Source organism: Dicentrarchus labrax, unplaced genomic scaffold (genome assembly GCF_905237075.1).
Source record: "Dicentrarchus labrax unplaced genomic scaffold, dlabrax2021, whole genome shotgun sequence".
NCBI lineage: Eukaryota > Metazoa > Chordata > Actinopteri > Moronidae > Dicentrarchus > Dicentrarchus labrax.
This window is the reverse complement of record NW_026136713.1, coordinates 27,571,223-27,715,401: the sequence shown is the minus strand read 5'-3', so window position 1 is coordinate 27,715,401 and position 144,179 is coordinate 27,571,223. Positions and strand designations below refer to the sequence as shown.

The 144,179-nt window shown below is 40.9% G+C and overlaps 5 protein-coding genes across 13 annotated transcripts; 4 read left to right on the top strand and 1 right to left on the bottom strand.

Moving 5' to 3' along the window:
- The first annotated feature begins 60,162 nt into the window (after positions 1-60,162).
- On the top strand, positions 60,163-66,379 carry smu1a (SMU1 DNA replication regulator and spliceosomal factor a). The gene is made up of 12 exons (XM_051418897.1): positions 60,163-60,293; positions 60,807-61,017; positions 61,538-61,690; positions 61,993-62,103; positions 62,314-62,442; positions 62,622-62,741; positions 62,853-62,969; positions 63,544-63,671; positions 63,826-63,952; positions 64,080-64,247; positions 64,475-64,627; positions 65,323-66,379. Exons 1-12 carry the CDS (start codon positions 60,268-60,270, stop codon positions 65,419-65,421), a joined length of 1,542 nt encoding a protein of 513 aa, XP_051274857.1. The 5' UTR covers positions 60,163-60,267; the 3' UTR covers positions 65,422-66,379.
- A 1,109-nt stretch (positions 66,380-67,488) lies between these two features.
- On the top strand, positions 67,489-98,208 carry LOC127373998 (probable carboxypeptidase X1). Of its 2 annotated transcripts, XM_051418895.1 has the most exons (15): positions 67,489-67,881; positions 69,543-69,698; positions 74,710-74,819; positions 74,918-75,057; positions 75,674-75,758; positions 89,640-89,799; positions 90,081-90,172; positions 91,745-91,868; positions 94,403-94,599; positions 94,685-94,864; positions 96,017-96,214; positions 96,331-96,427; positions 96,535-96,674; positions 96,972-97,074; positions 97,454-98,208. In XM_051418895.1, exons 1-15 carry the CDS (start codon positions 67,551-67,553, stop codon positions 97,759-97,761), a joined length of 2,421 nt encoding a protein of 806 aa, XP_051274855.1. In that variant the 5' UTR covers positions 67,489-67,550; the 3' UTR covers positions 97,762-98,208. The 2 variants fall into 2 exon arrangements, with proteins under 2 accessions (XP_051274855.1, XP_051274856.1); XM_051418896.1 differs by lacking the exon at positions 69,543-69,698 and having other exon boundaries at positions 67,490-67,881.
- On the top strand, positions 83,767-86,950 carry LOC127374000 (uncharacterized). Its single transcript, XM_051418898.1, has 3 exons — positions 83,767-84,362; positions 85,008-85,240; positions 85,968-86,950. The coding sequence occupies exons 1-3, from the start codon at positions 84,105-84,107 to the stop codon at positions 86,935-86,937; spliced, it is 1,461 nt and encodes a 486-aa protein (XP_051274858.1). The 5' UTR covers positions 83,767-84,104; the 3' UTR covers positions 86,938-86,950.
- Positions 98,209-99,090: 882 nt separating the features above from the next.
- Positions 99,091-112,877, bottom strand: elp1 (elongator acetyltransferase complex subunit 1). Of its 3 annotated transcripts, none has more exons than XM_051418892.1 (36): positions 112,766-112,877; positions 111,753-111,952; positions 111,316-111,468; positions 111,108-111,189; positions 110,892-110,972; positions 110,674-110,759; positions 110,365-110,555; positions 110,123-110,246; positions 109,924-110,017; positions 109,144-109,374; positions 108,889-109,059; positions 108,518-108,596; positions 108,195-108,350; positions 107,945-108,051; positions 107,472-107,575; positions 107,323-107,376; positions 107,124-107,229; positions 106,403-106,518; positions 106,226-106,299; positions 105,961-106,039; positions 105,599-105,678; positions 105,360-105,497; positions 104,321-104,406; positions 104,039-104,187; positions 103,293-103,416; positions 102,915-103,012; positions 102,185-102,386; positions 101,990-102,051; positions 101,748-101,810; positions 101,540-101,600; positions 101,249-101,362; positions 100,849-100,948; positions 100,595-100,722; positions 100,185-100,336; positions 99,786-99,864; positions 99,091-99,242 (listed from the first exon to the last, which is right to left on the bottom strand). In XM_051418892.1, exons 2-36 carry the CDS (start codon positions 111,900-111,902, stop codon positions 99,175-99,177), a joined length of 3,942 nt encoding a protein of 1,313 aa, XP_051274852.1. In that variant the 5' UTR covers positions 111,903-111,952; positions 112,766-112,877; the 3' UTR covers positions 99,091-99,174. The 3 variants fall into 3 exon arrangements, with proteins under 3 accessions (XP_051274852.1, XP_051274853.1, XP_051274854.1); XM_051418893.1 differs by having other exon boundaries at positions 111,753-111,941; XM_051418894.1 differs by having other exon boundaries at positions 111,753-111,918; positions 112,766-112,864.
- Positions 112,878-113,865: 988 nt separating this feature from the next.
- On the top strand, positions 113,866-143,903 carry arhgef37 (Rho guanine nucleotide exchange factor (GEF) 37). 6 transcript variants are annotated; one of them, XM_051419877.1, is made up of 18 exons: positions 113,866-113,988; positions 114,803-114,902; positions 118,742-118,945; positions 119,350-119,474; positions 121,819-121,911; positions 122,743-123,272; positions 125,595-125,724; positions 126,647-126,794; positions 126,964-127,163; positions 127,425-127,555; positions 128,699-128,803; positions 130,797-130,910; positions 131,001-131,170; positions 131,777-131,924; positions 132,227-132,355; positions 134,151-134,346; positions 135,541-135,710; positions 139,825-143,903. In XM_051419877.1, exons 6-18 carry the CDS (start codon positions 122,754-122,756, stop codon positions 140,041-140,043), a joined length of 2,379 nt encoding a protein of 792 aa, XP_051275837.1. In that variant the 5' UTR covers positions 113,866-113,988; positions 114,803-114,902; positions 118,742-118,945; positions 119,350-119,474; positions 121,819-121,911; positions 122,743-122,753; the 3' UTR covers positions 140,044-143,903. The 6 variants fall into 6 exon arrangements, with proteins under 6 accessions (XP_051275837.1, XP_051275836.1, XP_051275839.1 ...); XM_051419876.1 differs by lacking the exon at positions 121,819-121,911 and having other exon boundaries at positions 118,745-118,945; XM_051419879.1 differs by lacking the exon at positions 121,819-121,911 and having other exon boundaries at positions 119,364-119,474.
- Positions 143,904-144,179: the final 276 nt, after the last annotated feature.

Genomic DNA, 144,179 nt, shown 5'->3' with positions numbered 1-144,179 from the left:
ACTTGGCGACGGGGGCAAGGAAAAACTTCCTTTAAAGAGGCAGAAACCTTGGACAGACCCCTCGGCTCTAGGTGGGTGGTCGTCTGCCTCGACAAGTTGGGGTGAGAGAGAGAGAGAGCGAGAGAGAGACAGAGACAAAGGTGCACAGCAACAACAGTAGCAACAACTACACTAATAGTAGTGACTGATGATGATGAACATGAAGAAGATGATGACGACGGCAACGACAACAACAATGGGGGACAATGAGCAGTGATTATAGTAATAATAGTATCTGTAGTAATAATAATAGTAATAATAATAATAATATCAGTGATATTAGCAATGGAAGTCAAGCAGGACCATGGCAGGAGGCTCCACCAGGATCCATGAGAACCTGCGAGACAAAAAGCACAAAAACTCCGGGGAAGAAGTGAAGTTAGTAAATGAATAACTATACCAAGCACACTACCTTAGTCTATCTCAGTGTCCTTTCTTTTTACTTTGCTTTTCTTGGAAAAATGCATCCTACTGAATGGACAGAAGTAAAATACTTTGATATTTAAAGTATATATTTTTGCGGGGCTTTTATTGCCTTTATTGTAGTGACAGCTGAATATAGACAGGAAAGGGGGGCAGAGAGAGGGGATGACACACAGCAAAGGGCCGCAGGTCGGATTCAAACCCTGGGCCGCTGCAGCAAGGACTCAGCCTCGGTACATGGGTCGCCAGCTCTACCCACTGAGCTATCCGGGCACCCTATTTACAGCTATTTAATCAGGTAAGATCATTATTTAACCTAACAACAAAGATCAGAACCAGGCCTTGCATAGCTTCTTAAGCTTCAACCAAAAAAATGCTTTCTGCACACATAGGCATACTGACTGTCCCACAGTTTCCCCATTCTTTCTGCTGATGCCACACATCTTATTGTCTGTATCCACTTTTGTCTTCTTAAAGGCTCCATTTTTTTGGTGCAGCAGCTTATAAAAACTCAGTTCTGGGTTCTTTACCCTGTTGGCAGCTTTTAGGCATTTAGGCTAAAAGCTAGCAGATGTAAAGTGGCGAGGAGGCACACAACAAAAAGTTACAAGGAGCAATGAATGGTCTTCCCCTTCGGTGTGGTGTAATATTTAAGTCCAGTCTGAGACAAGCACTTCATCAATGGTTGACTTAAGACATTCCTTTCTCTGTTTTGTCTTGTGCTCGGACTTGGCCATTGGTCTTGTCAAAAATTCTAGTTAGTCTCACCTGGGTCCAGCAATATGTTTTTTTTCTGAAATAACTTCCTCCTTCAAAACAAAACCATTGATGAAGTGCAGTTGTTCAGAAAACGGGTATTGGTTTGATTCAAAATCTATCTAGAACAGGCATTGACATTACACCAATCATATGCCTGGCTGCCAAAACTGTCTTAGTCTTGAGTCATCCACTAATCAGAAGGTTGTTGGTTCAATCCCTGCCACTTGTTGAAGTATCCTGAGCAAGATACTGAACACCAAATTGCTCCCGGTGCTGTGCATCGGTGTGTGAATGTGTATGAATGCGTTAGCTTCTGTTCGATGGGCTTTGCCATAACTGAGTGAAGGTTGTGTGAAACGGAGAATGTGGCATGTAGTGGAAAAGCGCTTTGAGTGGTCGGAAGACTAGAAAGGCGCTATACAAGTACAGGTCCATTTACCATTACTCCGTCTCTGTCCTTTGGACTCGGTTTTGACCTTTTTCGGGCAGGACTTGACTTGGATTTGAATCTCCTTAGATTCAGTCTTGTCTCGGTGTCGACTAGTCCTGGTCTTGTACTCAACAAAGGTGGTCTTGACTACAGCACCGAGGGAGGACTTAGATGTGCGTGTTAAGCTCTGTGACTTAAAACTGACTATAGAGACTACAGTCAGTTTTTAATTTTGAGTTGTATACTTTTACATTATGCCATGGCCACAGTTCTGATTGGCTGGTAGGTGGTGGTGCAGTTCTCATAACAGCACACAAAAACAGATTCCACCACTATTGCAGGTGTATTAAACAGCAGGTAACCCTAGCAATGATACATACATGCATACATCCTTTGATCGGTGTCAGAGGCTCTGATTTTCCACCCCCACCACATTCAAACCAAGCAGTAAGAATCAAAGACACTGCTGTGGCTCAGCAGGTCACCCCCCATCAACTCTTGTCCACATGTCAAAGTGTCCTTGGGCAAGACATTATACCCCAAATTGCTCCTCGCATGTATGTGTGGGAGTGTGTGATACAATGTGTGATATAATACTTCACCAAGAATTGTCTTTTTGAGACCATGTTCTAGTTTCCAAGATACCACAATCAGTGTTATCGAACAATCTATGTTCTATATTTCTCATCTTCTTTAGCAGACCGAGAGCTTCCCAGTTTATTTTACACAAATACATCTCCAAGTTGTTTTGCTTCTCCTTCAGTGAGAGTCAACAAGTCATAAATCTCAGCAGCTGATGAGGCCGCCTGGAAACACAGATGCTTTAAAGTCAATCTCCCTCGATGCAAACTCATACCAGTCTTCACTAGGCCATCAAACAGAGACACCACTTAGACTAGAGCTACACTTCAGGTTTCACATTTCAATGCAGAATGAATCATCCAATCAGCCCCAGGACAGACTGGTGTTAAGGACACAGAAAGCTGTCTGTATTCTTATCATAATCTAAAATAATATGAAAGTGGTCCATCTTTTACAGCCTGATCTGATGAAATTTGAGAGTACAATGGGGGGAAAAAAATCAGTAATTGGCATTTCTGGGAAAGCTAACTTTAAGGAAGACTAACAACCAGTTTCTTGTAAGTTTTATTTGGATTTCTGAACAATGGGAAATCTTTTCATCCAGGTTTGGAGAATTAATAGGAAAACTATTGGCAGAACAACAATAAGGTCAGTGCAGCATTTGACACAAGCAACAATATGTGATTAGGGACAACTCTACATAATCTGTATAGAATGGCCCTGCTCGTTTCCCTGCTCCATTATTGTCACATTTCTTCACACTTACAACCCCGCAAATCCCCTGCTGTTCAGAGCTGCCATTTCTTTACTATAAGGTCGACAGAAACGAGTCAATGCATTGACTAAACATTCATCATAATCCCTAATGTGTTTTAAAGACTGAAATAAACTCATTTTTCTTGGCAAAGCTCACAATGTATATTCTTCTTCAGCCTTGATTTGCATAAATGTATTGTCCTTGTTCGAAGATCTTTGTGTGTATCCAAACAGCTTATTTTTCAGCAGCTTTCTCATTTACCGTATGTGTTCTATTTTTGCTACAGATGGCAAGATAAGAGTGGAGAAAGTGACCTTTTGATCAAAACACTTTTCATTCTTTACTTTTTTATCACTCTGCCAACTTGTCTTGTTAAAATATACCGTCACATTTATTTTGAAAAAAATATCTTGCTTTTATCCATTTAGATACATGGCTAGCACCAGAAGGTCTGGTTTTGATCTGATAAAAAGTAATGGCAGGACAGGTATTGCATATTTTAAATTCTAAGATCTTTGAATGTACTTTTCAGAAAACCAAAAGCAGTAATGCCGCTTGTTACAAAACCAGCTGGCAGGGAGACCAGGTAACCATAGAACAGTGGCACCACCTTTCCCTATATGTCTCCTCAGGTGCCTAAAGAGTACTGGCCTGAGACCCTAAATCTTCAGGAACTTCTACCTGGGACACAATAGAAAGCCCCCTGACAGGCTGCTTCACCAGCTGGTACGGCAACTGCACCGGCACGGACCGCAAGGCTCTGGGGAGGGTGGTGCGCACACACATCACTGGGTGTGTGCTGCCCAGCCTGCAGGAGCTATACGCCAAGCGATGCCTCAGGAAGTCCCTGAGAGTCATGAAGGACACATCACATGCACACAACAGCCTCCCTGATACCCTCTGGTAGGAGATAGAGGAGTCACAAATCACGCACCAGCAGATTGAGAAACAGTTTCTTTTTTCCCCAGGACATAAGACTACTGAATAAATAAAACACACATACATACATTATCCACACACACACACACACACACACACACACACAGTGCAATCTAACCTCTGTGCAATATTCTAGCAAATGTCTGTATGCAGCCATTTATTGCTTGTTATATAGCCTACAGTATTTTTGGTTTTTCTTTATATGTCTTCTAACACATATTTCATTATAGTGTATCCGTATTTTCCTATTTAATTATTGAGGTTCTGTAATGGAGCCTCCCAGCCAAAGTATTTCACACGTTTGTACTTGTTTAACTGGAGTGACAATAAACATCTTCAACAAATTTGTGGGGCTGTAGCAGACAGACTTCTTGCATATATCACGGTTGGCAACATTTTAATGAAGAGATGAGAAACATTCTGCTATAGTTTTGCTCAGCAATTGTGGGCAGAGGATTGTGGCCTTGTGATGATGTATCTTCTCTTTAAGGGTACACTAGTAATTACGCAGTAATGTAGAATTTATTATCATTATCTTTCATCCTATTCTTATGGAATTCAATATTTTACAAAAAGATGCAGGTGTGTCAGTATTTTTGGTGTCAATATCAACATCAGCAATTTTCTTGTATATTCTGAAGGCAGCCCAGTATGTCTAGGAATCTGATCTATATGGTGATGAGTCCCCACCTCATGGTTTACATCCAGTGCCCTGCCAAGGCAGGACAAATTGTGCCTTTGATATAGCAAGGTGGAAAGCAGATACGTCAGACCTTTTTTTCCCCTAATCATACATACTGTATATCTTTACCTAACCTTTACCAAGTGTTTTAGTTGCCTAACCCTCACCATATGTTAGCCATAGTTTATTTGGCATGGCCACAATTGTTCCCTAACCTGACCCGTACTATAGTTGTCAGGTCCAGATATTGTAGAAAGTAAGAACTTTTAAAAGCTAGCATAAGATGTAAACATCAGACATCAAAGCCAAGGTAACCAAGCCGTGTGTTGTTATTCCAAAAACAATGAGCCGAAAAAGGCTAAAATTCTTCGTGGGGCTGTCACTGAGCACCTTCACATTACACAGTCATTAATTGTTAATATAAAAATATTGATTAGTGGAGATTTGGACTATTCCGCCCTTGGCTGGGAGCCCTCTAAAGCTGCCTTATGGGCCTTTGGGTGTCCCAGAGCTCCTGAGAGTGAACCGCTGTTTCAACCGTTGCTGTTGTTGTGGAAGGAGATGGTCTGCACTTGCATCATTTGGTTTCACTTCCCCTTCACAAAAAAAAAGAAACACTATCCCAAGACACAGCAGGGGAGTAGTGCTACATCCATCAGAGGGAATAGTTAAAAGATCTGCTCGGAAAGGGAAGCATTGTGGGAGGTTTTGAAGCTGCAGGTCTGCAGAATTCAGCAGAAACTTGACGACAGTGATGGCGCCTGCTGCTCTCCTTCATACATCTGCAATGCGTCTACATCAGTGGAATATGGTTGTTTGTGTTTATGTGTTCTCCCTCTCGCCTTCTGTTTTCTTCTCTTGGTTTCGCTCGGTGTTTTTCGCAGACATCAGCCTAACACAGTCCTTTTTACCAAAAGACCAGTTACAATTGTAATGCATCAAAAGAATAACAATCCACCTTTTCCCTGATGCCTGTGACATAGATTCTACTTGTACAGACTATGTGTGTATTTACTGAATGTGTACATGTGGGATCTGCATTACAATGCTCTCTATGTTAACTACAAGCAGAGATTGGGGATTTAAAAGATATTTCTGCGTGGGAGTTTGAAGCTCAGCTACAGTGTTTGGGTTGTGGGGGAACAAAGGTAGCGCATGGTGTTCACCTCTCCCATGTTCCCCCAGAATCAGATGTTAATATTTTTGGAAATTGGGGCAATACAAGCAGGCCTCTGATGAAAAAGCAGGTGTAGTCTTAAGTTGCCTGAGGGGGAGTGGTGGTGGAGGGAGAGGGACTGTGTTATTAATTAAGTGGGATATGAGGGCTTTTTTATGTGGCGTTATGGTATTTGTGATCTGTTGGGAATTGACATTATAAGTGACACATGAAAAACTGATTCAGAAACAATTTACATAATAAAACATAAGTCATTGTGGCCCAGAGATGTCCTAAAGCTCTGCCCTGCTGATGCCTGTGCTATTACCGACCATGTGTCCACTGGCATGGAATAAGAACCCTCAGTCACTCTGCTGTAGCTTGGCCTGCACATTGGAAAAAGTCAAATACCCCCAAACAATTGTGGCGTTACAGCTGTGACAAATCTCCCAGCAGCCACGCCTGGCTCCATCATTGAGCTCCACAGAATATTATCTCAACATCCTTGTAAGAAACAGAGCTAGTCAAGAAAAGATTAAGGCTTTCCAACTGTACATGGTTGGGAAGAGTCATGCAGGAGTGTTTCATGTTACCAGGCCAAAATCAAACCAAAAACTGAATAAACTGCAAAAATATTATAATGTTAAGACAGCCGTATTGTGAGTTGAAGTAGTATGATTTTTTTTCTGAATTACTGACAGTCATTCATCTTAAAGGTCCAGAGAGTAACGTTTAGAAAGATCTATTGGCAGAAATGGAATATAATATTCGAAATATGTTTTGGTTACCTTAGAATGAGCTGTTTTTAGGGGGAGCAGGTCCTCTTCCATGGAGTCTGCCATGTCGAACCGCCGTGTTTCCACAGTAGCCCAGAACGGACAAACCAAACACTGGCTCTAGATAGCGGTTTAACGTTTTTCTTCGCAAGTTTTGTGGCCAACGTAGTTTCCTCTACATGTTTAGAAGACCGAGCTGTATTCAGATGGTAGCGATCTGCAACTTCACTGCTAGATGCCACTAAATCCTACACAGTGGTCAGTCACATTACAGTCTTGTATCTGTTGAGGGAGACTGTAAGATGCACTTGAAAGGTTCATTAAGCTATGGACTCCAGAAAAAGAAAAGTCTAAGGGCCTGTCCTCACAAATACGCGGCCTCACCCAATACGATGTTGTTTCGAAAATACAATACGATACGATAAAGTATTTATCCGGAATCGAGAAAAACTTTTTCGTGAGGACAGGCCCTAAGAGGACAGAATTTAATAGTGGGTGGACAGATGTGTTTACTTTCACCACCAACGCTGCTGGCTTACTGGTCTGCTTAATCGGCAGCGAAACAATTGCATTATAAGGCTCAAATATATATTGTGTCTCCAAACAGATTTGTCTTTATTTTTAGAAGATTTCTTTTTAAGAAATGGCTCTATTGAAAGTAAAGGTTGCTGACCTCTGACCTGGATCCAAATAGCCTACTATATCAATCAAAACACAGAATTAACCATGTCAGTTGTAGTTATCTAAACGCAAGAACCTTGTAGGTCCCACTAATTAATATAAAAATTGGGAGCTTGCAAATTTCAATGTTGAGAAGCACATTGTATTTATAGTTCTGTTTATATATTACAATACATTCTGTACTATGGCAAGATGAGTGTGATTCTTACAAACCTATGCAGTACGACATTTACCTCAACCTTGTTTGCCTGTGTGATGTATGACTAATTGCAGTAAATTACTTATTCTGCCGTGATGCAACATACAAACATTTGAAATGAAACTATATTGATGTTATCCAATCAGGTTTTCTGGTATTTTTTTAGGTTTATTCTAAAAATATGAATTAAATGACTTATTAGTTAAGATATATTTGCAATGTGCAAATAAACTCCTCACATCCAAATGGGGCCCCAACACAATCATCAAATCAATATCCAGAACAGAATTGTGCAACCCATATGTTTGGGCCTGTCCTGAGAGAGTTAATAAGGCATACAGGTTTATAAAAATGGATGTGGATGAAAGTCTGCACACTCAATGCTTCGTGCAGACATGGTCCAAACAGCCCTGATGAAGTATTGATTTTTGGCCTGGTCTGGGTAATGAAGATAACTTTAAGCATTGACAGAATACGTAAACGATCCCTTGGAAACTGCATGACTGCCTCTGCTGCTGTCTCTGAGCTTGTCTCCTTCAAAATTTTAATGGTCCCTGGTAAATATAAATGTAAATGTAAGCCATGCAAATTGCCTACAGCGAGATTAGGAAGCAGTGAGAAGAAACAAATCAATTTGGACCCACACGGCGCCTCTAAAAACACAAATATCACCAAAAACAAGTGTGGATAATGTTTTCTTGGAAAAAAGTCTTCAAAATACCACCCGTGTATGCTTCTCACTGCTGTGTCTACTTTTCTAGTGTCTTAATTTCTGTTTATTTCAGATTTCTGCTACAGCTTTCTGATTTAATTGCTCATTTTTCTTTTTGATTGCTTTGCTAATGCCAAATTCATGCCATGTTGGCAGACCCATTGCTATAACTTGAGAGTTTTCAGGGATAGTTCCAAGATTATCACTCGCATTTAAAGTTGTGCAGTCACACCATATACTCAAAATAGAAACAAAGGCAGAATTTGTTATTGCATGTCTTATTCTGCGCACAATGAACTGTGGTGTTCTTGAAAGTTTTATCCCATTTACTGCTGTTAATATATATTTTTACAAGCCTGATAATCAGACTGAAATGAAACATTTTGTTTTCACCTCATTATTCCCATTTATATAATTTTCAGTCATCACAGGAGCTAGTGGAAGCAGTCTTAAAGGTCCAGTTTGTAACATTTTGGCGTGTCTATTGGAAGAATGGAATATAATATGCACTACTGTGTTTTCATTAGTGTATAATCATCTGTATATAGAATCGTGATGTTTTCCTTACCTTATAATGAGCTATATCTACAGATGCTGCAGGTCACCGCCATGTTGAACCACCATGTTCCTACAGTAGCCCAAAAAGGGACAAACCAAACACTAGCTAAAGATAGGGCCATTCACTGGTTTAGCGGCCACTGTTCCTCCATCATGCTTGGAAGGGGTGGATGAAACAAGGGAGTTTCCACCTTCAACTACATTGAGATGAAATGAAGTTGCCAGTTGCAGATCCCTGCATTTCTTCTTCCTGTGATTTGAGTACATGTCTCACTGTGTGACAATTTTTAATGCCATCTAGTGTTTTTTTAATGAGCACAGACTGAGCCAGGGCTTCTGGCTATGGATATAGATAAAATAATCATGTATTTGGCTCAGTAATAATACAGAATCATTGTATGATCAAAAGGTCAGTATTTAAATCCTCCTTAAAGCAAGACACAACCTCTTCCTGTAAAGCAGCATTTGTGTTGGGAAATTGTGTGAATTTGCAGCAGGATGCTAAATGACATGTTAAATACAAAACATATATGGTTTTAGTTTATTCACCTCCACCTCCTTGAGCTCATCCACAGTTAAGTGGTTTCGTGCTGATAGGCAATTTGGAAGATAACATTTTCCTTTTTTCCCTCTGATGAGGACAACAAGATAGGATGTTTAAGAAAAGGCGTCCATGTACGCTATCCCGAAGCCTCTGGATTTAACAAGGACAGAAATAAAACCACACCGCAAAAACACAACTGCCACCATATATCCTTTGAAATATATAAAGACAGTGTTGTGCAAGTGCCTCTTCACTGCATTCCTGTTCAAAAACATGTCTCTCTACACCTCTTTGTGCATACCCATTCAGCATGCTTTCATAAGGCTCTCTTCAGTGCACTGCAGAACTGATGCAAGGACAACAAACAGAGAGGATATTTCAGCTTTATCCACAACATCACAGGAGATTACAGAGAGAAACATACATTGGAGAAGTCTCTGAATTTCTGTGTTTGAGACTAATCTGTTGTGAAAGAAAGATACAAAGAGTGTTTGCCTATTTGTCTATTTATATATGAGTGCAGGCATGCATATGTTTTGTATGTATGGATATCTGAGCTTTTACAATTGCCAGTGCTTGTGTTTGTGTGTGATAGATACAGACAATGTAGAAATAGGCTCCAAAGCACAGTTGTTCAGAGAGAAAACACTGAAAACTCAAGTTCAAGCACAAGCTCCTCAAACTGTGTATTTAGTCATTTATTCGGGGTTCTGATTATTTTTTATTATGCTCTATTATTATTATTCGATAGTCTATACAATCTGAAGTAGGAACTGAGAGAGTACAGAGGGTGATTATAATCTGAAGGGAAAGCATAAACTCTCCCTAAAATGTTTGCATTGGTGCAGGCAGGCACAATTCTTACCAGGAAAAAAAACACAATACCAACAAGGTAATGGCTGAGGACAACCAGCTTACAGTTGTAAAATACAATTATTGTATGTATGCTACATAACATTTTAAACAATAATACACTAAGAAATTGTTTTATAACTCACCACCCACCAATGGTATCATTTTAAGCTATACACCAATACACCTGTCCAATTGATAAGAACTATTTTAGCAGCTTTTCAGATACAATACCTATGACAAAATGTGATTCTCCATTCACAAATTGTACATACATAATGGGGAACTGATTTTACAATTTTATCATCTTGGGGAGTTTTAATGCATATGTTAAATAAGAGGGAGCTGTGCAAAATCTGACACATTGCCTAGAATAATGTCATTTAAATCAGTGTCGGTTGAGGACGAGGACCACAAGCCAGAAAATGTGAGCGGAGAAATTAGCTGCTACCAGCATATCACACTCAAATCTCTGGCTGAGCACTTGGGTCGCATTGTGGGGGGATATGAGTGGCTGCTGTATGGAGAGCTGAATATTTGTTCCTGAGAGCTTAAATACCCAACCGCCAATGTGAAAGTGTGGGTTAGATATGTGATGCAGAGAGTGAGGCATGTCACATGTGAATGTAGCGGCTCAAGTTGACTGCCTGAACTTACTTGCAAGCTTTGATCCTTTTGTCAAAAAGTTTAATTTTGAAAACTTTTCTCAAAGCAGAGAGACTGGCCATTCATTTTATCAGATGTAAGAGTTTCTTTATGCGCATTACCTTCATAAAACTGTGGCCCAAAAAGCATTTGGAGTGCATTATATAATTACTTTACATATTATAAAAAGACACACACAAAATCTGTATATGTTGTGTCTCGTCAAGTTTCTTAAGTTCAGATTTCTCCAGAGGAGAGACAACGTCGCCTGCAGGAGGGTTGCTGCTTCTATTGTAGACAGCTGGGCCACCAACTCGCTGCCTGTCCGGGAAAAGGTCAAGCTCACCAGCCAAGAGGAGGTCACTGGTGAGCAGGTATGTCTCTGCCTTTCCTCCTCGATCACTGACCCAGGTAAAACTCTCGATAAATGGTCAGACTCTAACTCAGGGGGCTTTAATTGACTCCGGGGCAGACGAGAGTCTCATGAACTGGACTCTAGCCCAACAGAACCAGATTAAGACTATTCCTCTGTCACATCCTGTTAATGCCAGTGCTTTGGATGGACGATTATTGTTTAAAGTTACTCATTGCACCAAACCCATACAGGTGACATCAAACAACAACCACACAGAAGTTATGCAATTTCATTTATTTGATTCAGCACAGCATCCACTGATTTTGGGTTTTCCGTGGCTTAAGAAACATAATCCCCACATTGACATTGCTCTGGCAAAATTAGAGGTTCTGAGGACGGAACTCAGCGTTGGCAACAACTCTGACTACCCAGACTTATCAAAAGTACCTTTATGTTATCATGACTTAAAAGAAGCTTTTAACAAGACAAAAGCCATGTCACCTCCTCCCCATCGACCTTTCGACCGTGCCATCGACCAACTACCCGGTGCACCCATCCCCAAGGGGCGCCTATACTCCATCTCTGGGCCAGAGAGAGCAGCCATGGACGACTACATCACCTCCTCATTGAAGGCTGGAATAATCCGGCCGTCCTCCTCTTCAGCTGGTGCGGGTTTCTTTTTTGTGGGAAAGAAGGATGGTTCACTACGGCCATGCATTGACTACAGTCCCTTAAATGACATAACAGTTAAGAACCAGTACCCTCTCCCATTAATCTCATCTGCTTTTGAACTGTCTAAAAAGCCACAGTGTTCACCAAACTAGATCTTAGAAATGCTTACCATCTCGTCAGAATAAGGGAAGGAGATGAGTTCATGCCATCCATGTTCGACAAGTCCTTCAGAAGCTGTTGGAAAATCAGCTGTACATCAAGGCCGAGAAGTGTGAGTTCCACGCATCCACTGTCAGTTTCCTGGGCTACATCATCTCTGCAAACCAGGTGCATGGACCTGGCTAAGGTCAGTGCTGTGGCCAACTGGCCAACTCTGGACAGCCGGAAAAAGGAACAAGCAGTTCCTGGGGTTTGCCAACTTTTACAGAAAGTTTATCCGTTACTTCAGTTCTGTAGCAGCACCCTTGCATGCACTCACATCTTCCAAGGTACCTATTCAATGGACCCCCCCAGGCTGAAAAGGCTTTCCAAGAACTCAAGGAAAGGTTTACCACAGCACCGGTACTCACAGTTCCGGACCCCCAATGGCAATTTGTGGTTGAGGTTGATGCATCCAATGAGGGCATTGGGGAAGTGTTGTCCCAGAGGTCCGCCAAGGATAACAGGATGCACCCCTGTGCCTACCTGTCACATAAGTTGACCCCTGCAGAAAGAATCTATGATGTAAGGAACAAAGAACTGTTAGCTGTCAAGGCAGCACTGGAGGAATGGAGGCACTGGTTGGAGGGAGCAGATCAACCTTTTTTAGTGTGGACAGACAATAAAGAACCTCAAATATATCAGGAAAGCAAAAAGAATGAATTCACGTCAGGCTAGATGGACCCTGTTCTTTAACAGGTTCAATTTCACACTATCCTTTCGACCAGGCTCACAAAATGCTAAACCAGATGCTCTGTCTGTCCCTTTATGACCATGAACCTATTGCCAAAGAACTTGAGCCAATCCTTCCACTGAACCGTGTGGTTGGAGTGGTGTCATGGCAGATAGAATCAGATGTGAAGCAGGCAAATGTTGTGAGCCCAGCACTTAGTGGGTGTCCAAGTAACCGTTTGTTTGTCCCAGTGTCATTACGCTCCAAGGTAATCCACTGGGCTCACACGTCCATGCTCACGTGCCATCTGGGTGTCAAGCGAACTATGTTTGTCATCAAGCAGCGGTTCTGGTGGCCAGCCATGGAAAAGGAAGTATCGGAGTATGTGGCTGCCTGTCCATTGTGTGCCCAAAATAAGACCTCGCCTCGGGCCCAAATGGGCTTGCTTCAATCGCTGCCTGTTCCTGCAAGGCCATGGTCCCACATCTCTATGGTCTTTGTGACTGGACTACCACCATCAAAAGGTAACACCACCATCCTGACGGTGGTCGACCACTTTTCCAAAATGGCACATTTCATTTCACTTGATAAGTTACCCTCTGCTAAGGAGAAGAGGTCATGATGACGCATGTCTTCAGGATCCATGGTTTTCCCAGTGACATTGTTTCAGATAGAGGACCACAGTTTGTCTCCAGCTTTTGGAGGGAGTTTTGCCAGCTCCTCGCGCCACCGTCAGCCTGTCCTCCGGTTACCACCCACAGTCCAATGGACAGACTGAATGCCTCAACAAAGAGCTTAAGACATGCCTTCGATGCCTCGTCTCCCAGAACCAAGCCACATGGAGTGACCACTTCACATGGGTGGAATACGCCCACAACACCCTTCCCTCAGGTGCCACAGGCCTCTCACCGTTCCAGTGTGCCAACTGCTACCAGCCCCCATTGTTCCCTGAAAATGAGAAGGAGGTTGTGGTTCCCTCAGCTCATGCCATGGTCAGACGCTGTTGCCAGATTTGGGCTAGTGCTCGACGGACACTTCTGGGCAGCTCGGCCCAGATGAAAGCGGCAGCAGACAAACACCGACAACCGGCTCCTCTCTACAGGCCAGGCCAAAGGGTGTGGCTGGCGACCAAAGACTTGCCCCTTCTTGTTCACTCCAAGAAGTTGGCTCCCAGGTTTGTGGGTCCATTCCCCATATCAAAGGTCATTAACCCTGTTTCTGTTTGTCTTCGTCTCCCCAGGTCCTTAAAAGTCCACTCCACGTTCCATGTCAGCAAAGTCAAGCCGATCAAGGAAAGCGCTCTGGTGCCCGCCTACGCTCCCCCACCACCCCCCTGGATTGTTGACGGCAGCCCGGCATATACTGGCAGGAAGCTACTGGCAGTCCGCAACCGGGGCCGTGGAAAACAGTTCTTGGTGGATTGGGCAAGTTACGGTCTGGAAGAGCGATCATGGATCCCTTTACGTTTCGTCATGGACAAAAGCTTGATTAGGCCGCAAGGTGAACCATGAAAAGTCTTTAAGAAAATGATTTCCGCTCCGCAGTCTGGCATCTACACAATCTTTAGTTCATAACAAAGAACGAGTCATGCTAAGCTACCAAAAAAAAGTTTGTCGCTGAAATTCCAGTTGATTCTCGATGCGTCTATGTTTTATGCAGAACTAGTTTCTTCAGAGCATAACAAGATTTAGGCCGTGAGTGGTGGCACGGTTCGACCCGTGATCGTGCTACACCAATAAGGTTGCTGCTTTTTGTCAACAGAATGGCAAGATGGCGGCCACCATGGCTTCATCGAGCAGTACCGACGACGAGGAAAACACACCAGAAACTCTTACAAAATCTAAATGATCAAAATACAAACATTGTTATATGCATATTACTTCTGTGAAGCACGAGGAGGTCAATGATTTCACCACCATACCATGGAATACCTACAGGACAAGCCTACAACTCTACAACCTACTGGCTCGGGTTGAAGGGTGAGTCTCGGGACGTGGCTGAGAACTACAAACACTGTCTTGATCTAGAGTTTGAAAATATTCCCGAGGACGCTGGCTTCCATCACTGGCTTTGTTTTTGTCGATAAACCTACAGTAGCATGACCATAGGTTTACCGACTAAAACGCCATTGCAAAGGTGGAAAGATGTCTTGCACGTGAGAGAGAGCAAGAAGTTACGGAAGACCGTGATGTCTTCAAGGCCATTCCATCGACGTCTAGCAGCACGATTCCGAGTCCAACAAAGAAACTCCAATCCAGGTCAGGCCTGCCAATCGCAGGTTCTGGCCCCGTCCTTCCTGCCCTGTGCATAATATGCAAGAAAAAGAAGAAATTAATCAACAAAGCAGGCAAACGACAAAGGGATCCTCTGTCAAAGGCTGAAACATTAACAGCAGATAAACAAAAATCTAAAATGCTTCTGTTGTATGTGCACACAATCACAACACTTATTCATTTATTTACTTCTCATTCATATGTGTTGTTTTAGGAATGAGCCAATGTTTGATGTCAGCTATAAGATGTTCTGTGAGAGGATCATTCGCCAAAGGCTGCTTGTCAACCAAGAGGTGCTGAGAATGGGCCAGCTGAGGAAAGCCTTCATTGAATTGGTGAAAGCAAATGAAGGTCTTGATGCTTCAAACTACAGATAACTGCAATGCAATTTTCTCATGTCTTATTATTTCTCATGTGCAAGGCCAGCTTTACACAAAATGTGTGTGACAGGCCTGTTTGGAGAAACAGTTTTTAAATCTTGCTGTTTGCACAGACATGTACCATTTGGCAACAAGGAGAACAGCTGATGTGTAGTGTGCTGATGAGTACTGTGTGTGTGTGTGTGTGTGTGTGTGTGTGTGTGTGTGTGGTTTGTGATGTTGTGTGCCTTTCTTGGGCATCTGTGGTGTTAAATGTGCTGTGTGGCAGATAAGTTCTAGCCTGTAATGGCTTGTACCACCTCTACGACTCTCTGCTTTTGATGGTACTCCTGTGACTCTTAATTGTCACTTTTTTGTTGTGTTGCAGACAGGATACGTTGTAGAAGAGGCTGACTTGTGATTTCCCCCAGCTGGTGTTTCACATCCCCACCAAACGCAACGTCTGCAAACTGGTTTTTGCAGAGACTCTGTCAACAGATACACTCGTGGACATGCTACCTTATCCATCAGGTGCGGAAACCACACAGTCTAGTGAGTTGAGCCAGACAGACAGCGAGACTGAAAAGGACACAAGGACACTATATACAGCAGCGTTGTTCTTAAAAAGACAGCTTAGTGACACTCCTGTCATGTCATGCCCATGGCCTCCCACTTCTGAAAATTTGAATGTCACTGAAGCACAAACTGTTGTTCCCCTTAGACTATACAATCTAGTTAGCTGGACTATAGGCGCCACTGAGGAGCCAACATTGGATCATTATGTCAACATTGCTGATGACTTGCATTTGAAAGTGTTGTCTGTTTGTCAAGACATTGTGTACCTTGCTTCCAAGGGCTGTAAGCAGACGTAGCTGACGTAAGAAGTACAGTCTTTGCCTTGATTTCTTCAGTATGTGCTGGGTGTTAACAGTCCATGTCAGTAAGTAAGGTGTACTCCCAGGTATTTCAAACTTGATCTAACTTGATCTAAATGACTTAACATAAACATAACATTATTGTATATTTGCCTCATTGTTCTTCTTGGACGCGGCGATGTATACAGCACTGTTTAGAATCCATTTGGCCCACTTTAGAGGATGTTCGGGTGTTTTCCTCTTTATCGGTAACGTTAAATCTAACCATGGGGGCCACCATCTTGCCATTCTGTTGACAAAAAGCAGCTACCGTCTTGGTGTAGAACGATCACGTGTCAAACCTCTGCTGGCAAAACTCCCTCCAAAAGCTGGAGACAAACTGTGGTCCTCTATCTAAAACAATGTCACTGGGAAAACCACGGATCATGAAGACCTGCGTCATCATGACCTCTGCTCCTTAGCAGAGGATAACTTATCAAGTGAAATGAAATGTGCCAGTCTCCTGAGTCTCCTCTTTTAAGTTTCTTGGGGTGCATGTGGCTGACAACTTAAGGTGGTCCACACTTCAGCAGTAGTTGGAAAGACCCAGCAGAGGCTACACATCCTAAGACTGCTGAGGAAATGTGACCTGGATGTGCACCTGCTGCGTTCCTTCTACCGTTCCACCATTGAGTGTGTTGACATACTGCCTCACTATATGGTACCCAGGTTGCACAGCCAAGGACAGGAAAGCCCTGCAAGGGGTCATTAAATCAGTGCAGAATTATTGGCTGCCCTCTGACCTCCTTGGAAGACATTGCAAATACGCGAGAGCTAAACAGGGCCAAGAAGATCCTGTCTGGGTCAGGGTTAGGGGTTAGGGTTATATCTTATTATTTTTATATTATGAAATAAAAACAGATTTGATATTTCAATTATCTCAATGTCTGGTCTATGGTAGAAATCAGCCGAAGCAAATCAGTAAGAAAAAAAAAAAGTCTTTAACTTTTTAAATGAATAAATGAGCACTTTTTTGGATCACTCTCTTAAAATAGACATACTGCCAGACTGCCTGACGATCCTGCTCCAAAGTTCAGTGAAAGTTAAAGTTGAAAGTGTCACTCCTAAATCTTTCTTGAAAGAAGCTTTAACATTTGTGAACATCTGCTAATCAGTCTAATAAGAGGGTGTCAAGTGTGTGTGTGTGTGTGTGTGTGTGTGTGTGTGTGTGTGTGTGTGTGGTGTGTGGTGAATGCCTGTCTGTGAACTTGCTTGGCTCTGTTTATGCATGTGTGTTAGACCTGAAGTTCATACAGTGTATCTGGGTAGACTGGCAGCGGGTAATTAAAGTGCCCATTTAGCTGCGGTGCTTCCTATGTCTGCCTTAAAGGTGGCAGCTGGAGACAGCAGTCCTCTTTATGTGTGATGGATGCTGTAATTACAGCAGACAGGAGAGCTGGAGACTAAAATTGGCTCGAAATAAAGTGTGCTTTTGCCCCAACGTGTGACCCTTAGATCAGGATCCACAGCTCTTGGCCAACAGTTTAAAGTCATCTGAAAACTTTTGGATTTTTTTTAGATTAGTAGGTTTTGTTTGTGACATATTTTCAGACTCAGACACCCAGGAGCTTGAGATAACTTCCTGGGATCCTGGGACAAATGGCTTCTGGGTCCAACTTTGGAGATGCCACAGATGTATAGCCTGCCTGAGAATCTGTCATTTTAATTTAACTACATCAAAGGATAAGTCTAGTCTTGCTGAATAATGCACCACACCATGGGAAGCAGGATACAACTCTGACAGCTGCATTTTGGGGAACCTGCAGAGAGGGAGAAGAAGAGAAAGAGAGAAACAGAGACAGAGAGCTAGAGACTGACAGAAAGAGCGAGTCGGGAATTCCTCAGCTTAATTGCATTGTGTTTGAAATCCCCCCAGTTCCTCAATAAGTGAACTGTGTCTGAAATTATAAATGAAAAACTTTATTTTTCTGCTTATGTGGCTGAAACTGGATCATTTTCTGCTGACAGAAAATATTTCTCCTGCAGGTAAATGGAGGATTGTTGGTTAGCATCTCTACTAATGGTGACAAACTGTTCCAAGAATTTGTTCAGTTTCTGGATGGGAAATGCTACACATCTACACATATGCTACACAGCAGCAGTTGTAACTATGTCTTGTGCTATTTTGGGGGTTTTAACTGGGTTTAAGTGAAAAGATGAGTGACTGCAGGCAAGTTCCTAGAGTTACCAAGAGTTCTTCACTTTTAGTTAGGGAAGTTCTGCACACTTTAGGTTTCCATTACAATACAATTTCCATATGGTCTCGGCAGTAGCTCAGTGCGTAGGGAACTAGAGGATCGCCGGCTCAAGTCCCAATGACCACAGTATGGAGTGTGGACTTGTAGCTGAAGAGATGCCAGTTTCACCTCCTGTGCACTTCCAAGGTGCCCTTGAGCAAGGCACCTAACCCAAAAAAAACTGCTCCTGGGGCGCTGCTAACATGGCAGCCCATCACTCCACCATCTCTCTCCATGTTTGCATGTCCACAACCAACGATGGACTCCAATCACAGCTAGCCAATATATACGTCCAACTGCCCAATCCTACTACACATATTTTTAGACATACCAGTAATGAAATGTACATACAGAAGGCTGGCCTTCCTGGTATAAAAAGCCATTGAAGCAAGAAAAAAAAAAAAGGAGAAAACAGATGTTGTAGATGTCAAACCACCCAATGCGCCAAGTTCAAGTCTTATTTCTAAGGTATGCTGTATTATGCCAGTAGCAGCAGCAATAAGAAAATAGAGTTGAGCCGAGTCAGTACAGTGAGGGCAAGCACAGAGGGGCAAAATATCAACCACCCCTCCCTTTACTCCAAGGTATGCTTTGTCACAGTACTGCAGTGAGTCTTGTTTTGTAATACTTCCATTTTGGTTTCTTTAGGGAAGCAGTGTGTATCCTGCAGACTCGGTACATGCCGAACTCGAAAAAAGGACACACACAAACCTGCAACAGTGACTTGCATTTGCTTGATGGCCAAAAAACAAACTACCTATTGCTTATAGGTTCACCATTTTAAAAAGTGATGATATGTAACATGTCAACATTGTGTTAACAACTTGTTTACACTGCCCCCAAGTGGCCAAAAACAAGGTTTAAAGTTTGAGAGACAGAGTTAGGCATCATACAGTCAGCACAGTCGAAGCAAAGCTTGCCTGTCTTTATAGGACCATGTTGTCTTTGGCTGTGAAGCAAACCTCTCATAACACACAAGAATACACAATAAGAATGGACACTGGAAAAGACCATGATTTGTTTAAAATAAAAACAGGTGAGATTGAGATATAATACAGACAAGCTGTTCTTCAAATACCCATTAGATGTTACAACAACATTTTAACAAAATATGAATATCAAAGGAAAACAGTCTCATCTCTCAATTAATGGGGAAAAAAGGGGGAAAAAACGTAGGAGAAATATTAAAGATATGTATGTTTGTGAGGGTATAGATACTTAAAGAAGTTTAGTTAAGTCAGACATCCTTCACATTGTTTTATTCTTAGTATGGAGCTCTTTTTCTCTATTTCTCAATTGGTCCATATTGGCACTTGTGCAGTCATTAAGCCAAGTCTCTACTATAGTTCTAGTTTGTCATTAAAAGGGATTTTTCTAGCATTCTGCCTTTATTAGACAGCGGACAGAAGAGAGTAAAAGGAAACATGGGAGCAATAAAAGACCCCTGTAACACTTTAATTACATGGTGTGCACCATAGACCTTTGTCCCACAAGGACACCCCTATGACCATAAATGTCGCACTTAGATATTACAGGGATATTAAGGGTCAGTACAAACAGTATCTGTCTTCCTATACCTGCCTTTTTTAAAGAGAAACTTGAGGCCCCTGGAAAGCAAAAAAGTTTGTTAAGCATTTATTTACTATGACTTTATTCCTGAAAGAACATTTTATTAAAACAGTGTTTGGATTGTCCCTGTTGACCACCTTTGTGTCCCTAATCCTGCTGAAGCATTATAAGTTTGTTTTTTCCAATATAAGCAGAGCAAATGTAAATGTTCCCTGACACAAACCTTCTGTATAGAGTTCTGTTTGATTTACAGAGAAAAACAAGTTAGCTTTTCTTCACACTGAATGCAAGCCCTGCTGTGTTGTAGCATGCATTTTCAAGTTTCATGTTTTTAACGTTTATAGACAAGGAAAAGATTTGTATTGAGAATTTATAATTTCAGTAAAGGCCTGCTTCAAACTAATTACCTTCCATGCATTCAGAACATGCATTAGTCTACTGTTGGACCAAACCATAGTAATTTCCCTTTGAGGTTTTCCTACTTGGTCCAAGGCTTCAAACTCTCAACCTTGTAACAAGAGACTAGATGAGCAGAAAATTACTTTTCAACTGCTCTGACCACGTGCACTGTAGACCTAATGTTGATTATGTAAACCAGTGCTCCTAAAATGTGGACCCCTAGGGGTACTTTAGAGTACTGCAGGGGGTATTAGACACTTGGATGTTAAAAAAATATAAATTTAAATAAGTTCAATAAAAAATGCAAATGCGACAAACCACATTTTATATTCAGTATTCTTATTTTCAAAGCAATGGTTAACTGCGGTAAACTTTCAACTGCAGTTTCATCCCTGCCACTGAGAGTGGCAAAGATCCTCAGTGAAGCACAGGCTAAACTGTGTAACGCTGTTCAACGCAACTTCAGTGCCGTCTTAGTGTTATTGCTTGAGGACTGAAAAATTGGTTTGCCATGAATTTTAAAAGGAAGTATTTAAGAGTTTAAGATTTTTTGAAACTGATGCCAAGTTGATTTTATAGTTAATTGTTAGTCTACAATTGGTGCACTTGGTAGCTCACTGCAGCTGCATGTAAGAATATGTGGGTGCACAAAACATTCCTTGCACAATACTTGAAACGGGTGCACTGCTTCATGGAGAAAGGCGAGTCTTTTGTGCTGGCTCTCTGTATATACACTTATTTTGTGTGCACAAATTAACAAAAACGTGGGAACAAATTGTATCTCGTGCCCACGCAACAGCATTGTAAGCTCCTGAAGTAGTATCCGGGGCTCCATTGATATCTCTTATTCCCTTGTGACGTACAGCATGAGCAACACTGTTGCAATGGGTCCATCTCACATACTACGCATGTCTTGGTGCCAGCAATACTCCCTAGCACATATTAATCAGCAGCTGAAATGTACGAATTCCTTATGTCTTCACTTTTGTTTGAGTTATGTTTGTTAAAAACTACATTGTGGGATCTTAAATGGGAGCCAGTGGTTTTGGGGCTGAGAGCCACAGACAGGATAGTAGACAGGGAAGTCGGAAAGTGTTGAGAGACGGACTACTGTACTGTTGGTCTTTTATGGGATATGTTGACAATAAGAAAATATAGGTTAAAGTCATCTTACACCTGGAGAAAACCAGATAAAGCCAGTGCATTTCCATTTCACATTGTAGCATGTAAATCATTGTCTTCAGTGAAGATACTCAAAATTAACTAAACAAAAAAACTTGTGAATAAATATTTTTGACAATTTGGGAGCCAGAACCACAGTGTAATTTAAACTCAGTGTATAAATGGAAGCTGAACAATAAAAGAAAATAGGTTTTTATACATACATTTGGCTGGATAACAAGAAAATAAGCACATTTTATGCTTAACAGCTGGAAATATTTCAGAATGTTGTCTGAAACATTTTCCAGAGTTTGTCAGCACGCTCTGTCCCTTAGGTTGAGTTCCTGGCTTACTGGGCTTACTGAGCAGCTCTACTGGAAGTATACGTGACTAATGTGCAGCTTAATCAAGGCAATCGTTTGAAAGGTCATCTAATGAGTAGGAGTGAAGATCATATGTTAGCCTTTATCCCTCACTGTGGGATGTCGTGGTGAGCAGGGAACTCCTGCCGTCTCCTGTCAAAACATTAGCTCATGTTAATTACCGATAAAGGATCTCCTTGTTTTACCAGTTCTGCTGTAAGCCACTAGAAGAAGTAGAAAATATCTTACACAGATGATTATCGAATATAGGATGCATACTGTATATAATGTTATTTTAAAGCAGAATACAGAAGCTCCTATATGGGCTCATTTCAACTGCATTATCCATTTTAAACTAAGAGATGTTTGACTAGCTTACATACAAGTATTAACATGTGTCACAACAGTGCGTCCCAGAAATGACATTATATAGGCCCACTAATTATTTGAGAAAAGTAATGGCACATACAATTTGTTGCTTATAATTCATACAATGTTTTTAAAGAACATAATGCACAAGACCTGCTATACAGTATATTATAATGGTTTCCATGATGTTCAAAGGTTTGTATCACAAGGTGTATACTTTGTTTTTTATATAAAAATAAGGCCTTATTTTATAGGTTTTCCTCCAATGGGGACGTCCAATATGACTTCTAGTGGGTGTGATACATAATTTGACACCCCTCTGTACACCAAGACAATGAGAAGGAATTACAGAGGTGGCGCAAAATGGATCCAGCTTTAGTACTCTTTTCCTCCTCCTGTCTGGCAGCAATAAAATATTTTTAATTTGCTACTCACTGCAATTTCAAGGCTCACTTACGACCAGTTTGGTTTAAGCACGTGCTTAAAAACAGCCCAATAAAGTGATATAGAGCACATTTTATCTTTATTTATAATAACTTGATTGACTTGTTCCCTGATAATATTCCTTACATTAAAGGACCAGTGTGTAGGATTTAGTGGCATCTAGCCGTGAAGTTGCAGGTTCCAACTAACTGAACATTGCTCTCATCTATTACTAGAAAAAAATGGCACATTCTAAGGTAACCAAAACACAATTCCTACATTCAGGTAATTATACACTAATAAAAACATACCTATGAACATTTCTGCCAATAGATCTGCCTACATGTTACACCTTTAGTCTTATGCTTCCTGTCACTTTAACATATGTAATATGTGTGAATTGAAAAATCCAGCAGCCACATTACTGGCACTAGCAGCAGTAACCAGAATACTATTACCCCTTTCCTGATTTCTGACTCCTGAGTGAACCGGCATTGCAGCAGATTGCAATTTTATATCCTCATGAATCATGATCTCAGTTGGCTGCAGTCGCTTTCATCAGCCAAACCGCGTTCTTTACAGTCCTCCCTCGGTGCTGCGGTACGCTGCCAGTCTTTAAAGCCAAGGCTTTTCAAAATGACTTGTCCTCGACACAAACACCCTGTGCTCTACATAATGTAATTCTATAGGATGATCACTAGACTATAAAAAGTCAAAGATCACCTTAAGGGCAAAGCATGACTAGATTAAATTAGCCACCGCATAATTAGTTGGCGGGGTCAGGCTGGGTTTACGTTGGGGTTTCCCATAATTCATTTCCTGGAATTGAATTTCCATTAATTAGTTTTAGATGACTATTTTCCGAAGATGTGTTTTACCCTGATATTTCTGATGTGCCAGCCAGAGGACAGACGTCTGCCCGTCAAATGAGTCATTTCCACTCATCCTATTATTCTGAAATATTTTGAGGCATCTTCCTCCCCTGGCTTCTCTTGTCTTCTCTACCTTTTCCTTCCTTCCTCTCCTCTCCTTTCCTATGCTCTACTTGTCTCACTTAATGTTCTTGCCTCTCATCCTCCTTCTCTCCCTCCCCCCTCCTCCACCGTTTTTGTCTCTTCTCCCTCTCTCCTCTCTTATCGCCGTATCATCTAATCTTTTCTCTCCTCCAGTCTTTTTTTGTCTCCTCTCATTTTCTTAGCTTTCTCATTTTTCGTCACCTCATCTTGTATAGTCTCGGCTGCTCTCCTCTTTTTCTCTCCTTCCTCTCCCCCACCCTTTTTTGTCTCCTCTTCTACACTCTTATTGTCTACTCTTATTTTCTCTCCTTTTTGCATCTTCTTGCTTCTTTACTGTGTTTTTCTGTCTGCTCTCCTCTCTCTTCTCCTCCCGCTCTCCCACACTCATTTCTCTTCTCCTCCTCCTCGCTGCAGACTCACAGGACTCCTGTGGATACCAAAAGGTCAGTGAATGTGGGACCATTAAATGCACACACACGTGTCAGTCTCTAAAACACCACAACATTATGGGGCGGACACACATACACCTACACACGCACACATTTTCAAGACACACATACACAGCCACAAACGTACACTGACCAGAAACCAGCATGTGGAGACTGACTGATATTTTTGAATTTTTTTATTTTTTTATTTCTGTGACAGTGCTTTAACATGCATGAAACACAGGCACACACACATCTAAAGTATGGCAGGCCAACGGTTTCACATATAATGTGACCCATAGACTGTGACATTTAATTCACACTTGTTTGTGGCGTAATACAGAGAGAAACTGAGAGTAATTGGTGCATCTTTTGAGGAAAATGCATGACATTTAGTTGAGATGACAGGCTGACATTATGTTGTTTCACCTTTATTTACATACAGGTAACAGCAAATATCCTACTTTGAGATGTATTAAGTAGAGTTTTCTATATTAAAATACACAAATTCATTACCTAGTTTTGTCATTAATTAATTGTCAATGTACCTTTTATCATTTTTCTAACACTGTAAATATATAATAATGTACATTTCCACAGCATTACTTTCTTCACTGCAACAACCCACACATACCCTTTTTTTAAAATTAACAATGAATTCCTTTTCCTTTTATTGTTCATTTGATGTTACTGTGAATAGAGCTCAACATTTCCTGCAAAAGCTTCAAATTAACTTTTTTTTGCCTTTTTTTAATTCTGTCAGAAAGTACTTTAAACACCATGCTTTTGGCTATGCCCCCCTCATCAGGGTCATCAGGTAGCTTTCCGGTCTTTCAGGGACTTGTTAGTTGCAATTTTAATGGACTGATGTAAAAGACTACCATGACAGAGAAGGATTGTGTCCTTTGTGCCTTTAATTGAAATCTGAGCAGGAAGAGGACTGACTGGAACCTCAGAGCTCCAGAGTGGTGAGTGGATATACAGTATGTAGACTATTGTTGAATTTATCAGTTAACATTTGCAGGAGCAGAAAACATGGATATATCTGAAAAAGGTTAAATTAGGAATCAAGGCGTCTTCTGTGAATAAATGCTTGGTTCTCTTTGCAGTTGAGGTAAATGAGATTCTTTTAGAGGAGGTACTGAGCAGAGAGAGAAATGGTATAATGAACATTTGCAATCAAAGAAATACCTTGAATTTAAAGTGGAGCATGTCCAACATACCTAAGGGAGTTTTAGCCACAATGGCCTTCTGTTCAACACACAGCATGATTTTTTTTTCACTCGTATCTGTCAGGTTTTCTGACACCCCATCAGTGGGTCATGTTGTGTAGCATGGCTTCAACATGGTGTCTTTGTCAAAAGCTTGTCTTCTTCTTGGCTACTGGAAGGTTTATATTTTTGAGGTGCAAGATTTTCAGTCACCAGTGGCGACAAAATTTTACTTTCTTCTTGAAATACACTGTGAAGTGGGACGTTGTAGCTTAATTTAGATCGAGATTTGAGGTCATATAATTTCCTGGAGGCAGTAAAAACCCTTATCAAATAATTGATCGTGAAACTGTTTCACGATACACCACTACTGTGTGTAACCTCCTTTTGCTCAAAGTAACAATGCGCTCCAAGTCGGTTTACCTGTTTAACCAAGGGTTAAATCTATTATACTCAGTGTGTGTGTGAGGTGCGAAAGCTCTGTTGTCTGATTGGTTTTGTTTTCTTTCCGCCAAGTTCCCATTAAACAACCCACTGCACAGAATCTGTTTTCTCTGCTGCAGTCTGACGTAAAACTCTGATCCTCCTGAGATTCCAACATCTGTGCTCCAGTCTGCCGTGAAGTCCTGTCACATCCTGGACATCAAGCTCATTTTACATTGTGAATTTAAAATCATCTTTTTTTTAATTGAAGCTGACGTCAAAGGCACACTCATTTTCTATTGTTCTGTCAATTTCAAATCGTTTTTAATTAATTAAAGCTGTGGTCTAAAAGCACGTGTGCAGCTCATGTGCAGGCCTCTCTTGTCAGTACATTTATTTTTACAATGGAGATTCACAAAGACAGTTCGACATCATCATCAGGGCTATCTCAGGCTTTAGCTATAGCGCCATGCAGCCTAAAAGTCTTGATTTATGAAAATTAAAGCTGCACTTAAAAATGTTTTTATATTATGAGTGAGTTACATTAAATGTGAAAGGGGTCGCCTGTAAAGACAAATCCACAGAAAAATACCTTTTTTAGTGTTGGTAGAACTACGACATCAATGTTTTGGTTCAGTCTGACTGGCTTGTTTCCAGCAGTTACTTCAGTGTAAAGGGTGATAAACCCAGTATATGGATCTATTGGGGCAGCGGTGGCTCAGGAGGTAGAGTTTGTGGAAGGTTTGCAGTTGGATCCCTGGCTCCTCCTGCTGCATGTCAAAGCGTCCTTGAACAAGAACCCCAAAGTGCTCCTGATTCCATTGGTGCATGAATTAGTTGCTGTTTCTGATGAGCAGCTGGAACCTTGCATGGCAGCCTCTGCCATCAGTGTTTGACTGTATGGGCATGTGAAGTGTAATGTAGAGGGCTTTGAGTGGTCGGAGGACAAGCAGTCCAAAATATATTTAAGAGAATTGGATACTGTGTTCAAAGATGGCCCCCCCATTCAGTCCTATGAAATTTGCTCATACACCAGTCTCCATTGGGTTCCTCGTGCTTCTGCATTTCTGGGTCCCATAGAGTAATCAGTAGTTTTCTTCTCCAGCCAAGCTGGTTAGGAGTATGCATGTTCAAGGATTCTTCTGGCTGAGCCAGTAGACTTTTCAAATGTTAATGGACTGAATGGCTCAAAATTGCCAAAAGTGGCCAATCATTCATTTATTATGATTCATTTAATTCACGTACGTGTGTACATTCCTGCACAATAAAAGTGATTCTGATTTATTAATTAAGCCTGCTGTATGCAAATCTCAAACATTCTGCAGGTGCAACTGTGACAGAAACTTTCTGCTATATATCAGCCAGTTTGTAAGCTTTGAATCCATGAGGCTCCACTTTCACACACCCTTTGTTCTGGGTACATACAGTATATAGTACTTGTGGGACTGTAAAAACTATTTTTGAGGGCAGCTCCACTGTCATAGTAGCCAAACAGCCTTCAGGCACTGTAACCCAGTGCACGCTCTGGTTCCAAGCAAACGGCAGCCACACATTGTGTTTCTTCTACTTTGCAACACACTGTAAGAGGTCCTTTCACAGAAACAGTTTTTGAAGGCAGCCTTGTAACAAAGGCACAACAGCCTGCAGGCTTCCATGCCTCAGCGGACGCCACATTTCGCTGTATAGTTTGCTGCTCTGTGTGTGACGGACATACTGCCATTGTCAGTAGCAAATAGTGATGATAGGAAGGCCTGAATTTCTGGCAGTTGCTGACAGGGAACCACTCTCAAGACAAACACCCAGTCTTGTTAAATTCAAAGCGCTTCCACAGAAAGTTGGCTCAAAGTCGGAGGGCTCTAACAAGCCTCAAAACGCATCCAGAAAGCTTTTATGTCATTGCTCATCAACTCAGCCACGTATACAAGTCGCCCACTAATGAGACTTTAGCCTCTGCGGTGTGTTCCTGGCCTTTCTCTTTGGCCGTCGGGTGATGCGTTAGATGGTGAGATGCCTGGGACGCGGTGTGGACAAAGTGCTTTTAAAAGCCTCATTTGCTGTTGTCATGACTGATGCGATTGCCCACCCCCTGCTCAGTCACACACAAACACACACACTCATTGCGGCTCTGCTGTGAATTACATCTTCACTTCCCATGTGTATGTCAATGTGTTTGTGTGTCAAAGACAGAACTATATTTTCTTTGTTATGCCATTTTAAACCTTGCTTTTGAAAAGTGAGGACATTTTGTTTTTCAAAAGGACTGTTTTCAGTTCAACACTTTATTTAGCTTAGAATTGGGTTTAGGTTAAGGTTAGGGTAAGGGTTGGGTTTATGCATGTAGTTGTAATGGCTAACCCTAACCCTGACCATCAACCCTCTAACCCTGACCCCCTGCCCCTAACCCTGTGGGAAAGCATTATGTTACATTACATTACATTTAATCATTTAAGTACATCAACTTCATCAAATATGTGAAACTGCTTTAAGTGCTACACTACAAAACAGTAAGAGCTGGAGAAAGAGTTTGTTTTTCCCTTTCAAGTGTAGCAAAAATCTGTAATAATATGTAAGAAAGCCCTGTGGCCAGGGCTGTACTGTGATTGTAATTCTGCACATTCACAACAAATCAGTGTACTGTAACCGTTTTGTGGAAATATTTTATGCAAGTAACATATATTTTAGTTTAGCTTTTCCATAATTAAAGCTATGTATAATTTATGTGCACTTTTGGTGTGAATGTTTTGCACCTGGCACTTCCTCATAGCTCTGACTAGACATAATATAGCAGTGTACCATGTACCAGATACCTCTCTGGCTTTCCTACAAACTATAGCATGATTATGTTTTGATGCCATGTATTTCTTCCTAAATACTAACCATGTCCCTTGCTCGTGAACGTATCTGTAGTTTTGTAGCATTTAGCAGCACTTTCCTACCAGAATCTCATTCTCCTTTTCTTGAAACTGTTTTAGAGGGGCGTTGAATTTAACTTTGTTTGTGCTGCAAATATTATATATTGATATAAATTGAGTGGACAAAATAATAGAAACACCTTCAGTAATGTATTAGACTGCATTCATTTTACCTCTAAAAAGGTGTAGCTGTCAACTGAGTGTATTTGTGCCAGCATTTCAATTTTGCCTTCTACAAATTACGCATAAATAGAACTAATTTGCACTGACTAATATTTTTTATGGAAATGTACTGCCACCAGGATTTACAGTGATACTTCACCACGCTTTTTGCACTGGAACAAATCGCTGCCAGTGAACACAATCTGGGCAGCAGTACATTTCCTCCCAAAATGTATTAGCTAATGCAAATGAGTTTTACATGAATGTTATTTGTAGGTGACAGAGTGATACATATTCATGCATGCATGTATGTGTGTCAGTGAGTTAGAGTTGGGGTGTATGTATACTTGGTATTAATCAGTGTGGGGACCATGATTGACCATCACATTGTAGGGGACCCTCTATCTGGGGACAAGGAGATGGTCCCCAGAAGGTTAATAATTTATTTTAGGCTTAAGACTTACTGGTTGATCTTACAATCAGACTCTGGTTTCATGGAAATTCCATCACAAGTGACAAAAATGACTCTCACCAAATATTTCTGATATTTACTTCTTTAATTGGATCATCAATTTTGTGACAAGTGACTAAAAATCCAAAAGCTCTACTTTCCTGGTGCAGAAATCTCAACACCATAGAAAATCTCCTCTAATACCACTGACTTTAAGCTGTGCTATGTTAATAGGTTCACACACAGCGTCTTAAGGTGAAACTAAATTAACTACAGACCGACACAAGGAGGATATTGGCTTACACCTCTGAGGTTTTATTTCTTCATTATGGGCCAGTTTTATTTCAATGCGCTGGCTAAGATATTGTGCTGAGAGGGCAGATGTAGTTTCTTTTGTTCAGTGACTGATGAAACAGGCAAATAGATTTACTGAATTACAAAAAAAAAAAATGTTTTTGGCAGGAATCTGACTTTGTTGATTATTTGTATGTTTTATTCATTCACACATTATGAATTTACCCTTTCCTTTGCCTGTCCATTTTGTGCATGTATAATTAAGGAATGTTACCACCTACTGTAATAATGTAGCAGTTTTTGTTTTGTATTTGTCTGACCAAAACATCAATAAAAAAATAAAAAAATTAAAAAAAGGAATGTTACCACCTTCTGTGTTCTGCTTATTTATCACCACCTTGGGAAGATGCTGGATCCAGCTCAGACTTGTGGGGAAAAAGGAGGAGGCCAGACTTTAAAAGAGGCAGGGTTGGGCAGAAGTTAGGTGGAGACCAACCCGGTGTTTATTTCATCCACAGTAAATAGTAAGAATAATAGTCATACTTCTCCACATAAAATACTGTGGACCACGGGCAACAACCAGGACAACTCCCGACAGCAGCTGTGTATGATGGAAATTGGCAGCCGCCTCCCACTGGCAACAACCTCGACCCCTATCATAGTAAATCTGCCTCTCACCTGACATCAAAACTACACAAACACAACAAATACATTAATATACAGCTTTAATACCCAAATTAGCATAATCTTAACTTATGTAACATATTACAATAAAATCACAGAAACCCTGAATAGAAGATTAAAGTACATTATCACATGGTATTTTCCAGGACCTTGGGGACTTTTAGTCCAAACACTACACGTATCTCACAAGCAATTCAATTCAATTCAATTCAGTTTTATTTGTATAGTGCCAATTCATAACAGAAGTTATCTCAGGACACTTTTCAAAATAAAGCAGGTCTAGACCGTAGTCCTTATAGCATTAGACCCAACAGTTCCCACCATGAGCAAGCACTTGGCGACGGTGACAAGGAAAAACTTCCTTTTAAGAGGCAGAAACCTAGGACGGACCCCTCGGCTCTCAGCAACAGTTAACACAGCATTCAATCATTCAACATTTTTTAAGGTTTTACCACAATGATTTATGTTGCGGTCACCAAACTAGCCAAACTGAGGCCCTATTTACACGACAAAGGTTTTTGCTGTGGTTTGGCCCTCCATTCATATGACACGGCACCTTTACCATTGCCATGTAAACTTGCAATACGGGTTTGCTGTGAAAATGGTGACAAGGCTGCACTTAAAACTATTGAGAAGGAGTTGAGATTATCTGTTTTTAAGCATGCATTCTTCTTTTCCCATTTATTAGATTAGATATTCCTTTATTTGTCCTACAATGGGGAAATTCCAAATGCTCCATATACTCCCCAGGCTGTAGAAGAAAGCGAAGACATTTTAATAAAAAACATTAAATTCTTCAAGTTTGTGCCTTATTTCTTTTACCAGTACTGTAAACAAACTGGGATACAAAATATTAGTATTGAGTTCCTTCAGTACATTCTCCCAGATACTTCAGGTCAGTCTGAGTTGTTTTGGCGCCAATATCTTTTAGCCATTGAATCTTGTATTTGTGCACTGGCTTTAACATTCAGCCAAAGTGGTTTCATCTAGAGTTCTGTTCACAATCATAACAGAAGCTTCCAAATGTGGCAGAAAGGCTATGTTTTAACCATATAGTGGGTTTTCGCCAGTCAAATGTTCAACATGAAAAGGTATAATGGACACAGAACACAGACTAAAGGCTGCTGCTGATGCAAAAAATAGTTGCAAAAATAGAAATCCTAAAAATGTGATTCCTCCTCCTGTGGCAATCTTATCTGAACCAGGAAATGTTGCTAGTTTTACCATTTTAGTGAATGGTAGAGCTGGATGCACTCTTAACTTACACAATCCAAAATATGTGGGCGATAGACACACAACAAAGAAAAACAGAAATCCAGTTAGAAATTTTGATTCAGGACCAAGCAACCAGAGGCTGCCTCTGATTCTGTTGCTCCATCTTGGACAGAATGCCATCTTGGATTGGCTGCGAGCTTTGATGAACCACGGTTGCAGCAGTAACAGCTGACTGCATCACTCTCATCTCTCCAAGACATCTAATTAGAGATGAGATGTGTGACCGTTCACAGAGATGAATGACGTCTCTCTACTTAAGCCTGAAAGCCAGTATAACCAAGAGAGCTGCCTATTACATGACAGGAAAGGGTGGAAAGGGTTTTTTTTGGTCTGTGCATGCAGGATAAAGGTCTGTGAAAAGAGGGAGAGAGATGGCGTGACTGCAAACATACTGTCTCTATAGTAGTAGTAGTAAATAATTCAGGGCATTTACCTCAGTAGTGACATTTCCTTTAATGGCAGCAGAGAGTGATCCGACCCAGCTGAAGCGACTCAGGCTGCCGACTGGCTGACCGACTCTCATTACAAACACATACAAACACACATACTCTCACTAAAAATAGGCCAATTGCAGGTCCTGCTTGTTCTCTCTACCCCCAGCTCGCTATGAGGGAGAAATTACAGGCTGTTAGTGAAATCATAGGCTGTTGTACCAATAACAGGAATGAGCCATTTGTGACATGCTGTGTCATTTGTTTCATGTCATTTCTCATCATTAGTGAGGTCTTTATACTGTAGACAATCACCAAGTCATTATGAGAACTGGAAAATATCTATGAAAGCTCGGGGAAGCGCTCAGTATATAAGAGTTAAAAAGGGTAATGGGAAGTTGTCAATGTTTTAAGTCTGTAATCGCCTCGCAGCAAACTCTGACTTGACAGTATTAGATTTCATTTAGATAAGAGGACATACATTTGAGAAAAACCCATTATCATCCGTGTTTTTTTGTCCCAAACTGCAGCAAATGAGCTTGATGTCTAAAAAAAACCTGCATGAAATGTGTAACGGAACGTGGGTTATATGGACCAGACAGTAGGCGGGTGGAGAGAGGGGGTGGGTGTGTTGAGAGTTGGTGAGGACAATTTGACTGTCAGCTCTTACAACCTCAAGTTGAATTCCCAACTCATGACCAGTTTTATGTTGTCAGTTCAGTTAAGAGCAGGTCGTCCACTAATTGCAAGGTTGGCAGTTCGATTACCTGACTGGAGCAGGCTGTAACCTGTGCACATTTGAACCAGAAACATTAGGCTACGAGCCTGCCTCTTTATTGATCACACCAATGGCACCCTCACTGTCTCTGGGCAGAACATATTTAATCTAACCAAGCTCCACTGCTGTTGTACTGTTCTGCCTCTGAGCCTGACCTTCCAACTCTCTGTGAAAGGATGTGGGCTTGAATGACACAGTAGAAGGAAATTTCTGAACGTGGAAAAACTTCCCAGCTAATCCACAATCCTTCAGCCGTCCCAGGGGTTGCATTTTACGCACGACAGCTCCCTGATGTGTATGTGAAGTAATGTTATTGGCTATGAATCACCTTTCCCTGACTAAATAAAGGTTACAAAAACCTGACATTTGTTCCACCCACTTGACGCCGCGGTAGCTGGCATGCAGTGACACTGAGAAATGCCACGGCAAACCGCAGTAGAGTGTGTGTGCTCTCTTTGACACGAGATGCGAGCTCACACTGCTGTTGTGCGTGACAGTTTTTTTTTTTTCATAGCGACTCAAGTTGTGACAGTGCTGGAACATGACAGACTATACGTTGGCTCCTCTTCACTCCCTATGGGCAAAACAAGCAAAGATCTGCATGAAAAACAGGAAGGAGGTTGTTTTTTGGTGTGAGACGTACATTCTCAAAGAGCAAGAGAGATGATGTCAGTGTATTTGTGACATGGGGACTATGAGTGGATTCAGGCTGGGAGAGAGAAAGGGGGTTTTTCTTTTGCCTGTCCATCACAACAGGGAGACGAGACAGCACTCTGGTGACAGACTGAGTGTGTGTTTGTGTGTGTGTGTGTGTGTGTGTGTGTGTGTGTGTGTGTTAGTTAAAGGGGTCAACAGAGGCACAAGACTTATCTGACGGTATAATGTAACCATACAGCCACAGTGACATTGATTTATATCCAGGCTTGATCTGCCTCTTCTGCCTTTTTTATTTTAATATGAAATGTGTCAAAATATATGGACATTTATTCTTTTTGTGTCTGATTCAGTGTTGGTCTGGGATGAAATATTTTACCAGGCAATCCTGAAAAGCAAAGTAGGCAAAGAAGGTTTTGAATTTTTCAAGTTTATTTGCACATGAAAGGAATAAAAACTGAAAGGAAAATAAAATGACAAGGTAGAGAAGAAAAAAAAAACTGTGGGTGGGACACAGAAACTCCAGTGAGGTTTAAAAAAAAAAATCACATAAAGGAAGACGGAAGATATTTTGTGTGGAATTGGGTTTTAAATTTGTGGCCGAGTGACCGACCATGTTTCAAGCTGTCAAAAATTCTCAAAAAAGGTGAAAAGTGCTTCAGAAAAATGTAAAATTGTCTCCACCTGCGCAGAGATTTCTCCTTTCTTATATGGAAAATTAGACTCCACACCAGACTAAATGAAGTGGAAATAGAGTCAGGTAAATTGGACCGAGATAACAAATATCATCAATCCACAACACAGTGTCATATAAAAATGAAAACAGTTTTTGGTTCATGTGGCAAAGAACAAATCCCAATCCTCTCAAGTGGCCTCGGGGCTAAATAATTGTTCAGCAGTCCCATGGTCAGGACTGGAAATTACACACTAATGGTAGCTGACTGCCTCCCCAGATCGCTGATGGAGGGAGATTGGACTGACAACACTGATAACGCTGATCGCTCCATCTTCCCCGCGCTCTCATTCGTCATTCCGCGCCACCTTGATATAAAGGTTACACATCTATCAGTCTCGACAGAGCTGCGGCTGCCGTTCCGGACGATGAACTGAGGTCTTTGTCACCAGGGCGAGAAACTAACCTTATCATCCACACGCCGTGGTGCCTGACGAGTTCCAAAATTCCTCAGCAATTTGTGCGGCCTCACAAGCTGAAGAGGTTACATGCTTTATACTGACGCCTCATATTTAGCTTATTGACAGTATTCTGATATAACATGTCAGAGTTTGTGTGGGATTGGGGGGGCTTTTATTGCCTTTATGATAGAGACAGTTGAAGACAGACAGGAAAGGGGAGCAGAGAGAGAGGGGATGACACGCAGCAAAGGGCCGCAGGTCGGATTCGAACCCTGGGCCGCTGCAGCAAGGACTCAGCCTCGGTACATGGGGCACCAGCTTTTCCAGCTGGGCTAACCGGGCAATCAGAGTAAATTTGATTGTTTAACCTGAACACGTACACTGACATTTTCAGATACAAATCACTATTTCGCTGAGAAAAATATTATGATTGTAACTTGGATGAGAACATGCAGGTTATTCTGTTGTAATCGTCACTAATTCATATTCACAAAAAGTTAAATACCTACATATGATCAAATACACAACACAAATATGTTTAAAATAAATAAAAATATGCATGACATAAATTCAATTAAAACTTAACATAGAATAATTAACAACATTATTATGATTTTAGATGAGAACATATAGATTAGAAATTATGGGATGTGTTGATGAAATTTTACCTATTTATACATATAAGATAAACTACCAAATAAGAAAAGGTCCACTTAAAAGGTCCGGTGTGTAACATTTGGCATGATCTTTTGTCAGACATATACTACTATACTGTATAATTATGCAATCATCAGTGTGTAATCACCTTAAAACATCGTGTTGAACCATCGTGTTTCTACAGTAGCCCAGAACGGACAAACCAAAACCCTGGCTCTAGACGGAGCGCGTTGTGTGGCCACACGTGGAACACTTATTCAGCTTCATCTAAAATGAACCAACAGATTTGGTTTGAAAAACATCAGCTCATACTTCATTCCACTGTTGCTCAGGGTTCTAATCCACTGATCTTTATTTAAGTGGAAACAAATCTTCCATATCTGAAGAAATACTAAACTAACAACTGAAAAACAAATGGAAAAATGAAAAATTAAATAAGTCATTAGTAAGCACTGTTTTATCTTGTGGTTTGTGTGAAAGTCCTCTTAATGATCTGAAACACTGCTGGTTTTGTATCTAAGAGACTAAACGTACAAGCCAGGTACTAATCACTTTGAATACATGGTCAGAATGAAAAGCAGCAGGGCTCTGAATCCTGAGGACTGAGAATAAATATTGTGTTAAACTAATACATGGCTGACTTCTATCCAGTTGATAAAAGCTCTTACATTAACTGTTCAAAGCAGTCTGTTCTCATCAATGTCCACCCTGTGCTCTAGTCACCAAACCCTCACAGACTTTTATCTGTACCACCTGTGTGTTCAGCGTGAATGCGTCAGTTTACAAAGGTGCAGGAGCTCCAAATGATAACATTAGAGGCAGGACAAAGCCATGTGACTTTACATGTTAAAGCCCCATTATGTAACTTATTTAACTTTTCTACCTTAAAATAACAGCTTCAAAAGCATTACGCTGACATATAATAGGTGAATGCTGCCTCTGTCATTCCCACTCTGCGACCTGTATGCCTGTTCTCACGCTGTGTAACTATGTAGCAGACAGGGAGCGGCATCGGAATGGGCACCAGAACCAGAGCTGAGTGAGCGGATGGGCAATGAAACCAGGGATGCATCATATGGATTTCTTTTAGGCGATACAATAATCAGCAGTTATCTGCTTTTCATGGCCGATATCAATTACACATTTTTGTATTTTAAAAAGAAGTTAATAACCTTTAGTTTTTACACACTTGATGACAACAAAAGGCTAAGATGAAGTGAACAAAGATGGATGATTTAATATTCCATAGTTCTGAGCTAATCAAATCTAACTGACCTCAATTCAGAGGTCTGTTCCCACTCATTACAGGTTCATTTATTTCTCTATTAAAGTACATCAAAAAAACTTCACAAACATACTTTGGCTTTCATAGAACATAAAGTCTATCAATTGTTTTGCATAAGAATTCAAAATAAATCATCATCATTATCATCATCATCATCATCATCAACATCATCGGCTGTAATTTAATGATCCAGATAATTCATAATAATATAAATTTCCCATTGTCGGCCTATAATTTATTGTGCATCCCTAAATATAGCCCGGCTCAACAGTCTATACAGACATCATGGCAGAGGCGACAGACCGAAAAGCACAACGGAGGAAGCTAAGAAGAGAAATGTGGGACTGGCTTTTGGTCGTTGGCGAGTTTGGAGAAATAAAGGGCTGCAGATAGGGCTGGGCGATATGGCTTAAAAATAAAATCTCCAATTTTTTCACACCAAACCCGATTTACGATTTTAATCGATTTTTTTGTAGATTGTTTTTTAGCGGGTGTTTGTGGGCTGCGGTCCTGTATATCTCGCAGAGACAAACATTTCTCCCACTCGGCTGCATGCCTCTGCTTGAGGTGCTGGAATAAATTGGTCGTACTGCTACCTTTGGTTGCAACAGCTTTCAAACAAACTTTGCAGTGGGTCGTGGTTTGTTCGCTGTCAGACGCCACAAAACCAAACCAGTTCCAAACAACCGACGACACTGTGCCTTTTTTGGGGACGAGCTCATCCTGGCTTGCTGCCATGTTGTGTTAATCTGTGGAGAGGTGGGGGGAGGGGTCAGCGCACTCTGATCTACGGGAGCCCAAAGGGAGCGCCGGTGTTGTGGAAGTTCAAGAGAAAACCGATTTTAACTAAAAATAAATCGTGTTTAACTACAAATTCTAATTAATCGATAAAATCGATTTATCGCCCAGCCTAGCTGCAGACAGACGGCGAGCTGGCCTTCTTGCTGTTGAGCTAGTCAGTAATATTAGCTGGCACACTATGAATTGTGATATTCAAACCTACAGGAATTGTGTTTAAATGAGAGAGAGCCCTCAGGCACTTGCTGGTTTCAGAATAGGACAGCCCTAAGTCCTTGCAGACTTCTCAGCAGCGCATGTGAAAGTGTGCGAGGGTGAAAGCTGGGATAAGACCCCAATGTCTGCTGGGCTTTCCAGGACAATCTTCTGTAGCTTTCAGGAAGAGCTGGGTGTTGTGTTTCCACTTTCTTAACACTAAACAGAAGAAGTGGGATTAAGGATTCTCTCTCCAGGTGCACATAACACACACACACACACACACACACACACACTGGTAAAGGAGCCTCTAATGGCATAATGGATACACCAGAGCACCAGTTACATCAGCCAAGTTACTGTCTGCACACATGACTGACAGGAAAGCAATATTTAAGCACTGGAAAATAGAAATGTTATCAAAACATTACAACAGTGCTAATCTGTGATAACTGTCTCATTGACAGCAGGTCTCTCTGTTGACTGCCAACTAAAGAGATATATGCATGTTTAATTCATCTGTAGCCTTGTTAATTCTGGATGATTGACTTGATTTCTTACTACTGCACATGGTCAGCTCCCCTCAGCGGGGGAACTTGACAGTTGCTTGGAGACACAAACCATCCCAGCAACACTTCAGCAGCAGCTTTGTAGTTTGAACATGAATGTGCACTCAAGCTTTTGTAGAGAGGGCCGAGGGATCTTGACTCTTCGTCTCTCACTGGACCAAGTCACCGGCGTTCGCCAAGAGTTCTGCTGTCTGACAATGAGATGGGCCGTGTTTTATCAAAGCACTGACACCAACAATCTGAACCCCTTTTATTAAAAACAGGATGGCATGAATATTTCAGCACAAATACAGATGTAATGCTTGCATCCAAAGGGTACCAGACGATATAATAGCACTACTTCTGATTAGAAACTCCAAAGGGTACCTTCAGTAACACTTAAGTACCATTTAATGTCTGTGTGGCATTAATCCATTATATAGTTAATTATAATATTATAATTGTCAAATCCAATTTTTGTGAATTTTAAAATGTATGTTGTCCACACGGACACTCACTCGTACTGTAACAACAGCCTCGCCATTGCAGAGAGATCTATTTTTACTCCAGCTCAAAATTTCACTATATCAGCTGCCATAAGGTAATCAGTGAATTTATCCCCTCCAAAATCGGTATTTCAGATTCGAACCACCAGCTCTACCATGTACCACTATTCGGGCTGTGTGTACTTTTTTTTAACCCAAACCACAATTTATTCCTAAAGCTAACCAATTGGATTTTATGGATAAACCTAATGAACTGCAACTGTTTAAACTAAAATCAGACTAGATCATTCACAGCTCTTAAGGTTAGGGAAAGACTGTGGTATTGGTTTGTTTTTATCATGTCTTCCAAAACTATAGTTGGAAAAGTAATTTACAAGTATAAAAGTGTTTGTGTGTTTTTAATTTAGTTAGGTAAGCTCAAATATTTTCCAATGAGTGAGCTACTTTTGCAAAAAGCAAAAGGAATGAAAAAATACGCTGTGAGCACCTGACAAAAGAGCACTGGCCAAACAAGACTGAGGTGGACCAAAGAGTTGCAGCATTTGTTTGGCCTTGAGGCTAATGGAGCCTGAACCACATTTCACTGTTGATTTCTTTATGCCTTGTATCTCTGAAAGCAGATATAGAGGTGACACTTTTAATCCAATCAATACATTAATGTTTCCCCACACGACAGCCTTGAACTTGTGACTCCTTTAAAGTTCATTTTTCACTGTGAAATCGCACAATCGCAGCGCAAGACCAGTGTTTTAAATTGCCATGGAAACTAAATTTGTCAAATCTCAGTAAAAGCCAAGTGAATTTTCATGGCATGACTCTTCACCCCACTGCAAGAGAAAGTAGCACTTCACCAGCGAGCACAATCTGCATCCCGGCAACTATTTTGAGAGGAGCACATTCACTTATCTGCCCCTGTAATGTGGCCACCAGAGACCAGTCGTGTGTGCAAAATCTTGAGGCAACATGTGGTTATGCTATCAACTAGCTATTCAACAGCCATTATTTTATTGTCATACAGGATGAGAGGACACGGGGAAGCCAGAGGAAGCTGAGGCTGACTGACAATCCTCGGGGAAGGACCCGCCTCTGGGAGGAAGCTGACGGCTGAGGAAGCATCACAACACTTATGTCTCTAATAAGGGCTGTTTACCTGCACCAGGAAGAGATAGACGACCTTATGCGCGCACACACACACACACACACACACACACACTGGTAAAGGAGCCTCTAATGGCATAATGGATACACCAGAGCACCGGAAAAACACTCCCATTACGAGTGTCTGAAGATGGATGGGTGCTCTCTCTGTCAGTGTGTCATTGGGTCTTCCCAAGGGCCAAAATGAGGTATAAGATTTAAAATTGAAGAAGAATGTTTTTCTACCATAGTCCATCTGCCAACAAGAGATCTGAAAAGTGAACAAAGACCTTTATACAACGATACTTAACAGTAACACAGAATAACATGTAAAGTAGACTTCTGTCTATGCAACCCTGTCTCCTAGAAAATATGTTTGTATACTGCAAATTTGTTTTTTAGGATTGTTCTTTTGCATTTCTACCTATAATGTAAAGCAGACTTTGAAGAGGCAGATAGGAAATGAAGGGTTGGTGAACCAGGGACACCGGAGGTTATGGTTTTACAGTGCCATGTGTGGTTGGGTTTATACAACAGAAGCAACTTTGCATATAGACATTAAGAACTTTTGTGTTAAAAACGGAATCTGGGTGGCATTATGTTTCTTTGAAAACACATTTGCTATTTACTTTAAATTTGTGGTATATAAATAGTCTATTGAGAGGTTTCTCTCTCATATCCACTCTGGGACATGACCATATATTCTATTTGAATTTATCAAAGGTTATAAATATATTTAAATGCATGCCAGTGTAAATAGTCATTTGAACTCAAAAGTACATTACAAAATGTGTGTCCTACACACTGGTCCTTTAATGAATGAATGCAATGACAGACTGTTGGCTGTTGTAATGTAAAAACTTGGATGAAATCAGACTTGGATTTTAAGCTGTAAAAGGCTAAAACGAGTGTAAGGCATAAATTGTGAGTTGCATCCAGGAATTTTCTTGCCCAGCTCTGAAGATGAACACCACTGTATCAAATGTACTATAATTTACCACAAACTAAAGCACAGCCTTCAAAAGGCTATTGATTATTTTCTGAGGGACTACCTTAAGTCTTACTGGCTCCTCAGTATGAATTTCACAGTCAAATGCATGCTTTCATTGTGAGGAGGCTTTCAACAAGATGGATATTACGAGTCTATCATCAAGCGTAATGGAGTGGAGGTGGTGAACATACAGCCAGGACTGATTGCATTGGAGCTGTGAGAGGGATTCCCTCTGTACAAATGCTCCGTATCTGGAGTTTAACTAATTCTGTTTCACTGTTGGGAATGAGAAGGGTGATATCCTATCACCTTAACATTTTCCAAAGGGGGAAAAGCAATTCAGACACATCCGACCATTACACTCACAAGACGGAAGATTGATTAAAACTGTATGTATGTGTGTATGAGAAAGAGCTTGCAGGAAAGCAGGACGAAAAGATTTATTGCCTTGCGAGAGTCTAAAAGACAAGGGAGTGAGTTAATCAGACCAAAATGAGATGACCTTTAATATCATGCCGAAATTCCCCTGAGTCACTCTGATTGTGTTTGTTATGTTTTTGCAGCCCAGCGGCAGAGAGCCCGACTTCAGGAGAATTAGTTTGATCGTCAATAAAAGAAGCGAGAAGATGAGATCTCAAACCCTTTCAGATAAGATCTGCTAAAGCTAAAGGAGGTCATTTGTCACCCATGTCTGCAGCTTTTCGTTATGCCTATTCCAGTTCCAAAGTGTCATCTAATGCTCTGATTTATTTTTCTTATTGGGGCCGCCCCCAATAAGAAAAATAAATCTGTGGTGCAGAGGCAGAGCGGGTCGTCCCCTAATCGGAAGGTTGTTGATCCCCGGCTCCTGGTGCCACATGTCGAAGTATCCTTGAGCAAGATACTGAACCCCGAATTGCTCCCGATGCTGTGCATCGTTGTGTGGATGTGTATGAATGCATTCGTTTCTGTTCGATGGTATTTGCCATCGCTGTGTGAATGAGTGTGAAAGGGTGAATGTGGCACGTAGTGTAAAAGCGCATTGAGTGGTCGGAAGACAAGAAAGGCGCTATACAAGTACAGGTCCATTTACCATCCATTTACCAAATTTCACCCTCAGCAGGTTCTGAGCACCATGGTGTATCCTAGTAAAGCCATGTTCCCCAGGAATGTGATCAAATGTGAATCCTTTTGAATGCTTTATTAATTCTCTCTAGGTTTAGCTTTCTCTGCTACACTTTTGTTGTTGTTGTTGCTTACTTTACATCTCTACAGGTGGGGCTTTGGATTGCGTTTGACAGGTTTCACCCAAATTACAAACATGGTCTGAAAGATTTGAATCCAGTTACTATATGTATCTGGGCAACTCCAAAACACATGTGCTATTAACAGTCCACCTCAGTTCCCAGGTCTGCTAATGAAACATCTAATAGTTTTCATTTGGAGAAATGCACACTGTGCAGAATCTGTTCTAGAATTCCAGCTTTCAACATGTTTTATATAATCTGTAATTTTAATTTACGCTATGCTAATCAGCTCCTATAGCTTCAGTTACATATAATTTTTTACACCAAAATTAGGCAATTGATTCCATTCCAATTTCCTGTAGACAAGTTTACCTTCAGAACCCCGGATGCAGCAGAAAACAGGGTTGGTAAGCAGTATAAAGCAACATTTGTTACTCACATTGGGCTGCAATGCCTCTTTCACTCAGCATTTTTAATATGTTGTTGTATCACACTGTCAGTCTGGAGAAAGTCAGTGACCTGTCTCTTTACTTCCCCTTCCCCTCAAATCAGGAGAAACTCTCTCACCTTGCTATCTTGCACAATAAGAACAAAATCCCATTTGCACGTTGTTCCCATAGAACATAAATAATAAATAATGTAGAACTTCAACAGCATCATGCCGGAAAAGGGGTGAAAATTAGCGTGTCTACCCAGGTGTCATGTTTCCATCACTGCAGATCAGAGCTTGACCTGATAAATACATGAGTCATTGGACCTGTGAATGGATGCAGATTGTACCCTTTCCCACTGAGGAATAAAAAAAAACAGATGTTAGAGAGTTTTTTGTCCAGTGTAAAATGGGCTTTACTTACGCACAGACATGAGTAGTATTTATCGTTTCGTCTAACTCATGAAAAGAAAGTGAATAGGCATACTCCACCTGTCTCACCTGTCTACCTGGTAACAACTCAGGTGTTACTGAATAGAATAAATACTGATCCTATTTTTTTTTCTTTGGCAAGTGATCATGGTATAAACAGGATAATGCCCTTCGACATGTCCCTAATCAGGAATTACTGGACACTTCACAGAGGCTGCGTGGCCTCCACGTCGTCCATTAATTCCTGATAATGGACACCTCGTCAGGCATTATCCTTTAGATAAGACAGTTTCCAAAATGAAGACATAAGCGAACCATTTCACAAAACTTAAAGTAAATTCTACATTATTAATGCAAAAGAGGTTCCTCTGACTTTAGGTTCACATGCTGCTACACCCTGAGTTGAGAACCATTTATCTGAATCCAGCCCTAGATGCAAATCTCATCTCCACTTATAAATTATTGATACAGTCTGTGCTATGAAAGAGCAGTCATCCCCAACAAGTCTAAATGCCATCGGTGTTAATGAGAAATACACTTTGGAGTGTCTGGAGAAATGTCACACTGTGGAGGTCAGACCAAAGCCAAGTAGAGAGCGTCAGGGCTTGATCTCATTTGCACAAAGGTGGAAAGTTTAGGTTTGGAAAGTGCATCTGTAAAGTGTGTGTGTGTGTGTGTGTGTGTGTGTGTGTGTGTGTGTGTGTGTGTGTGCGTGCGTGTGTGTGTGTGTGTACTATTTGTGACATTTCAGTGTGATTTTCTTGCTAAATTTTACTATGCAAGTACAATTATAGTAAAGATTGCTGTCCAGAGATAAACTGTATATTCCATACTAAATTTATTTTTAGAGTCTACTCTAAAATTTGATGAAACCACTTATGATCTGCAGGGAAGTGAGGCTGGCTCAGAGTTTTCAGCAAATTGGCAGAGAAAATGTGTATTACTGCTATGTTATAAAAGTCTAAAGGTTTGGGCTCTCTAATAATACTGTATGACTGGAATCTCTTATATATAAGTGCAGAGACACTTACTAACCACCAGGCAGACATTTTGGATGTGTCTTTTACAGAGAATCTGCCAGAGTTTAACACAGCAAGACTGAGGTGCACTGGGAGGACCGCGACCGAGTTTAAAATCCACATCTGTTCACAAATTATTAACACTGAGAGGATTTCAAGAATTTCTACTCTGAAATACTGAGTAACTATTTCGGGGGAAAGGAAAAAGAGCAGTAAGTGAATTTGATTTCACTAAATGCAGCTTTGGAGGGAGAATCCACCGAAAACGCTTCTAGTAGCAAGTTAAAAGCAGCTTCTCACCTTCCTACAGTGATGTACTTGGTGTGGTCAGCACACCGTGGCAATGCAGGTGCTACAGAAACAGAAACATGTCTGGTGTTAAGTTCTGGTATTGAGTTGCTCTACAAATACAACTCATTTTACCTTGCACTCATGACCCCACCAAGTTGTTCTGTGCATTGTTTCAACTTTGTGTGAATAACTTAAAATGTTGATGTTGCACATCAAACTATTTGCAGAAGCTAAAACAGATATTTTTGCCAGAAAATGTTTTAAAAACAGTAAAACTGGATGTATACTTAATATGCTATTGATATAAGTAACTTTATTTGTGTTTGTGTGTTAGAACTTTTCTAAACAGCTACAAAGTGCTCAACAGTAAAATAGCAGTAAAAATGATAAAATGACCAGTAAAGTATACCAGAACAGTTAAAAGTAAGGAAAAGGGCTTTCTGATAAAAGTCCAGAGTTGGCTAGCTTGAGGTACTGCAGAGAGTTCCAAAGCTATGGGGCACGGATTGAAAAGGCATCAGGTAACAAAACGAGTTGTTGGAACAATTAAGCAACCCAGTCTCACTCCCAAGTCATCAAATACTGCTGCTAGGTCAGTGGTCCTGCACTTCAAAATATGATGCTGTTCATGTGTCATTTCTGCCATCAAGGTCAGGAGATGTAGTATAAAAAGAGAAAAAGGCAGCATATGACTTACATAACGTAATATACTTTAACACAAACATGATCTTTTCCTAAATCTAACCAAGTAGTTTTTGAGCATAAACCAAACAGAAGTGCGACAGTTTCACAATGTTATCCATGCAAGCTTTATTTAAGTCTAACTGGACATTACATCACTACGTTGCAAATATTGCGTATTTATTCTTGCTAACTGGTCCTGCACATCCAATTATGAAATGACAAGAGAGAGGTACATATCATAGAGAGAGAGATCATCATATTTTAAAGAGGAGCACTGACCAAGCTGCAGTATTTAAGTTGAGAGTGTTTGAAAAATAACTGAAATAAGAAAATTAAACCTTGGCTGAGAAACACTAACTTCCCTCAGGGACTGTACTGTCAGAGTGCCCTTGAGCAAGTCAAAGAAACACCAGACCGCTCTGGTGGTGCTGTTCAGTCAGTGTTCAACAGACTGCGGCGTGAATTCATTTAACTGTGACTGACTCTGATCACAGTGGTGACAGAGGGAATGCATGCAGTCAACTTTCCCTGGAGAAACAAGATAAGATAAAATAAACTTTATTGATCCCTGAGGGTGAAGAGGCTCGCTGCTGCAGCGAAGAATAGAGATGTGAGTTCTGGAGGAAAAGATCAAAAGATACTAAGAAATAGGGATGAAAAAGGCAATGAGGGATATAAATAAAGACTGTAATAAAATAGAAAATATATTAAAGATCTTTCTGATTTTTAATAACTACTGGGGAATAAGTAAATGTAATGGTATGATGTCATGTTACACTGACTAAGAACACAAACACACATTGGGTTCATATCAGTCAGTCTACCACTTTGGTCAAATATCTCAACAACTGCATGATGGATTGACATGAAATCCGGTTCCCAGGGGACGACCTCTCCTCTAGCATCACCATCGGGTCAAAATTTGAATTTGTCTAGTACTTTGATTTATGACCAGATACCAGCAACTACTGACAAAATGATTAGCATGTTAGCACAAACCTAAGATGGTGAACATGGTAAACCTACTTGCTAAACATCAGCATGTTAGCATCTAGCCCAAATCACCCCTGTTTCTAACCCTCACAGAGCAGCTAGCATGGCTGACATTCACAAATTTCTGCACACAGACAACTTATACAGAGGAGTGACAGAAAGCATCCTGACTGGAAACAAACTGGCATGGGATGTGCACGGCCAGAACACGAGAACTGCAGCGGGTGATTAAAACCGCCCAGAAGGTCATTGGTATTCAGCCAACCACATCAGTGATATTGGTGAGGTGCCTGCTCAGAGCTCAAAGGATACTAAAAGACAGCACCCACCTCAGCCACAGCCTGTTCCCCCTGCTGCCATCTGGAAAGAGGTATCTGTGCCGTACCAGCAGACTACAGAGCAGCTTCTTCCCTCAGGCTGAGAGACTCCTTTATTCATCCTCAGCACAGTTTTATTTCTATGACTTATTATTTATTCATCAATCTATTGTATATCATTTTTGTAGATAATGCATTTATTTTTGTGAGTAGTATAAAAGGGAACTACTATGTAATCTCGTCATACAACCCTATGGTGTAGTGTTATGGACAAATTTTGAATCAGCTACTGAGCTTGGTCAACAGAGGAAAAATGAGCAAGCTCCGTCCATATAAGAAGAATGTGTGATATGTATGATAGCCAAGGCCGGATTAACCATATGGGCAACTTGCCAGGACATTTCTTCACTGCAGGTGCTAGCTAATGTTCAAAGCCCCGAGAGCGAAGAGCCCCCGGCAGCATCTTCAACCGACGGCCCGGTTTCTGCTGCGAGTGCAACTGTTGAGGGAAGCAGTGATGGGTCTCGAGTCTCACCGCCATCTGAATCGCTCGTCGAGTTTGCGAGCAGCCCCTGTACCTGTACACCTCTACTCCCTGGGGATCCTGCACTGTTGGAGCCGGTTACGGAGCCGCTTCGGGAAGAGGCGATCTTCCGAGGGCCTGCAGCTTTCCAGAACCGGGCTGCCAAGTATCTTGCACTAGTGAGGGAGTCCGTAGTAGTAGTAGTGGGTCAATTTTGCCAGATTATACTGATGCCGATGTGTTTTGTTTTCATAACATCATATGTGAGTGAGTGGCCTTGACAAGAGAACATAGTGGTGCATTTGTAGTTCTATGAGCATTTGCACATCTGTACATCAAAATGCACTTGATGACAATTAGTTATTGAAGTATTGAGTATATTTACTGTATATTACTGTAATTTATTCTGTATTTTGCCAGATTATGGTGATCCTGGGGTCGTGATGATGGGGCCCTTGAAGATTGTTGCCCAGGGTACAGTGAAGTGTTAATCTGGCCCTGATTATAGCCCCAGAAACAGTGGAGCTTTTATTCTCTCAAAAATAAGAGATATAGCCTAATCTCGATCTCCAATTATAAGAACATAAATTAAAAGACAGTCATATCATTTGTCAAAAGGCTTACATTTAAAATGAGGACATGAAAGATGCCATCAAGCTCTCATTAGCAAGCTGTGACCTTTGTAAATAGGATAGTTGTTTGATTTCACTAATTTTTGACAGCCAGGCAAAATGCCATTTTCATCTAGATGGATCAGAGTTACAGCAGAGCCACAGGACAGAGAAAGGAAGCAGTGACATTTCTCATTTCTTCTCTCAATATTTGCAGTCGGCCCTTTGAGAGTGTTTTTTTCTCAAAATGATATTTCGCAACAAACCACACTTCTGGTGTAATTCTGAGACTAATTGAATGCAATTTGGGTACATTTGGGTATTATTATTATTATAATTTGAACCAACCACCATAAAATCCAACTGAACTTAAATTACTTTTTTAAAATCTGCTACAGCATATGGTTTATGGCCCACTAGCTTTGCATTCATTTGACGGTACGGACCACAACCACGGTCACACTGAGCCAGGTACCAACAACCCACATTAGTATTCCCTGCTGAAGTCTTCTTCTTATCTAACTTACAAACATGAACACATGTCTTGTCCTGCAACATAGCTTGTTGAACGAGCCCCCAAACAAACATTCACCAGGGAAAGTGCACTGGCAATGAATAGCTAATTAGCTGCTCAGCTGTGGCACATTAAAAAGCATGTGAACATACCTGCAGATGTCACTCAGGTCAGGGTAGACGCTGGCGTGGTTACTCTTCAATACACTAACGTTGGGAATTAAAATGAACAAGGTTCCTTGGGGGCACAACTCCTAAAGAAGGGAACATGATAGCCAATTAATTGATTCGTTTTCAGTCTGATAATATACACTAAACTATTACTTGCTGGCTCTGATTAAAAATGTAATTAATAACTACAACCAAAACTGCCATTAATACTAGTAAAGGATTTAAAGGATTTGAAGTTCCAAGCAGACTATGAGATGTTTCATTAGCAATAAATTATATGTAACTGAAGCTAGTAGCTGATTAGCGTAGTGTAAATTAAAATTACAGATTATATAAAACATGTTGAAAGCTGGAATTCTAGAACAGATTCTGCACAGTGTGCATTTTTCCAAATGAAAACTTTATTAGATGTTTCATTAGCAGACCTGGGAACTGAGGTGGACTGTTAATAGCACACGTGTTTTGGAGTTGCCCAGATACATATAATAACTGGATTCAAATCTTTCAGACCATGTTTGTAATCTGGGTGAAACCTGTCAAATTGCCCAACAGGGGTCATCCCTATGTTCCCCGGGTCCTATGTTCCGCTCTGACGTTAGGGTTAGGGTTCCCCGGTCCCATACAAAGCGGGGAACATAGGACCCGGGGAACATAGGTACGCTCCCGCCCAACATATGCAAGTTAGCATCCAGCAGTTTCTTTATGCTGGGGACCCATACTTTACATTTAAAAAATAAAACTTTATTTAAAACATATTTTCGGGTTCATGCTTCCAGCAAGCAGACTATGTTGGAGAAGTTACTAGCAGTAAGGTAGTAAGCATTTGGAGGCTTGTGATGGATTACCAAAAAAAGTCAAATATCAGTTAGATATATAAGGTGTAGCAGGCTGCAACAGCTTTCATTAGGTTTGAAAATAAAACTCAACTTTTCATGACCACTGTCTTATGGTTTTAATGAAAACTGGGCAAGATCATCCAAATTTTGTAGGACTCGACTTGCTTGGGTCTCACCACAGTGACTTGGGACTTGCATGTGTGAAAGACTCCCAGCTCTGCCTCCTTTTATTTTTCTATTTTTTATTATATAAATATTCCCATTAACAATACATTAAAAAAAACATTATTTCTGACTACAAAAAGGTGGGACTAAATGTGATGTCATTGACCTGTCTGTTGTGTCTTGTTAACTGTGGACAAACTGTTTTTCGCTCTGCAGGGAGAAACTAGCACTGTCGCCCATATTGTACTTGATTTGCCTTTGAGTCTTATCAGCTCTCCATGGTTTGGTTGTGTGGGCTTCACTGTTGTATAAGCTTTTTACTCAACTGAATGGAGGTTTGGAAACACCTCTGCTCTCTGACATCATCCATTCCACCCATTCTCCTCGGCCACAAAAGACATTTAGTGTTACATAATCTCTCCCTTCAACAGAAGAAGCCAGAGGCTTTTTTTTCTTACGCCTCTTCTCAAAAGTAAATCAGGAAAATGGGATTGATAATGATTTTCAGAAATAAATATTGAATAAAAGGAATGTAGAGAGTTGCTTCGAGCAACAGCTTGTGCATCCAGTGCTCTTTATTTTCACTGCCAGGCCAAAGGGTTTCTGTATAGCTCAGTGCAAAGGGCGAAGGTTAAGAATTTGATTCACTGTGTGTCTAAACATAACAATCTGTGTAATTGTGTAATAAATCAACAGAAGTGTGTTACATTAAGTAGTGATTTAACCTTATATTTGTATGTATATTTGCATTAATGCAGCTCTTGTCTGCTGTACAGGAAGTGTAAGATGTGTTTCTTGTTTCCAATTTGTGTTGACCCTACCTACAACCCTTACCGTTTTGCACAAAACCTACAGAAAGATTTACTTTGCTGATGTGAGCAAATCCTTTAGAAATAAAAAAAATTTTTGGTGTAAGAATTTGTTATTAATAGTGGTGTGACTTAATTGTCCTAAATAAAGGACAACTTATATTAAGATGTTACAAAATATGGAATACATAGTAATTAAATGTCTTAAAGGACCAGTGTGTAGGATTTAGTGGCATCTAGTGGTGAAGTTGCAGATTGAAAGCAGCTGAATACTGCTCGTGCGTAAGAGAAACTACGGTGGCTGTGAAACTATCAAGAGCCAGTAAACATGGCGGTTCAACACGGTGGCCTCCATAGAAGAGGACCCACGGTTCATTCTACCGGAAACACAACAATTTTTATTTTCAGGTGATTATACACATACCTATGAATATTATATTACATTTCTGACAATAGATCCTAATAAATGTTACACACTGGACCTTTAATGAACCAACTATGTCTCAATGTGGAGTCCAATCCTCTACAAGTCCTTGAGCTTTAATAGAGGTTGATTTGTTGACAGAGTAGTATGAATCAAACTGTGAGGCACATCAGATAAAAAGCTTCCACTTAATGACTTTGTGTAACAAAACATTAATTTAAACTTTCAGATATTTTCTGTAGCCTCAGGCCTGATTCTGTGTCTCTCAGTCAGTAATTAACATTCACGGTGCAAAAGCGCAAAACAACACAGCGCAGTCTGTTCCACCCGTTCAATTAGCCAAGAGCCAAATGTTTATGCAGCAGAAACTTTTTGAAATGCTTCTCATGATTTGGCCCCTGTTTCACCCCTCACGGCTCACACAGTACAGAGTGAATACGGCATCCACCTGTGAGTCTCATTTGATAAACAGGATTTTCATGTTTCAGTACTTGAATTGAATATGAATTACTTTAATTCATAAACACAGACAAAAAAACCATGCACAATGCACGTACAATACAGCACAATCTCTAATAAACAGTCTTCTGCATACAGAGTCATTCTTTCCAGCTTCGGAGACATCTATTAGATTTAATGTAACGTGATGGTATAGTGTGACATCATATCGGACCAACCAATGTATGCAGCCTCCCTGTTGACAGCTGTGGAGGATAATACCTTATGATGCTGCAGCCAGCACGTTCTCTTTCTCCTCACGTCGCACTGATCAGGCTCCCCTTTGAAGCTCAGCGACGGGGTAGTGAGAGATTGACGGATGCTCACATTCCGCTTCCTCTGCTTCACACTCCAGTCCACCTGTGTATGTGTGTGAGTGCGTGTGAATGCACTGGAGAAACAATTTGCATTTCCGTGCATGTGTCCATGTTTTTGATGGCAGGTGTTTTCTCTGCATCAGTGAGCATTCATCCTGAAGAATACAGCAAAGAAAGGTGTCTCCTTCAGTCAGCAGCTGATTTTGACATTTGTATTTTTGCTTAAGGGTCCAGTGTGTAACATTTAGGAGGATCTATTGGCAGAAGTGGAATATAATACGCATAACTGTGTTTTCATTAGTGTATAATCACCTGATTATAGGAATTATTGTTTTTGTTACTTAGAATAAACCGTCTTTATCTACAGAAGGAGCAGGTTGCCTTCCATGGAGTCCGCCATGTTGAACTGCCATGTTTCTACAGTAGCCCTGAAGGGACAAACCAAACGCTGGCTCTAGATAAGGGCCTTTGCATTTTTCGGGCTTTTCTGCTAGTCTGGCTGCTAGTGTGACAAGTTGGGAATTGATACTCTTTAGACTGTTGTGCAGGTAAAGGAAAGCTGAATATTTATTACATTTATTAAGAGTGTTTATTTTTTCATTGTTATTTAATCCTAACATGTAAAAATTCTAATATTCAAAGTATTTCCAATCTTAACCTGTGATCTACAGACTGGTCTCAGTCCTGTACTCTGAGATCAATTACTTTAGTCTCCGCCCACATACCTGGTTTTTGTTTTTTTTTTTTTTTTTTTTATTAAAGGTAGAGCAAAAAAAAAAAATTTTTTTTTTTTTTTTTTTTTTTTTTTTTTTTTTTTTTTTTTTTTTTTTTTTTTTTTTTTTTTTTTTTTTTTTTTTTTTTTTTTTTTTTTTTTTTTTTTTATTTTTTTTTTTTTTTTTTTTTTTTTTTTTTGGGGTGTTTTTTTTTTTTTTTTTTTTGTTTTTTTTTTTTTTTGGGGGGGGGGGGGGGGGGTTGGTTGGTTTTTGGGGTTGTTTTTGTTTTGGAAAGCCCCCCGGGGGGGGTGTTTTTTTTTTTGGGGGTTTGGGGTTTTTTTTTTTTTTTTACCCCCCGCCGGGGGTTGGGTGTGTGTGTGTGTGGGGAGGGGGGGTTTTTTTTTGGGGGGGGGGGGGGGGGGGGGGGGGGTGGAGGGCCCCGCTTTGCCATTTTTTGTGTTTCTGTATCCTTCTGTGTATTTTAGATACATTTCATACATTTCCTGTTCCTGTATCTTTCTGTAGTGTGTAAATTGTTGTATTTTATTGTTACATTTCATATCTCATTCGAGTAAAGCTCGCGCAAGAGACACACATCTAATATCTTTTGTGATTATTTCTCCCCTCTTTAGTTTGAGGGATAACACTATCAATCAAGAAAATTTGGAAAATCACACTTTGGCAGAATATATGGCACAAAGCAGTTCCAGGACTTATATTAAAAAAGAAAAGTATAAAGACCCCTAGAGCCTGTAATATCAATTACATCCAGCAAAGTGTGGGTTAAAAATATAGTTTGTACAGAGGGTGGCACTACAATAAAGAATGCCTCATCATTAAAATCAAAAGGGTTTAGGAGCATGAATGTATGACACATGAAGTATGGTGGAACTGGAAATTTTGGCCGAACTTTCTCTGCCATTTTTTCTGACCAGCTGGGTAGCTTTAACAATATATCTGCCCAGCCTTGTGGAAGATCATGCACAATCTGTCATGTACAATGAGTGCACTGTGGTAGGTAGGTAGACAGGCAGGTAGCCAGCCAATCACTTCATTCAGTCCAAATAAAATTATCCGGACTCAAAAGTTTTTTCTATTGTTTCAAACTTGTCTTGAATTTGTATCGGACTTGGCCATTGGTCTCGCCAAATATTCTAGATGGTCTCAACTGAGAATATTTTTTACTAAAGTAACTTCTTCCTTTATAACAAAACCATTTTCGGAAGCAGGCTTGTTCAGAAAATGGGTATTGCTTTTATTAAAAAATCCATCTAGAACGGGCTTTGACACAACCATGGTTACCAGGTGACCAAACAATGTCACCTGCAATCGTATGCCTTACTTCTGAAACCCATCTCATCTGCAATGGCAAAAGCAATGTTTTTCATTTCTTGGTCTTAACTCTTTCTCATTTGGACTCAGACCTCTTTGGGCTCTGTCTTGACTTAGTAGTTCTCCAGTGCTAAAAATAAGACTTCACCTTGACGGAAAGTAAGTATTATTATTATGCTTATCATATCATGCATCATAAATCATACATTTCAAATGCTGATATGAAAAAAGGCCATCAGGCTCTCATTATCAGGATGTGACCTTTGCAAATGGTTTATTCCCTTACTTTCATTCAATTGTGACAGCCAGCCTCTGTCCTTCAGAGACAAAATGCCACTGTAAAAAGTAATATAACAGAGTGGTGCTGTAGAACAGATGAGGAGAGGCAGTGACATTTCTAATTTCTTGTTCCACTTCTGCAATCGGCCCCCTGAAGAACCCACAAGTGATTTTCAGCCCGATCCAATATTTGAAAAGGAACCATGCATGCCAGTTCCTGTCTCTATGGATGACAACTGCCATTGGGCACAGTGACAGACCACATCCCATTATTTCAGTTTGAAACTGGCTCCACGCTGGGATATCTACTGTGGAACAGTGAAAATAGCCTCAATCAGCAAAGAATGAAATGTCGAGGACTTCCTTTCAAAGCCAACGGGGTCCCGGAGGCCAAGTGGGCAGTTGACATGTATGTTAACCTGCTACAAAAAAAGCCCAATATGTACTTGAGGACGGAGCGTAGGGATTTGAGGAATAAGACTGAATTTCTATTGATATATGTCAATATGTATTGTGGTCTTTTACATTAAGAGAGACTGTACATTAGCTTGGGTGTATATTTCTCGTGAAGTGCACTTATGTCTTCGTTTGAGTGTTTATATCCCATCAGCTAGCTTTGTTCCACTCCAACAGCACACGTTAATTAAACCACCACGGATGAATTTATTCTATTATTGGATTCTCTCTGCTAGTGAGTATCCCAAATGTGTCTGAGTCCCCTTGCACTTCATGCGTTGGTGCAGCTCAGTGCGGTGTGTTGGGACTGTACAGGAGAAAACAATACGATGGTAATCCTTAACAAAAGACAGGAAAATTGGACTTGAATATGTTGCCCTCTTCCCCTCAGGACTGCATTCCCTTTAGCAGGGTTGACAGAAGATGGATTTACTTATTATCGTGCCTGTGCATGCCAATGAGCGAGACGCAGGGAATCAATAATCCCCCTGGGAAGAGTGTGAGGGCCATACAAATGCATGGTCAAGCCAGGTTATAAACGAAGCAATTACTCCAGGAAAAGTAAGCAAAGAGGCCTAAGTATCTGCATTCTTACTGCTGTATCAATTATTAGAGTTACTAAGAAAATGACCACGTTAATTAACTTCCAATAGCCGGTCTTTGTCTTCTATGTTTTGCGTAATAACCTCATTTCAACCTGCCCAACCTGCCTACTCCGAGCTCCGTCGAAAGCATTTCCGAACACAATTAGGTTTTAATTGTGAGCCTCAATAGAATGATGAAAGCCTTTTGTGGCTTTGCACCTTGGAGGATTTTACAGTATCATCTAAGTCAGTGGTTTTCATACTGGGGACCAACAGTGGTCCTTGAGTGGGTTGTAGAGGTTACCCAGCAAAAGGAGGATGTAATATTTTAACTTTTGTCACATATTGGGCAATTGGAACAATGAGGGAAGAAATAGGGTTGGCTTTTTTTTATTTATTGTAATTCATAGTGATCCCAATTTGATCAGTGTTTGTCTATGAAGACTTTATCTCCAATCCTTATTTGCATCTATTGTGAGGGTCCTTGATATGATCAAGTTTAAGAACCCCTGAAAGTAATGGAATCCTTACCTGTCTTGGTACCAAAATGCAAATGCACATAGTTTGCATAAGGTAGAGCATAAAATGATGAAGAGTCCTTATTTTATGTTACGAAGAAGCTAAGTAGAATGCTAAGTAATGCAGAGTGAAACTGGGGTTTATGATCTTCTAATCTGTATCCTTTCTGAGGACCTCCACATTTGATGGCAGGTTTTTCACCCCACCGTTGAGTGTGGCCATTTGGAACAGGTATGAAGACTTAAAGACATAGTCTGACAATATGTGACAGAAAACACATTCGCATTCCCAACTCGTCAAATACTACCTTATGGTCAGCGGCCCACTGCTTCAAAATGTGATGCTGTGGGTTCCCTTCTTGCGTCATTTCTGGACGTGCAGGGCTCCGTGGTAAAGTTAGAAATAATACATATGCAATATCTGGTCACACAACAAATGAAACCTGCATAGTTAAGGTAAATGCACAAAAAATACTGGGTGAGGTTTAGGAAAAGATTGTAATAAATAGTTTACTTTTGGTTTCACACTGGACAGCAGTCACCTGGGTTAAAGTCCTGTGTTGTTTAGCCATCCATCCAACTCCCCTCCTCCATATCTCGCTCTTTAAAGTACATCACCTGACTTCAACAGCAGCTGCGTCCAGTTGGGCAACTGACCATAAGCTATAAGCTGCAGTATTGGGACTTACAACAGTGAGACTGGGTTGTGACAGCATACTGTGGCCTTAAGAATTTACTCAAATTAATAATTAATGACTCCTTTATTCAGCCTTCAATAAAACAGCCTCACAAGAAGTCAAAAAACCTTCAAAGCCACTGCTGTTTTTCTAGCTTGAAGTCCAAACTCCACTCTTTCTTTCTAACTCCTAATGCCTACCGCTACAGAAGTTCATATTGCGCCTTCAACAACTAAACATGAGTTGATATTTCACACCTCAGATCTCATCATAGTCACTGTGACCCACCAAAAAGCCTTCAAAAGTCTCCAAAGGCATGCATGCCTTTCATCCCCACTCCAGCTGAACAGATTCTGGTACATTGCATGAATGTCCATAAAGCCCTCCAGTGAGTTCTACCTGACAAAAAGGATGCCTCATGCTGTAGATGTCAGACTTACACAAATGCAGGCGCTGGAACAACCAGAGATATGCCAGTAATTGAAAAGAGAGAGCTTACCCCACTCAGAACCATCCACTTGTGTCAGCACTTTGTGGGTGTTTTTTTTCTGTAAATACAACCAGCCCCTGGAGTTTTTCAGCTGAGGGGAGTTAGCGGCATTCACCCAGTAAGTGGATAGCCTCTATTTACATTGTCACGGGTAGAAACATGCCCTGCTGCATATCTCTCTTATCCACACTGCTCAGGGACTAACATATCAGTTCACACGTGTGCTGCCTGCCAACACAATCCCATTTCCGGCTCAGTGCTTTATCACCTTGATGACCCTTCATTTATTGTACTGCAATGCAAGCTGCTAAAGCATGAACGATGCCAATTCAGTGTCTCTGTATGGATTTGTGCACCTTCTCTACTGCAAACTTAATGTAATTCAGCTGCTATAGCATTGCTCCTTATTCCTGTTTTGGTGACTAGAAGATTGAGAATACCAATAAAGGTTTCTCAACGAGTCCCTTTTGGCTTTCTAATGTGTCCACTGAGAATAATGGACGTGTCAATAGGCTCCTCCACCCGGACGATCACTCCCCCGCCTCACCACCACTGCCTCCCCCATCACCAATACCTCTCACAAACACACACCCTCCTCCCACTACCACTTTTCACTCGAGGGCTGGCTGACTGACTGGCGGAGAAATCAGCCATTTGCAAGGAGTTGCGAGTAGCTTCTCAGGAGCAAATTAATGGACCTCTGCTCATTGTGTTCTGCCAACGGGTGCACTCAGGGGCCTAGCTCTTAAAGAGACATAAACAAAACCAAACAAAGCAATGAGGCTTTGTCGTCTGATTTAACTGTTTTTATTCCGTTTTAGTTTGAGATGTTCTCTCCATCAGCTGGTTACTGGAAATATTGAAGAATAATATGAGCAGTGTATAAAAGTACAAATAACCTTTTAACTTGCATGCTTCGAGCAAGCACACATAAAAGTGACATGATGGAAACAGAATAGTGTGATGGATGGGTGGATATGTTTGCCTTCTAGTCCAACAAATCAGATTTCAATTTTCAACTCACGCTAAGATTAGACTTGTGTGTATCTTCCTCCAGCAAATTGCTTTTTGTGTTTTTATCTCTAAGACTGTCTTCACCAGAGAAATGATAGCATTGCTTAAAATGATCTACAGTATGTTTTCCCTGTCCTTCCAAGCAGCCTCTTGCACTTGATCAAGTAACGGCTGTCCCCTCTCAGCAAAGGCAGAAGAAGAAGTGTGATGTTAAACCATCGCAAAAAGTCTTAAGGAGGGATAAAAGAGGAGACAAATGGGCATATGTTTCCAACCAACGGTCAACAATGTTTTCTTGTCATCCAGAAGATACTTCCGTTCCATAACTTTAAGCTAAGTTGGGTGGCTGTGGCTCAGAGGTAAAGCGGGACTTCCACTAATCAGAAGGTTGTTGGTTCAATCCCCGGCTCCTCCTGCTGCATGTCAAAGTATCCTTGAGCGAGATACTGAACTTGTCATGCGTCATTGGAATGTTAATGAATGAACGCTATACAAGCACAGTCCATTTACCTTCTGTCATCAATGTTGTACACTAGTCTGGCATGCAATTCTCAATACAACTCAGATCACAATGCATGTGAAGATGCCCCAGTTCATGTTTTTTCTGAAAAACGGAAACTGGAAAATGCTGCATCAAGTGTCTACTTCTGGATCACGAGTCTAACATCTAATCCTGAGTCAAACCATCGATATAAGATTTAGCTTCTTGGTATCTACATCTCACTGTTTGGTAATGTGCAAAGCTTAGCTGAAAAGCAGCCTGCATGCAAAGCATCTTTACAGTTCAAATCTCAAAAGTGCATCCTACTCCAACAGCAATGTCTGTAATCCCCTCTTTAGCTGACAAGACATTGCAAAGATTTACTATTATGTGTAACTTATTCTTATCTGGGTTTATCCCCATTAAAAAGTAATGCCACTGAACCTCAGCTATGACATACAGCAGTATGTCACATTTCACATGTGAGTCACTTTGCATTTATCAGTAATAATTGGCACGCTCAGTGTCTGAGGGTACTTTCTTTAAAACTACAGGAAAATAGTAATTGCATTCAGATTCTTGTTATGTCATGTCAGTACTGAATTGGGCATTTAAATAAAACATACATCCCAGCATATGTATTAATCGATTTTCTTCGAACAGACACCTGCAATGCCTTTACTTAGACATTGCACAAATATAGTGATACAACAAATGTGTACATTTCTGCCGACAGTTATGTTAGGGCATACCATAAATTCATAATAGAATTTTATGACAACAGACAAAATTATGACATCTGTCTGATGTCACAATAAAAGCTTAAATCTGACCTTCATGTGAAAGGATCCTATACAGATCACAGGCGGTGTTCCCCCTTGCTGTTGTGACAGATCCAGCCATCCATGGATCTCCGGGTGCTCTTCCTCATCCACTTTTCCTTCACCCTCATCATGCTCATCATCTGGCTCACTCTGCAGTGTCGTCACCTATGGGCTCATTCATCTATTCATCTCGTAATCAAGTTGGCCTTGGCTCGGTGCTTTGATTTGTTATTATTGTCAGAGCTGCGAGTATTCATTGTGGCCAAGTGGTCATTTCAGTTTAGCATTTTAAATGGTTTCCATGAGAACACAAGAGATTGGGATTGCAAAGATTGTGCCAGAAATGCAGAACTGTCTGTAGCAAAAATGTGATTCAGAAGCAGTGAATCGCAGATAAATGCTTATATTCTCACGGAATACATAACAGGGTTTAGGTCACGAATGTCACGTCACAGGACAATGACGCACAGTTATAGTGATTTTTCTTTTTCTTTTTTTGTCTTGAAAACCTTGTGGAAATCTTAGCTTGGAAATGTTTTGATGTCAGACATTACTTCATAACACCTTCATCACTGAACAGGTGGAATTAGTTTATTCTCCGTGTTAGTTTCCTTCCCGGCAGACCAAAGAATGACTATGTTTCTTTGTGGTGGTAATGTGTTCTAATTATGATGGGAAAGGGTAACTTTATTGCACACCAAGAATGGCACCTCACATAAATTTAGAATTTTCTTTGTTTTTCTCAGAAAGGATGAAGTGATTACATTACAGCCTTTTGTGCCGCTGTCATTCTTCCAGTGTGGTGGCGTCCCCCTCATTGGTAGGCATTCTCCAAACAGCCTCTGCTTTGTCATGCCAGAAGACGGCAAAATTATATTGACGTCTTTCTTCAGCTCTTGTGTTAATATATTCAGAATAACTGTGGTGTTGTGGTATTGTGTGAAAACAGCACTCCCCCCCCCCATCCTCTGTGCCTCTCCTCATCGCTTCCCAATATATTTCTCCATCTGCAAAGGCAAACGAAACCAAACGAGGTCTGCTGTGTTTCTGGTGCCAAATTCATTTCCAATGTGGATGGGGCTCACAGTGGGATTATGTCATGATTGCCCAAAACAATCAAACTCAGGCCATGTGAATGCAGACTGAAGTGGTGCTGCACTGAACATTCTCATCATCATAACCTTGAAAGACCTTCACTGGCAGAGAGAAGAGTCAAGAGGGCCTCTGAGTCATAGCTGTGCAGATAGCGCCCTCTGTTGATCCTACTGGGGGAAAAAAGCATCAAAGCAGATGGGGATGTCTGTGCACACGCTCACACTAAAGAGCATGAAAGATTCATAACAATCACATTATAGGTTCTCTTATTGACCCGGGGGACACAGACCTATCTATGTATTGACTTCTGCTATGATATATTCTCTTGTTCAAGCAATCCTGCTAGTCCTCATTGTAGCCTCTTCAAGGACCTGTGTTCATCCCTGATCTCGGATATATTAAATCCAGAGATTTGTGAGAACCACCATGAAGGCGCATTATTGTCGATGGATGTAGTTTAAATTGAACTGATCTCGAGTGAAACAAAGTGACACATAAAATACACATATACACTGCAAGTTATACTGAATAGGACAGAAAGAAACGTAGGCTACTAACTAATTAGAACAATATAATATCCAGACTGAAATCAAAACTTGACAGTCTGCACTGGATAACATCAAACTGTTGCTTAATATTGTATTCACCTCTTGTTCATAATATTTCTGTACTATTATAAACTTGCCCTCACTGTTGTGGGACACTTTCGAGCCTTTTTGTACAGAATTCAAAATAATCTCCCTCGACACAAAGAGAGTTTTATTTTGAAGATCCCAGGCTCCTCCCAGTACTTCCGTGTTTGCGTCCGTCCTGCGTCGTGTTGCCTGTGCTGCCGACTCAAGAGTGTCTTGTGGCTACTGTTTTAAGATAAATAATCATGTCTCTGGAGGTGGAATCCGCAGAGTGAGTAGCCTAGTTAATTACTTATAAAGCAGAGTAATTAATAGAATAAATCGCCGGGTAATAACTCCACATTTGATGATATTTTCTGTCACTGAGGCCTGCCTCATCCTCTCCTGCAGCCCACTAGCGTTAGCGCGCTAAGCTAAGCTAACAAGCTAACTTAAAGTCCCATACATTATAACTTATATGCTGTTTTTTTGTTTTTTTAACCCAAGTGTGAGGGTAATTACAGTCCAATGTAAAGTCTCTGTATTTATAAAGTGTTACAGTATTCCCCCGTCATATTCTCTTTAGTGGAGTAAACGGAATGGGGAGTTGGAATAAGTTAGCATTAGCTACGTTACACTGGCAGTTGCCATAGATTCTGCTGACCGGGTTGGGTACATTATACAAAACAGTATTATTTTGAAATGGTCCACTAACCTCTAACTATGACTGCTGGTGTGACACAGCTGGACTATCCTGCAGGTTTAGTGTATCCAACTGATAATGAGCAATGTGTGTTTCCCACAGCGTGATCCGTCTGATAATGCAGTACTTAAAGGAAAATAACCTGCAGCGGACTCTAGCCACCCTGCAGGAGGAGACCACTGTGTCCCTCAACACTGTGGACAGTATAGAGAGCTTTGTGGCAGACATAAACAGCGGCCACTGGGATACAGTCCTGCAAGCCATCCAGTCCCTCAAGCTGCCAGACAAGACCCTGATAGACCTTTATGAACAGGTGAGGTTGTGTTCACATAGCACTTTGATATATATCCTCCTGCCTTCCCACTGCACGCAAGTTTAAGGAGATATATTATTAACTTATTTAGTTCCTCTGCCACATTTTCTCCTACTTCATGAACTTAATTCACCAGCTGTTTGTTTAATATCTCCGTTTTTTGTTGTCATGGAACTCACCAGTCTAGCTGATCATCTTTAGCTTTCTCTCTTCCTGGGTGTTTGTGTAATCTTATGTGTTTCTGCATAATTGTTGGCCTGTTTCATTTCTTACATGATATTGTTATGTCCCTAACTTCATTCCCGTTGGTTTCTATCCAAAGAAGCAGTTTGTTGAATCTGTTCTTTCTAATCCTTCCTCAAGCCAGGTGTTGGTTGTATTTGAGATAAAAGACCCAGCATTTGTCCTGCTGGTGTCATTGCTCATGTCAACAGGTCTTTCAGTGAAAAGAACCCAATTGATCACGGCTGAAGTCACGTTTGAAGTCTGAGTCTGAATGTCTGTGTTGTTTCCCGACCAGGTGGTGTTAGAGCTGATCGAGTTGAGAGAGTTGGGTGCAGCCCGTTCTCTCCTCAGGCAGACCGACCCCATGATCATGCTTAAACAGACGCAGCCGGAGAGATACATCCACCTGGAGAACCTGCTGGCTCGCTCTTACTTCGATCCAAGAGAGGTGAGTGGAAACTAGACTTTTAGGAAGATTCAACCTTTGCTCATCAGTTATTTTTGGATCAGTTGTTAATTCCCCCAAAAATCTAGTTCTTCAGTGAAAATGGACAAAAGGCTAAAATAAGCTTTACCCTTGCATTAACTACTCTTTAGCCTCATAAGAACAGTAGGTGGAAATGTAATAGAATGCAATCTGCATCTGCCTTCATGACTCACATTGGTTAAATTCTAAATGTTGCATAAAGAGAACATTTGAAATATTCCAGTTGCGCGGAGTTTCTGATGTTTGTGTTACTTGTTGTCCAGGCGTACCCAGACGGCAGCAGTAAGGAGAAGCGCCGGGCCGCCATTGCCCAGGCCCTGGCAGGGGAGGTCAGCGTGGTGCCACCCTCTCGTCTCATGGCTCTGCTGGGACAGGTAAGTGATCCACAAACCTGTGAGTGTGATGAGTGTCATCCTTCAGTAAGAATCTCACCATAAAACGACTAATTTGAATCTTAAACCAGACATATTTGAAACATATTTGAATATTCTTCATTATCATTCCCCACACTTTAAACTTGTGCTACCACTCTAATAATGTTTTACTAATGGGTTTTGTCCACTGGCTACATTCTCCTCCTTCAGTCTCTGAAGTGGCAGCAGCATCAGGGACTCCTGCCTCCTGGTATGACTATCGACTTGTTCAGGGGTAAAGCTGCTGTTAAAGATGTGGAGGAGGAGCGCTTCCCCACACAGCTCAGCAGGCACATCAAGGTACCCACACTGTCCCAAAATATGGATTATAGAAGGCAACATTAATGGGCTCCCTCACTGTTCTCAACTGTGCATTTAGCCAAGCATACTGTCATTTTAATTTTACACTTCCTGGAGTTATGATGGTAAATCGAGTGTTTTAAGTGCTCTGATATGACTTGTTTTTCTTCCCTGCACAGTTTGGACAGAAATCTCACGTGGAGTGTTCCAGATTCTCCCCTGATGGACAGTACCTGGTCACTGGCTCCGTGGACGGCTTCATCGAGGTCTGGAACTTCACCACCGGCAAAATCAGAAAGGTAGCGTATGCAAACTAATACTGTCTGGTTGAATGTAAGGCTACATTTACACTCCGTGTTTCGAAGTGACTTCTGCTGACTTGAAATAAATGTATGCATTGCGTCCTACAGGATCTGAAGTACCAGGCTCAGGACAACTTTATGATGATGGACGACGCAGTGTTGTGTATGGGCTTCAGTCGAGACACAGAGATGTTGGCCACCGGAGCTCAGGATGGAAAGATCAAGGTAGACCAGAAAGATTAACTTCTGTCTCTGTCATTGCTCTTACATCCTTTGTTTCTTTTACAGCTAAATGTGAGACAGGTTTATTGAGGAACGTGGTTTACGGCTGGTTTTTGTCAGACTAAGCACAATGCATGGTGTGTTTTTTGTTTTTTTTACGGATGTGTGAAAGGCTCTAAAGAGATAAATTAAACCTTTTCTCAGTGGGTAAACCTTGACGCTGAAATTCTGAAAATCCTCCATGTTAATGGTAAAATGCAGTGTAATTAATATAATTAAGACAGCAGTATTCTTCCAAAATATAATCCACTTATTCTAATCTTTTTCTGTTGTACAAAAATATAATGTGTTTATTGACTGTTGAACATTGAACTATGAAAGTCAAACATTTGTATCATTGAAAGGCAATGCTTCAAGTCCAAGTTACATTATGTTTACAGGAAATATAATAATAATCTTCTGTATTTGAATAATATGAGTTTCTTAGTACTCATGATGGTTGCCTGCAGACACAGTGTCATCAACAAACAAATAAAAGTAAATGTGTGTGTGTGTGTGTGTGTGTGTGTGTGTGTAGGTGTGGAAGATCCAGAGCGGTCAGTGTCTGAGGAGGTTTGAGCGCGCCCACAGTAAAGGAGTTACATGCGTCAGTTTCTGCAAAGACAGCAGCCAGCTTCTCAGCGCCTCCTTCGACCAGACAATCAGGTAAACTCAGACCAGACCAAACACCTGCACCCTTTATTCTTCTTCCAAACGCCCAAAATATTACTGTAGCTGATGGGGCACCTGTGCGCTTTACTGAACATCTTTCTTAAGTATCATTTTGTTAACATGTATTAAATTGTACTTTTTGCCTAAGGATCCATGGACTGAAGTCGGGTAAAACTCTTAAGGAGTTCCGCGGTCACTCTTCATTCGTGAACGAGGCCACCTTCACGCCAGACGGCCACCACGTCATCAGCGCTTCATCGGACGGTACGGTCAAGGTGAGAGAAGCAGACATCCCTTCAGTACTTTCTCTTTTGGAACCACTCTGTAAATATCTTATTAATGTGCCTATATCAGCAGCGTGTCTGACCAGTGTCTCATCTCACTGTGTTTGCCCCGCTTCAGATGTGGAACATGAAGACCACCGAGTGCAGCAACACCTTCAAGCCTCTGGGCACGTCAGCCGGCACCGACATCACAGTCAACAACGTCGTCCAGCTGCCCAAGAACCCGGAGCACTTTGTAGTGTGTAACCGCTCCAACACAGTGGTCATCATGAACATGCAGGGACAGGTCAGTCCAAATCCTTACTGCACTGAACAGTCCAGCAGGAAAACAGAGCACAGTGTTACTCCATTAGTAATTTTAGGAACCATAACAGGCAGCTGAAATCGGCCTCTGAGCTGTTGCATAAACTTTTCTACTTTTTTTTAAAGGTATTTGCTTGTGAAAGTGATCGCCTGCCTGCCCTTTTTACACACATGCTTTGTGTGTGTTTAAATGTGACTCTCTCTGTGCAGATTGTGAGGAGTTTCAGCTCCGGTAAGAGGGAAGGCGGTGACTTTGTGTGCTGCACCCTGTCGCCCCGTGGCGAGTGGATCTACTGCGTGGGTGAAGACTTTGTGCTCTACTGCTTCAGCACTGTCACCGGCAAGCTGGAGAGAACACTGACGGTACGTTACTGCACTCAGGAGCACAGATCAAAGAGTCCAAACATATCACTGCACATTCCCTCCTCTGCCTCCGCTACTAAAAGTTCTGATGGTATCGGTTGGATTGAAGGCGAGGGTGAAGCTCTTTTCTCTTATTAAATGACTCAATAAACAAGCACAGACAAAGAAAAATCTAAACTTTTATGACCTTTTTCTTATGGTCTACTTAAGTCACTTAACTTTGTCTATCTATTTCTAGAGCTGCAACGATTAGGTGATAAACCAACTAGTTATTAACTAAATAGCTAACTATTATGATAATCGGTTTGAGTCATTTTCTAATTCTCTGATTTCAGCTTCTCAAAAGTGAGATTTTCTGGTTTCTTTAGTCCTCTGACAGTAAACTGGGTAGCTTTGGGTTGCGGATAAAACATTTAAGGTACTCACCATGGGCTTTAAGAAACATTGAACATTTTTCACAATTTTCTGACATTTCATGGACTAAACAAATTTCTTAATCGCAAAAATAATCAACAGAATAATAAGTGTTAGGGTTAACAGTTTCTTTTAATAATGAACAAATGTTGCGATTTACTGGTGACATAACTTTATAGCATTTAATTTGCTTTAAATATCTATAATGAGCCTTTTTTTCACTATTCAGCTTCATTCATTTTAAACAATCCCTGTTCACGTCTTGCTCCCCCTCCCTCCAGGTCCATGAGAAGGACGTAATCGGCATCGCCCACCACCCCCACCAGAACCTCATCGCCACCTACGGCGAGGACGGTCTGCTGAAGCTCTGGAAGCCTTGAGGTGTTAACACCAAACTGAAATTGGACGTTCTCTCTCTCTCACACACACACAGCAGCTCCTCTCCTCGCTCTGGACACCGCCTTGTTTGGTTTTGTTTGTGTCATTTTACACATGTTGTGTCATTTGGTATACACGTTTATGATCTCAGTAACACCAAGGGTTTTACATATTCAGCTGCTTGCTTCAATTTGATCACGTTTTTTTATTATTATTGAAGCCATCCATCTGAATATTGGCAACTAGTGGCTGTTAGGGGTTTTGGAGTGTTTGCACAGAAGAGCCTTATTTACCTGCAAGTCTTGCCACATCATTTACTTTTATATGAATGTGTAAGAGTGGGTGTCTTGTTGTGCAAGTGGTGGATGTGATTTTGGGAAGAAACTCTTCAAACTGTGAACCAGACATAGGATTAATACAAATACCATAACTGTCCGTTACACATATAAAGAAAGGTGCTTCCATATTAATCCAATTCATTAGTCCATTATATTGTTTCAGTGAAAATAAATAAGGCTCTGCTGTTCAACACCTGCATTTACCGACATTCAGTAACTTTGAACTTCAGAGAGAGGAGAGGAGGTTTTCAGATGTCCGGGCGAGGAGTGTAGATACTAGACTCAGTTCTTGTTTTGAAAATTCCACTTTTTTGTAAATATATTTTTTATTTGCATTTTTTTCTTTTTTTCAAGAAGACCTGGTTAAATAGTGTGTGGTTGTTTTGTGTGTCACTTTTTTCCTTCTTTTTAGAGTTGAATGGCACAATATTCTAGTTATTATTTAGTTCTTCCAACATGGAGAGCCAAATAATGCATTACATTTATTAACAAAGTCATTGTGAGACATTTTTCTCCCCACTGAGTACATGCATTCAGAATGAGAGTGAACCTGCTGGATGTACAAATGCTCCATTAATATAACTCATCTGTGCCATTAAAGCTGTTTAACCAGAACACTAAAGTGAAGCCAGTATCTTTAATTTGTGTTTACCTGTGGTGCCTCAGAACTGGAATATGGCATTTCAGAAGGTTTCTTGAAACAATGACACCGGATGTCACTGTACAGCCATTACTGTGATCTGTGATCTTTGTATGGGGCCTCAGACAAATTCCTGGTTAATTAAACTTCCAGCCATGCATGCTGCCTATGTTACAGAAAGAGGGCGAGTTGATGGAGTTTGATCCCTGAATAAACTGCTGGGATAGTTGTTGGTACAGCAGCTTTGCAGAGAGGAGTGTCAAGTCATCCTACAAGACAAATGCCAGGACTTTAATTACATCTTCAAAATAAAAGCATGTCACTTTTACCTACTTAGTATGTTTTAGTTTAAAAGCATTAGTGACTGGCTTTGCAGCTCTCTTTGCTGCAGAAATTTAGAGACTAGTTTTCCAGTAATTGAAATACCTGGGATTGATTAAAATGACCAAATATCCTGGAAATAATCTGTGTTGTCCTGGTAAATGGTAATTCTATTTTATAGATTATGACCACCTGTCCTACCCTGTGGTCATAATGTTCTGCAGCCCCATACCAACAAACTGTGATGCACTGTGTGTTCTGACACCTTTCTATCAGAACCAGCATTAACTGTTTCACCAGTTTGAGCTACAGTAGCTCGTCTGTTGGATCGGACCACACGGGCCAGCCTTCACTCCCCACGTACATCAATGAGCCTTGGCCCCCCCATGACCCTGTCGCTGTTTCACTGCTTTTTCTTCCTTGGAGCACTTTTGATAGATACTGACCTCTGAAGACCGGGAACACCCCACAAGAGCTGCAGGTTTGGAGATGCTCTGACCCAGTTGTCTAGCCATCACAATGTGGCCCTTGTTAAAGTCGCTCAAATCCTCACGCTGCCCATTTTTTAATAAAATATCTGAAAATAATGAAAAGTTACCATTATAACTTCCAACAGCTGAAGGTGGTGACTTCAAATTCCTTGATTTATCCAACCATCTCTAAAGTTTGTAAAATATTATACTATGATTTATTACCAACAACACAGCTTTTACTTTTAAATCTGTGACAGGAAGTTGTTTCCCATTGTGGGTGACTTGATGGAGTTTCAGAGCGTGAGGTCAGGGAGGTTGAGTGTTTAGTGTTAGAGGGGTTTCTGCAGGGAAGAGTTACTATGGCAGGAGTTCTGCACTTCATTCTGCTTTTATTTCTGCATTGCGGCTCATTTATCCTCATTTCAGCCGGACCTGAGGATGGCACGACTACTGTGGATTCAGATGCAGCTTTTACTACAACTGAGAGCCTTTTTTCTGCAGGGAGAACCAACGCCAGTGAGGTTCCCACCACAGGATTCACAGCCAGTTATAGTAAGTTAACAACTAAACCTCCCACAACCACCACAACTACTGAACGTCTGACTGGAGACACTGGTAAAACAGCAGAGAGAGCAGTGTCTGGAAAAGATGCTGAAGAAGAAAAAGAACAAGAAGGTCCTTTGGAATTAGGTGAGTGGATATTATTTTATATGTTGGAATTTTAATTCTGTTTGTTGATACTATTTCTGTGGAACTTTGCAGTGTATGTGTGGTATTCATTAATGAGGACACAGTGATCAAATGAGACTCTAAAACATACAATATTTTAAGGCCTTTATAGTTTTTAATGTGGTAATCATGCACTTTTTTTACAACCTGACTAACTGCGTGCTGCTTGTTTTACACGTCTCATTATTGAGAGTCGTGCTGTAAAGTTAACATTTAAAGTGTACAGCAATGTGTTACTATGCACACAAACACAACCTTCCATGAGAACAAACTATTTTTAGGAGTAAATGTGTTGTTGAGTTTTTATCCTTAAATAATAGATTCAATAACTCTGCAAACTCAGGGCTGGTACAGTTCTGGGAATAAGAAAGATCCCCAGTATGTCAGAGGTTCCACAGGTCCATGACTCATTGATTAAGAAGTTTCATAATGCCTCTGGATTTAAATAACAAGTCAAAGAATCTTCTAGGGTCCCTCAAAGCGTAAAGAGAGCTCTGTTTGGTCTTTGCATATGTGCGGTCAGAGAGTCAGTGTCCGAGGGTTGGGGGAGGATGTTCTACATTCTAGCCTGTGTGCAGTGAGACATTTTAGCTGTGTGTTTTCTACTGATGAAAACCAGATGGGCTGTGTGATGCTTCAGACCCAAAAAATGAAGAACAGGACCCCTCACACTCCAAAAATCCTCACATTCACTGAAGCTGTGGCTGCAACTAAATGGTACTATAATGTAAATATATGTACACATCTACAGCCACAAACTCCAGCTCACCAGACAGCAGCATTCACATTGACCCAGTCTCAGGTTGGAGAGCTGGTCCGTGCTGCTTGCTGTGGTGGTAAATGAAGCTGAAACCTTCCAACCAATGTTAGAGGAGTAGTTCTACAGTTCGGAGAGTTAGATAAGAAGATTGATACCCCTGTCGTCTAAGCTCTGCTAACTTCTGTTAGCTTAGCTTAGCATAAAGAATGGAAACTCCAAAGCTAACCTGGCTCTGTCCAAATGTCAAATGCACATCTAAAGCTCACTAATAACATGTTGTTATGCTCAAAAATACAGAAATGGAAGCGTAAAAAAAAAAATGTTGACAAAAGTTTTACGGGGGATCGTGTGCCGTACTGTTTTTCGGCCGGGCGCAGTGACTTAGTTAGCATTAGCTCTAGTAGCATTGGAAGCAGGGGCTCTGTTCATACCTATGAACCTCTGCCGACTGAGCCGCTAACTTCCAGTTCAGCTCTCCGCTAACTTGAATGGAGATAAAATGATTTTATACAGATTTTATTGATGTATCAAATTTTGATAGTAACCCAGAGGTTGTGAAGCTTCAAAAACATAACTGGTTGGTTCTAGTAGGCAAATTTTGGACAGAGTCAGGCTAACTGTTTCCCCCTGCCTCGAGTCTTTGTGTTAGCTAACCAGCTGCTAGCTAAATTTACAGACCGATATGAGAGTAGTATCAGTAATGTCATTTAACTCTCGGCATGAAAGTAAATAGGTGTATTTTCCCAAAAGTGTTATGTAAAATGTTTGCTCCTGGTGTTCTGTATACAGGACAAAGTCTGAAGTGTTGTTCTACGAGGTAGCCTGTTTCCTACTGTGCATTAAATGGCTTCCATTTTTGTAGAACGGAGGTCCACAAGGAGCATTAAAGTAGCAAAGAAGCCCAAAACAATCCAGAAGAAACCAAAACTCATCACCAAGAAGCCAAAGGTTGTTACGAAAGCCAAACCTCAGGTGAAAAAAAGTGCGAGCCCGCCGGTGGCCACGGAGAAAGTCCCACGTATGTATGGGGATCGACCCTGATGTATACAGTATGTCAGTCAGACAAGGGTCAGAAGTTAGTGGCAGATAGTTTTAAGTGCTTTCGCCAGCCGTGGGGACAATTAACGTGGTTTCAAGTGATTTTTTGCCCCATTGAGACTTTCACCGACTTCTAAAGGTGCAATGGGGAAGTTGAAGCTCACTGGGACACACTGAATTGTCAGCTGAGGCAAACCCACCCAGGAAAGCATCAAACAAACCATAAAACTATTTGCTGATTTAACACAAATTCAGACCCAGATCTGACTCATGTGGGTCCCATGCTAAGTTAGTGCATACTGTATACTAAACTTGTATATTAGAAAGAAATTCATTCTATCTGCTGCTTCAAATCACAATCTGCACAAGTATTTTAAAGTGAAAACTGACGACAAACAAATATCTGAAAAGCTGTCTGAAGACTGGGAGCTGCTTCACCTCTCTCTGCACCAACATAGTGAAAATATTGGTGTCAGAATCATACCAGGTGATATCTTTACTCACTTAATCTGTAGCCTGCCTTGTATTGTGTAATAGATATCTTTATGATTTCAGAGAAATTTCTACTATTTTGTGAAAATGTACTTTTTTTTTTGTTGGTTGACAGTAAAATTGGCTTCTTCCCGGAACATCATTAAATTGACTGCATCCCTTGCAGTACGCCGAATGTGCGACCTCATTACACACTCCTCATTACTGTGTTCCCAAAGTTAAGAACGTCCATGCTCTACACTGGATGTATGTTTTAAAATCCAGCAGATTTCATTGATTCTTTTAGACCTTTCATGTTTTGTTGCTAAAGCGCAAAGTAGCCTAATGTGTTCATTATATGCCAAAAATGGTTTACTGTTTTACTGCTGTAAACTAATCCCACACAGATAGAATAGCTGCCAGTCTTCTTGATATGCTATCGAAAGGTGATCTCTATCTTTATTCACTGGCCTCTGCAGACATTGTAAATGCTGTCCTCTTCCTTTCTTTGATTACCTTTTTGTCGACCCGTCTTTTCTCTTGCTGCACTTAAAAGCTAGTCTCTCTCTTTCTAAAACTTTCTCTCTCTCTCTCTCTCTCACACACACACACACGCACGCACGCACACACACGCACACACACACACACACACACACACACACACACACACACACACACACACACACATACACACACACACACACACACACACACAAACTTTATCGACTATGCTTACAAGCTTTATAACCCTGACCCTGAAACCAAATCCTGGTCCTGGAATTGATTATTAACAGTGTGGGGATACATTATTGAGCCCACAATTACTGTAAAAGAATCACACACTGGTGTAGTTTGTAGCCTATTAGTGTAGTTTGAGTTTTCTATGAGTCTGTACAGTCTGTTTGGTTTCCACATCTCTGGTTCCGCCTCCAGAGATCTGAAATTGGTCTACCAGCTGCTTTATGCCCTTTTAAATGTGTCTGTATGTTCACACATCTCTCCCGTTTCACAAATTTGTGTATACAAGTGTATGCACACATATTTGTGTGCGTGTGCTGGACCGGGAATTGAGTCGTCTGAGGAAGTGTGTGTGTATACAGAGCGTCTGTATATAGAATGTGTGTATGTACAGTGGAGAGATTAGCTCGGGGAGGTTGGCTAGAAATGAATGCTTAGTAAGCAACTTGTCATGTCATGTCAAATCAGAGCTGGTGCTCATTAAAATCCGCTCAGGCCTGTCAGACACTGCTGGAGTTAGATTAACTGTGAGTGATAGGCCGGAAAAGTTGGGAAAGTTAGTATAAGTGTGAGTGTAGAAACTTATTATATTACCTCTTCCTGCTTCATTAAGTGAAGAGAATCTGAATTTCTGTGAAAAATACTCCATCGGTTGGACATGGTTTGCTAAAAGCATCATTTTGTGAAAAAAGGACAGCTAAATTGGACTATTGGATGTGATGAATTGTCACAGCACAACCATCCTGTGAGCATGAAAGGAAGAAAAAGCTTTTAATGTCACAGTAGTACAAGAGTTGCAGCTCACTGTTGCAGCTACAAGCCACTTGGACGGCGATGAGCTTGTTGGTTTAAGATGCTTCAGGTTACAGCTTGATACAAAAGCTGAAACAAGTTGCGCGTTTGTAAGAGATGCACTGTTCTCGGTAGGATTTTTAAGATGTTTACTTCCTGATCCAAGGAGATTGTTTTAAGTCACATTTATTTTATTGTTAGGATATCTGAAGAATCCAATTTCAGTATACAGTGGGTACGGAAAGTATTCAGACCCCTTTAAAATTTTCACTCTTTGTTGTCTTATATAGACAGGTGTGTGCCTTTCCTAATCAAGTCCAATCAGTTTAATTAAACACAGCTGGACTCCAATGAAGGAGCAGGACCATCTCAAGGAGGATCAGAAGAAATGGACAGCATGTGAGTTAAATATGAGTGTCACAGCAAAGGGTCTGAATACTTATGACCATGTGATATTTCAGTTTTTCTTTTTTAATACATTTGCAAAAATTTCTACATTTCTGTTTTTTTTCTGTCAAGATGGGGTGCTGAGTGTACATTAATGAGAAATAAAATGAACTTTTTTGATTTTAGCAAATGGCTGCAATGAAACAAAGTGAAAAATTTAAAGGGGTCTGAATATTTTCCGTACCCACTGTATATAGTGGGAAGTTTAGCATGAAACAAGTGACTTGTTTTTGCAGACAGTGGCTGCGTGTGCCCATTTCAAAAAAGTCCCTACAGGTGCCAACAGGTGGTTGTTACAGCAACATGAGCCACATTAATTAGTTATCATGGGTTTGACTCACTAGATTGGGGAAGAGTGAGTACACCATTACCTTAATCTGTATCTGTACCTGTTCAACCAACTAAATTATCTGTATTATTATCTGTACTTAAACTGATCAAAAACTATGATATTTATTATTAAACCATTTACAGAACCGCCTCAGAATGTTGCTTTAGAGAAATATTTTTGATTACAAGAGTAAGAGAACTATTTACAGAAGTTTTTATTTAGCAAAAGTTGGTATATTACACACATTTTACTTTGATGAATATTGGAATAGGGATTTGAATAGTGTTCATAAAGCCAGAGGGTCAAGTTGAGGAAGCCAGGGAGATGAGACTGAGGATTGGGGGTTGTTTCTTTGATGAGGCATCTTGGGGTTCCATCTTCCCCTTGTAGTTCCTCTAAAGGGAAGAAAGAAGGCAAAAGGAAGTGGTAAAGGGTTTTGAGGGAGTTAATGTGAGAACTGCAAAGAGGAGAGACAGTGATATAGCAAACTGCTGCAGGTTTGAGTATGAGCCATGGTCTTTGTTCTTTATAAAAACTTTATTAAGAGGAAAAGACAAAGTCCTCAGTCAACAGTAGGGAGACTGAATAATCCTCTTCTCTGCACAAAACCACAGTTTTCTTTCAGGACCTCCAAGAGCTGAGAGGTTTTGCCCTCATGATTTATTTTCTTTCACTGTGTAATTTATTTACCCAGATAATCAGCTGGGTTGTGGACAGCCTTAATGTACAATAAATAGATTTTTCTCTAATGGGCATCATTGTCAGTTTGCCAAGTGTCTCTGGCTCAGCTTCAGCAGTTTCAGAAGTTTGTGGTTTGGCAGGAATCCACCGGTCAACAGCAACAAAGACACATTATTTTTATAGAGCTGAGCAACACGAGCAGCCAAGCAGAGATCCAGCTGGACTTCAAGGCAAAATGGGGGAAAGGGTCCTCAAAAGAAATGCCACCTACATTAAGCATTCATGTATTCTGCTTCTATACCTCCGCCTGAGACTTTTTAGCAGCCAGTAAAGCTTCCTGGCAGCAAGAGGCAGTTTGAACCGAACTGAACCCTCCAGACAATGTGAGTCTGTCTGGGGCAGGACAGGTTGAAAGAAGTGTCCCCCTCTGCAAGAGAGGTGTGCTTTCTCTGTTTCCTGCTCTTATTTTCACTTCTCTTTCAATTTTCCTCTTTAGCTCGATTTGTAAGACACTGACTCTCTAAGTATTTTACTTTAACGTGCTGCTCTTATTATGTTTCTATGCTCATGTATTCAGCTTTTTTCTGTAATATGTCCCCTGCCATTCGTCACATTGATAAAATGTGACAAATCTCTTTTAGAGCTGCAACAATTAATCGATTAATCGTTTAGTTGTCAACTATTAAATTAATTGCCAACTATTTTGAAAATCGATTAATCATTTTGAGTAATTTTTTAAGCAATAATATCCAAATTCTCTTTCTTTCTGACAAAACTAGACACACTAAATATTTTTCCCAATTTTATGGACCAAACAACTAATTGATTAATCGAACACTGATCAGCAGATTAATCGATAACTAAAATAATTGTCTGTTGCAGACCTGTTATATAATTCAAGCACATTATATAACATTAAAATATCTAAAGACAAGTTTTTTATCCTTTCCTACCTTTTGAGTAATTTGATTTGTACTCACATGCTTTTGAGAACTGATCTTGTGATCTCTCAGCTAAGTGTGTGCATGTGTTATTATAATATTATATACATTAATTTGTAATATTATATGTGTACATGTGAGCGTATGTGATTATATTACTGCATTGCATGTAGTGTGCAAACCTGCATGCACTGTAACTACTGTATAGCTACTGAGGAGCACAGTGGGTTGAGATGCTGGTTGAGTTTTTCTCACAGTGTGAGCTGGAATTTGAAAGTTTACTTAACAATAAAAACAGTATCATGCAGTATCACAGGCAAGAATATCTTTTCAGAGGTGCAAAACCTTTTAGCATATTCAGAACCAGGAACCAAACACTGCACTACAGTTGATGCAAATCTGATACAAAATGATTACTTAACAAATTTCACAAATTTCATGCTCAAACTGATTTTTGAGCACTGTGTGCAAAATCTAAACTAGGCTTTTACCTCTGGAACACTGGCTTCTTCTTACGTCGCTACTCTGCTCTCTACTATCATAGTGTAATCATATTAAAATGGTGAATTAATCCCCGTTGACTGTGTCAGAATGTCCTCCACTGGGTCTGGAGTCACTGAAGGTCAAAGACAATCAGCTGAGAGCATCGTCCTTTAAGCGCAAGGGCCTGGGCCCTCACCGTGGCAGGCTCAACATCCAGGTAACAACTAACCGCAAACCAAATATATAATCTATTACGTGCTACAGACAGAGCAACAGTATCAGTGTGTCTTTTTGCGTTTCCTGTGTGTGTTGCAGTCTGGGATAGAGGACGGCGATATCTACGATGGAGCCTGGTGTGCTCAGTACAGAGACAAGAAGCAGTGGCTGGAGGTCGACGCCCGGCAGCTGACTCGCTTCACTGGTGTCATCCTGCAGGGTCGCAACTCCATCTGGAGGTCAGTACTGATAGTTTAAGACATATATACAAATACTATGCTTGGAACAATAATAAGGGTAGAATAGGTATAATTTCCACATTCAAACCATAAAAAAAACCATCTACTCCTTTTACCTCATTAATATTTAAATTTTAAAGTTTTCCTGCTGGACACAAGATGTCTCCTCCTTCACTGTAAAGTCCATTCTCAGTGGATGTGCACTGGTGGCTTCAAGTTTCTACATCACACTGTACAAGTTGCATACTGGACTAGGACTGACTTCCTAACTATTTGTGATGTCACAAATCCTGCTGGTAGGCCCCGCCCCTTAAAATCAGGTTTTCAATGAGCACAGAGAAACTTTCCACTTTCAGCAGATGAATGTGAAAACATCCTTCTAGTGTATTTCTCACTCCACTTATTTAAAGTGAAATTCTTTTAATGGTAAAATACTCACATAAAGAAATGGCTTGAAATACTCTACTGCTGTTCATCTGACATAGATATAATAACAATTAAAATACATACATAATCTTTTTTCTCTAATGGGGGCTTCTTGACTCAAAGTCTGTTGCAGGTTCTTCATATGATATGATAGGTACTATAGAACTACATGTGTCTTGTTCCCACACAGTTGGGACGTGGTGCACACCTACAAGGTGCAGTTCAGTAACGACTCACTGGTCTGGAAGCCGTGTATGAACGGGACTGAAGAGGCAGTAAGTGAACACATCGTTCTTCTTTTCCAGCCTTCACAATGAACTCTTATCGCTCTGTACTTTTGTGCACGTGTCCTGCCTTCACATTTCACTTCCCCAGCTGCTCTGGTATACAAACCATTGTCATCCTGGTCCCTCATCTCAAGGTTTTTGTTATGACCAGTGTGTGAATTACACTGAAATGACTTTCCTGTTTACATATTCTTATAAAAAAAAGATTGTAACTGGCAAGTTCACAAAAAGTGCCCTGCCCCCAGCAGCTTTGGCAGCAACAACAGGTAGTCTAGGTAGTACTAATTTACTACCTACTACCTCACATACATATAATTTACTACTTTACTTTAGCTCATTGCTATTCAGGGTAAAAGCCAGTAATGATCAGGGAGGGTAATTTACAAATGTAATCTGATGAAATGACTAATTACCCATCTAATGTAGTAAGTAATCTAATCCAAGTTTCAAAATATTAAAGTAACACAATTTATTTGGATTACCTCAATACTAAATGTGCAAAAACGACTAGAAAAGAAATACCAATACAATGACGTTTACCTAAGTGTATTCTATCAGACAACAGAACAATCTTAGAAAAGAAAATGGAAACCAAAATTATTAGCATCAAAAATGTGTCCTCAGTGTGTTTCTACAGAAAAACTTCAGATTCAGGCAGTAGCCTGTAGACCATTTTTACAGCTGGAAGGCAGAGCTTGCACTGTACTGTTATGTGGTTCCCCTTTTCTGCTTTAAAGACAAAATAATATACATTCAGTGAGTGCCATGATGATGAATTGTTAACTGGAAGATTAGCTGTGGTTTCATTCGAAACCAGAGTGATGTTGCGAGGCTTATGAAGAATATGTATAATAATAATAATAAGTAGTACGTATGTTGTTTTAAATTTGTAATCCTGCTAATAATCCATTTTTATTAAATATAACTGTAATCTTTTTACACCCTTCTATTTCACCAGTAATGGATTACAGTTACTTTTTTATATCCTGATTACATAACTACATGTAATCTGTTACCCCCACGTCAGATCCTGATTATTATTGGTTTGATAGAACAGATATGTGCTGTTCTTCTTAAGTATAGTATGCGATCAGTTTCCTCCAGATGTGCTGAGTGTCAATATAAACACTGTAACTTCATGTGAATACCAGTTTATTAAAGACAGTAGGTTGGATACACATATAAAGACAAAGACAAAACTTATTAGAAGGGACATGTTCATTGCTGATTTAAAGAACTCTTTAAGGATGACAGAAGACAACAGTCCACTGTGTCTCCGTTCTCCTCCTCTCTCTAAAAGACAAATGACAGACAGTGGGAGATAATAGTTAATAATCAAATTCAGCAACAACACAAGAATGATTTCACTGTAAGAACTATGAGAATAACATAGAATAAATGTACACCTTTCTCTTTTTTTAGGAGAGGGCTGAGAGTGCATGCTGTTTCGTCTCCTCCCTGTAAAAGACAAATGGAAGACAAAATCCAATAAAGAACTACTGATCAATATAACAACTGTGATAACTTAATAATATTAATAATAATAATAACAAATGTATATTTACCTTTGGAAAGGGGACGGTTCACAGTGCATGTTGTCTCCTTTTCTGGTCTCTGGTCTGGTCTTAACTTTTGTCTTCCTCGCGTCCTCTCCTTTCTCTAAAACACAAAGACAATTAATAAACAACACAAAAAGCATTTCACTGTATATGAATACTGACAATAACTTATATGTAAATAAATATATATTAATATAAAAAATGTCTCTGTTCATAGAAGACGGGGCATGTTGTCCTCTCGTCTCGGCTCCTGATCTCTCTTCATTTCACAGTCCTTCACAAACAGCTCAGTGTTTATCACTCTGTCCACAGCTGGCTGCTCCAGTTAGCTGGCAGGTGCAGGTGGAGTTTATCTCATCAGGCTGTTTCTGTCCTCTCCCTCTCCTTCTGCCAGTCTGTTCTTCCTGCTCGTCGTGCCTGTGGATCAGTAGTGTTGCAGCTCAGACTCTGTCCCTGCAGCTGTCATGTTCCCTGTTGTGATCCTCTATCCTCGCTCATGCTGATATTTAGATGTTCCGAATCATCCTGTCTGGAAATGTGACATCTGACTTCCTTTAATTTTCTGTAGTAGAAGTAAAGTACAGTGCAAGATGCACCCAAAGCACTGCGCTGTGTGCTGCATCCATGGTGAACAAACTATATACAATGTACAATATCTAGCCCTCAGACAACTATATCTTTCATATGGTGCAGCATGTGGGCCCCGGTGCAAGACGCTACCAGGGGCCTCAGCGGCCCTGAGGAGCAGACTAAAGGTTCATCATGCCACCCTGCCAGCATGAGCATAAAGAGACCATCACACTCTCAGGCGTTTGTTTGCTGCAGACAGACTGCTGTTGTGCTTCTCCTCCTCTCTGCCCTTCCTCTTCCTCTTCTTCCTCGGAGTCCTTGCACACTCTGTAGACTCTCTGGTAAACTGACAGAGGACCAACATGAGGACGTGTCCATCTGCTCTGTAATCGCTCACTTTTGTGAGCTCTGTGCTTTCAGAGTGGTACACAGGGGAGATGACCCTGGTCACACTCCCGCCGTCAACCTCCACGTGTCGGACACGGTTTCTACGGTCCCCCCTCAGGGCTCCCAGCTCCGTCTTCTCAGGGAGAACTGGAGTCAGTATGGTTTGAGGAGCGGAACTGGAGTCTGGAGTGGGCACCATCATGCCCGATGGTCCTTCCATTAGAGGAGACGGCGTGGTGTTCTCTCTCTGCTCCTGCTCCACGTGGACGAAGGGTGTGTCCGTCTGACGTGTGCGGAAGGATCCCTTGAACGGAATCAGAGGGAAGTCTTTGGAGCCTGTGATGAGGTTGTGGTACAGGCTCAGGATGGAGTCCCTCATGGAGTCCATGTTTGTGCCACTAAGTGGACGGTTCCTCAGGTTGGTCACTATCAGCTCGGACTCTGTCCCAGCAGCCGTCATGTTCCCTGTTGTGATCCTTTTTCCTTGCTCACGCTGGAATGTAGATGTTCCAAATCATCCTGCGTGGCCACGTGACATCTGATTTCCTTTAATCTTCTGTCCCCGGGGCTCCCTTTACTTTCACCATGTCAGACACACAGGCAGCTCCAAGAAGTAAAGAAAGGTGCAAACGCACCAGTGCAAGATGCACCCAAAGCACTGCACTGTGTGCTGCATCCATGGTGAACAAACTATATACAATGTACAATATCTAGCCCTCAGACAACTATATCTTTCATATGGTGCAGCATGTGGCCCCCGGTGCAAGATGCTACCAGGGGCCTCAGCGGCCCTGAGGAGTAGACTAAAGGTTCATCATGCCACCCTGCCAGCATGAGGATAAAGAGACCATCACACTCTCAGGCGTTTGTTTGCTGGAGACAGACTGCTGTTGTGCTTCTCCTCCTCTCTGCCCTTCCTCTTCCTCTTCTTCCTCGGAGTCCTTGCACACTCTGTAGACTCTTTGGTAAACTGACAGAGGACCGACATGAGGACGTGTCCATCAGCTCTGTAGTCGCTCACTCTCCAGCGGTTTGTGAGCTCTGTGCTTTCAGAGTGGTACACAGGGGAGATGACCCTGGTCACACTCCGGCCGTCAACCTCCACGTGTCGAACATGGTTTCTACGGTCCCCCCTCAGGGCTCCCAGCTCCGTCTTCTCAGGGAGAACTGGAGTCAGTATGGTTTGAGGAGCGGAACTGGAGTCTGGAGTGGGCACCATCATGCCCGATGGTCCTTCCATTAGAGGAGACGGCGTGGTGTTCTCTCTCTGCTCCTGCTCCACGTGGACGAAGGGTGTGTCCGTCTGACGCGTGCGGAAGGATCCCTTGAACGGAATCAGAGGGAAGTCTTTGGAGCCTGTGATGAGGTTGTGGTACAGGCTCAGGATGGAGTCCCTCATGGAGTCCATGTTTGTGCCAGTAAGTGGACGGTTCCTCAGGTTGGTCACTATCAGCTGGAGGACCCGTCCTGGCCGAGGCAGAGCAGCTGAATGGACAATCAAGAAAAGGAGAACATTAGTCACATGAGTCAGGATAACATGACTGGACTCATTAAAGCCCAGATGACCAAGTCAGAAGAGCTGCACATTGATGACTTTAAAGCACTGTTCATATCATTATTCACAGGAAGACTCACAGTCGGACTTTTATTGTGAAAAACCTTAGGTTTATTCACATTGTTCAATAATGTGAAGACTTTAAGACACCACATTAGGGCTGCACAAGTAATCTAAATATTATCCAAATCATAATATGGCCAAGTCCATGAAAACTGCAGAAGCTGCAATTTTTTGACAAATGTGTGAAAGACAGCATCATGATGAATGAGGATTTTAAAAACAACATGTTTTTGGTACAGACCCCCAAAATTTCACATCATCATGATTTTAATCATTTTTACAACCGTGAGAGTGAAGATTTACGAACACTTAGATCCATACAATAAAGCACATAGTATATGTATATATAATCTTATTTAACAGAGAAAATGTGATTTGTGTCACAAAAGTTATAATTCTCAATCGCAATATCTGTTAAAATAATGGAAATATAATGTTTTTATATCGCTTAGCCCTACACAACTTTAAACGGCTTGGAATCCAATGCAACTTTTGAACATTTTTGTTAACATTCAAAAAGTTCTGAAGTTGTGCTGTTTGATTTTGACTCTTGGTACAAGAGACATGTGACTGAAATAGTGTTTAATGATCCTTCAGTCTGCCTCTCTTATAATAACATGTAAAGTGTTTGATTTCTATCATTTAAAATAAGATGAAGAGATAAAAACTTGCAGTGAGGCTAAATAACTGATTTATTGGCTGCATTTCATTAAGCAGCTAAGCAGTTTTAAAAGCACAATATGGGCACACTGTGGCAGTAATAAGGGAACTGAAGGTCTCATTTATTACATTCACACTCAAAACTAAACTGTCCCATTACTGAAGCAACAGTGTGTTTAAGTCTGTCCCGTATTAACTGTGAGTACAGCCCTGTCAGTCTCCCACATACAAACAGCCTGACCACACTGACGTCACACGGCCTTCTCGGGCTCGTTCCAATATCTGACGTCGTCTCCATGGCGCGTGCAACATACACAACTTTGAGCGTTTTTTAAAAAATGGCCCGGTCGCCATCTTTGTCCTATACGGTCAGTGTTAAACCCGACGACCCTGCGGCCCCTAAAAAAATATTTGTTCTCATTTTTATAAAATTAATAATCTGACTTTTTTCACCTGCCTCGTGCTCTCTCAATAAAATCTATCATCTATAATAATTTTACACCAAGATAACGAGTTTAATACAGGTGGGACATTTTACTGCCCTTCTGGGGAATACTGTCAACCAACAACATGGAATAACTAATATGTGTTGTTGTTATTGTATTTATTGATGTAAGTTAGTTAATGATCTTATATGAGTCTCTGTAGAGGAATGACACGGAGCTAACAATGTCTGACTGAGTGTTACCATAGCGCTCATCCAGCAAACGGAGGATGCCTATAGTCAGCAGGTATTTCTCACGCCTCAAACCAGAGGGGGCCATTGCGTCCTCACTGCAACAGCTGCTCTCTCACTCCCAGATGTTAGCAGGTCAACACAGACGTTGTCTGAACTCAGACTTTTTACTCTTCAACAGATCAGCACTTGGATCCCGCAGGTGGACAGTTTCAGAGTTGAGCTGCTGTCTGTCTGCGCTCAGGTGCACAGTTAGAATTAAGACTTCTTTATTATAGGAGCCGCTAAATACGTCAGTCCTCATCACCATGACTACCAGCGACACCTTACTGATGGGCTCTAATTAGGGAAATCATTTGGCCCTTTATTATTTATTTATAATTGTATTGGATTACTTTATTAATCCCACAACGGGGGGAATCCTGATCATATTGAGACTCTTGTAGTGATCAACTGACTAATAAATCAAGTGAAAAATAATTGGCAACTATTCTTTATCATGTTTCATCGTTTCAGTCATTTATAAAGTCCAAATACCAAAAACATTTGATGCTCTCAGTGTCAGTTCACTGCCTCAGTGTCCTGATGTGACTGCCTGTCTTCACCCGGATAAAGGTTTAGAGGAGCTGCTGAACAGAAACAGGCCGCAGCAAGATAATGGCGCAGGGAATAAGAACAAATAGCACATTTCTTTACCTTTTTATATTCCAAAAACTACACAAAAATAGCCTCTATGGGACAGGGAGCAACGCGTCCAGTAGACAGAGTGAAGCTGCAGGTTATCTGAACCTCCACAGGCGCATTTACGTAGATTTGACGCAGATTTTACGCAGATTTTGACGCAGCCTGCACACACATTTGATCCTGTAAATACTGCGCCGGTTTGGTATCTTAGTGAGGAGAGGTGCAGTTGATTGTAAGCGGTTTAAGAAAACTTTAAAGATGCTGTAACGCTGGGTATTCTTAGCGTTAACTATAAACCTGATAGTTACTGTATTAAAGCTACCTTTGGGTCGTGGGTAAAGCAAGAGCACAGAGACAACTTCATCTCGGTTACTCGATCCACTTGTCCGCTTCAACCGTAGGACAACTGAACACTACTTTACATCCTATCACTCCGCCAATCTTAACCATTGGTAACATGCACCTTATGTAGTTCCTCTCATCTACATTGCAGAACAGAATACAAATATGCTTATATATGTAATTACCATTAATTCACTCATGCAAATTCAATAAACATAGTTAAGTATTTCACAAAATAAATCTCATCTTATAATATGAACAGTATCTCCGCATTTCGTTGTTTTTTTTAAAGTTTCGATTATTATTTAAAATCTATTTTCTCTGAAGACCTAATGCAAGCTATAGCCTATTCACAGAGCATTCATAATACAGACAGAGAATTGTATAAAAAGTTACTTAAAATATCAGTAAAAGTCATCTCTGATGTTCACAGGAAATAATCTGCTCAAAATTCACCCAAATCACTCGGTTTACGCAAACATCCTCCAGTTCTTGTGTTCACTGGGTTCATTGTACAGTTTATCATGTTATCTCTAATGTTATTGTTATGCATTGCATATAATATCAAGCCTTTTGCACTATTTATATTTAATTTCCACTTGTAAAGTTTAGTTTAGTTTTAGTCAAATTTAATTGTCTGCCCATATTTTGCATTCCATGTCCTACTTGAACAATGCATAGTGTATATACTTTAATTTATAGTTTTATATCTTCTATTATATTTTGTATTTTGTAATATTTTTATTTGTGATATTCTTTGTTCTCTGTTTTGCACTACTTTGCCCTAGTGCTGCTGTGTCAACCTGAATTTCTCCTAAGGGGGATAAATAAAGGAAATAGCCATAAAAATGTCCCTCAATCAGGGGTTGTCAGTTTACTGTACAGTGATAGTAAAGAGGTCCCTTATGGAAAGGGTTGGAACCACTGCAGTAGAGGCTGGCGACGCCAGTCCAGCTGCTCACCGCAATCAGTGCGTCTCATGCAGGTCGACAGCTCACCGCGCTGTTCATAATACGTGGAATCCCAGCTAAAATCACACAAACCCCTTTCAATCATGTTTTGTTCACTTTTATTGAACCAACTGGTATGTGATCACACCGAAAACACAGTTTGGTATTCCGGTTATTGCATCACTGTGCAGTGAGGCAGAATGAAGATGAAAGAGTGTCATATAAGACAGTTATCAGCCTCTACTGAAGGCCTTTCCTTTACTCTGCTGACTCTACAGCCAGCTGAAGGCAGCGGCTATCTGTCCCACCTGCACTCTCTGACTGGAGCCATGTTGGGCACTTTTGGGGCCACATTACGCACAGAAGACAAGATGGACATGTAGGATAACATGTCTATCGCTGAAATAGTGGATGATTGTATTGGAAAATAATGTTAATTGTTCATTCATTTGTTTGCTTTTTGCTGTTTACATCATCATTTTCTTTTTTTTTTTTTTTTGTATAGCCTACTTTATCTTTATTTTGGTATAGGTTATGACCGTTTTGTTGAAAAATAAATCGTTTTATGATGGGACAAAGGATAAAGTTTGCTTTGGAGGCACACATAAAATATCATGGTTTAGGTTAAAATCAGTACTTTGTCAAAGTTAGGGAAATGTGATGATTTGAGTTTAAAATTTGCGGCCTACTCATCTAAACCTGGGGGGCTTCGTCGTCATGGTTACAGTAGTGAAGATGCGGTTATGGTTACGGAACGATCATTGTGATTCTTTAAAAAAACTAAACAACGTTGACGGTCACAACAGCAGTATCCCGAGGTGAAGTCTGATATTTGGTTGGCCTAACCATCCAACACGACCATCTACCCTGGCGGACTTTGAGGATATAATGTTTAAGATGATGGAGTGCCGCGGAGACAGAAAGACAAGTGCGACTCGGAGCACCAACACCGACTCGGTGCATTCAGCAAGACCCTGCAATGAGGGCCGGGCGGCGGCTCTGCGATATGTGGCAAAGACCCTCCTGAACGAGAGGGAGAGGGAGGGGGAGGAAGAGGAAGATCTCTGCTCCGACTTCCTCTCCTCCTTCATTAACACCCTGGAGGACCGGCAGTGGGAGAGCATACGGGAGAGGATGAGACAACCAGTAAGTGACCTGCTGCCTCTGCACAAACACACCTTTTATCTCTACTGAAGTTTATAGCTTCAGTTGCATTTGGTGATTATTTAACAGAAGAGAATGTAAACCAAAATGTACAAACTGCGGAAATTCTTTTTCTCTTTGATTCAGTAAAGCGATTAAACAGAAATACAGCAAGATATATGCTGGGAAACATCCTCCCAGTCATATGAAGTTAATGAGATGGTAAACATCTTTTAAAACTGCCTTAACCATCTCATAATCTCATAATACACTCCCTACTGTAACATAAACTCAGGCTGTCATACATTTTAAAATTAAATTTTCCTTAATTTGCAATATAAGGGAGACTGGTTTCTCAAATGAATCCTACATTCATGTGCCAGAAGCTGTCAGGTTTCACTTTGTTTTAAGGTCTAATTCAGTTGTTTTAACGCCTTAAGAATTCAACTTAATTTAACATGAAAAGTTTGTTCTCAGAGATATCAAGTTCACAGGTTCTGATAGTGAATTTAAAGCAAAATAGCCCCAGACTCCAGTGAAAGTCATTGAATAACTTATGTCTGTTCTTTGGAATGTTAGTAGACATTCACAATGTGTCCAGTACAGTCAACATTAAACAGCTTTTCTGTGATTTCTCCTTTTTTCCAGCTGACACAGACTCACCTGGCCCGGGTGTCCAGGAGGATCATCAGGGTGGTGTCTGAGCTGGTTTTCCAACTGCTGGTCCCGGCTCTGATGGACCGCCTCCAGGCCGAAGACGACTTTCCTGTGGCTTCCAGAGGCTCCAGCAAATCCTGCAAGTTGCATGGCAGTCATAGCGAGGAGGAGACTCAGAGCACAGACAGCAGGCCCACCTCTCACTCAGATACACCTCTTAACAGGTCAGCGTAGGGGCACCGTTAGCCTTCTGGGGGATTCTAGACCCAAAAAACGTCAAGTATTTGTCAGGGAGTCAAAATAAAGCCTAGTGTGTCTACTAATGCTTAAAAACTTACTGATGTTTAACTTAATCACTTTGTAAAAAGAAAATTCTATGCACTATATTTTAAATCCAGATATTCTTCTGATAGTGGAAGGCTAATTTATCAATAAACTCAAATTCATAATGGTAATGATGATGAAATTATTAATATAAAAGTGAATTTAAACACAAATACAAATGGAGAAACCTATCCATCCAATGCTGAAACTGAAATTGAAATGCTGATTGAATTGGGGGGAAATTTATTTATTTGGTTATTGCCATTTAGCTGCAGCTCTCCAATATGAGAATTCACTTATTTATTATTATTTACTTATTTTTTGTATATTTTGTAATCTCGATCATATAAAATTAGCAATTTAAAGATGTCTCTTTGGGCTCCAAGAACATTCAAAGGATGTTTTTAACTATTTCCTGGTACTGGTACAGGTTTCTGTTGTACAGTCAATAAAATAATCAAAAGATGAATCAATAATGAAATTAATTGCTTATTTCAGGCATAGAAGAGAGTTTATGGTTGCCTATTTTTGTTTTGATTGAGACTGTGACCCTGGCTCTGTAAAAAAGTACTTGTTAGCATATGTGTGATTTATCAGGAAATTGCTTGTTTGTTTGTTTGTTTGCAGATCCTCCCCTGTGATGGTGAGACCCTTCATCGAAGATCCTGTCCAGAAGTCTTCTGGAGTCAATGAGGAAAGTCTGGCCAAGTCGTTGGGAAGATCTATATCCCAGTCCTCTGCCAGGAGCATGCCGGGAAAAGTAGAGCAGCAGGTGAACCAGAGCCCAACTGGGCTCGGTGCCTGCACCCCTCCTCTTGAAAGCCATGCTGAGGTCTGTGCAGATCAGGCCCAGGAACAGGTGGCAGAGGTCACGTCTGTCACCGGGAAGGCCTTGAGCTTTGTGGATGGAGGCTTTGCAGAGGTAGAATTATGGCAGGACGTCGAACAGTTTTTGGTACCGGCAACAGAGGAGGTGATCTCAGCTATCATTAAAAGCATGGACGTCTGTCAAGAGAAGATAGAAGCAGGCGCAGAGACAGAAAAAACTGCAACGAAAATCCTGAAACACCTGGCCATCAAAATGAGATCCTCAGAATTTACAGAGGAAGAGACCCAAAACAGATATCTGGACCAATTTGATCTGGAAAGTTTGGAAGACTTTGAAAAGGACTTCTTTTGCAACTTCACACACCTTCACGAGAAACTTCAGTGCTCCATCAGCAAAGTGAGAACAGCCTTTAAAAATAGAGAAAGAGATGGAAAAACACTGCAGACAAACCCTGAAGTCAGAGAGGGATCACCTCTTCAGGGCATGATGATAACTTATCCGATGACCGTGTGCTCTCAGGATGTAGTCAAAGACCTATCATGCAGGAGGTTTCGTCATACCAGCCTGAAGGAACTGAAGGAATTCCTCATGAGGTCAGTGCAGACGTTTTTCTCACAGAACTTCGGGGCAATGGCCCCTTCGCTTGAACTCTGCATGGCTTCTGTGGACTCTGTGGCCTCAGAGATGCTGGATGTTGTGGTGAACAGTGTAAATCAAACTGTGCCAGCCACAGCCAACGGAATCTACCCTTCCTTGGCAACAGTCTGAAAACACCACAGTGTCTGAGGAGCAAGTAGCCTCTACAGCAACAGTGCTAAAGCTCCATTTGCAGGAGAAGCTGCAGGATTTTTTCAACTTCCAAAAAGAGGCTTCAGAAAAACTGAAAGAGGGCGAAATAGAAAAAGAAATGACTGTTCTATCCAACATGAGTGACATAGCAGATGAGGACACCCAGAGGGGCGGTGTTATGCACAGTAGCCACAAGGCAGCAACTGGTTCACGTGAATCCGTGGTCAAGAGCATGACGGATGTGGTGAGGTCTTTCCTGGATGAAACAGAGCAGTCGTTGAAACAACAGGGCAGCGTGCAGGGCGGTGATGGGTCGCTGTCCGGGCTAGAAGAGCTGATCAGGCAGGACCAGCTGTCCAACTTCTCTAAGGTGCTGACTGACAAGATCACTACCTTGTTTTACCAAAAGGAACAGAGTCGTAGGGATTCGCTGAAAGCCAGCAGACTGACTTCCTCTGCTTCCGAACTCGGCGAGCAGGCAAGATGTCCTAGTGGTTTGATCCAGCCCTGTGAGGAGGTGTATGTATTTGTTGAGGAAACTGTCAAACGCCTGCTGACATCGGTCGTCTTCCCTCCTCCATCCTGGGGAATGGGTCACATGATCCAAGTCCAAAGCGACCCTTCATCTGCTGCTAACTGGGAGAAGTCGGTTGAGGAGTATGAGGGCGCCATTGGTGTCTACAGTCAGCTGATTTCCGACAAGGTGAAGGGAAGGGTCAGCAGGATGTCTGCCTCCTCCAGGCTCCAGCAGGAAGCTGGAGGGCGACTGTCTGTGGATGCCCAGGGCAAGGACACCCAGGGCAACCAAGATGAAGTGCTTGATGGAGTCACCAAGCCAAAGGAAAACAACATCTGTGGTTTCTTCCACAACATCAGGAAGAAATGGAGGGCACTGACAGGGAGTTCAGCTGTCAACTGAGAACAGACAAGTCATTGCCTTGACCATAACCCTAACCTCCCTCCACATTCCTCTAACCCCCATCCCACCCTAACCCTTACCCAAAACCTTACCCTACCTGACCTTGACCACTACACCCGATTCACTTCCATCTGACCCTGTGAAAAAATAAATCATTTCAGTGGCAGCTCTGACTACGTGTTTCTGTCTAAAGCTGGCAGAGGTGGTGGTTCAGCAGAAAAAGGATAAAGGATTTTTTTTTTTCAGAAACCACATAATCAAAGAGTAGATAGCTTATTTGAAAATGTATTTGGTAAATGTAATGAGTAAAGCAGAAACCAGGAGGAGGTGGGAAGAATTACTCAGATGATTACTGGTTTTTCCACTGAAGGCAGGAATGTGTTGACTTATGGGTAAGCAGAGTCAGGCCCGGCATCCTTAAGTTGTCAAGTTAATATAAACCAGTTCGTGCTGATAAAGCTGCTGTAAGTTATCTTTTAGTAGAGATAAAACTACTGATAAGTTGACCAACAGAACATACATTTAAACATCTCCACATCCTCAAAAGTTAGGATTTTGTACTTTTCTCTTTCCTTTCATTGTTAACTGAATATTTTGAGGGTTTTTGACTGCTTTTTGAAGACGATACCCTGGAAAGATGTGTTGTGCCATTTTATATACTAAAAGATGAAACCATTAATAGAAAAAATGATACATCAGAATCTGATAAATCAAACTTATTCAAAACGTTTCTCTCCAAAATGTAAATGGCTTCTTATAAACTCATTAACCAATCTATTTTCCGTCTTATATTTCATGTCCTCTAATGTCCCCTAAATTATAGTATCAAATTACATAGTCCACAATTAACAACTACATACCAGCAAGTTATTAGAAACATTGCCACAAAGTCAGTATGAAACTAAGAGTTCCATAAAATTAAACTTTGCAAAGAGGTCTTATTTTGGTAAACCTCCTTTGAATCTTTTATTTAATGATAGAAACAGTTCATCAGTTCATGTTGAAACTCCTGCAGAAGACTCTTAATGTCAGTATATGGAAGAAAGAGAGAAAGAAAGGCAAAGTCATTACAGTGAAATTCACACACACACTGTTACCATCATTCCAAAAAAGGCCTGTAAAGGAAAGTTTGGTCAGTGTTTATTGAAGCGCATGAAAAAAAACCCAAAAACCCAAATATATATGACCTGTATGATTTGGTTAAATTCAGTTTTGGTTTTTCAGGATGCCAAAATAGGTTTGGAAACATTGCAGCCTTGGTTAGGTTTGTTTAATCGAGTGGTCTCTAAGGCATGTGTGGCACAGCCACAGCTGACCATGAAGTGTCAGTCAGGCAAAGATTTTTTCCACGAGGTATCAGGCTGGTTTGAATGTCTTCGAGAGACAAATGAGTAAAACATACATCTTTTCATAAGTCAGTTTATAGGGAGGGCATACAAGTGTTGAAAAGACACATAGTACATCTCAGAAAGAAATAACATCAAAGCAAGAGAGAGTGGAAGATTGCCCAAATGGAAGCTAAAAACAATGATTTGCAGTGGTATGAAAGTAAGTAGTAGTTTTTAGCCCCACAGCTAATGAGTATGAGTAGTGTTGTCAGGTCTTTTTTTGAAAATCACACAATTTTGCTTTTATTACAGAATCCACAGTGGATATGGACCGGACATATTAGGCAGGCAGGAAGGATGGAATTGTGCTTTCATCCCACAAAACTCTGCTTATTCTGCTTCCTTGTATTTCACCATATCTCCATGTGCTGCAGGTATTTGAAGGAAACCAGGATGCAGAGACTCCTGTCCTCGCTCTTTTCAATACGTCCGCTGTGGCCCGTTACATCCGGATCAACCCACAGACCTGGTACCAGAACGGGACGGACGGTGACATCTGCCTGAGAGCCGAGGTGTTGGGCTGCACACTCCCAGGTGCAGGAACAATGTCTTTATAAGGATTTAATTTCTTTCCCACAATATTTTTATTTAAATGTTTAACACCTTGAAATACAGCCTTTTACATTCATATAATGTATAGAACATAAGATTGCTGCATTTACTCAAAAGGGGAAAAAATCAAAACAAAAACCATAAGACTCAACACAAGAATGCTCCTCCTGTTTTAACAAAAGGCAGTCTGTTCATAATTTCTACTATAACTTTGTTTAGAGATTGGTTTTTGTTTGGTAACACACACCTTTCCCATTTCACAGATCCAAATAATATCTACGCATGGCAGACACAGCCGGCAGAGTCCAGAGACAAACTGGACTTCAGACACCACAACTACAAGGAGATGAAGAAAGTAAGACAGAGTCAGATGTATAATGCTGATTGTGATCATAGCATTTTTTTTTTTTTTTTGATTTAACTCATGTTGACAAACCAGGTTTCTGCAGTGAGTCTAGGAATCTCCCACAGTGTGTGTGGTCTGGTGTCAGTCCGACCAACAAGAAAACCAACATTACGGGAGGTTTCACTCCTTCATGGCAGCGTCCCCACTGTGCTGTGTTTGGAGACTCCGTCCAAACAGCCCACAGAAACAAACACAGTTCCACATTCCACATTTGAATACATTCTGCATTTTAACACAACTTTGACAGCTCACACAAATACAGTATGGAAGTGCAAGTTTATGGGGGTGACTGGGAGACATGTCACCCCCAGTGATTTACTATACCTCTCTTAAGCAGCAACCAATGCAGTTCTTTAAAAAGACTTAAATTAAAATACTTTTTAGAATGAATTCATGATATTTCCACACTTTTCGTTCATAGAAGTCAATTATCAATGACAACATCCCTGCACAAATATTTAACAGTGACTGGAAATAGTCTTTTATTGATGGACAAAATACAAATGCACAAATAAGAGCGTCTGAGTGACAGGAAAATTCAGGTTCAGCCTCTTTGTTATTGTGCATGTTTTCAAGTGTTTTGTGGCCTTCAAAGTTAATTTTGTATTGTAGACCCCTACTGGTATTCGATCTCACACCTTTATGTTCTTCTGCAGTGTATCCTACTTTCCCCACATGTTTTCACTGACAATGACCACGAATGAGAGAAGATATTTTGGAATGAATGATACATATGCAAAAAATACACCGACATGGTAGGGAGTCCCAACTGCATGCAGAAATTCAAACCTTGTTTTGAGTTTGGAACATTTTCACACAATCAAAAGGCTGAATGTGGTAAAGTTTAATGCCAGGATATTATTAATAAATATAGCCACAAGCAGCAATGACCTGGTCCAAGCAGACTGTGAGCATTTGGATGTTTGTTTCTTATTTCATTGACAAGAGAAGGTGACTCATTAACTGCACCACTGGGGAGACATGACTGTCCACATACCTTCTCACAGGTTGAGACAATGACATCACATTTGCAGAACTTTTTACAACCAAATCAGTGTTATGTTGTTTATGTACATAGGGTTTAAGGTGACAAACAGAGAAAGATAGAGGGGTCTTATCACACGGACTGTGATTTGCAGCCTCAAACAGCAGATTGGAAGTACCTGTGCATTTTTCCCCCCTTCAACTCTGCTGAATACTGCCCTTAGCAGGGTTCAAACTCACAACTAAGATCTTCTCCAAGATCTTAAACCACCACACTACTTCTTCTACAAACAGATTTGGACCAAATTCAAAATGATGGAATATTTATTAGGTGAAAATGGGGATATAGGCAGAAGAAGAAAATGTAGGCTTTGCAGCTTGGACCCTTAATAATGTGGATTGATGATTAAATTAATTAAATTAATTATCAGTGATATATTTCACTCCCTTTTCAACACGCTGTAGTGCATTGAGCACTCTCTAGCAGACGACGGTCTCAGTCTCACTCCTCTAAATACCATTGTTGTTGTTTCCCAGCTGATGAAGTCGGTGAATGAGGCGTGTCCTGACATCACTCGTATCTACAGCATCGGGAAGAGTTACACGGGCCTGAAGCTCTACGTCATGGAGATCTCTGACAACCCTGGAAAACACGAACTGGGTGAGACACAGTGGAGAAACAGTGTAAAGAGAGAATAAAATCTCATTCTAAGGTTCATCATAGTTTATCTCTACATATAGGAGATCCAATTGGTGGAGTTTCAATCATCATTTTCATCCACCAAAAGGTAAAAATGTTTGTCCTGACTTTTTAAAAGTGGCAATTCCTTTAGTTAGTTTAATGTTTTTAATTATATATCAGTCAAGTTATGCATCATATCAGATTGCATATCAAATGTTTCAGGGTTTTTTTATGTGTTCTTTCATAAGTTAAGGGTCAAAGACTGTGAGTTAGGGGAGCTCAAAGTTATTTCTGGCTTATGAGCAGTTCAACCTCAAAGAAGTGCTTCTTTAACTAAACAGCAGGCTTCCACATGCTGTACTGCTGCCACACTGCTCCAATGAGGCTCCAATGATTAATCTAATGAGGGGCCAATGCTTTGCAATCACATAGTAATCAGATGGGACTCCTACAGTGGCTGCCACTATATCCCAGCCCTCCAAAACTACACAGACAGTCCAGCACTGTGTGAAACATAAACCGACACAGACCAGAGTACCTCTGAGTTTACTCTGAGGTGTACAAATGTTTGCTTTGGCCTCCTCAGCTCTGCCCACATGGCAGCGGAGTGGAGAGGTTTTCCCGCCAAAAACACAGAGACAGCAGCACGGAGGAGCAGGGGAGAGAGGACAGCCGTGCCCCTCCATTCGTATTCAGTCATCCATTCTCTCATGTGCACAAAAATAAAACTCTACCAAAGGTTATTTCAGCTTATTTCAGTGCAATTACGTGTTTCAGGCTAGACTTTTGTTTCATTTTCTACCTGTAGAGAACCACATGATCCTTTTAACTTGAATTTGTTTGTCTAGTATCTCCTGATGTCAGGGTAATTGGTAGCCTACATCAAGGAAAATATCAGTTTTTCCCTCCGCTCTTCACAGTCTGTGACCTGATTTTTTTTGTCCACCTCAAAGTCTTTTTTCCAGCGACCAGTGTTGGTTTCCATGTGTTGGATCGACCTCATGTGACCGAGTGTCCAGTATTTTCTGCCATCTCAGTGGTTACAGCTGGCACACGCAAACTGTGTTCAAAGTAGTCAAAGATTCTCCTCTGCCCCTTCCCTGTTTCACAGTTATGTGTGAATGTTGTTTTCTCTGTGTGGGTTGTGTCTGACTAAAGCTTTTTATGTTACTTTTGATGCTGCTGTCTTGGCTGGGCCACTTTATTTTGTATCTCAATATGTCTACATAGAGATTAGAAAGATATGTAAATGTGACAAAACCACAGGAATCAGAAGAAAATACTGTTGTTTGCTGCTCGAGACACGCTGCCCTCCCCTAAAAAATGCCTGGCCACCCAGCTGCCAGCCCAGTTCGGTTTCAAATGCTGTCTGATTTAACAAATTATTTCAGATTAACTCTAAAAATAATGTGTAAAAAAAAGGAATTAGAGAGACATTTAGACTAAAACAATTTATTGATTTCTAATGCCACCCGTAGATATTTCTATTCTATGCTTTACTTAAGTGCCACAATAATGGAATATTTTTGAGTTGAATTATCTTTATTTGGGGGCAAATATTGATTTTGCAATTAAATCAGCATATATTTCTGTCACCCCTAAAGTCTCCATGCCACAACACAAACTAGAGTCCACGTGTGTCAAGGAGTTAAAGTTTGCTACTTACAGCAAAGTGTGAATAGCAGATTTGTGCCACATACAGACTAAATCTAAAAGTTGAATCTAAAAGAATCTTTTCAAAGTTTAGCGGTTTTTTCTGGCCCAACCAAAACACTGATTCAGGATCTTCAGTAGCGTTTCCAGCTCCAGTTATTGAAGTAAACTCCAAGTAAATCAAGAAAAATATCAAGAAAATGTTTATTTTTTTTACCTAAATTGCAAAAAAAGAGCCGTAAACCTGGCTTAGAGGCTTCTCAAACATTGAAAAAGATGTTGTGCTTTGAATATGAACACTGCACAGACCATGTCAATTAAAACTATATCATTGTATGTATGCACATTCTGATTGTTATATGCAAGAGAGTCGGGACAAACCCAGATCAGCCAACTCTCAGAACCACCGTGTGAAACTAATCTCAGTGTCCAGTGTGAGCTGAAACTCCTCCTCATAAACAGTTGTGAGGAGGATGTGTGAGATTTCAGAGGCGCCTGTCAGTACCCCAGACCAAACAGGAAACAGATCCAGGTCTTTTCAGTGGGGTCAGTGAAAGAGCTTCATCTATGCAGGAGGGATTTTGAAAGCACAGATCGCGTAGGAGTATTCAAACTTTTTGAGGACTCTTGATGCTCTCTTAATATATGTGCATGTGGATGATTTCTATTATGTAAAAGTAACAAATACAAACACTGCATGCACACATGATTAATATCTGGGAATGGCTGCTTCCTCAAAAAAGATATTTGATTTGCCTGTTGGAGTCTTGCTCTTTCTTAGTTTGGACTTTTGTCACATAGTGTAATGAATCAGTGCTTTTAACTCCATTTCTGTGTCTGTGTTATGGCGCCCCCTGCAGGAGAACCAGAGTTCAGATACGTTGCAGGGATGCATGGGAACGAGGTGCTGGGCCGAGAGCTCCTGCTCAATCTGATGCAGTACATCTGCCAAGAGTACAAACGGGGAGACCAGCGCATCGTCCACCTGGTCAAAGAGACTCGCATCCACCTCCTGCCCTCCATGAACCCTGACGGATATGAGATGGCCTTTAAAAAGGTGCCTGGAAATGCATTCAGTCCAAGATTGTGTTGTGCTCTCCATGATGGCTGCTGACATGAGTCCCACTTCCTGTCCCCCACAGGGTTCAGAACTGTCAGGCTGGGCCCTGGGACGTTACAGCTATGAAGGTATCGACATGAACCACAACTTCGCTGACCTCAACTCAGTGATGTGGACCGCCATCGAGCTGGAGACAGACCGGTCCAAGCTCATCAACCACTACTTCCCCATCCCTGAGCAGTACACCTCCGAGGAAGCCTTCGTAAGTTTTCTGTGGACACACACTTTGTGTCATTTGTTCAAAATCAGCATCTTCATCATCTCTGCAATATTAATATTATAATAACTCTTTAGTTTTAAATCAGAAAAGACACTGTGGCTGACATTGTCCCCAGGATGAATGGATTCATGTACTGCACTAGTTTTTTTTTTCTCTTTTCTCCTTTATGATGTATTTTTATTTTTAAAAACTTTTTATTTAAAGGTCTTTCACATTTTGTAAAATCATAAAGGAAGTTAACCAGGAAGAACAGAAAAATAAGTTTTCAGTGTGGGGGACATACCAGCAAATGTCAAATGTTTATTATTCTCCAAAGAAAATCACAGGAAGGGAGCGTCCTCTTCCTCTGTTGAATAGATAATCTATTACTCACATTTTCTAAAGAAGTTTGCTCCTCTAGCTCTCAGACAGAAAGTCATCCTTTCCTTTACAAATGTTTCTTTAACAATGTCCTGCATCTGTTTTTTTTCTCTTCTTCACATCTCATTTTTCCACAAACAAAAACATGTGCTATGAGAGTTGTTGAGTTGTAGAATTGTTATGGAAAGTTGTGTTGAAGCCTGATGTTTACTTCAACCATCGAGGTATCAAAAATGATAAATTCATGATAATGATAAAACACATAATGCAATGGCAAAAATGTTGCATAAAAAACATTGAACAACAACAAAAATATGCAATATTCCAAAGGAATGAATTCCCTTCAAGGCCCTTGCAGGGTTCAGCTATATATTTAATATAAGTATAATACATACATGTTCTGCTATTCTGTGATATGAGTTTGGACCACATGTGTAATGTCACTGCACCTCCATGAGGCTTTGACAGCACATCTGTGGCTAACTGTGTGGACTGTGCTGTTATTGAATGCTTTGTTAACATGATGCTCAGAGTTAACTCTAAAGCACAGTGGTTACACAGTGGTAGATACTCACCGGACACATTATGGCCAATAAAATAAACTCTATGAGAAAATACATTGTGTGACTGAAGCCAGTAGAACAGAGGCTATCTCTGTGGGTCTTCTGCTCTTTCCTGGTCTGCTGTGATAAAAATCAGATAAACATCTAAAACTTCAAAAGTGTAACTGTAATAATGTGTATAAACTGACTGAACCTCATTCACTACCTTTAGGTGGCGTCAGAGACCCGAGCTGTCATCAACTGGATGCAGGACATCCCATTTGTCCTTAGTGCCAACCTCCATGGTGGAGAGCTAGTGGTCACCTATCCGTATGACATGACCCGGGACTGGGCACCTCGCGAGCACACGCCCACTTCTGACGAGAGCTTCTTCCGCTGGTTGTCCACAGCGTACGCCAGCACCAATCAGGTTAACCCCGCCCCCCCCCCTCCATCTCCTGTCACTTCCTGCACTCACTTTTAACACAAACATTATTAGGAAGGTGACTGCACCACCTAACATGTCCCTGTATCTTATGTAACCAGGTGATGTCCAACCCAGACCGGCGGCCATGCCACAACAAGGACTTCCTCAGATACAACAACATCATCAACGGGGCCGACTGGCACAACGTACCAGGAAGTAAGAACGTGTGTTTGGTGTGCAGTGGTGGAATGAATGTAACTAAGTACAGTACGGAAAACTAAACTAAAAGTATCAATTTAAAGTTTATTTTTCTTTCTGTTTAGGTATGAATGATTTCAGCTACCTGCACACCAACTGTTTCGAGGTGACGGTGGAGTTGTCCTGTGATAAATTTCCTCACGCCAGTGAGCTTCCCATGGAGTGGGAGAACAACAGAGAATCCCTGCTGATCTACATGGAGCAGGTCTGGCTGCTTTGGTTGAGTTCTGCTAAGATGTTGATCATTTCTCTTTTTCCTTTCCTCCTAAATCTTTTTTTCCTCATTTTCCCTGCTCTACTTTAATATCCTTCTAATTATTTTTCTTCTTCCTTTAATTTTAAAATATTCTTATTCAAGTGAAATCCTTTCCTCAGATAAAAGGAGGTAGAGGAGGTTTCACATCTGGTAGTGAAAGTTAGAATATCTCTGTTGCTTGTTACAGTGCATTGCTGTTTTTTATCTACAGCATCAATAAAATGGTAATTTCCCTCTAATTTTAAGGTCCACCGAGGAATTAAGGGTGTGGTTCGTGACAAAGACACAGAGGCTGGCATTGCAGATGCCATCATTAAAGTTGATGACATTGATCATCATATTCGATCAGGTACAGTCTTACACCTCACATCAGATTAGGGCTGTGTATTGGCAAGAATCTGGCGAGACCATACATATCACGATACATGAGTTACGATTCAGTATATTGTGATATACAGTAACCGTGGGATCTGCCTTTATATTTACCACAGTCCCTGTAACATCATAGCCCTTGTGACACTGTGGATTTGTCACTTTAAATTTTAAGTTTGTCACTCTTTCTTGTATGTGTTGTAGTAATATAATAATAAGCTATATATATAATAAGCTGAATAAAGTGCTTTGGATGTGGGGATGTACTTCCACCATGTAATTTAAGTCTTCTATTTAAATAGTTTTCATCATATCTTAGTGTCACTTCTCACTGTTAACTTCTTCTCCTTTTTCAGTTGCTGATGGCGACTACTGGCGACTGCTGAATCCCGGCGAGTACCGTGTGACGGCCAGCGCGGAGGGCTACTACCCCTCCTCCCGCACCTGCCAGGTCATGTACGACCACTACCCCACAATCTGCGACTTCCGCCTCACCAAGATGCCCAAGCAAAGGCTAAAAGAGATCCTGGCGAAGGGGGGGAAAATCCCCAAGGACCTGCAGCTGCGGCTGCGACAGCTACGTCTGCGTAAGCTCCGGGTCACCACCAAGGCCATGAACCAACGGCGTGCTGCTGCTGCTGCCAAAAGGGCGAAGAGGGTGTGATTACGTAACATGACAAAAGATCATACGAGAACAAAGCAGGACTTGGTTCAGAGACGTCTTCACTGGATTCATGTCCCTTCTCTTCTTTATGAAGGACAAAACAACGAGGCACCATGCTCCTCGTTTTACACCTGGTCAGACAGACAGACAGACAGCAGACAACACACACACACACACACACACACACACACACACACACACACACACACACACACACACACACACACACACACACACACAGACACACACACACAACACACACACACACACACACACACACACACACAGGAGCTGAACACTTTCACTGCTGTGGAGCAGCAGAGCCACTGAAGGAACAGCTCCTTTCTAAAGACCATTTATGGTTTCTGTTAAAAGTCACATTTAATGTATTTACCATGTTTCAGGCTGAAGGTCACAAGTTCAATAAAAAAAACAGTTGATCCACAAGAGGCCTCACCAGCCTGTTTACTGAAAACAATTTCTTTATTTATATATGGAAAAAATGTGCACAGTGCTGTGGTGGCTTGCCAGATTGTAAGATGAGCGAGGACTATGAGGCTGACAATGCAGGAACTGTTCCTTTTTTATGCAACACAGCAGGAATATGACAGCGCTGCACTTTCTATACTGTTAACAGAATCTCAATGACAGCACCTTCAAATTAGGCAGCACATTACACTCGCTGTCACTGTTCCTATTTAAATCCACTGTGCAGGAACACAACAAAAGATGTCATTTTCTGTCCACACAGTACTGAATGTTGGACATGTTCTGAAGTTTAAAAGCAAGTTACACATTTTGTATGAATAAAAGAAAATACTGTTCTGTTTAAAGTTTTATAATTATTAAAAACATAAAGACATTGCTTCCTCAACTAAAACAGAATCCAGCAAAGGGAACAGTACTGAATATGGATTTCACATGAAGCTAATCCAAAAAGTATCAATAAAAACAGTATGTAAGGTTAGTATGTACTTGTTTTATAAAAGCCACAACCCCAACCTCCTGCAGTTAGAAAAGTATTTTAAAGTATCTCCATATAAAGTCAATAGAGAAAGAAAGCTTGGTGTCATATTACTTTATTATTATGCTTTTTTCACAGTAGAAAAATATAATGAATATAATGAATTAGTTTGCATCAGTAAACTGAATCTAAAATATTAACACTAGTGTATCTGTTTATGGGATGAAAGTTGTCTGGACTTCCTGTTCTCTGGTGGGTGTTAACCTGGTAAAAATCATTTAAAACATTTCCTGACACCAAACTCTACTGTAAATTCTAGTCATATCAAGTAGTTAAGCATCTGAACTCCACAGAGAATGAACACATTTGAGGAGACGTTAATTGAATCTTTATTTGTTAGATAATTACCATTTGACTTTACAGTTAAAAAAATAAAAACTAAAACTAATTCATGTTACAACAGTTAGCTTCCACTTGACCCCGTTTCTCATCTTGGGTGGCGCCAGGACCTCGGCAGCTACAAAGAAAGAAATGAGAAAAGAGGAAATTATGTCATCATCATTTCTGAGTTTATGCTGTTAGAATGGGATGACAAGCATTCATTTAACAGTCCCAAAAAAAAAAAAAAAACAAGTCGCATATTTACTTTTTCAAATACGCCGCACTTTCGCCACATAAATTGCCGATTTCCGCGCAAAATACGCAGGGCTTGCATGATTTAATAATCCCGCCTTCTCGTTGCAAAAAAGTCACATATCTTAGCAGAAAGTTGAAAAATGTTGCGTTTACTTCACACAAGAGCAGCCATTTTCCCCTGTTGCCATGGGAACGTTATGAAGTGACGTAATTACGCGACGTGAACGTCATCGAAAAGCTGCAAACCCCGCAATGAAGCCGCAGTTTTTGCAAGTTCCCGCAATTTCATCGCATAAAATTGCATACATATCCCGCATACTCCATCGCATCTTGTGCCGCATAATCAAGGATTTTTGCCCACAACAATCACAAAAAACTCCGCATTTTTCTGGAAGGACTGATTAAGACTACACATTCAGCTGACCTTGCTGTGAGGCTGCAGGTCTCTGCTGCTGCTGGAAAGAAGCCATGATGCTGTTTGCAGTCGTGTTTGGCCCTGTGAGCTGAAAAGCAAAAATGACAGCCCAGTTAAATTACAAATACACAACAGTGGAAAGAATATCCAAAAATCTAAAATGAAATAAACAAGACTGTATTCTCCTTTCTCACACACAAATTCACAGAATGAATGTGGGCACAGGTGCTTCTAAGCTTGTGCACAATATTATTACTCTTAGGGTTATAAAAAGTTTTAATCCTATATATGGGATCATGTCTTTTTTTAATTGTACTATTGAACCACTCACAGCAACAGTCCTAAAACCAGAGTAAAACAAGCGTATATATAAGTGTGAGTATTAAAATTTGGCTGTATTGTATTTACCGGAGCCTGACTGTTCTGCAGGCCTTCGGGCCACACCTCAGGAACCGCTGCCTCCATCGTCTGCAGAGCCTCCTCGTAGGCCAGCTGCAGCTTCTCCGCCTGTTTGTCAAACTGGAAGAGCACCAGGGCCTTCAGCAGGTTGTGCACTTCCTCTGCAGGGGGGGGGAGGAATAAGGAGAACAAAATGGTTCAGGTGGATTTTGAATGCTCCTGCAGAATAAGAACACATTTCCCACCATCCCTGGCTGCTTCCTACCCTTTTACTGCTCTTTCATTACAGAACTGTTGTCATTTTCACAACTAAATCTTGCAACCTCGGTGGAAACTTTTGAACAGAGACGTCTCAACATTATTAAAGTTATTCAAAATCTAAACCAGCTATAAGTGATGAAGAGTGTTTGTGTCTGTACCCCTCATCTTGTCCACGGTGGTGATGATCTCGCCCAGAGCGTACATCAGCGCTCGGTCCTCCATCGGGCTTCCTTCCTTCAGACTCAGCTTCTTCCGCTCTGCTTTGCGGCGATTCTTTGATGATCTCCTGCAGGCGGAGCCGAAACATTAAACCAGCGACCAAAATGAAGTTATTTATCACATGGGCTGCACGTCACACTGCGGAAATCCAGGAGAATCTGTTTTTAAGGTGCGTGCGTGCGTTTGGTCTTACGAGGAGATGCGGGAGTTACTGTGGGAGTATTTGGAGCCGGTCATCACACTGCTGGCTTCAGAGTACAGCTCGGCATCAGGGCAGTCTGGACAATCCTCATCTGATGGAGAGGACAGAGGTTATTGTTTTATAATTAATTTATTGCTTAATTCTTTCACTCCTCCTCATTTTGCTTTTCTGAAAGTGAGAGCCATATTGTGGTGGTAATATGACCTTTTTCCTTAATTTCTTCAATTATTTCTTAGTGAAATTAACTTCCTCTTAGGCCTCCAGCAGGTGAACAATTATTACTATAATGGAAAAAGTAAGACTTTAAGAGTCAACATAACAGCCCAAACCATTCAGATCCACCATGTTGGCTCAGATACTGTCTGTTCTGTCCATTCTGACATATTCTCACCCAGCATGTCCAGTCTGGCCTTCTCTTTCTGCTCTCGAACCACAGCCAGGCGGGCCCTGTGCCGTGTGAACGTTGCTACTTGAGCCTCCAGGAAGGCGGTCTGAGTGCTGACAGCTGACACGAGACAACATGACAACATCAATAACTGAACAACCACTCAACAACACATTATTACAAGGCAAACTGTTTTTGTTTAGTCTCTATTGAACCCCTTCTTTTATTTATGGTCTGTTTGGGAATAAACAGTGGAAGAACAACTGGGTAGTTAGCATGAGACTGAATTATCATTACCGTCCAACAGGGCAGGTTTGAGGTTGGTTTCAGTGATGTCCTGTCTGTTGTGCATGTAAATCTGAAGCAGACAGAGGAAACATCAGCCTCAGTAAGTCACATAAGAGGAGTGCTTCAACTTGATGTTAAGGCTTTTCACATTTAAAAAAATGAAAATGTCTACAATAAATGAATAACAGTAAAAAAATAAAAAAATACTTTTACTGACCAATCGAAGCGCCTCCTCCCAGACTGCACCAGTGATCAGAGCCAGGATGGCTTCCTCACAGTCCTATTGGGAACAGAAAAATGCAGAGCTTTCAGCCTCAGCAAGCAGCGACAGACGTGGTCTCTTGCTGCTGAGTTTTTGAACATTTTCACAATAGAATCCAACTTCACTGAATCATTACACATTCATTTTTGTTGCTGTATTTTTTTTGTCCAGCAGCTTCTAACTGCAGAGGATCTTACTTTGGCGTACTGGTCCAACAGCAGAGCAGCTTCTGAGTACCGTCGCTGTTCGGTCAGCTTCTCTAGAAAGAAATTAAACATTTTAGGATTTACATGCAATCACACCCTGATGGAATTCTACCGGCTAACCTGTCTGTCTGTCTGTCTGTCTGTCAACCTGCATCTTTCAGTCCCTCTACCTGTTGTCATGGTTACCTGCCAGGTCTCTGGCCAGCAGAGCCAACTGGTCTGGCGGTAGCGGGATTTGCTGCGCCACACAGATGGCGTTTCTCCAGCTGGAGCTGCTAGCGAACGCTTGAAGGGCACCGGCTGGTTCTCTGCATCGCCATAGCAACAGGCCAGCCTGCTCTGCCTGTTGTTGCTCCACCAGGTGCTGGGCATAAGCACAGCTCAGAGCCTAAAGTTCAAAGGTCAAGGTTTAGGGGTCAAACAGGGGTTTATTACTTAAAAGGTGCCCTATGTTTACATCCAGAGTGTGTATCGTTGAGGTAGCACAACTGTGTGTTTCCTTCCTCATAAAACATTTGCACCAGTGTTTTAAGTATTTTAAATCCAGCATTGTTTACATCCATATAAAGGACGATGTTTAAAAAAGCAAGTGATTTGAAAACAGGAAAAAGACAAATATATAATCAGCTAAACTCAACCAACTGGTGTTGGCAGATGTAGCAAAATGACTGTGATTGGTAAAAGAATGCAAAAAGTGTTTCTAAATAAAGACACGGTTGAAAATGGCAATGACAACTTCAACATGATGATAACAGCAAAGGTTTATGAAAACAGAAGTGATTAATTAGAGTAAATATATGGCATTCAGATAGTGGCCATCAGCTTGAGTAGCTTCTCCTGTGTGTGTGTGGTGTGTGTGTGTGTGTGTGTGTGTGTGTGTGTGTGTGTGTGTGTGTGTGTGTGTGTGTGTGTGTACCTTGTAGTGAGGACTGTCTGTTGTGTACAGTCGCAGAGCTTCACTGTAGAGTTTCTGCTCCTTCACAAGCTGCAAAGCTTCCAGGAAATGTTCCTCTCCTGAACACCAAGCACAGCAGACATTAGCTCGCAGTCACCTCGTATTTAAAACAGCTCATCCAGACTCTGCAGTAGCTGTACGCAAAGCAAAATATCTGTGTTCCAAGTTGGTTTATGTGATGATTGCCAAACTTTCTCATGTTAGCCAGGAATATTTTCTTTCATAAATCATGTATGCAGGGTAACTGTGATCCATTTGGCAGTAATCCTGAGGTACACAGATCCATTCTTTATGAGCGGCAGTAGAGTGGGCGGAGCTGACAGACACATTTACACTGACCACACTTGCTGAGGTGATGCAGGGCCTTCCTGTAGCGTTTCAGGTGCTTGTCGATGGTGTAGCGCTGGTAGTTTGGCTCCAGGCTCTTCAGCATGTTTAAGAAAGGAAGGTACTCTTTGGGGTCCTGCAGGGATTGTGGGTAAAAGTTAAATCATACACAATTTGTAGTTCATTCAAACTGATTACGTCTTTTTTCTCTTCACATGCTGCACATCTTTCACCAGTTTAATGCTGCACTGATTCTATACACGCTTCTTTCAGGAGTAAACTTTATCTGTCAGTTTACGTCACGGCTTTTCTCACACAACAACATTTCCAGGTCTCCAACTAAACTCCAACTTATACATTACAGAAACGTTTCCTCCTGTCAGCGCTGATGATCTAATCAGATTTTGGAGCACTTGGTGGTGTAGGTTAACATATTAATGAGTAAATCTGTGTGATATCTGGCCTTGACTGCCTCTCGTTTTATTTTTACTCCTCCTGTGGGGTTTTGGTGCATAAATCTGCATATTAATGAGGACAAACTGTTTCCTTGATGCATTAAAATACTGAGGTCATTAATATCACAGGTGGCATGTGAATAGAAATGAGGGCTTCCTGCCTCATTAACATAAGTGATTAGGTTTGATATGCAGTGCCACTTTAGGTTTATGTCTTAATTTGTGCTGTAAAGCAGTTTGAATCAGCCTTCTGTTGAGTCAAGTAAAACAAGATAATGAAGAGATTTCTCTTCCCTCTTGTACCTTCTGAGATTTCTCGGCCACCATGAGCACGAGATCAAAGTCGTACGTTCCCAGAGAGTGATCGTACAGGTCGTTCACGTTAACGAGGAAGAGGAGGTACTTCAACGCCTCTTCAGCGCTTACAGCGCCGGGAGCTTCAGGAGGGTTCACTGGACAAATACACACACAGGACACAATGAGGACCTAAGAAATCATCTGCTACTCTGTCTGTGTGTGTGTGTGTGTGTGCGTGTGCGTGTGTGTGTGTGCAACAGAGAGAGAGAAGTCAGTCAGTGCTCTCACCTCGAAGCTCGTGGACTTTCTGCAGAGCGATCTCCAGCTCTGGAACCGTTTTCTTCACATGAGCCGTCAGTATGGGCAGAAAGAACCTGGACGGTTGACAACATGATCAGTTTATATCCCACTAACGTTCTGTCTACCGTTATATTGCCAGCACATTTGTGGCCTCATCACTGCAGAGCTGTTTTTAAGTCTTTTAAACCAAGTCCAAGTCAAGTCTGAAGTCTTTGAGTCTTGTCTCAAATTTTGAGACGTGATTTGTGAGTCAAAAAGGAAGTTTGCCCATTTGTGTTTAGTATGGAATTTACAATGCAGGTGGTGTGAGGACAACACCTTGTCTAAAAATAATGAATACAATAGACAAATTAAAATATTAAAAAAATACAATAAAAAAAAAAAATATATAATAAATTATATATATATATATATATATATATATATATATATATATATATTATTATATATATATATATATATATATATATATATTATTAAAAGGAGATCTTCAAAGCAGGAACTAGCACATAAGTAAATGATTTGTGCATCAGCAATAAGCTAGAGAGGAGGGAAAACTACTCAGTCATGTGTTTGGACGAAATCATTTCATAAGGAAAGAATAATTTGTCTCACCTGAACTTGGAGTTTTCTCTATTTTATGCTGGTGCCAGCAGCAGCAGCAACTGTACGCAAGGTTATGGTTGCATGCCTTCTGGTTACATTATTAATCATTAATGACAGTTTGGCGGAGCTCCAAAACTATGCACAACACTGCATTTGTCAATATTCATGGTTCACAATGTCAAGTCCCCTCAGCTTTTTTACCTTCAAGTCTCAAGTAAGTCAAGTCTCACAGCAGAAAGGTACATGTCTCAGGTCTCAAGTCTACACCTCTGAATCATATTTCCTCCATAGATGTGTTTTCAGCTTTTTGGTTGTAGAATTATTTTCCAGAATTGATTAAAAGGTTATCCAGTGTTACTATGTTTACCAAGACTTCAACATTCTAAGCAAACATTTATGAAATAATTTCAGTATTACTGACCTGTTTGGATCCATTGATTCCATGGTGCTCCGTAAAGCATCACACACTACATCCACCTTCTTCTGCCCAGGAACAGGCTGGATCTGGACCGGGCTGCTCTCAGGACGGGGGTACATGCTGCTCGTGGTATCCTCCTCCCTGGGTACCAAAGACAAAACCATTGGCAGAATGTACGAGTTAAAGCAAGAGTTGTTTTTCTTTAACTGAAAATCTACTGCGGCAGATCTAAAGAGCCTTACTTGAGCTCAGTGAGGAAGAGGTTAATGTGGTTGATGGAGTTGAGTTGTGTGATGACGGTCTCTATGTTCTCCAGAAAGATCTGTGGGAAGACATGGACGTCAGTGTTTGTTTTAATGCTTTAATGCTTTAATCTTTATGCAAAGCCTTGTCATAATCTAGAACAGGTCAAGGTCAGTGACAGGAACAGTCGAAATTGTTTGAATCCCACCTTTTAATGAGCCAAATTACAAAAATCTGCAAATCTTGTTATTCAAAATCAGTGTTCTCTTGTTAAACCGTGGACAAGAAACATGCAATAATCTGCTCTGGACAAAATAAAAGATGCAATTCCACAAAACTACATGTTAAACCTTTTACGCACCTTTGGGTTGTGATCGTAAATGAAGTTCAGGTTGATCCTCAGCTTCCTCATACACTCAAAGGCATCTCTGAACCTCAAACTGATGATAACAAAGAAAACATGGTGCAATCGTCACACTTTTCCTCTCTCTCAGCTTCTAGTCTTTAAGTATGAGGCTGATGGTTTTTTTAAGTAAGATAAAGTTAAATTAAGATCAATGTTGATCTGAGAGGAGTGTTAAGTCATCAAGATTCAAAAGTGATGTGATGGATAATATCAAACTCACCTGTCTAACCACTTCCTGAGCTGAGCCAACAGCAGAGCTCGATGATGAACAGTCTCCAGGTTCCCACGAGGCATCTGGACACAAACACACCAAAATATATCAGAGAACACACACATCTAAATGAATAATAGAAAGTGTGTGTGTGTGTGTGTGTGTGTGTGTGTGTTTTAAACTGACCTGTAGAATCACTCTAGTGTCTTGTGGGACCACGGTGACGATCCTGGATCCTCTCTCTACCCGCCGCAGAGTCTCGTCATTCTGACCTCCATCTGAGGCCAAAGCCGCCTGCAGCCCTGTGGGGTCAAAGGTCATTCACATCAGCTGTACCGTAACATCTACCAACAACGCCAACCTCACTGCTCATTTCAGAAGGACGGAAGATCACAGACAGACAGCACACTACCTGTAAGAGCAGCCAACCAGAGGCCAGCACACAACAAAGCTGTTGTAAAAATGTGAGCAGCTACTGTGCCCCAAAGACACTTAACCTCTTTGGAAGCAATAACTGAAGAAATAAGCTTATTATTTACACGGATATGGACCTATGAGTTGACACTGACACTGACCCTGGAACGGAGGTAAAAAATATCTCTTTGCACAATTAGTTGTCCCATATGACTGGGCATATGATCTCTTTATGGCAGTAAACATAATTATTGGACATTTGTTTTAACTTGAAATTAAAATAGCAAATCATATTTACAATTTAACTATTGCCACTCATAGTTCATACACTTTCACTAAATTAAAAATATGAAACTGGATTCAATCTGAGCTAAATGACATCAACTGTGAATATCAGTGAATGGGCTTATTACATATTTAGCATTTTGAACAGATACAAACTGAGTACTGTTCTGTGTGTGTGTGTGTGTGTGTGTGTGTGTGTGTGTGTGACCTTTGACACTGAGCATGCTCAGCTGGAGGCAGCGGCAGGTGTGGGAGTGTGTGGTGATGAGGAGGAAGTCGTTGCAGACGGCGAAGGAGGAAATATTGGAGGCCAGCTGAGAAAGAAGCAGACGTAAATGAACACATTTCCCATGAACCCCGTCTCGTGATGCATGTATTGAACAGGTAAAATTAAGTTGCCAGCATACCTCTGTGTCTCCAGCGTACAGGTGGGATCTGTCCGTCAGGCCCAGTAGACATTCCTGAAGACATAAAGGCAAAGCAAAGAGAAACCTTTAGGCTTGTACAGAAGAACTGACTTATAGTTAGTCAGGTAATTGTAGGTATGTGTGTTTACCTCCCCACTGATGCTGCAGAGGGCTGTCTGAACGCAGGGGACAGGGAAGTTGATGCTACATCCGCTGGAGTCTCGCCAATCCTCCACAGACGGTTTAGGACAGTCTACACAGAAATGTAAAAAATAACAGATTTTTTTCTGTAAAGTAATGCTTTTTACATGATTTTTTACAGAATATTTTACTCCGTACTTTTCCTGCTAACAGACAAAATGTATGAGGTTAAATCTTCAGTTCATTTAATGACTGTGAATGCCCTGTTACAGAGCATGACTCTACCAGGCTCAATGGTACTTCAGCCGGAAGAAAGCATCTTATCTGACAGTCTGACAGTCAGGGCCTCCGGACTATCTGTGTGCTGCACAGTGTGCTTTTGGATTATCAAATAAAACATCTTTAATTCATAGATTTCCAACAAAACATCACTTATCAGAACGCATAATTCAGCCGCAGAAGATGAGTGTTCTTGACTGACCCCAGAGCAGCTTCCTGATCTGTCCATCCTCCAGCTGTAGTGCCACAGTGCCAGTCTGGGAGCAGTGAACCATGCTGACCACAACACCGTCCACTTCTGTCTCAGACCTGAAACATAAAAACACAATCTTGACAAGGCTGCAGAAAAATTCTATTTGATGGATTCAATGCAATTCAGTTTATTTGTGAGCTTAACAGGACAATGACTAGGCTCATGGAGACTGCAGTGTTTTCAGTTCAGCCCTGCTGACCTGACGGTGAGTGTGTCGTCAGCATCTTGAGATGAGCGGAGCATCAGGATGGTGGAAGAGGTCGGTAGCAGACCGCAGCTCACGCCCACAAACAGCTCGTCCTCCAGCCACAGCAGCTGCCGCAGGGCCAGAGGCTCCTCCTGGAGAACCGTCACTCTGCAGGAAGACAGCAGGAAAATCAGAGGGAATATTGGAGAAATGGCAGTAAACTATGAAAAAACAACAGACATTAAACAGACTGCAAGCATCTTGAGCCTGCGCGCTAAATACCAGCAACATACTTCATGTAGCACTAGAAGCAGAACTGCTGGATTCTGCAGTACCTGAGGGTTTTCTGGAGGACCAGGGGACGAGACACAGTGCCGAACCCATTTGCTGGTTTGTCAGCCTGTTTTCCTGAATCTGGACGGATCGGAGGGTAAACAGAACAATAATCAAATTAATATTTACAAACAGAACAAACAGATACACATTAGTCTTTGTGCCAATTTAAAACACGAAGAGAAAAATGCAAAATGTCTCCTTCTTCCCAAGACCCCTTGGGTACTATTGATGTTGTTTCCTGTAGTGAGTCTGGGTTTACTCACATTGTTATCAGAAGAAGAAAATCAGGGGAGGGATTCAATAACATTCAGTGCACTTGATTTGACTCACATTCCTTCTAATAGTTTAAGGGAAACATTGTATAACCCACCTTGGCTGTAGACGGAGATCTGTCCGTCAGACGTCAACGCTGCCAGCTGATTGGTCCTCTGAGGCTGGCAGAGGAAGGTCACCTGGTTGACTGGTGAGGCCAGCTGCAGCTCAAACGAACACATGGGAGGAGGAACCACACACTGTCTGAAGGTAGTCACCAGGATTTTATCTGAGGTGGTTTAAATAAATATTAACGTCATGTTGGAATCATCCTACTGTTGTGCAAACGTTCTCTCGTCTCATTGGCTCTCACCTCCATCAATCACAGCCACGTTGGCGTTGTCGGCTGCGTCCAGCCCGGGGCTCCTCTCGGTGGTATAGCCCCAGTCGTAGGTGATGCTGGTCCAGCTGCGGGTCATCACGTGGAGCCTTAAGGGGCGCTCAGGGTCCCAGCAGACACAGGCCGGAGCCTTCTGAGAGTCTCTGCCAAAGTCCAGACTCTGCTTCAGATACCAGTGGTAGTTCCCCACCATCCACAGCTGGACTGCAGAGACAGCATGGAGACATTTAAGATGACTTAACGTTTAAAAATAGAGCAGGTCTAGAAATTAGATCAGTTCCTAGTTAAACTAGTAAAACTAGTATCTAATTTTCCCGGTATTCCAGGGAGCAACCCTGAATAATTTATTTATTAAATTCAGTCAGACCAAATGTTTCACACATTTCATTTCCTGCTTTTTTAATTTCCTTCTGCTTCTCCTGAACCAAATACTCCAAATTCCAATCAATGAAAGACAATAATTTGGTTAAAAAAAAAGATCAGCTCAAACACAATCTTTTTGCAAACTTTAAAGGGTTAATACATACAGCATAGTGACAGACAGATTTTAGGGGGCTGAATCCTGTAATGTAGAGTGTTATCTTTAGCCTTTACAGTAACATAACTACAAAGTTCTATAAGCAAGCCATGGAAACATCTTCCTCCACATCCTGATGACACAGAATAAACTGCATGTCATGTAAACATCAGAGGAGGAATGATGGATTGGCACAGATTTTATGCCACTGATAGGCCTGAGGGAGGGAAACTCACTGTAAGTGTTGACTTGTTTGTCTTCTCCAGCAGACATGTCCTCCAACCAAACTGCTAAAATAGTGGAGTCACTGTTCCACAGCAGATCCTTCACCTGAAACACACACACATCAATCAAAGTGTTTTGTATTGGTTATGAAAAATAAATATCCCTATTATTATTCATTATTGGATATTAATGTCTAATGGCTGAATGTACCTTGGACTGGTCTTTGCTGAATGGGAGGGTGAAGTCTCCATGCAGCAGTCCATTCTTCTCCATGAAAACCACACTGTGTTTGTTGGGGTGACGCTGAGTGCTTGCTATCAGGCTGCCTGAGGGTCTGAAACACCAGAAGAGGGTTTCTTTCAGACATTTGTACAGTGGTCGAAAGCTACAGTTGACAGAATTATTTTTTAATGAACTAGAGAAGGGGAAAATTGCTTTGGTAGCAGTCTCACTTCCAGCAGAGCGCCTGCTCCAGGCCGTTGATGGGCTCGCTGGTGGCCTGCAGGACACCCTCTCTGTTCCAGACGCGGACCTTCCTGGCCCCGGTCTGAAGACATATGGCACTGACGGCAAACAGCTGACCATCACCTCGCCACGTCACCCTCGGCCTGCGGTCGTCCCAGACTGCAGCCGGCTGCACCTCCTGTGGGTACATCATACCAAATATTCTCATATAAAAACACATTTTTCACTCATTTTCAACATTTTGATACATGTGTGTTTGCTTTGAGGCTATGATTCTCCTGCAGCTGAACACTCACCTGGACCTTCCTCTGTGCTGCCTGTTTCCCCTCTGAGCCGTGGAACTGAGTCTCCTTTTTTCCCCAACCCACAGTGATGAACTTCCCTGTAAAACACATAATATACAATAGATCATTCAGCTATATTACAAATATTTCCACATTCCATGAACCATTGAATCTCGTGCACCTCTGTGAGTCCTGACCCTCAGGTCGGGCACTATTTGAAGCCACCGTACCTTCACCAAAGTCATCCTGGTGGATTCCGACCTCAGTGATCGGCTCAAAGTCTTTGGTCATCATGATAATCGTTTCCTGACCTGTGAGCACAAATTATTAGTGTTTAGAAACCGACAGCTCTGTCTGTCTGACTTGAGGTGGAAGCTTTTGATTTAAAACTAAAAATGTTTATATTTGTATAGCGTGCGTTTTTGACATTAATATAACATACTGACCAGTAGTGAGAACAACAAGCTCTTCATCAGGACTCCAACTCATGGAGGTCAGGCCGCTGTCCACACTGCCAAAGCACTCCAACTGTGGGACATGAACACACACATGACAGTGAGGAACCCTCACTGACATAATGCATTCCCTCGCCCCGTTATCCTGACCTTAGCCTAAAACTAACTCTTAACTTTCCAGCGCCTCTGTGCTGCTAACCTGGCAGGTGTTGAGGTTGAAGAGGACGACGTCGCCACCAGCCGTGGCCAAACATGCCGACTCGAGTTCAGCCAGATCCTGGAGGCCGACCACCACTCCGCTGCCATCCTCCGGGAGGAAACCCTCAGCTGTCAGCGAGGCCTCAGTGACCACCTGCAGAGCAGAATGGAGGAAAGTTAATGGTGAGTCAACCAACTTTCAACTTCAAATGTAGTTTATAACGACGACTCTTTCCTTTTTTTAAATTCTAATTTAGACACATCTCTGAACACATTACTATCCTTAATGAGGTACAGCTAAAACAAATGATGAAACAGAGCTATAGTGATTTTTAAATGGAATAAAAAGCACAATTTTTGCTCTCATCAGCCAGTACTGAGAAACCCCGTCTCCTGCGGGGGCAAAGAGACATGTACAGTGTGTCATCACCAGCTCACCTGGCCAGTTCGGGGGTCATACTCTGTGATGGAGTAGTGAGAAGCGACCAGCAGCGAGCCGGTGTCAGCCCGCACAGCGAAACACTGCGGGGAGCCTGGACCCTGCAGCTCCGAGCTCCGTAGGCTCTTCAGCAGCTTCAAGTTCCGCATTTTACCTCAGGACAGACTGACAACACACCGAGCCTGAGCCTGCAAAACACCTAATAATATATCTGAGTGGTACATCAGTACAACAGCAATACTGCAAATAAAACACCAGAAATCTTCCTGTGATTGATTTGTGTTATTTAAACTGTCACACTATTACATTTGTTGCTGTCTGACATGAACAGTGAAGGCCTCTATCTGCTTGACCAATTGTATCTATGGAGGGTTACTTTCCAGTTTTCCTGGTGTGAAATATCATTTAAAAGCAACATGACAAATTCTTTAAAAATAGTATCATCAGATACATCTATTGCACAGCCCTGTTCACATAACGTCTCCCCTGGATCTGTCTGTTGCTGTTTGAGGAAATTAAATTCATTCAATTGTCTCTAATTGTTCAAGTAAAGCAGAATGCGTTGTCCACAGAGTCACAAATGCGAAAGACTATCTGCTTTCCTTCGTAGCTCTGGACTTCTCTCATTATCGGACACAGCCCTGTAACACACTTTTCCATTTTAACCCACAACCTGGATGCAACTCCCTTATTACATTAGTGAACAGCTTCGACGGTTCCCTGAAGGCATCAGTACCGTTGTATCACTCCGCCGAAAGTCAGACAGTTGACATTATCCGACAATGACGGTGCAGCTTCAGAAGTACTTTACAGTGTAGATAACCAGTCTGTTACGGGCTTTAGGAAAGACTTAAGTTAACTACAGGGTGTCCGAAAATGGAACTGAATGAGCTAGCTTACATTTAAACTAGAAGCAGCGACCTGATATTGAGCTGCACTAATTCAATTAACCAAACGGGAAATGACAGCTTCGAAACGTCACAAAAACAGGAAGAAAAGTGTAAAAACCCACCGAGAAGAAACAGCTTGAAGCGGTAAAAGCTTTTTAAATGTCCAGCATCAACAACACAACATCATGCATGTGGCGCTGTCAGACTCACAACCTTTCACCTCTGTCGCAGTTACATGAGGAGACGGTGTGGCGCCCCCTGGCGTCCTGGAGTAAACATACAGCCATGGAATAACTGGGCTGTATCTTGAAATAATATTATATCCACAAAATGAAATGTGTCAGAAAGAACAACAAACGTTATTTCCTCTTTTTACTTGGCTGTATCACAACTGTACATACTTAGACAGTAAGAAAGTAAGAGAGGAGTTAGACCCGAGGTATCTTCAGGAGTTATTAGATCATAAATTTAAACTTCAACTTAAGAAATTCTAACTTTCTTTCTTTAATTTCTACTGGATGTAAACAGCTGCCTGTTCACTGTGTATAGTGTTTGACTTTATTCCTTGGCACAATGTTTCCTCTGTCTGCTCTCATAAACGTGTATATATTAGACTACTATATTTGTATTTATGGGAATTTAGTCAGTGGAAGTTGTGTATGACATAATAAAAGATAAACTTTCAGAATCAGAATTGTTTATTGCCAAGTAGGTTTTTACACCTGCGAGGAATGTGACTTGTGACTACGTTGGTGCATACAAAATACAAATATACATATACATATACAAATCACACAAAACTTGATCCAGAATATCCGAAGACTTCACCATTTTACGTGTGTATGTGTGTGCACACTGTTTTAGGGTAATGTCCTGTACTGTATAAAGCTTCCTGACTTTGATTTATACATTGTATATATTTATCTATATAAATTATTGAATCATCTTTTCCAATAGATCACTTTTTGTGGTGCTATAATGCTACATTGTCCTCTACTGGTGCTACAAGCTTAAATTAAAATATATACCACTCCTTCCAATCTACTTATATTCTTTACAAATGACTAGCTCCTTGTTTATGCTTTCCTTATTCACATCTGTGTTATTGTTAAATTGACAAGCAGCATATTTGTTGTTGGGCTTTTACTCTGAAAACAACATGGATGTTGCCGCTTTATAAGACCTTTATTTTGTGAAGTATTGACCGGACGTGGTGTCGGTTGTTGTTGTCGCGACGTTGACAGGCTGCTGGCTGACAACAGGTGAACGGGAGTTCAGCGTCAGAAACCGAGGACAGGACGTCACGGCGGGGTGAAATACGCGATGAGAGGACGGCAACAGAAAGGTAAACGTTTTATCACATGTATTTCTATATCTGTGTCATTCTCTGTCGTCTTTATCCGAACATGAGGCAGCAGACAGACCGTATTATTCCTCAACCTTACATACAATAAGCCTATTTATCTCTCTCTGCGGCAGTTTGCTAACGAGATATTCTTGGTGGAAAATCCTCCCACAGACATGTCGACCAAGTGAGTTAAGAAAATGCTTGAAGGCATTAAATATGAATGTATTTACGGATTTTCGCCGGTCTCCTCTGCTCTCACTCATAATGTAATCTAAACAGGTAGGCCAGGTGCTGTTTTGGTGTCACTTTATCACCCCAGAAGATAACGTTATGGTTCCCTTAAATAAAGCGGGCTCTATAACATTAAACTAAGGCGCTGTTATGGTGGGCTGCTTGAAGAAATGTGGGAGGGACACCTTTCCTTCACACCAGGGGGGCTTGAGGATAGATGACATTGCTGTAGTATGGCCACCTGTTGCACATGGAGCTAAGATTGTTATGAGGAATATGTGCACATATTTAACTTAGAAATATATTACAGTACAGAAACATACATTTGTGTGCAGTTAGCCATAAACATGTATTTCCAACACCTTATTATTATATACAGTATGTCATCTTCATGCCTTGTTATCTGTGAAATCTGTGTGTTCAACTGTCCTTAATCTCAGACCTCCTTGTCTGATATAAGTATGTGGGACAGGCAGGAAGGCCAGCTGAAGACAGAGACAGACCCAGAGATAAACACTGCTACACGGATGTGAGAAGTGATGTTTAGTCTCTCTGTATTTTGTTTATTTCCGTTCTACAGTGATAAGGAAGCCCAGCATGCCACGATGTTTCCTCCTCCTTACGCTGGTTTTGGTGTCCTGAGTGGAGCTACACTGAGAGAGGAAACCTAACACACATAGGTAATATTACAGCCTCTGATTGACAGTCTGTGATCAGTTTAACATCAGTCCACACAGGTTATCCACGACATTTGAAAAAAAGGAACATCCAATTTGTTTGACTCCCCTGTGGTGGAACATGTTTTTCCACTCAGTTTGTGGACAGTTTGCAGTCACATGAGTTATGCTGACTTTTATCTTGCATAACTTGCTTGCATATATGATGCATATAGTTGTCAGTTACATATTTCTTTTCTTCTGCAACATATTTATTTTAGGGTAGGATTAGTATTAGTACTGTGACTTCTAAAATCAGAGTTAACTAGCAGATGTTGTTTATCCTCCAGTACACATAATAATAGTGAAAAAACTCACTATAATCATGTTGCTTTTCTTTCTTTTAGAGATTTGTTTAACACTTTTCGCTGCCAATATCTCTACCCCAGCAACACCAATTGGTCAAGCACTAACATAAACGCAAAGTAAAGGTGTGATCGCACCCTTAATCTGCTGTTACTCACAGTCATCTTAAAAGAATTCTTCACTCAGTGTGGGTCATGATGTGGTAAACAGTGGATTTAACAGGGAGGATGTTTGGTGCTGACTGAACAGACAGGATGCCATCATCACTGTTTTCTTTTTCAGCCATGTCATCTCTCCTCAGCTGTGTGTCACACAGCAGCAAGGCTTTAACATTAACAGGTTCGCTGACTTCCAGTTGAGGAAATGTCAACAATGATGCAGGATCAAAATCTTCTGGTATCTTGTAGCCAGTATCACATGCCTGATAGAAAATCCTGTAATATAATGGTTTCTTTCTAGCGCACTACCAAAATCAAGCTATGTGTTTATGTGAACAAAATGGACTTTCAGAAGCAAGGAACTGGACCAACCTTGTAATTACTGTAAACAGGGATCTACATTTAGCCTCCTTTCAGAGCCATCACTCCACCCAGCTCTCACACTTCTTTCACTTCCCACTCTTGTTATGACGTCATGCCAACTTTAAAACAAGAAGTGCTTGACACCTTGACACCTCATGTGTTATGCAAGATTTGTACAAGTTCAGTCATTTACGGAAAAGTGTATAGATCTTGTCAACCTAAATAGCCAATTATATCTGCGTATGTTTCACCCATTGAAATTCCTGAATCAAAATCTACAAGATTTTAAAATATTTGTTGCGCTCAGACTGCTGCAGCCGAAGGGCATTAAAAGCAGCTATAGTTGAGTTGCTTTATCATCATTCCTTTTCCCTCTTAATATCTCCATCAAGGACATTAAGCTCTTGGTCCTGTTTGTTTGCCTGTTTAGAGATTGCAGGATATCTTAAAAACATGCAGACAGCCTTGATAAACTTTCTTGGTAAGTTAATATCTTGGGCAAGGAGCGAGTGATTCGTTTTTGGTGCAAATGATTTTTACGCCTCTGCTGCGATAATAGCCATGGCCAGAAGCATTACGTTGTCTGTCCGTCCCATTCTTGTGAATCCAATATCCCAGGAACGCCTCGAGGGAAAGAACTGATTACAATTTGGTGGTCGAAGATCACTGTGATACCACAAAACACATTTTTGCCATGACCCGAGAACTGATGCAGCAGTTGTGACAACAGTTCACACAGATGTTTAATGGGATACAATACTGAAGTGGTGACTTTTTACCCAAGATCTCAAAGGTCAACTTTACTGTGATATAATGGCTGGAAAAAAACCCAATTTTGGCTTTTTAAAATTTTTCTTTTTATTTAACATCATAACTCAGAAACAAAAGTTTGGGACCATATTTCACAGTTGGTCAGACACTGAATTGGTGACACTTTTGACTCAATCTGAAAGTTCACTGTGACCTCAAAATAGGATTTTAGCCATCCATTCTGGTCGGGACATTTTACAGGTGAAAAATGAAATAAAAAATAAAATAAAGTGCTCTTTGGTGGGCAGACAGTGTAATGGTGTCGCTGTTTCTGAATGACCTCAAACCTTGTTTGACATTTCTGTACGCAAACTCTTGTTAGTTATTGGCCGACTTATACTCAGGTACGATATAGCTGCAATAAGCTAATATTAGCAACTAAATCTGAGTTTTTACGGTCTGGTTCCTTTTTCACTAACAAAAATTGTAACAGCTTCAGAAGTTAGCTCGGTCTTAGCAGAGGTATGCTGAGTGCTTCCTAGGAATCGAGCACTTTTCTTCTTGGAAAGGCAAGTTTTGGTTCTGAAAAAGATGTTTGCTCTCATTGGTCACTGTAGAGAGTTGGATACATGTCATCGTCACTTGGCAGAAGCCTTACTCTTCTGCAACACGCCTTAAGTTGTCGTCAGATCAACACCAGTCAGCTGATGAAGGAATCCTGTCCTGCAGCATTCCTCCCTGAAATGCCGATCTAATGAAACGGATTATCCGCTGCCTTCCTGCCTCTCTCATTCCACACTAATCGAGTTTGACTGCAATGAATTCCATCATTGTCTCAGGTTCTTGCAAACATTTCATTGTTATTATGCTCAGGGCTCATCGGACACACTAAGATTAACAAATGCTCTGTTGAATCATCAAAAGTTGATCAATAATAAAATACTTGTATGACTCAACAAACCTTTTATAAAAGCTATGCTATGCATCTTCTAAAAAAATATCTAAAGTCCAAACAAAGATGGCATTGCCTGTCTGCACTATATCAAACAACAGATTCTCTGTGTTGAAAGGATGTTTATCGTGAAGGATGACAGATTGATCTTCAGGTGTTGAACCATATCGGAAGCTGTATTTGCTGTACGGGGACCCAAACACCTCTTGAAAGTTAAACTGTTGTTTGAATGTGTTTATGTGTCATAAAAGCAGCATTTTACCACATTTTTTAACTTCAGAGATAAACGTCAGGTTTTTGCTGATCCTTTAAAGGTAGGGTAGGCAATTTGAGGTAATGTGATTCTAATGCAATCGCCCTTCTCCAAATATAGTGAATATTTCCTCATGGCCTGCTAGCTTTCCACACTTTATGTGCCCTGAAAATAATCTGGTGTTAGGTACACAGCTCTGGCTCTGATTGGACCGAGCCACACAACACTAACTTGTTATTCCAATCATTCCAGCCAGGACTTGTGTGTCAGGTAAAATGACTCTCCCACGAACACTCAGCTTACTTTCTAGTTTGTTAGCTGTTCTTGTGATGTCAGCAGTAGTAGCAGGAGAGTTGTGAGTGTCGCTGTCTAGAGTTGGTGTTCTGTCCTCTCTGCATGTGAGCTGCGCTGCAACAGTTTGTAAACCCACAACTTATTTACATTAGTCGTCGTTCACACTATATCAGTGTATTTATTCTGGTTTTGGAGTTTTCCAGAATCACTTACCCCACCTTTAACTTCCCATCTTGCACCATCATCACGTCAAAAATTTTTAATTTGTTCAATACTTTCTTTTATGACCTGTGAAACTAATGACATGCTGCATCTCAGCCATACTTTGTGGTTAGTGCTAATTAGCAATTGTTAGTATTGTCATTGTGCACATGTTCAGCACATGCTGATGTCAGTACAGCCTCCAACAGCTGCTAGCATAAAGGTAGAGTCTTGGTGGTGTTCAGATGCATTTTTTAAATGCTTTAATCACCACTGTATTGTGACAGCTATCTCTAACACCATATTAAAGTAAATCTATTTTCACAGTAGGGTACCCTTTAATAGTGAATGAAAGTAAATGGCTGTGTTGTGAACACACAGTCCTCTTAACTTTTATTTGAATACCCCTGTGCTTACTAGTTGCTCATTCACTTTTTTTAATTCTTTGTTTGATTGTCTGAAATAAACTTCAACCTACATAAATCTTTTATTTCCGAGCAGTAAATCTCTTTTTGTTTCCTTCCAGCAGAAAATCCACACAATCCCTTTGCAATTGGAAGAGGATGGGCCGTCCCGCAGAGCTTTTGTTTCCTGTGAGAGGAAAACTTCAATCACTTCAGCGCTCAGTCCTCATTGGTCCGTCCAGTGTTTCATGAAACCTCTCCAGGTGTCGTCTCATTGGTCCTTCATTCCACTGTGAAGACCGGCCAGCCAATCATCATCTGCCTGGGTGAGTGCCACTTCCTCTTCCCACCAGCTGCTGCAGTCAATCAGCTTATTCAGCAGCATGAGTGTGCGTGTGTGTGTGTGTGTGTGTGTGTGTGTGTGTGTGTGTGTGTGTGTGTGTGTGTGTGTGTGTGTGTGTGTGTGTGTTTGTGTGTTTGTGTGTGTGGCCACCCTTTCCTCCCCCTCCCCTCTTTTTCCTCTGCAAAACAGCCAGCCCACCCTCCTTTCCACTCCCATCCCCCCTTTCCTCACACACTCATACGTTGTGTTTTTCTCTCACACGCACGCACTCGTGAATAAACACTCACACACTCCTGCCACATGCAGGCCCAGCAGCAGCCTGATGTGTGTGAGTCACTGGAGAAAGTTACGCCAGTGTGTGTGTATGTGTGTGTGTTTTCAATGCAGCAGCGTCTCTGCAGCAGATTTCTGCTTCACTTGGGACAGAGCACAACAAGCGAGAGAGAGAGAGAGAGAGAGAGAGAGAGGGGAGATCGAGGTTCACTACTGCTGAATCAGGGGTTCTGCAAAAGGTAATGATAGCCTGATGTCATGTAAATGTTTCTAATGATATTCTGTCACTCTGATACACACTGCCGTTGTTAGGATGGTTAAGTTTGGTGTGGTTTTGGTTTGGCTTGTGGGCAGTAGATGTTTCAGCCTGGAGCTCTGACACACTTGTTTTGGGATGTAAAGAAAGTTTTTGCGTCAGGTTGTTATTTAAGAGTCATCTGTTTTGCTCTGCTTGGTTGTTGTAATGGCTTATAAAGGGCTTATACTGCGTGTAGAGTTCTCTTTTCTACAAGCAACTTTTTTATTTAAAAATGTCAAAGTTTGTTTGAACACTAGCAGAACTTTTCTGGCTGTCAAGAACGTTTCCCAAACAAACTAGTTTAAATCAGGCAAAATTTTGATTTAAATAATGAACTTTTGATACAGTTTTCCATCATTTCCATTAGTACTAAAAACAGTGTTAAAGTTTAAAACCCAGCTCTGCTTGTAGATCTCAGTTATCCCCAACTCTGGGTCACCATATGCTGCTAAACCCCTAAACCTTTAATTGGAGGGAAAAGATAAATCCGTGTGGTAGGATTAGATCAAAATGAATGACAACAGTACGTATTTAAATAGTGATGCACAGGTGGTAGACGCCTGAAGAACACAAGGCAAGCCAGTGTAGCCATGCTGTTAATGATAACCAAAAATAGGAATGAAGAGTTAATTAAAACATTTTATGTGTGTGGAAAATCTCTCAGTATAACCCCACTGCAGTTGAACAGAACCACGGTTGAATCAACTCCTCTGAACAAAAACTGAACTTTCATGAAGGTATTACTTAATGAAGGACTGCTGTATTTGACAGCATTTGTCTTAATTTAGCTAGCCAATAAACAGGCAGCTGAGCATGTGTATATATAATGAAACAGTAAAACAAAATCAAATGTAACAGTGAGACTGAAACAAGAATCCAGAAATTTAAAATAACAGAAAGAGAGTTTTTACTGCAGTGGACAGGTGTTGTTGTGCCTAACCTCTATACATTTATACATATCTTCATTTAGCTTTCTTTTTAAACCAGCAGTTATAGTAATCTCATTAGAGTTCGTGCCTTTTAGTTCTGTGTTTTGAACATCGGTACTTTTTGGTATTCAAAAACCGTCAATTACCAGAAGTTGCAATAAAATGTCTAGTCATGTTTGAAATTGTGCTGATTTGCTCTTTGATCTGATGGTTTGGTTTTAAATCATAATTTTGCTTGTCTGTGTGAGAAACATGAGAACCATTTGTCAGTAAGTAGATCCACTATAAACAACCAATGTAAAGGAATTTATTTGTGTGGCATTGTTGTCAGTTCATCAGTCAGTCACATAAATACCGTAGTCAGCGACTTAGTTCACACTCATGTCAAACAAGCAGTTTTAGTGTGTACGTTCATGCAGCAGCTAGAGGTGAGATTTTAGTAATGCAATAGAGCAACATGTTTGTAGATAGTTTACAATATCAGACAATATAAACAATCCACCTCTATTTTTTTGGCACTGACGGAAATGTGTCTGTATAGTACATAGAGTACAACAGTACATAGACAATGAAGAGTGCAGTGTAGAGAAACATATTTCCACAACATAGGTATTGTTGTTATTGTTAGTGAAACCTAGCTATCATACAGGCACTAGTATTGAAAAGTACCCAACCCTACAGACAGTGATGCATGGGGGGAAACTCTGAGCCTTTTTGCTGATGCAGTCATGAGTAACTTGTCACACAGACATCAAATTTGAAAATAAAACTGTCATTAGAGCCTGTTCTATAAAGCCACAGACGACTGTTCAGCTGAGCCATGTAATGGCTAATTGTCACAGCAGTGGCAGCATTAGTTGCCCTGTAAGCAGCTTGCCAGCCTCCCGGTGGGCCAACGCATGGTGTTCCAGCTCAGAGGACCCATGACAATACATCTCCCCTCTCTGCATGTTTGGGTGATGTAAACAATATAAAAAAAGCCATCTCATTTGCCTGCTATCTGCTGGTGTATGGAGTTATAAGACCATCTTCATATGAGAGCACTTTGCTTCCAAGTCATAAACTTTGAATCAAAAGCAGGAATGTTAGATTATCTGCCTTAAATTCTATGAATTTTCTTAGGAAGGTATAACTGGTGCCAGATGTTTAGAGAAAAAAAAGAAGTCTTCACTTTTGTGGTTTGTGAATAACAGAAGGTAGAAAATGGAACTTGACATTGCATACGTGTTCATTTTGTCCTTGTAAATATGTAATATATTAATGACAGACTAATAAGATTGTTTAAGTAATGCTGAATGTGTCCAACAGCATAGCAGTTGTCTTCCGCTTATTTAACATCTGTATTTCTTCACCTAGTCATGCAGATGTGCTTTTTCTGACATGTCTCTTGCACTGTATGGACAACACAGTGCTAATACAGGAGCCATACAGACGGAGGATTTACAGAAAGTAAACCTATGCTTGTTATATTTTCTGTTTTTTTATGGCCTTTGAATGTTTAATGGCCTGAGGTATCTCTCCGAGCTCTTGTGCTGGAGAATTAATTGAAATATTATCCATCATATAATTGCTATATGGCCAAGATCAATATCCAAATTGCAGAAGCTGCAATTTTTTATAAAGGTTAAAGATGTGTGACAAACAGCATTATAGTGAAGTACCATAGTGCTGAAGATGCCAAGGACTACAAATCTTGTTCTCCAGATGTTAAAAAATGTTTGTTTGGTACAGACCCCAACAAATGTCAAATCATCATGATTTTAATAGTTGTTTCAGTGGAAATGAAAACTGCTGCAAAAATAATCATTCCCACTAACCGTGAATCATATCATAATCATAACATCTGTCAAAATAATCCAAATATTATTTTTTTGTGCCAAGTACCAGCAATCTGTTTAGACTTTTTAAAGTATTTTTTCTTTGTGTTTGATGCTAAAGCTGCTCAATCATCTGCTGTATCATCACAATTAGGTGACTGAGATATAGAATTTCTTGTGATTGGACTGTTAAATGTGGTCCATGTGGTCCACACTGGAATGAGGGAATTTGACACCATGCAGCCGTTGCCCTTTGCAGAACACTTATATCTTGTGATGGGTTTGCTTTGCAGTGGAAGATTGCAGTCCACATTAAAAACCTAAAATCCTATTTGAGAGATGCTTAACAGTGATTGTGAAGAAGATAAAGAACCTGTTACTTGTGTAGAGATATTATCTGTAAGTACAAAAATAAAATGTAAACATGAAAACACATTGTCTAAACAGGGTTTCTCTTTCACAGTAATCTCCAACATGGAGGTTCCCAGGAGGCCCCAGCCCTCCTCCTTCACACTGCCTCTCCCTAAACCGGCCTCATCGGCTTTATCTCCCCTCGGAGCTGTGGAGAAGGTCACCAAGAAACATCCAATGAAAGAGGAGCTTCAAGAGAAGAAGGATCGGACGGCAGACGAAGATCAGTTTGGAGAGGATTTGTTCAGTACTGAGGAGGAGGAGTCGGCTGTGTCTCTGTATGTGGAGGCACCAACCGACACCTCAGGACTCGAAGATACAAATACTTCCATTGTGGAAACAAATTTCAAACTTTCCTCACAGGATAGTTTCTCAGAGGATGGCTCAATGTCAGAGGAGAGGTTGGCAGAGGAGGCAAAAGAGGCCAAAAAGAAGTCTGAAGAGGAGGAAGCAGCAGCCAAAGAGAGGGCAGCCCAGAGGCAGCTGCTGGCCATAGAGGAGCTGGTCCAGTCTGAGAGGAACTACCTCCGACTGCTGCAAGTCAGCACTGTGACCATCAGGAGCAACCTACAGAAGCTACAGGTATGAATGAAATGAAAGTCTTGGTTGCAGACACAACAATGCTGCTAAATGCTACAGAGTATCATAATCTGTGGATTATTTTTATATAGAAATGCATCCAGCTCAAAAGTGGAGGTCTTCAAATTGTCATTGGTTGCAGACAGTCCAAAATCCCAAACATTAGATTTACAATGATATAAAATAAACACACATTTTTGGGCCTTACTGCTTATTGTACAGGTGTACAGCTCCTGGGTGCAAATACAGAACTATACAGAAAAAATGAAAGGGAAAATGAAAGTACAAATTTGCTAAGAAAAAGGCTGCAAGTTAAGATCAGTTATGTTAGTCACATCTTTAACAGCATCAACATATGCTGAACAAAGATTTTGTTGTTGTTCAGAGTTAGTCCCTGTATTAAAAGATCTATCAATCAACTTTAGTTCTGTGTTGTACATTCTTAATGTGGCACAACCCTTTTGATTGTGCCTTTTGAATAAAAAGTAATCACTACATGTTGAATGTCTGCAGCATCTAGAGGAGCTGTTATGGGGAGGCTGCTTGGTGTTTTATTATCGTTTTGCTTTTCATCACGTCTGAGTTATTGCTTATCACTGCTAAATAATCATTTATTAGCACTGCGGTAATGAAATCAGGCCTCGTAAAACATAATGGAATCAGGCTTTATGGGCTGAAAGGACTGAGCTGTGGATGAGCATGAAAATGATAACACACCGAGGGATTGGTAGGTGAAGGCAGAGAGAATGAAATGAAAATAGAAAGACTTAATTATGGGCTGATGACCTGTTAAGGGAAGGAGATTAACTGGTGAGTAGGGGAATGGTTTATGAAAGAGACATTAAGAAAAAAGATTTGTCTGTGTTATGTGGTCTTAACCAATGTACAGTCAAGAGAGTAAATGCAAATGTGCGGCAATAAAAGAAAAATGGAGGTGAAAAGGGTATTTAAAAATATGTGTAAAAGAATATGATGGATGGAGGAAGGACAGCAAGAGAAAGACTGAGTGAAGCAGTGGAGTGAAGGACAGAGAAATAGAATAAATATGTGAATGAATGGTGCCATTGTGAGACAGGAAAGTTGCTGGTTTGTTTTCTGTGGCAATGTGTTGATTGTTCAGTCTTCCAGCAGTGCCCACTATCTCTCATCGGAATAGAATAGAGTTAAACAAAACGCTTCTTTATCAGCTGTGTATTAGCATTTGTCTTGCAGAGGAGCAGACACACATGCATATGTTGCACAAGATAGACATTTCATTTCAATTTATGTAAATTAAGGTTACTTTTAAACTCTATAATCTTCTTGTAGTAGCACAGTTCAACCAGAAACCTCAGCTGTGAAAGGACATGATGCTAATGCTAATAATGCTACGCTATTCTACATTTATTGTTGTTATCTGTTGTAAGTAACTTACTAACCGATAAAAACTGAAATACCTGTTGTCACTTACTTGGCTAATTTAATGTAGGCCATCAACATTTTTGTTAAATTCAGGTGGTTTGATGTGGATATTTATTCCTCGGTTTCATTTCTAATGTAAAGTTACTGTATATATTTTGTGTCTTTTTGTTTTTTTGACATCATAGCATGTTTTGGAAATACGTGTTTTCACTTAAATATTCTATTCCTTGGATTCAGTGTGTTGCATAGTTCCACAAATCAATCACATTAAAGGACCACTGTGTAGGATTTAGTGTCATCTAGCAGTGAAGTTGCAGATTGCAATTAACTGAACACTGCTCGTGTCTGTATTTGAGGAGCTGGGAATGAGGAGCTGGGAAGTGTGAAGGAGGAACTACGGAGCATTAAAGTCCCTATCTAGTGCCAGTGTTTGGTTTGTCTGTTCTGGGCTACTGTAGAAACATGGCGGTTCAACATGTTGGACTTAATGGCGCAGCGTCTGTCTTCCATTTCTGCCAATAGATCCTCCTACGTGTTACACACTGGACCTTTAAATCAGAAAAATGGATCATAAAAATGACCTTTAAGTTGGTCTGGTATTGAAATGAAGACTCATTAAACTTAATGGAATCCGGCTTTATGAGCTGTAAGGATGAGTGTGAAAATAATAATCCATACAGCAAAGATAAGAAAAACTTGAAGAGCCATGGACTGTGGTTTATATTTGGGGGAAATGAAAGAAAGTGACTCAAAAGGAACTCTCAAATACATCCACACTCAGCCCATGGGAGACGACTTTTGGTGGAGTTAAATCATTATGTGAATGTCTCAGCTACATATTTAAACAGAATTTTGGTCCAGTTTGCAATTCCATACATATGGGAAATGAATTGGTGTACCTTTCTGTCTCCCTGCCCACCGCAGCCGCCTCCAGCCAACCTGGACAGCATGTTTCTCTACATAGAGGATGTGATTGGCGTCTCAACTCGACTTCTCAGCCTGCTGGACCAGAAACAGATTCAGCCTGGAGACCCTCTCTACTTGGAGACTCTGTGTAAGCAAGAAGACTTAACTTTCACTATGTTGATCAGCGTTCCAATCTCCCATCTCAAATACCGGGTTTAACTGGTTACATGAACCTTTTCAGGCTACCATGAGGATGTGGTTCGGTTGTTGCTGGTTTCGGTCTTCCTACATCAATTGCTTCGATCACACTTTTAAACAGGAAACAAATACAATCTTCACACGTCTTTTTGTCACATGTGGTTTTAATGTTCATGTGAGAATCTAAATGAGTTTCACACAATTCACAGTCTCAGCAAGCTTCTCTGGATGTTGTAATGGGTGCGTCTCCATTTTAATGCACACATCCTAGAGTTTATTGTTAAGGCTTTTGCTTTATTTGCACATGCTGAAAGCCAAATGTGAGAGGTGACAGTTGAAGATGTATAGGCTGTCTGGGCCGCATGTTGTTCTTGTATTTGTGATATGGTTTTAGATGAATGGAAATTTACTTTTCATTTGTTGGGCAAAATTTGACAATTATACTAAACTTAAAACTAAACTTATTTTCCCTCATACACTACTTATTAGGAATTTTGGCGCACATAGTAAATGGTGATCTGGACAGTGGGCAGTGAAAGTAAAGGATTTTTTTTATTCCGGATCCCACTAAAGCTTAAATAAAGACATGGTAGATGTGTCTAGATTGTAGATGATTATATGCTGTGACAGCATTTTAACTGGGGAACAAGTGTTGTTCCTCTAATCAGAATATTGGTAGTGTTACTGAAAGCATGAGTCCCATGATTCGTTGTATAGATTAGTCAAATAAATGAAAATAAAAGATAAATAACTACCATTTAATTGAAGCATCTGTTAGCACTTTAAAATTGTTCATTCTTTATTGGTGTCTGAATTGTACTTTGTGCTCTGAGCATCGTTCCTGTCTGTAAATATGTAAATATTCCTTCCAGGTGATTCATTCCTCAGCCTGTCTTCAGACATTGAGGCAGCCTATAACGAATATTTGGCCAACTACAACAATGTGACAGAGGTGGAGAACAGCTACAAACAGAAGGAGGCGCTCTGGAATGAGATCGTCAGAGTCATCAAGACCTCAGCGTAGGTTTATATCATTTCGGTTCACACTAAGACCAGCTGTGCTTAATATTGCTTAAGACATAAAATAAAAAAAAATGTCACCTGGATAAACAGTAGGCCCTAACATGTAACAGTCGTTGATTTTGCTCCCGAAGTTATGAGTGTTCATTGTTACCATTCATCTCTCCAGGCCTGAAGTAAATGCCACCTCTCTGAGTTTCTTCTTGGTGATGCCGGTCCAGCGGATCGCCCGCTACCCCCTCCTCCTGCAGACCATCCAGAAACACACAGACAGCGCTCACCCAGCGTATGCACTTCTGGAGCAGACCGCTCACACCTCCATCGCCTTGAACTGTCGCATCAATGAGTACAAACGCTTCAGAGAAGTCGGTGAGACGGGTCACCATCAAGTCCACTATTTTCACATGAGCTGATAATGTTAAATATAATGTTGTACTTTTTTATGGTATGGTACTGTGATCCAGTTAATATAGCAAATAGTACGGCAAGGCACTGATGCATCAATTATTACTCTATGTAGCACAACAGGTAGAGGGAGGCAGCAGCATAGAGTGAATATACTGTTCAGAGTCACAGTTAAATGACTGGTACCGTATTCAAGATTAACTGTCCCTCATATTATTATTATAGCTGACAAATACAAAAAGACAGAGACCCTGACCATAAAGGACAAGATCAACCGCCTCAACACCCACAGCATCGCAAAGAAGACAGCAAGGCTCAGCCAGCACATCAAACATGAGACTGGAATAACACCGAAGGTAGGATAGAGGTTTTATGGCACTAGTTTAAATAACTCCAGGATGCTGTTCTGTAACTGATCCTGACCAATTGTTGTCAATTGTTTGTGGATAGGCATTAGAAAGCAGAACCTAACCCATAGAACCCTAGAGAAGCAACACATTACAGTTACATTAAAGGATGCTTATACCTCAAGGTAACTCTTCCAGGCCTCTGAGCCACCAATAATCTTCCAGTACACACTCCCTCCAGTTGCAATGCAGTAGTTAATAATTCATCAGAGCAGTGATTCACATGCAGAGTAAACCTATGATATGACCGTTTATTGAACCTGCCTGTTTGCTCTGGCCTGTTGCACTGCCCTTTGCTATGGTTGCACTTGTCAGTCCAATAAAGTTCTTCAGGTCAGGCAAGAGTTCACCTCCATGAGCATGCTCACATGTCTCCCTTTTGCTTTCATTTTTGACTGCATTACAATTTCCTGCTCCTACTTACTGCCTTTGATCTTTTTCCATTTCTCACATAAGATGTGGGTTGAAGCTGCATTGCATATACCTGAATATATAGCAATCGCACTTTGAAGCTCAGCAAAACCCAAACTTCTGTGCATTCACATTTAAAGCTATTTCTTGGTATTTAAAACAAATTTAGAGGACGGAATGGACTAGGAGCACCCTTTCTGTGTGCATTACTAAAAAGTAATAATTAACATTGTAGGAATTAGACTTCTAGACTGTAGAAAAGCAGTAAAGCTGGGAACAAGCTGTATGTCTAGAAACCATGTTGACGAGATGCACCGATGTACCAGTGATGCATAAAAAAGCAGGGATTCCAGGGATCTTGAGGTTTGGTACAAGTGATTATAGTGATTATATTAAACTGTAGGTTCCTAACTTATGTATAGCATCATTCCACAGGTGCTGATCCAGCAGCTAAAGAAAGAAAGCTGACACCTTACAGTCAAGCAAATGACAAGCATGAAAAACAATTTCTACTCACATTATTTACAGTATACTTTAAGCATTTAGCTACAACTATTTGAAGTTTAATGCAATAATACAAAATATGCTGACTAAAATCCAAAAAGTCCAAACCAATTGTATTCTAATAAAAACTCTTAAAAATACATACAAATATATGTCTCCCTCTGTGTGGTGCTCTAGCTGGTGGATGAGGAGTTTGACGCCCTGGAAGGCTTCTTCTATGTTTTGGAGCATGGGATCCTGGAGCTCCTTGAGAACGTGGAGACGTACCTGCATCACCTACAGGTAGGCTGCATTTGTTCTACATTGTGCTTAATTTGTCCGTCGTGTAGAAACATGGCAGTTCAACATGGTAGACTCCGTAGAGGAGGACTTCATTAACAAAAACAGCGATTCTCTGCATTTCTTTATGTATATGGCCCTGAGCAAGGCACTAAACCCCAGATTGCTCCAGTGCTCACAGGCAATCAGGAAACTGTGAATGTAAATGTGTGTTTCTTTGTTTACATTCACACTGCAGACAATCTATCACTGTGTCTACAAACTGCTGCTCATATCTCACTTGAGTGTTCTATTATTCTAGGAAGTGACCTACAGTATATGTGTATGTGGCAGCAGTATGAGATGTTTTGATACCAAGTAACAACTGAAGACACCATCTGTGCTTTTTCATTTTAGTTACAGATTGTACATTTGATCAGTGAAACATCTCACAGGATACCAAACATGTCATCTTCTTATATATATATATATATATATATATATATATATATATGTGTGTATATATATATATATATATGTATATGTGTGTATATATATATATATATATATATATAGTATATGTGTATATGTGTATATATGTATATGTGTATATATGTGTGATATATATATATATATATATATATATATATATATATATATGTGTATATATGTATATGTGTATATATGTGTATATATATATGTATTTATGTATATATGTATATATATATTTTTATTTATTTTTTTTTTTTTTTTTTTTAAATCTTCTTTCCATGCTGACACCTCTCAGACAAACTGCTCTAAGGCCTAATTTTTTAACCTGTCACAGGTGAAATAGAAAATTTGGGAATTCTCATATGAGCATCCCATTTTTAAAGATTCAGGAATATCATCAAATATCAACATCAAATCTGTGTCACTTTGAGTTGAAAATCCCACCGTGGATGCTTTGGGCTCCAGAAGAATTCTTTTTACATAACATGCTTCTTTGTCAGAATTGTTCCTTCTGTAAGTACAACAACCAACACGTTTTTTGCACCTAAGAAGACCTGCAGGTATGAAATGGAGGGTGAAGAGTGTTTCCCAAAGCCCAAGGTGACGTCCTCAAATGTGTGGTTGTGTCCACAACCCAAAGATATTCAGTTTACTGTTATAAAGGACTAAAGACACCAGAAAATATTCACACTTGATAGCTAAAATCTGAGAATTTGGATATTGTTTCTTAAATAAATGACTCAAAACAGTTAATCACTCATCACAACTGTCATTGAACTGACATTGATTATTTGACTAATCACTGTGCCACTGGTAAAGAGAGTGCATATAGATAGATTCTTTATTGTCCATTTCAGGAAATTTGTTGCAACAGTATACACACAATGTTACCACAGGATAGACATTTAAACACAGCACAGGTAATTACACAAAACGGCTACCGGGGAGTTTTGTTGAGTTATGCTATGACAGAAGGGATGAAACTTCTGCCATAGCGAGATCTCATTGATTTCACCCAGTCAGATTGCACCAGCCCATCCAAAGACTGGAACTAGTGCCTTTCTGTCACTTGTGACCAGTGGAGAAGTGGAATAAGTGGAACATAACAGGATATTTATTCTTGAACATGTTTATGAGTCACACTGTAAACTCAGAGGCTCCTAAAGTCCCTGAGGTCAAACACATGAGTTTCTGTGTACCTTTCCACCCTAAAATTATCTGCTGTTGAAACTGTTTTTCCTCTATTCCAAACCACCAAGGATCAGCACTGCACCCTTCTTTTCCCATATTTTCCTGCTAATATAAGGCCAGTTATTTTTGCCAGGCCAGGAAAGTTAACAACTTTCTTGTATATTCACCAAGCAACATCTCTTATCAACTTCTAATTTGGCCATGGCAACCAGTTTCAACCTTAAAAACTAAAAAAAACAGTGGTGAATTCAGTAAACAATCTTTTCATGAATCAAAATTAGCGTAACAGACTTCCAGAGCAGTTTTTGAGAGCTCCTTCTTTGTTGGTCTGCAGGGGTTCCTGGCCTGCAAAACAGAGGAGTTTGACTTGGATATGGATGGAGAGAAGGCACCTATCTGCTATAAGGAGATCACTACCGCTCTCAGACAGTGGATTCTTCCCACATTTGTGAGTCTACCCGACACTCTGTTTTCACAGACCAGGAGTACTCAAACACTCTGATGTCTGACGATGAGCATCATCTTTATTCCCATATAGGAAAAGAGGATGAGGATGTTAATCCACAAGCCGCTGTGTGCGCTCCGTGACCTCCTGGTGGGCCCAAGGAACCTGATCAGGAAAAGGCTGGACAAGCTGCTCGACTATGAAGTGATTTGTGACAAATCCAGCCTGACCTATGAGGAACAGGCTGTGGCCAACACGTACAGGTAGAAACGGAGAAGGATGGTTTTGAAATTACAAGTTGGACTGTAGCCGTTTGTGTGGTATCTGCGTCGTAGCTGAGCTAGCGGCTTACAGAGGCTAACTCTGCTGTATGTGTGTGTGTGTCTGGGGGGTGACTGTCAGTGCGTGGGATCAGGGTAAACACTGCTGTCTGAACGAATGCGCCAAATAGAAATATACTAGAGGAAAGTAGAGGTTTAGCAAAAACTTGCATAAACTCTTGTCAATGATGCATCTCCATCAGTATACATTTAAAAATAAGCGCATTTGTCTTGTCGTGATTTTAAACAGTAGGGGGCGTGTTGAGCCGCTTGAGCCAGAACAAAAGAAAATCTAGTCTGTCTAAGTCAGTGTCAAGCCAGAAAGTCAGGCTCTATTTTTACAGCCTGCTCCTCTGAGTGGTCAATGTCTGCATGATTACACCATTTGGAAGTGATGTTAAAATGGAATTGGAGCTTGTGGAGCCCATCTAATCAAAGGATTAAATGTTAATTAAATCAAATGTTGAACAGTTTTTTTTCCATTTGTGTAAAAGTCAAATGTTTAATGGTTATCGCTGACTTGAACTCACATGTCTTTTCTCCTCACAGGACAATGAACACGTTGCTCCTCAACGAGCTTCCTCAGTTTAATGGTTTGGCTCTACAGATGATCTGGAGCATGTTGGGGACGTTCAGCTGTCTGCATAAAGACCTCGCCTCAGACATGGAGCAACTGTTCCAGAGCTTTGCACAACAGGTAATCTGTTCCCCCCTCGAGCCGCTGAACTGATGATAGAATAAAGCAGAAAAACTGATAAACATGTTGTTGAGAAGTTCGCAGGGTCTTCAGTTTTCAGTGAGGTGGAGATGTGATACTTGCATCTTACACCCAAGCAGTTATCTAACAAGTAAAAAAACCACCATGAGGTAGCTATCTTCCAGTACACTAACCCTTCAGGATATGAACATAAATGATTTTGAAAGGTTTAAGTGAATTTCAATACTCATTTTGTTTCTTTGTCTCTGTCTCACTATATTTATTTATTTTTTTATTTCCAGCTCCCTCACAGCGCTCTTGACCCCAGTGCATTCTGGAGGTGGGCGGAGTCTGCTGTGCTGGAAGGTGCAAAGAAGCTGGAGACATTGTGTCGAAGTGTCGAGGACACGCTCAATGCGCCCGTCGTCCAGGTTGGTACAAACAAAACTGAAATAGCTGTTACATAACAGTGTGTTTTTCTTGTTTGTCTATTTGCTTCATGAACCCTCTGAAACCCAGACCTAGTGTTATAAGCCATAGATGGATCAAATGTTCACATGCAGACATGATGGTCAACAGACTGTGAATTAACAATATCATTAAAACAGAACAACAAACATTGTTGTCATTGGACACCTGACCTCTGTCACACAACAGGTGCAAAAGAAATTTGAGCAGCTTAACTGTAACATTAGGCACAAAACATTTACACAACACTACATATTCCGCAATCCAAAGACAAACAAACTACAAAGAGTGATCGTGTACTTGAGTGAGAATGTGTATGTACGAGCAGCAGGTGTTAAATGACTGACAAAACGTTTGTTGTTAATGTCTGTAAGTGTAGTCGTTTTTACCTCAGATCAATGTAGCGGCTTCCATCACTCCAGTAGAACCAGTTACACATGGCGTCAGTACTTAAAAGTGTTTCTTTTACAAATACCCAGCATTACACACCATAAAGAGTTTTAAATCCAACAACCGTCTTTTATGTTTACATCCTACACATTTTGTTTCCTGTTTTCAATTAAAAACAAACAAAACTCTCATTATATTCTTACCTGTCATACTTTCCTACAAAGAAAAAAGGTTCCTGTATAGTTTAAATAAAAGTCAGTATTGAATTCCTTCTAATTAAGTTTTAAAAAGGCATTAAATGAAACTCTGTCTAAAGACACGCTGTTTTAAATATATATATAATAGTCATGTTCTCCGACTTCGTTCCTCATACTCACCCAGAAGTTACAGCAACTACAGGCAAGTAGGAAACAAAATTATGGATTTCTCTGGGTTTGAACAATGTTGGAAACATTTCAGATAATTTTAGTATATTACTCAACAAAATATATAATATAGGTCTAGTTAATTTTAGACATTTTAAGGCATATTACATATTATACCTTTAATCAAGCTGTGGCTGTAGGAACATTTAGATGGGTTGCCTTTAAATAAATTGTCCTTCATTGATATTCATTGTCCCCAGAGGATGAATTCTAATGACATTGATCCTCTGACCTTTCTAACTCAAATTTAACCCTTGTGCAACAATAAGGTCATAACCAAATGTGTCAAACACTGATTCCTACCAACCACACTCCAGCTTGAACTGGGCCACATTCCCTGAACCTGCCAGGCAACTTACATAAATAACCTACTGAAAGAGCAGGTTGCACTCGTATCAAAGGTTAATAATAACCTTCGGTCTTAGGTGATAACTTTCTGCTGAGCTCACAAGTTGTCATCATATCTTATTATGTCATGTCATTCATGTGTAATTTTAATCTGAATGTGCTTCTTGTTCTGCAACTTTATTAATTAATTCCCAGCATGTTTTGGCTACGCTGTCATTCCAAGCGGGACTTTCCTGTGATGGCACATAGCAGGCTGAGTCCCACATGATTCATTTTCATGATTTGGTTTTCAAATGTGTACGACTCTGGATTCTGATTGGTCAACAGCATCTACTCTAATTTAAATGAGATACATCTCAGAATTAAGACTTTCTGCTTTCACTTAGAAGCTGGAACCAAAGATGTATTTTCTACTAGAAAAATAATGTAAAACTCCAGTTTGGCTTGACATCACATTAACACGTAAGCCCTCAGTAAGAAATGTAAGCTCCTGTTTGTATAACTCAGTAAACAGTTTAATTTTCAGCTCAGAGCAGGGTAAGTCGGTTCTCTCTTTACATTCCACTCTCTTCTGTATCGTGTTTTCTTCTGTCAGCCTCTGAGTCCATCTTCTCAGCACCGTCTGAAGCAGCTAACAGATAAACACGGTTCTGGAAAGATCTACCAGGTGATTGGGGCGGTGGTAGGCAGCCGAGACCTGGACCTGAACCTGGCCAAAGGGGAGCTGGTGGCCGTTATCAGTGAGGCAGACACCCGTGGAGACAAACGAAGGTGGCTGGTTGACACAGGAGGTAAGAACCAACATCCTCCTAGTGGATAACTGCTTGAAATGTTAATCAACCATTTGTTTCAATCTTAATCTTAAATCCTTTTTTTATCTCTTGTTTTCTTATGTCAACTTCTCACTTATCACAGAGGCAGTGTTGGCAAATGTTTTCTTCTTAGATTTTCTGTTGATAAAATTTGAGTTTATTGAACCAGAGAGCTTTTGTGTACTCATTCATGCTGCATGCTGCCCATGCTCACCACCGAGTGCTGTCATAACCTCTGAAATTTGAATGCAACTGAAAGTTAGCTGTTATTCTTGCTAAAATGTGTTTCCTAATCATGAAAATAATTCTATGAAACCTGCAGATACATTTATAAGAGCATCATTTGTGACTGTGGCCTTCTAGTGGAGAAAAAGAGCGTGTTGAAAACACTTTCTGTCTGCATTACCTACAGTGTGTCATTTATGTCTGTGGTTAAAAGAGGTGTTTGGTGGATAGAAACCCAGAAATGGCAGATATTACTATAGAATATTTTCTTAAACCAGTGCAGCTTCTCTTAAATGCAACTCTTTGTCGCCATCTTTTGGGTGTTTGTTGTTATTGCAAATAACCAGCAATGAAAACACAGGGTAGTAAACAGTAAAGCAGGGACTTAGAGGACAGTCTGAAAATAGGAACAGTTAAAGTGTGATTTTTGGAAGTGTTAAAGTTGGTGTAATTAAAGAGAGATTCCAGGTTATTATTATTTTTAATGTTGGATTAAACACCCAGAAGAGGTCACATTACATGTTAGGATCCATACTTTATACTACAGAGTCTGTAAAATCCAGTTTTAAATGTTAAGAGGTTTGTTCTGGGGTTACTGACTAAATGTTACAAAAGTAAATCATTAAAAAATCAGCAGCATTTTTTATAATTTATTAATAAATCAAGTCATATTTTTATGTAGAAATGTCATACAAAATTGAAAAGTTCACTGATTCCAGATACCCCAATGTGAACACTTTTTCTTTTGTGTTTCGGACAATTGGTCTGACAAAACAAGCAATTCAAAGGCATCAGCTTTGGCTCTGGAAAACAATTTGAAGACATTTCGTAGACCAAACAACACATTTATTCACTTCTGCAGATTAAACAATAGTGTAAATAATCATTAGTTACCACCCTAATATGTAATAACATGGACAACACCTGCGCTACCTGTGTATGTTGCAGGCAGGAGAGGGTACGCTCCCTCCTCAAAGCTGCTTCGCTATCACCAGCCAGCAGAGGACCCGCCCCCTTCGCCACACTTGACCCTGCCTGAGGGCGTGACAGGAATCAGAAGACACTCTTACACCCCAGAGGGCCGGCCACTGACTGTCATGAGCCAGCCGTGCTTCCAGGTGATTGACTGAGTGATTGATTGATTGACTGTATTTACATGATAGAAACTTCACACTCAATACGCATAATCCCTCTACTGAGCAGAGGATCTGATTAGGTGGAGAGACTTGCTGCATACATTTGCATATTAATGAGGAAGAAAGTGATTCTCTTAATTTGTAGCTCCTTAATGCTTCAGTTTATATGTTATCGTCCAAATGTTATGTGAAATAAAGTAGTTTGACTATATATTTTGTTAGCTAATGCATCAATCAGCACTTTTTGGGCCTTGTTAGTGTTTATTATATTGCTAGGCAGCTCATGTGCTCCTTAGACCATAGACTGGCAGTGACATCGGCCTCAGCTTGCTGCTCTGGGTTTAAATTATCTCACGTCAGACTCCAAACTGTGTGTGCTAATTTCCTAAATTAAACCTTACAGACTCTGTGTGTGTTGGAAGCTTTAACTGATTGATGTGACAGCGTTCTGCTACGGAAGCATCAATCTCTCACATGTCTGACTGTGTGTGTGTGTGTGTGTGTGTGTGTGGTGTGTGTTTGAGAGACCCTGTTTACACCTTGCATTAACATGCATCTTAGGTGATCCAATCACAAGTGGACAGCTCTAAGGACATCAGTTCACACCTGGCATAAGAATGCATCTCCACATGCGTCTGAAGAGAACACTTGTGATAAGATCTCACTTCCCTGCTTTATATGTAAATTAACGCTTGCAAAGACCAGATGCGCTGCATTTTTTGACCTGCAGCCAACCCTAGAAGCAAATGTTCTGGGAGAAACAGACACAATGTTTTTACACAAAGAAATAATAACTTATTGAATAACATTGGCTGAAATTACAGGCCCAAATAATTCATCTTTTGTAGCAGTAAGTGATTCACAAAGTCTCACAAGACTATTTACTGTATTTTAAAATTTGAAAATACTATCATAAATTTAGTGTAAATAGTTAAATCAGATGAAGGTGTGTTCAAACATCTGCTAAATGTTGGCATCTAAGATGCACTTCAGAGTCCAGTACCAGTATAGCATTAACTATAGTGACAAACTGACTTTCTTATAGGGAAAGAAACAATGCCGAATCCATAAGAAGGCACGAATGATTAAGAATTGGCTGTAGCTGTTAATCAAATTTCTCCTCACTCACCAAAATTGGATAATCTTCTCAGGGCGCTCTGGGGATGTTGCAGTTACTCATTCAATGGTGAATTCAGTTGAAACAGATGTGTGTTCACAAGTCTCTGCTGCTTATCTTGGCAAGAGAGAGGGCCCAAATATGTAATTGGAATTACAGTTCACCAAATGTAAATCAGACAGCGTGTTTCATGTGTACTTACAGGACTGTCGGTTGCGTAAGTGGTCCTTCAGTGTGGCTCAGGGCACATCTGTACACACACTGCTAAAAGAATGTGTCCTCAGTGTGTGCACCTGTACTTAAAGCTGTCCACTTGTGATCAGATCACCCATGATGGTGTAAACAGGGCCTGAGAGAGAGAGAGAGAGAGAGAGAGAGAGGGAGAGAGAGAGAATCCTTGCATTCCTAGCCATGTGTAAGTGTAATTGTATGCCTACCCATATCTGTAAGAGGGCATACTGGAGTGTGTGTGGGAAAGACTGTGTAAGCGTTTGTGTGCACATTATTAATGGAAATGTCCATAATTAGCTGTTTAACCTTGTAAGTGGGTTATGGTGTGAAGGGTTGAGAGTTAATTTATGCGACACAGCACTGCAGGCTGAGATAGAGCATGTTTGTGTGCGTGTGTGTGTGTATGTCGTGAAATTGATTTACATTTGCAACACATTGTGAGTGTGAGATGGGAGTGTCTCGGCTTGTAAATTTTACGATGGTTTATGGGGGCGTGTACATGGGAGAGAGGGAGATTTAGGTGAGTGGATGAGAAAGCAGGATTGCGTTGGGTATCAGGTGTGTGACTGTGCGTGTGTGTGAGATATGCCTCTGTGGCGGCTTTTCATGCCCCCTCCTCCCCACTCCCGTCCCCCGTGACCCTGAGTCTGCTCATATAACACATAGCATGTGAGCGGGGATGGGCTGCAGCCCCCCGTGATGTCAGCAGCTAGATCCTCTCTTTAGGCACTGATTGAATCTGGAAGTTTCTTGCTGTAACCATGAACCATCTTATGATCTAACAAGAGGTTCTTGTTTTCATTAAGTCATTCATTATTTAATTCCTTTTCATATGTCATTATAGCAAGAAATGTTACTTATTGAGATGAAATTATTGGGTATGCATTAAAAAATAAATGAGAATAGTGTTGTAATGAAAGAAAGAGATACAATACTATGCACCTGTTCTATGCATTCAACCATATTTTAAAAACAAAATACTTGTCACACAAAGTCAGAGGTGACAAAATGGAGGTTTAATCTCCTTTGAGTGAGCAGAAGGTCTACCCATGTCTTACATCGTGCTTTCTGAAGAGATTTGTCGCTAGTACACATTCAATAGTGAAGAGCTGCCTTGACTTGAAGCAGACTATTGTTTTGCTTTTGTTGGAAATAATCAAATTAAAATCTCACATTTGTGGCCCCACTATGTTGTCATGACCATACTATCAACACAGAGAGGCGCCGTTCAGCTGGATCCCACTCCTCTCAACTCCTTCCTTTCCAGCAGAAACGTAGCTGCGGCAAATATTCGCTCAGTTCTTGCGACATGAATCACTCTGCAGCCCATAGACATGGTCACTTTACTTTTTTTTTTTTTTTTAAATGTTCTCCTCCATGTCTGTGCCTGGCAAAATGCTAATTAAATGCTAATTGGTGTAGACCGTCAGGGCAGAGCTAATGTCGCAGCTGAGAGGTGAGCTGAGGTGAAGGGTTTGTTAATGACACCGAGCAGCCGGCTAAACTCGGCTATTAGCACTGCTGGGGCTCTCTGTCATACCAACACCGGGCTCATTAGGAAGCCTTCATTCTGTCTGCGTGCATGTGTGTGTGTGCGTGCATGTGTGTGTGGTGATGAGATGGGATTTGTCAAGACATAACTAGTGGGCTTAACCTTTTCAGAGAATATTACAATCATTTGTGTGTGTGTGTGTGTGTGTGTGTGTTAACATTACCTGTGTGCAGTCATTCTCCAGTGCTTGCTCTTTTCTTGAAGTCGTGTGTTGGGAACTTTGTACAACAACAACCTTAATTAGGGATGATGTCCCAAGTTTTTTGGCTCTGATTCCGATCCGAGTCCTTTTATATCCAATGCTTATATTTACCTAAATGTTGATTAAATATGTATCTAACCCGCTGGAACGCAAGCTGTAGCCTGCTTAATCTGACACATCATATCATCCACAAGTTACTTGATCCAAATACTGCTGGTCCTGGTTCAAAAATATTAAGTTCATGGCTCAAAGATTAGCTTGAGAATGCGCCTCCTGAAACTGACTTGAAGCGATCAGCTAGAGAGAAGACCTATCACTGTGTAGGAGCTGTTGGAACTACACAAACACTCTGATGGTACAGCGGTGTTACAGGCCTATTGGCCTATTATCAGGTTAGTCACAGAAATAGCATGAATTGGCAACCGCTGATGTGACGGCAATGTTTAACCAGAAAGGGCAATGGTGAGTGCCGGCTAAAAATGACAAGGTGTGCATTGGACATTGTACATTTTGTACATTTCCCTTCGCTAAAGATAAGTTAGTGAAGTTTATATTTGTCAACTTCAGGGTATAAATTGATGAAATGATATTGTTTCACCTTCACACACACTCCTTCACTCGCACATGCAGTGAAGTGCTTGCATTGGAGAGCCGGCTGTGGTAAAGCAGAGCTGCACTGAGGTGGATAAACCCCAGTAGTGTTCAGTAAATGCCAAAAGACAAGTTGAGCTTTAGATGTCTTAAAATGGCCACTTTAGAGAGGATAAGCCCATTAGAGTTAGCATGACCTTTCCTCTGATGCCACGCTGACAAATTGTACATTTTGTCTCCTCTATTGCTAGTAAGGGTCTCAGATTGACAAACTTATCTCTACATTTTCTTCTCATCCCATCATTTTGGTCTCTGCTCTGGAACGAGCCTTACAGCCTTACAGCAGGGTTTCTATCATGACTGCTGTTTACTCTTGTCTCTGACTCGGCATCCTCTCTTCCAGGTGTTTGCAGCCTACGACTTCAAAGCGAGAGGAAACCATGAAGTTTCTGTTCAGGCCGGTGAACCAGTCCGTGTCCTGGAGCGCCATGACAAACGAGGGAACCCAGAGTGGAGTCTAGTGGAGGCGAGAGGAGGGCACAGAGGCTACGTGCCCTCCAACTACCTCACAATCATGCCTTTGGGGACTGGGCCACCTGGCACTTTCAAGCCCTACTGCTAGGAGGGAAGGAAGGAGAGGAAAAACAGCAGCTTGTACCGTATGACAAAGGTTTCACCAGTACTGTATTTAGAAGGCGTACAGCAGTATTTTTTGTAAAAAAGCTGCACCTTAGTGACCATCAGTTTTTTCTTTCGATGTCAAAATCAGTCTTTAAAAAGACATGAGCCATTAAATACAACAGCATTATGGCCACAGTGTTAGCTAAATTCTGTTTGGTTTTTTTCAGTTTTATAGCTTGAACTTTTTAATTTATCTTCATTACTACACCCACTTCCTGTGCAAACCAGTGCGGTCAGATTTTTTAAATTGCAAGGAAAGGAAAGTAAAAGTGAAGTCACATCAGTTTTATTTATATAACCCAAAATCCCATCTCTGCCTCAAAGAACTGTACAGTCTTTGCAGCCTCTCTCCTCAGACACTGACTGGATAAGGAAGGAAAGAAATATAACCTTTTACAAGTATGGACTTTCCATCCACACAAAAACTGTATCTTTTAAAGTGCTTTCCAAAGTGGAGAGTGAGCATATACAAACGCTGGCATCTGACTGTAGTGTCATCCAAACTCTAGCTATCGATATTTACTGGTGGTGCAACAGTGTGTCAACGTCAGGAAGACAGCGCGTCTGGAACATGTAACATGAACAGCAGAGGACATTTCTACATTAGTGCTGTTGTTGGGACGTTTGGATGAGGACGGATAATGCTAGTGGTAAAGGACAACCTTCAATATACCTACAGTGTTTTAAGTTTTTCTGCTTTTATGGACTTGGCCTTACTAGTGTTAATATATGTGACACACTGGAAACAATGAAGGAAGCTGCAGCCCGTGTGCTGGTAGTTAACACGCTGTCCTGCTCGTGAGCACTGAGGCAGGACAGATGCTTGCTGAGATGGAGTTTAACATCTCGAGGCGAAAGGGCGATCTTCAAGATGCACTGCAGATTTTTTGTGGCCATTGTTGAACAGCACCATGGAAGATGGGGAGGTGAATGGGGGTCGTCTGAGCTGCATGAGAAGAGCGACTTATATCCCATGATCCTCTGCGGGAAAAGAAAAAAAGAACACTTGAATTGAAAATGATTGACTGCATGTTCTCGTTAAAGTGTCCGCGTGTTAGCGAGCTAACCGCAACACTTAGACACACAGAGAGCAAAACGTGTTCGTGCGCATCTGTTTGATATGAAATTGAGCTGACAGGTTAGTGTGTGTGTGTGTGTGTGTGTGTGTGTGTGTGTGTGTGTGTGTGTGTGTGTGTGTGTGTGTGTTGAGTCTCCCCCTCCTCACCTGGAGGCAGGAGCAGTACTGTATCAAGACTGACAGGTACACAGCGCTCTCATCATCTCAGACTGTGTAATGTAATGTAAATGTAAAATGTCTCCAGGGCCGAGTAGGAGAGAGACAGGGGAAGGAACGGGGAGAAGAACTGAAAGAGTTGGAGGGAAAATGGGAGGAACAGCAGGCAGGCAGGAGCCTCGGCAGAGTTATCCTGTTAGTGTGGATGTCTCTTTTCTCCTTCCTTTTCCCTCTCTAACCATGAGCTGATTTAAATAACCCCTCTCTTCCCACATTCACTCCTGTATGTGTAGATGTGTTGCTGTTGCTTTCATTCTCTATATTCCTATTACAGTAAGAGACTAAATTGCTCCTTAAGGTTTTTGGCTTAAAAAGGTTTTAATCCAGAGATGTAAAATACTATAGACATGACTAAAGCGACCTACTTCTGTATTCATAGGCACCTGATGATGCTTGTTGCTATGGATACTGTCCAATCAGTGCAGGTCGCGTTTTCCTGTGGCATTTCATCAAGTTGGCGGGACTGCGAAAACATTTAGCGACGGCAGAATTAAATTGTTTTTGTCAGTTTAGGGAACGTTTGCCACTTCAGTTTCTTATTGTAACAAGGCATATAGACCTGCAGAGGAACCATTCTGCACTGACAAAGAGTGCTATGGTCTCATGGAAATGGAGGCAGAGAGAGTGTCTTTTTCTATACATTTTATTTCTACACATTCAGATTTTAAAATCCGTGTTATTGGAAGAAAACTCTCCAACTTGCTGCAACGAGTCAAAACAACATTCCTGTCTCTTTAACCTAAATCATTTCCTGATCCTGTCAACGTACATTTTGGATTTGGAGTCAAGTCTTCATCTCCATTAGTTTGTCAAATGCCGGATGTATTGACAGCTAAAAATGTTGTCAAATGGTGAATATTGAAATATTGGAATATTGACAGTCATTGGTTGACTGTCACTATCCCACATCTGACAAACTACTAGAGTGCTGCAGGGATGACGTATTTTTGTAGGCATCACTTTACTTCACCACCACCAAACTTTAAGTGTGATGTTTAATGTCACAGACAATGTCTGCACTCTCATTTAGCCACACAGCCGCCTTTCTCAAGACATATATAAGCTTAAAAATTCACTAGGTGATGTGATGATTTTATGTCATAGGATGATGGTCATATTCAGCCTGTATTTATTAAATTTAAACAAAAGAATCATTCTCTTAGCCAGACAAGATAAGTACTCATCTATTCTATGCACATAAAGAGTTAAAAAGTGTAAAAATAATTTCCCTGCTTTTAGAGAAGCATTTGAATCTTTCATGATGGAGACGTTTGAGAAGAGAAGCAACATTTAAATGATCATTCCTCCTGCACGATGGCGTCTCCTTGACAGTGACTGCATATGACATTCCTCAGAGTGGACTTCTTGTTTCACAAGCATGTTTTGCATAAAATTGAGCGTTCCTCCACTGGATTGTGCTGTTTCAGCTGCTGTGGATGTGAAGCGGAGGGGGGGAGGGAGGATGGGATTCAGAGCTGCTCAGCTGGAGCTTAGCTGTTCCCATTCGTCTGAATGTCAGGATGGAGCAGAGCAGCAGGAGGGACAGACAGGGACAGTGTGTGTGAGATGTTATTAATATACCAAAATACCAAATGGCCTCAAGGTTAGTGCAGATGGAGGAAAATAAAGAACCCCCCCAACCTGACAACGCTTTACCTGCTTTCACCTCTCCAGAACAGTGTGAAGCTGCTATCAGTAATGCGCCCTGCGATTCTGAATCCATTTTGTAAAGAAAGTATTTTTTTATTCCCCCAGAAATATGGCCAAAAATGTAGATACTGCAAAAACCTAACCACATAACTTCACCACAGACTCCTGGAAAACATTGAGACCCGTGAGCTATTTATATATGAGCATGTATAAGTAGTAAGGGTGTATTTTTCCATTAAAACCTTCCTGTTTGTTCATGAACATTGTCCTTCCAGGTGAGGTGATGTCCTTACGCAAACGTGTGTGTGTGTGTGTGTGTGTGTGTGTTTTTGTTACCAAATAAGTTTTTTTTTTTCAACTCTCCACCACTAGAGGGAGCAGGAGACCTAGGTTGTGTCTGACTATGTAACTGGAGTGTGTGTGAGCCCTCTTTATCAGTATTAGTGTTTGCCTGAGAGCAGAGCCTGAACATAATCCTGTACATTCTGTTTATATTGTTCAGTTACCTGTGATTGTTTTTTACTAACCCGCTGTTAAACCAACGTGTGTAGCATGTAACATGTTTAACCTGCTGATGATCTGGTTTTACAGCCTGTACAGCATTACTGTTCATAATTTATTGTTTTGTAACTGTGTTTAGTCACATTGCTGTTTTTAACTTATTTGGTGCCGCAGGGCTATGGCCTGAGATGAATCATGAAATCTTTGAAGTGTTGCCAAAGAAAGATGATGTTGAACTCACTCTCACACACATGTATTCACACAGCAGATGGGAGTTTCTGCAGTGCAGCAGTTGTATCTGTCGGGGCAGCTGTGAACTGACTGTGTGGCTTTAATAAAACTAAACAGAAAACCTCTTCAGTGTCCTCATGTCACTTCACACTAACACTAACCCCCCAAAAAACACGTAGACGCTAACGACAGCCTCTACCAATGAAAACTAGTATGTAAGGTTTGTAGGTCGGATCAGGTGTTAAAATAAGATCGTAAATGATGGCTAGAGATTAATCTGCTGGTTTATTTTTCACCAATAATTGGTTAATCATTTAGAACAGAACTGAATAGAACATACTTTAACGTTTCCATGGGGATAATCGTCTTGGGCTCAGCACTGCACTTCCACAAACGCTGAA

Bases quoted from the DNA above. Each gene is read 5' to 3' on its own strand.
- elp1 (XM_051418892.1), bottom strand. From the start codon at position 111,902: ATGCGGAACTTGAAGCTGCTGAAGAGCCTACGGAGCTCGGAGCTGCAG. The intron at 110,556-110,673 runs GTGAGTGTTCAG...ATGTACCCACAG, and splicing joins CAGCACAGAGGAAGGTCCAG to GAGGTGCAGCCGGCTGCAGT. The intron at 102,387-102,914 runs GTACACACACAC...TTTGAACTTTAG, and splicing joins CAGACAGTCCTCACTACAAG to GCTCTGAGCTGTGCTTATGC.
- smu1a (XM_051418897.1), top strand. From the start codon at position 60,268: ATGTCTCTGGAGGTGGAATCCGCAGA. The intron at 61,691-61,992 runs GTGAGTGGAAAC...CTTGTTGTCCAG, and splicing joins CTTACTTCGATCCAAGAGAG to GCGTACCCAGACGGCAGCAG. The intron at 62,742-62,852 runs GTAGCGTATGCA...TGCGTCCTACAG, and splicing joins CCACCGGCAAAATCAGAAAG to GATCTGAAGTACCAGGCTCA.
- LOC127373998 (XM_051418895.1), top strand. From the start codon at position 67,551: ATGGCAGGAGTTCTGCACTTCATTCTGCTTTTATTTCTGCATTGCGGC. The intron at 75,058-75,673 runs GTCAGTACTGAT...GTTCCCACACAG, and splicing joins GGTCGCAACTCCATCTGGAG to TTGGGACGTGGTGCACACCT. The intron at 96,215-96,330 runs GTTAACCCCGCC...TTATGTAACCAG, and splicing joins CGTACGCCAGCACCAATCAG to GTGATGTCCAACCCAGACCG.
- LOC127374000 (XM_051418898.1), top strand. From the start codon at position 84,105: ATGTTTAAGATGATGGAGTGCCGCGGAGACAGAAAGACAAGTGCGACT. The intron at 84,363-85,007 runs GTAAGTGACCTG...CCTTTTTTCCAG, and splicing joins GGGAGAGGATGAGACAACCA to CTGACACAGACTCACCTGGC. The intron at 85,241-85,967 runs GTCAGCGTAGGG...GTTTGTTTGCAG, and splicing joins TCAGATACACCTCTTAACAG to ATCCTCCCCTGTGATGGTGA.
- arhgef37 (XM_051419876.1), top strand. From the start codon at position 122,754: ATGGAGGTTCCCAGGAGGCCCCAGCCCTCCTCCTTCACACTGCCTCTC. The intron at 130,911-131,000 runs GTGAGTCTACCC...ATTCCCATATAG, and splicing joins AGTGGATTCTTCCCACATTT to GAAAAGAGGATGAGGATGTT. The intron at 132,356-134,150 runs GTTGGTACAAAC...TTCTTCTGTCAG, and splicing joins TCAATGCGCCCGTCGTCCAG to CCTCTGAGTCCATCTTCTCA.